The 121,896-nt window shown below is 48.5% G+C and overlaps 4 protein-coding genes across 6 annotated transcripts in view; 2 read left to right on the top strand and 2 right to left on the bottom strand.

Moving 5' to 3' along the window:
- CABP7 (calcium binding protein 7) overlaps positions 1 to 32,938 on the top strand; it is a 64,600-nt gene extending 31,662 nt beyond the window's left edge. The window contains exons 2-5 of the mRNA XM_048513840.1: positions 19,041 to 19,184; positions 26,975 to 27,087; positions 32,031 to 32,184; positions 32,928 to 32,938. Coding sequence (XP_048369797.1) covers positions 19,041 to 19,184; positions 26,975 to 27,087; positions 32,031 to 32,184; positions 32,928 to 32,938 — 422 coding nt within the window. The remainder of the gene's footprint in view (positions 1 to 19,040; positions 19,185 to 26,974; positions 27,088 to 32,030; positions 32,185 to 32,927) is intronic.
- A 24,924-nt stretch (positions 32,939 to 57,862) lies between these two features.
- ZMAT5 (zinc finger matrin-type 5) lies at positions 57,863 to 69,008 on the bottom strand. Of its 3 annotated transcripts, XM_048513980.1 has the most exons (7): positions 68,872 to 69,008; positions 68,034 to 68,185; positions 67,589 to 67,651; positions 65,264 to 65,344; positions 60,298 to 60,409; positions 59,421 to 59,558; positions 57,863 to 58,423 (listed from the first exon to the last, which is right to left on the bottom strand). In XM_048513980.1, exons 2-7 carry the CDS (start codon positions 68,158 to 68,160, stop codon positions 58,294 to 58,296), a joined length of 651 nt encoding a protein of 216 aa, XP_048369937.1. In that variant the 5' UTR covers positions 68,161 to 68,185; positions 68,872 to 69,008; the 3' UTR covers positions 57,863 to 58,293. The 3 variants fall into 3 exon arrangements, with proteins under 3 accessions (XP_048369937.1, XP_048369938.1, XP_048369939.1); XM_048513981.1 differs by lacking the exon at positions 59,421 to 59,558; XM_048513982.1 differs by lacking the exon at positions 68,872 to 69,008 and having other exon boundaries at positions 68,051 to 68,165.
- A 233-nt stretch (positions 69,009 to 69,241) lies between these two features.
- On the top strand, positions 69,242 to 72,331 carry LOC125442552 (cytochrome b-c1 complex subunit 9). Its single transcript, XM_048513983.1, has 2 exons — positions 69,242 to 69,422; positions 72,063 to 72,331. Exons 1-2 carry the CDS (start codon positions 69,282 to 69,284, stop codon positions 72,108 to 72,110), a joined length of 189 nt encoding a protein of 62 aa, XP_048369940.1. The 5' UTR covers positions 69,242 to 69,281; the 3' UTR covers positions 72,111 to 72,331.
- Positions 72,332 to 74,733: 2,402 nt separating this feature from the next.
- On the bottom strand, positions 74,734 to 111,689 carry ASCC2 (activating signal cointegrator 1 complex subunit 2). Its single transcript, XM_048513984.1, is given in 20 exon segments — positions 74,734 to 75,621; positions 76,560 to 76,636; positions 78,787 to 78,889; positions 79,994 to 80,218; positions 87,005 to 87,051; positions 87,053 to 87,131; positions 87,617 to 87,831; positions 88,477 to 88,651; positions 89,648 to 89,722; positions 90,588 to 90,656; positions 92,078 to 92,185; positions 95,055 to 95,129; positions 95,881 to 95,993; positions 97,418 to 97,522; positions 98,742 to 98,809; positions 100,907 to 101,036; positions 102,710 to 102,880; positions 103,902 to 104,060; positions 105,578 to 105,677; positions 111,569 to 111,689. Coding segments are annotated over 19 exon segments (2,247 nt in total). The 5' UTR covers positions 105,659 to 105,677; positions 111,569 to 111,689; the 3' UTR covers positions 74,734 to 75,449.
- Between the last annotated feature and the right edge of the window lie 10,207 nt (positions 111,690 to 121,896).

Consider the following 121,896-nt stretch of genomic DNA (forward strand, 5'->3'; position numbering starts at 1 on the left):
TTCTTCAGATTAGAATCCACCTGCACTACACCACGCTGAAGTTGGAGTTTTCCAAATACTTGCCAGGATCAACCCTGCTTAGCGTTTGAGATCTGATGAGATCAGTCTAACCTGGGTTATCCAGGTCAGGCCACCTCCCACAGAATCTGCAAAAAACCTACCAAGGGTCTTTGCCTATTATTACATTTTATTTTAGAAGCTGTTTTGAATGCAGAACAAGGTGGAGCTTACATTTATCCAAACCCTGGAAATGGCTACTTTGGAGAATAGAAGTCATGGCATTATCCTCACTGAAGTCCCTCCTCCCCAAACCCCCACCTTTCCACATGTGCCTCCCCCCAAATCACCAGGAATTGCCAAGAATTTCTCAGCTCCCTGTTGGCAACTCTATCAGATGGGCTGTCTGATCTCCAGTTGTACATGTTTATCTAGAGTCATCCAAATTATTACACACAGAGACATCATAACAGCTCTCTTTAGCCAGCTGACTCTTTGCCTGCCCTTCTCCAGGGAATTGGGGGTCCCTGCAATAAGACATATGATTCCCAAGCCGTGCATATGCCCTCATTAATCTGTCTCACAACAACACCAGAATTATGTGTATAGCATCATGTAGAGGTTATGGCTTAAAAGGACTGGTAGAAAGAGCTGAACATTGCAAAGGATCAGAAAGGGATGCTTGTCAGTTTCATTACCCCCCCCCCCCCCCGTGTTTTTCCTGTTAATTTAAGCACTGAAAAAATATTTCTAAGGTGTAATATGATGCTGTCCATGTCATGGCTCACAGGGTCCTGCTGATGACCTAATGATTTTCTTTCTCAGGAAATGGTAGGGGTTTCTTTCATAGGCAGTTATGTACCTGGCACTCAGTTTAGCAGCATCAGAACTGAGCAAGAGAACAGACGGGGCCTTCTCTTCCCCCTGTTCTGTCCTGAGACCTCCTTGCTTCTAAGTTCTGCTCCTACAGTTCTGCCACTCATAGCTACCTGAGGTCTTCCATGAATGGCCCCACCCTTTTTTTCCTCTGGTTGCCCCTTATGCAGGGGTGTACCACCCAGGGGGACATATGGGGTCAAATATCCCTGGGCTGCGGCCATTTAGTCACACCCCTTCTCCTTCCCCCTAGGTCCATACACTGACTCCATACATAATTGTAGGGGGGGGGGGGCAGCCACCCATATGACCGTGTGTGTGTCAGATTTTGCATTTCCCCTAGACATGCCTCTGCCCTTATGCCTGGAACTGCCTCCCAGCACACCTGTATAATACTGCTTTCCTTCCAATCTTTCCTTAAAACCCTCCTTTTTCATTAAAAAAAAATACAGTGCCTCCCTCCTCCTTCCCGCACTGAAACAGCACCTAAGGATTTGTAATTGGAAAACATATTCTTCCTTTGCTTCCCCTCATTGCCTCCCCCCGCCCAGGCCTCCTTTGTGTCAAATGTTACATTGCAAACTTCACAGAACAGGAAACTGTCATGATGTTACTCTAAAGTGCCGTCGACGTTGATGGCAATGTATAAATGAAAGCCTTCAAAAATTACAGGTCTGAGAATGCTGCTATTCTTTGTCTCTGTGAGTGAAGCTGCAGGAGCTGCTGGAGCAATTTCCCATTTCCTGATGGGAGGAACGCTTGGCAGCCGCCGAACAAAAATTCACTGTGTACTCCTGGGCTCTTTTTTGTGTGCTGTTGGCAGTGATGGGGCAACCCTCCTCGAGGGAAATGGAGGTCGCCTCTGAGACGGGAGATTGTCCCTGCAATTTGAAGAGCCCACGGAGGGAGCAGAAAAATGGTCGCTTTGTCCTTCTTTTAGCCTGAAGAGTCAACCCTTTACAGCCTGCAGCGCTTTTCCTACCAGCAAGTGGGGGATCATCCCAGAAGCCCCTGCAAAGTTGTGGCAGCGGTTGCCAACTTCCAGGTTGTGGCTGGAGATCTGCCACTATTGCAACCACTCTCCAGGTGACAGAGGAAGGCGGAATCGATTGGCATTAGACCCCATTAAGTCCGTCCCCTCACCAAACTCCACTCTCCTTAGCCCCCACCCGTAAAATCTCCAGGCCGGAGTTGGCAACCCTGGTTGCAGAAATGTTCACGGTGATTGTCCGTTTCTAATGCGACACAGGAGCACATGGAAGAGACACAACTGCATGGTATCCACTGTCACCAGGTACTTCTTCCACAGGAAAATAAGGAAAATGTTGCCAACAGATGCTCTGTGTGCCTGTGGGTCTTGGCTGGTCCCCAACTATGCCAGCCCTCAGCCCTGACCACAACTAAATGCTGTTTTCTTCCCTTCAGTTCTGCTCCCTGCCCATATCCAGCAGGGCTTTGGGTACATCACAGCTCTTCCGGAGCACAGGGAAAAGCACAGAATGTAGAATTGGTGCGGCATTCAGCTTGCTGAAAACCGATTTTTTAAAAAAAGTTTCTAGTTCTTGTGACTACTAGTGCTTCCAAGTATATATACATTGCCTGCTTTAATGACAGAAGCCAGGGGTGCAAGTGTAATATTTCCAGTGCCCTGCAGAGATTCGTCTTCTTTTCTATCATCAGCAAAATCAGAATAAATTGCTCAGCACAAAAGAAATCATGCCAACTAATTTAATTCACATAATTTACACAAGTCACAGATTTCTTGGCACAGGATTTGGTTGGGGGGGGGGGTTGTTTTTAGTAAGTGGGAAGAAGATACCCTCAGTCAGATGCGGGATCCAACCAGTTCTCACCACTTCTCTAGAAGTGGTTACTAATTTTTTCTGAGTGCCAAGAAGGGGTTACTAAAGCAACCTCCCTGCCCAATAGGGACTGCAGGTGCGTGTGTGCGGCGGCGCCACTGTTTGAATCCCACCACCATCGGAACCTGTTATTAAAATTTTTGGATCCCACCACTGCCCTCTGTCCTGTTAACCAGACCCTGTTCTTTTGCCAAGTGCTCTTCTGACCCCTCCCCCCACACACACACCAGATGCGTTTCTAGGGAAAATGTAGCCCGCTGCAAAATCTGAGTTTTCCGCACACGCACCCCCCCCCCCCACACACACACACATATGGGCGGCCACCCTCCCGCACCATGACCAAACAACTTTTTTTGCACCAGGTCTTGAAGTCAGTGTATGGACCCTGGGAGAAGGAAGACGGGCGTGGGGGTGATTTTCCGCCCCCCACGTGACTAAATGGCCACAGCCCAGGGATATTTGACCCCATATGTTCCCTGGGCAGTACGCCCCTGCCACAGACACAAACTCCTTGCTAGACCTTACCACATTTTGTCCTTCTGATGTGCTACTTAGTGCTTCAGGATCTTCTAGGTCCCATAACACAGCCAGTTCCTGCACTGAGTATGCTCTCTCACCAGCCCCATCAGCACAGACAGCCCAGCTATCTGCCTGCAGAGATAGGATAGCTCTTCCCCCTCCCCACAGCCTTCCACGATACTCTGCCTGCAGCTAGGGCCATGTGTGTTCACCTATCAAAGCCAAGTGAAATTAATTTTACAGAAAGGATTTCATAAAACACTTGCTGTGTAAAACACTTTCCTAAATATGGAGCTGTATTATGTGCCACTGGATTTGCCTTGTCTATTAATTTCACAACTCTAATTTAACAAAACACCAATCATGCTTCCTTGGCAATGGATGTACTTTATCAACCATGATGCTTAATTACTCGTAACTCCCCTCTTTCCAAGACTTTGGCGGCAGGCCTCTCTCTTAATATTCAAACCAGGGACTGAAATCAGATGCAGAAATCATACAAGTCTCTTTTCTTGCCTTGGCTAGCAACATCTCTTGCAAAAATTTAGGACTGCTCTACAACCTTGTTGACTTCAAAAATAATGGCTTGGAAATTGGATCATTCTTTTCAGCTAATTTCTCTGCCTCATTGACAACAGAGGTACCAGAGCACGGAGAACAGCAGATGTTAGTCCTTTGTCATAGTTAGCATTGGCTTCTCAAAGTTAGGAGCCATACAAAATGACCTTTCCCAATAGTAAGCATAACCAAAGCTTATATTCTCTCAAACCAGTATAGATGCTATTCTGTCCCCCAAGTAAAACAATCTAAAGGTGCCCTGTTCTTGGGTGGAACAGAGTGAGAGACACACAAGCAAGGTGTAACAGTTCAAAACAAGGTTTATTGCTTAGAAGAATTGAGATCCTAACTCCTCCCAGGATCTGACAAAGATAAGGTACTTGCTTGACTGGAGCAAACTTGAAGCCTGGAAAACCCACCAGAACCACCTGTAGATTTTGGTTCTTTCTTTGACTGCTTCCAAGAAAGTCCACTTTGTTCTTGCTTCTTCTGAGTTCCTTGAGTCTTTTATCTGGATACTACTTTCTGTACACCTTTATGCTATCTCTATACACCTTAGACGTAACAGATATTGGAGCCTTCCAACTAGCCTTGGCACCTTAGACTGATTGACTGACTGACTTAAACAGGGGGATCACTGGGTAATAACAGGAAGACTGCTTCTAGTGAGATTTCTTAAAGAGACAGGGTCTGACTAAAATTCCCTCACTTAGAAGAGTATACAAGGAACTAAACCCGTTGTAACTATAGGGAAACTCATGCTTAATAGGAAAATAACAAAAGCGTCTGTGGGGACATGACAGATGCTATCTGATAAAGGAAATTCCAGCTAATGATGTAGACGTTTCTGTGATATCAGTTGATTAAATCTGCATGAACTTGGATGACTGAACCAATAGTTCTGAGTGCGGAAATGCACTCTTTTGAAAGCAGTGTTTTGAGAAGATTTGCGCACATATCTCAGCAAGACCGTTGCAGAAGAGGCATTCTCCTTTTGTATGTGAGAGAAAGAGGGATGCCTCTCCTTAGAAGGCATCTACCACTTTCAGATTTCAAAATATTTGCTTTTCACAATAATTTGAACTTTGTTTAAATCATGCTGTCCGATGAATCAGGGGCACCTTTTTAATTGATCAAAAGAATATTAATTGATTCATAATAGATTGATACACTATAGTATTGAAGCTCTAAAACCAATCAGTATTCCCAGTGAAGGGGCAGTTTGAGTGTTCAAACAAGATACTTCGTGAACAGGAAAAGGCAAGTGTAGCAAAGCAGCATTGTAAAAACCTTCCCTCTTCCCTTGTCAACAGTGATAAGCTGATATTTTTCCTTTCTTTTTTGTCCTCCCCAAATGGAAGTTCTCTGTTAATAAATATCCGCGAGATGTCAGAAAGTTCCAACAATTATATAAGAAAGGAGCCCTCAACTAAAGGAGTCAGCAACATTAAACCCGGCTCCTTCTGTCTCCAGTGTTAGTTCTTCCTTCCTGCTCTCAATCATAGTTAAGCATTCGTGAGTGTGTTAGATGCCGTCAAGTCACAGTGACCCTATGAATCAGTGTTCTCCCAAATGTCCTATCGTTAACAACCTTTCTGAGGTCTTGCAAATTGAGGACCATGGCTATGGCTTCATTACAGACTCAATCTATTTCATGTTGAGTCATCCTCTTTTCCTTCAGCCTTCAACCTTTCCTAGCATTATTGTCTTTTCCAGTGACTCTTGTCTTCTCATGCCTCAATTTAGGCATTTTAGCTTCCGGGGATGGTTTGGATCAGGGCCAGAGTGAGGGGAAACTGCTCCTGGGACCCCTGCCATGCCCCCACCACACCCCTGCACCGGCACACGCCCAGTGCATCATTCATCCCCCAGTCCCCTTGGCGCTACGCCACTGTTTTGGACCTGATTTGATACAGTACCCACTTTTTTTGTTTTGTTTTGGAGTGTTTTTGTTTTTCTGGCCATCCACAGTATCCTTAACACTCTCTTCCAACACCACATTTCAAAGGAATCTACTTTCTTCTTGTCAGCTTTCTTCATTGTCCAGCTTTGACACCCATCCCTAGAAATAGAGAATATTATTTATTCTTATAAATATTTATACCATGGCTCATACCAACATCTCTATAGCATGAATTAGCTTGATCTTGGTTGCCAGTGACACATCCTTACACATTCTTAAGCATTCAAACCCAGGTTTCAGGTCTTGGTCAAGTGAGAACCCTGGTCAGCCTTGCTAAACTGCTGTAAGCCCTCTGTTATATCTGTTCCAGGTCAAAACGACCTTTCTGGGTGATTTGATAATAAATTATACTCAAAAGTGTTCAATTTGAAAAGTTGCAACCGGGAGCATTTTAGTTCAGTTTTCTGTGCTCTCTCCAGTAGTTGAGGGAGGGGGGAGGGGGGGAGATAACCATTATTATACAATTTATTTTCATGAAGATCTGACCTAGACTCAGTCTCCTGTCTGCTTTGGAAAGAGGTGAATACCTGTATTTTTCACATGGTAATTGCATTTCTCATGCATATTGTAAACTAACACAGCAGAAAGAAAGACCGAAGGGTCAACCAGGGCAATCCTAAGTAGCGTTACACCCTTCTAAGTCAAGTGACTTCAGTGAATTTAGACGGATGTAACTCTGCTTAGGACTGCACGGAGCATCTCTCTGATGTGCTAGCAGCCTACTGCAAGCAGAGAGCTTCTTACCAGGGCGGGGGGAACGGGTGATTTCAAAATGTATTGCCTTATCAGCAATCAGAACTACACATCTTCCAGCCTATTACAGATAGACATGCTTGCAGCATCCCTATTCTCATTCCAGACAGTGCTTTGCGAACCCCAACACCTCCACTATACGTTACATTCTGGTTATTCTGCAGCAGCCCTTTTTTTACATTCAATTAAAAACCAGGAAAGCAAGGGTTTTGCTGGATAAAGATGTGCTAGAAAAACGTAATTGTTATTAGCATTTTAGAACATAACCTCTGCTGCTGAAGTGTGCGAAATGGAAGTGTGAAAAATTGCATGGTGCCTGGGTGTTCATGCCCAGGCATGTGTCTATGAACTCGGGCCAAGAGATGATGCATCCATGTCCCCACTTAGAAATTTAACTTCTTGAAGCCTTGGGAGGAAGCTGAACCTTGAAGAATGACAGCATTTTAATAAAATATCCATACCAGAGAGAGAGAGAGAGAGAGAGAGAGAGAGAGAGAGAGAGAGAGAGGCAAAACAAGGAACAGTCATTTGCCAGGTATCAGAGGGTGGAAAAGAGTGTTCATTTTTAGAACAGTTGGCTCTGTGCCCTAAGATAAAATATACGCTTACAACCTTCACTTTTGATGCAGAACTGTGTGTTTTGTATTCAGGAATGAGGAGTTGCATGCAAAAATTAAGGGGACAACCAACGCTGACTGTAAACACCGTATAGATGAGCTATTGGCAACTCAGCTCACCAGTTTATTCTGCTGTAAGCTTCAGAGAGCCAGAGCAAAACAATAAAGGTGAAGGTGGTGGGCTCTGGCTCCCACACGCTTATATCACACTCAATCTTATCTGTCCTTAAGGTACTACAAGACTCCAGAGGCGTAGCTCCAAGGGGGCCAGGGGGTGCATGATGCACTGGGCGCGCACCCCTGTGGAGGTGTGGCGAGGGCGTTCCGGGGGCATGGCAGGGGTGTTCCGGGGCGGAGTGGGGGTGGAGGACGCACCAATGCACCAGGCTCTTTTCCCCTTGCAAGACTCTGCTATTCTAGCTACAATTACCTAATATGCCAACCCCACTGGAACTGCTGGTGGGCTTTAGGCACAGTTACATCAGGGTGAGAAGAGACTATGGTAACCTGTAAACCTGTTCCCCCACACCTGTAGCATCACCAACGACTTCAAACCCAGCAATTAAATGTTATCCAATCTGCTGTTAGGGAGCCGAATGACATACGCACACAAGAAGCTTTCTTAGCCGGAATCAAACTATTCATCAAAGTCAGTATTGTTTGCCTGGACTGGAAGTGGGTCTCTGGTATTTTAGGCAGAGGTCTTTCATGTCACTTGCTCCCTGATTTTTTCACTGGAGATCCCAGGGATCGAACCTGAAACCTTCTGAATTCCAAATAGATGCTTTACCACTCTGAAACAACACTGGTGTTCCAGGATCAGAACTCCAAGTGTGTTTAAAAATAGTGTGTGGGCAAGTGGGTTTTAATATAGATCATGTGGCATTTGGCAAAGGGCAGGGGGGTAGCAAGGGAGAAAAGCACCCGGTGCACCGGTGCATCCTCCGCCCCCGCCATGCCCCGGAACACCCCCACCATGCCCCCCACCATCCTCGCCACACCCCCACAGGGGTGCGTGCCTGGTGTATCATGCACCCCCTGTCCCCTTGGAGCTACGCTTCTGGCAAAGGGGAGTTAAATCTCTCCCCCATCTTTCCTCCAATCAAAAGTATCTTCCTCCTGTGCTGTTTCAAACTCTGTGGTAGGGAATTACCTGTCCATTTTCCCTCCTGAGGGTCAAAGTAGCTGGATCAGGAGATGGGATGGCAGAAGATTTAAGGAGGGGGAGGGGGGCTGTGGCTGTTTCTTGGTGTCAAATTCATGTTGGAGTTTATCACACAGAGAAGCAGCTAACACGCTGATTAAAAGGGTAAAAGGTAAATGTTTATTAGGAACTACATTTAAGGTAGAAAAGAAGATAGCATGCTCCTTGCTACCTAGGAAGAGTCTCTGCAACAAACTTCCGAAAGGAAGAAGGGTATTAGATCCGAGAGTATCAGTCGAAGGACAGACAAGAGGTGTCACAAAAGGATGGACTAACATGATGGCCTTCTTTAGCTGATCACTTGCTCACCCCCTGCTGGGTCTTCTCAGTTCCTTTTCACGTTAGACATTGCTACATCTAACCATTACACAGGCTTGACTCCTGTACCATTCCACTGATATTCCTCTTCATCCATTTCTCACATGATACTCTACTGCAGAGTACACAATTCTTTGGGTACTCCCATAAGATCAGAAAAGTATTCACATAAGACCAGTTCCATTCAAGGACCAGAAAAATGCTCAAAGCAAGAGGAACACACTTCACAGTGGAGGATCTCCTCCACAACAAAGAGAATTGAGAGTGGAAAGAAGGTTATAGGATCCCAGCCCTGGAGTTTCAGTTAAAGAAATCCATGTGTCATTTGACTCTAAGAAATTGCTGGTTCCAGATGGTCAGGCAAGGTCATGCATGTGCTATGGTCACAGGACTGGCAATGAGTCCACCAGTCTTGTTTTCCACAGAGCCCCAGGGAAGTCTAGAGGCAGCGTGGCTGCATCCATACATCGATAGTGAGCTGTTATTGTGGTGTAGCAATTACTTGCAAATGGATTGTCTGGAATACACAGGACAATTTAATTGTAAACAATTGCAATAGTGTAATTATAGCACTATGACCAACAATGTGCATTCCATAAAAGAATCCATATTCTTTTTAAAAAATATATATTTTTAAATTTATTTTATACATATAAAAACACATACAGAAAAGGGAAAAGAAACCATACCTAATCTCCCCTCCCCTAGTATAATAATCATAATAGTTCAAAAAAAAACACCACATTTCAAGACATCACTACAAACATATATATGGTGACTTCCAGCTACCTCATTATAGCTCCGAATTCAAATCTCGTTTTGTGTTTATAGTTGTTATCAGCATTTCCTGCGCTTTTAGTCCTTCTTATAAAACTATTTTAGTCCAATCTGCTGTTTTCATTTAGATCTCAAATCCTGCTATTATTTCTCTGTTTGTATATGTGGTCAGTAGGTAGTCTGCAAAAGGTTCCCAATCTTTAAGGACATTGCCCATATTCTTGTCTCTTATAAACACTGTATTGCTGAAGCATTGTCTCTCCATACAGGAATTCAGGTACCGACTTGGTTCCACCCCACTGACGCTTCACGGATGCCCTCTCTGCAGTTGGCACGTTCTGCCGCTGCCCACTTGAGAGCATTTTTCCCCATTGTTGCTCCTGTCCTTTGGAATTGGCTTCCAAAAGTAGTCCAGACGGTCCGCAAAGCTGTTCTGTTTGAAAGGGCTTTTCTCTGAGGACCTGGACTGATAATTGTTTGTTGGCAGCTGTGTTCCATATGCAAACATTTCTGGTTTGCTAGTGTTTTTAAGGTGGTTACAGTTGGCTTTGGAAATGATATTTTGTTGTATGGCAAGCTGTGCTGGGCTTTGTGAGTAGGTAGGGTAGAAAGCTTGCAATAACAAATGAATGAGCAAATAAATATTGGCTTGCAAGTACGTCTTACTTCCTCCAGGTCTCACCATGGGTGGTTGCCGAAGGGTGCCAGATTCCTGGAACTAGTGCTGGATAGTCAACACGCCCACTCAAGTATTTTCCAAATGGTTCTGATTTGCCAACAATGAATTTGCTTTTGAGCACTACAGCAAAATTCCTCCTATTGCAGTGATTCTGTTTCAGGTTTAATGTTCCTATTTCTTTCAAATGGCCAATTTCTCCACTGCTTTATGCATTCTTTCCCCCCCCCCCCCCCCTTTGTTTATCCTTGCTTTTCTCTTCAGCAAAAGGAACGATGAAATGGAATGTGAGGTAGTTTAAGCCCCAGGCTGCAACACAGAAGATCCTTGTTCTAGCCTTGCCTCTCTGCACAGGTCACTTAATTGCTTTGAGACCTTTCGGTTGAACACATATCCTGCGCATGCACCCACTGTCATGAACTGCAACCGTTACCCTCCCTTTTTGCTTTGAGGGCTGCTCTTGAAAAATATTTGAAAACTTTCATTGGTGCATGTAGGGGTGAGCCCGCGAACCCAGCAAAACCGCAGATAGAGCGCATGGAATGCCTGTGCCAGCTGCAGCCTTCACGACACACGCGTATACCCCAACCCCCAGTCCCTCCCCGTGTGAGTCAGCTGCGGTCATGAGACGCCATCACGACTCACGGTCACCAGGTGTCCCAGACAAAGGGACAAAAGGGCTCTTGCCCCCAGGTAAGGATTCGACCCAGACGCGGACGCTTCCTCCTGCACATAGCAGCCCCATGAGATCATCCATCACATGATGATCTCCCGCTCTCCCGCTCTCCTGCTTTCCTGCCCATTCACCTCCTTTACACGCCCCCAGAGAAACCCTAATAAAAGGTGCCAGGGACTAGCACACGGCAGAGTTGCCAGGCCCACGGATCAGAGCTATCGGATCCAAGGACTGCGCTTCCTGCTGCTGGCTCTCTCCACCGGACAGATGTCGCCGCGTCACCAGCCCTCTCTTCCTACAGCGCCCATTGCGGGCCTAATTTCAGGCGCTGGGAATGCCACTTGTTTCAATGGGAGGTTGACTGGAGTAGAAGAAGAAGAGTTTGGATTTATACCCCCCACCCCCTTTCTCTACTGTAAGGAGACTCAAAGGGGCTGAAAAACTCCTTTCCCTTCCTTTCCCCACAATAACCACTTTGTGAGGTCGGTGGGGCTGAGAGAGTTCTGAACGATGACTAACCCAAGCAGAATTGGATTTGATTCCCCACTCCTCCACCTGAGTGGCAGAAGCTTATCTGGTGAACCAGATGTGTTTCCGCACTCCCACATTCCTGCTGGGTGACCTTGGGCTAGTCACAGTTCTCTCTGAACTCTCTCAACCTCACCTGGCTCACAAGGTGTCTGTTGTGGGGAAGGGAAGGAAAAGGAGCTTGTAAGCCACCTTGAGTCTCCTTACAGGAGAGAAAAGTGGGATATAAATCCAAACTCTTCTTCATCATTATCTTCTTCTTCTCCCCTGAACCCTTTCAGACATAATCTTCTGCCAATTCCTAAAGACTTTTTGGTTTCATCTGGCATTCCCTCATTCCATCTTTCCAGATTTTTAATTGTTGTTTTTATGTTTTTGTACATATATATTATATTGGTTTTAATTGTGTTCATGATGGGGTTTTTTGGGACTTAGTGGTTTTTAAGAACTGTTTTTATTATGTATATTTTAACTGTATGGCCCTCAATCTGAAACAGGTTGGTCCCATCTCTGGAGCTGGTGCAGCCCTGCATTGGCATGGATGCCCACCCTGCTGGCATAAGGGGCAAATGTAGCTGTGGGGGGGGGTATGACTTATCCTGGTAGGTGGGCAACATGCAGCTCTGCAGCAGCCAACCCGGAAGCCACCATTTGTGCCTACGTCCGCCGGCACAGAAAGCTGCATCGGCATGGTCAGGGGTGTTTTGGGGGCAGGACAGGGGGTGAAGCCAACCTTAGTTGTCTTCCACTGCCTGCTCAGCCCCTGGCCTTGGAGATATGCCACATTTTGTGGCATATCTAAGTTACTGGCTAGCCACAACTGGCTGGCCACGTCCTTCACATGGAGAAGGGTCCCAAAGACGGCAATGCGGTGGATACCTCCTGATGCCAAACGACAGTGAAGACAGCCCGAAACACCTGGAGGAGAACATTCGAGCAAGACCTGAAGGCACTGAATGTTGCATGGGAAGAGGCTGAAACACTCGCTCCAGGCCGGAACTGCTGGAGAGCACTTGTTGCCTGATATGCTACTTGGCATGGGAGGATCTATCTATCGATCTGAGTTTCCCCCATAGGGTATTCTGGGCGACAGGTTTTGTTTTGTTGAGGGTTTTTTGGAGAGGACGGTGCGGTGCTGGAGCAGTGCCATCCCTGCCCGCCCACTCTGGATTGGACTGGACTGGATTGTCAGCCTCCTTAATGAGGGCAGAAAGGCAGGGCATAAGTTCTGTAAATAAAGAAATAATAAAAGAAATAACAAATTTTGCTACTTACATTTTTAAGGGCAAAATTTCAAATTCAAGCTTGACATTTGAAAGTTCTAGTAGGGGAGTGTAGCTATTGTATACCCTTGACCGAAGAATGGTATACTCCTCCTATCTGGGATGGTTGTCCTCTTCCACTGAGCACACAGCTTCAGGAGGGACGTACATGGAGCACTGAGGGAGGGAGGGGACAGTGGACACCCACCTAACCAGCCAGATCAGCCAAATCAATCCTGGCAATCACTGAGGTGACAGATGTCGCAGCCAGATCGCCCTCACATTTGGAATTTGAAATAGGAGACCTTTAGATTTGGTGGCATCCCTAGATTGTTTTGAGAGGCAGCAAAATCTCCTAAACTGTCAGTTCTTAAATTCTGCAAAATACTTTTGTGTGCCAACTATCAATTACTATGAAATACCACAGGCTACCAGTATCAGATATTCAGTCTGCATTTGGCAAATATTTGAGTAGTCTGTGCTTGCAGTGGATAATTTGGGGGAACAAATTCAATCAAGCTTTTGCCTACAGCAAAACAGCACGGCAAGAGTTAAGGCAAAGACCTTGTGGTGTAGGTTGGCATGTTCCTCAGGAGCCAGGCACAATTTTTCTTATCGACATTTATGGTTATGGAAACAGTAATTGAGGGGAGTTATAGCGACGTGTTCAGTGGCCATGCCTGCATATTCTGCTACCCACGTGTCCAGGGTTCCAACGGCTAATGCAAACCAGGGTGGAGGGGGGATCCTTAGGGTACATCTCTTCTGATCCTTAGGGAGGAACCCCCTTCTTTCCTTAGTGACACTTTGACACATGAGGTCTGCAGGGAAAAGCTCCCCAGGCTGCTGAAAGAGGTATGGTGAGCAAAACATCAATCGCTTTTAAAGGTCTCAGAGAACAGTTACAGGTATGGCCAGAAAAAAATCTGAAAGGAGATTAAAGAGGCAGTTTTTGTGTGTTAGTGCAAATGGTAGCTTGCATCCAGTGCAAGAAGAAGAAGAAGAAGAAGAGTTTGGATTTATCTACCCCCTTTCTCTCCTGTAAGGAGACTCAAAGGGGCTTACAATCTTGTTTCCCTTACCCACCCCCAAACAACAAACGCCCTGTGAGGTGGGTGGGGCTGAAAGAGTTCCGAAAAGCTATGACAAGCCCAAGGTCACCTAGCTGTTGGAGTGCACGGGTTAATCTAGTTCCCCAGATAATCCTCCACAGCTCAAGTGGCAGAGCAGGGAATCAAACCTGGTTTTTCAGATTAGAGTGCACCTGCTGTTAACCTCTACATCACTGCTCTAGACCTTTCAATGTTCAGGATGGCCTTCCAATCCCTCACCCGGCACCTCCCTATGGCTTTGGAACCAGAAAAGAAGCTGATTAAGAATAGCTGTGAACTCTTAAGGGTACCAGTGCTGAAATTCCAAGTTCTCCCTGCTTCAGATAGACTGCCTGTTCAGAAGCAGCTGTACCAGGGGCGGGCGGGGGTTGGAAAGTGGTTTTGGCTAATTCTGCTCTCTATAGTCTCCTGTCCCTAATCTCTCCCCAGCAGTATTCATTAAATGACTGTGTTGTATTGCAGATGGTAGGCACAGAATTGACAAGACAACACAGCCCCTTTGCCTGACCTGCTGTCCTCAATAAGCCTCAAACATTTTGAAATTTTGAAAACAGGTTTAAAGATCCCACACTGCAAAAATGGCATTATGCAATCCCACACCATGTTCACAGCTGTGCTAAAATGGCTTTCTTTCTTGCATAATCTTTGGCTATTCAAGCACTTGTGGTTTGTCCTGCAGTGAGCCTAGATTTTTGGGGGGTCAGATTTTTGGTCGCATGCACGTTTCCCCCCCTTTCAAACTCACTGGGCTGCAGAACACGTAATCCAAGCAGTCTGTGACGGCAGCTAAAGTGTGACTTTTTCCCTGTCTGTGCAGGGAGAGTGAAGCTGATCAGGATCCTTTTGCCTTCCTTTGCTTTTCCGCTCTTCCCTGCCTTCCTGGCTGTCATTCTGTGAATTTTCCCTTTTTTAAAAAAAATTCTGTGTCGAATTGATGTTTCAATGCTTCACAGCCTCATGCTGCACTCTATACTTGATGCTCTGAAGATTGCCCCCCCCCCCCACACACACACACACCACAAAAGAACAAAAAGCTAAATGTTGTAAGTGTTGCAAGGGGGAACTGAGAGGTCAGAAGATGGTGCCCAGGAGGACGTTCAGGGAAACAGAAACGTACTCAATAGATTGTACAGCAACTGAAGATGTTTTCAAAACATTTCAGCCAGACAATCATTTTTAAAGGAGATTAATTTAAAACATTTTGAGGCTGAAAATAAAACATTTGGGGATTTAAACAGTGCAGAACTCCATGGAGGAAACATTTTATTTTCCACCCCAAAACGTTTAAAATCTATTGTATGGAAAAGAGATCTGAATACATGAGTATCAGTTGGTCACTTTTCCTGGATGACTTTGTATAATTAAGCTGTTTTCTGACAGGGAGGTGAAAAATTTGTTTGCAACATCTGACTTGATCTCATTGCCAATTTCCTGGAAAGAAACTGAGACCAACAAGTTTTACTGCCTATAAATTCAAACTGATGTTTAGCGGGTGCCAGGAATGAAAGCAGGGCATAACCTTAACAACCTCCTTGCCAAACTCCGGAGCATCTGCTGCAGAAATGGGATGCTGGATCCGATCCGATCCTAGGAGAGGAACAAAATGAGGTGGAAGTGCATTTGTTTTAAATTGGGCTAACTCATCACACTGAAACGTTGCAAGCTTTCAAAACCTGCTTCCCAATAGCATTGCACCTGGGCCAAATAATGCGGGTAGAAATGGTCTGCATTGCAGAAAAGGGCATTCAGAGCAAAAGCAAAATTAATTTATATTGGACAAGAGTGGGGGCAAGAAATCACAGGAGGGGGGAAACAATTTGGAAATCCTACCCGCCCCCTCTCTCCAAATTTCTTCTTCCCAGATTCTCCCATCTCCCCTTTCCAATCATGAACTGCCCTTCAGCTGCTCACAACATTTTGTGGCATAGCCAGCCCTTGTTGGGCCAATCATTTAAGGAAGGGGGGGGGGTGTGCTCTTAAACATTTGCCAAGTCTTTTCTTGCTTGTATGCATAGGGATCTCCTGATATGTAGACAGCCTCCCCTTATCTGTGTGTGGGCTGGTTTCAATGTTTTTGTAGTTGGCCCTTGGGTTAGCTGCTTTACTTTTAGATACAGCCTTGCCAGAAAGGGATATATAGTGCTAGGGACATAATGCAGTACACAGTATGTGTCAGACACAGATGCTCAACTGTACCTGGGGAATTAAGAAGACTTGCAGGCAGAGGTTTCTCCCTTTTCCCCAGTCTCCAGAATTTTTGCAGTCCTTCTCCCTAGTTGTTTGGATCCTCAACTCCTCCTTGCTTTATTCTTATTTTGTTTTGTTTGCCTACATCAACAAGATATGAGGCGTCCTGTTTGCAAAGCAAAAAACCACTTTATGAACTGTGCAAGTCCCAGCAGATCTGTTGCTGAGGGAACAGTCCGGTCCATGTCTGAGAGGCTTCAGAGACAATTACATCCTGTTTTGTAGCCAATTATATTAAAATATAGATCATGAAGAATTGGCCAGTATGTATACATTACTGAGTCCACTTATCATATATGCCAACTGTTTCGGTGTTCTATACCATTTTAATATTAGTTTCTTCTCCAATTCTGCATATTTCTCTATTTTTATCTTATTTATATTTTCTAGTTGTTTTATAAAATCTATGTCTTTTACTCCATCTTGCCATTTTTCCATTATAGCTCTTACCATAAATTCTTGATCTTCTATCATATATTTATATAAAACTCCTAGCATTTTTCCTTTCCTTTCATCGTATATTTTTATACAATTTTTCATTATACAATCTCCTTCTATCCTGGAAACTTTTACCTTTTCCCAAATTCCTCTTAGTATAGGCTGACCAGACGTCCCGCTTTTGGCGGGACAGTCCCACCTTTAAACAATTTGTCCCGTGTCCCGCGGGTTCTTCAAATTGTCCCGATTTTTGGGAGGCTGCCACACTGCCTTTTGGGGCACAAGGCAGTGCGGCAGCCTCCCGCGCGCACGGCCGCAGGAGCATGGCCTTCTGGGGCTTGCCATTTGCCGCCCTGTTACAGGGTGGCAAATGGCAAGCCCCAGAAGGCAAGGCCCTCTTGAGGCTGCGCCAAGATACAAAAAAGACTTACGCGCTATCTTGGCTTCGCCCCCCATCTCGGATCACAAAAGTGTCCATCTGGTCACCTTATCTTAGTACCAACCAGTTCTCGGTGCCTCCTTTTTTCAAAAAATGTGGAAACGTTATCAAATCTCTTTCATTATACAAATGTGCTACTTTTTGTAGTCCTTGTCTTTGTAGAGATCTTATTACTTGGCCTCCCTCCTTACCGACCGTGCTCCCTATCAGTGCCGTGTCCAGAATCCCTGGCATCCAAATCCCTTTCCGTTTCTCCCAAATCTCCGATATCACTTTTTGGGGGCCTATTAGTTTTTGTCTTTCTGTTTTTGAACAACTTGAATATATTCCAATATTCAGATTTATCTCATTTTCAAATTTAATCCATCTATCTTTTTTATCTATTTGAATTCCCATCAAACTTTTTATTTGAAATGCCTCATAATATTCTTGTAATTTTGGGATTCCCCAACCCATTAGATTTTTAGACACATAAACTATTCTATTCATCACCCTTGGTTTCTTTTGATTAAAAACCCATAATTTAATTTTCTTATCCCATTCTTCAAACTGTTTCTTCTTAATCTCTAATGGTAGAGTACAAAATAGATAGAAGAGTTTTGGCGTTATACACATTTTTAATGCCATAATTCTCCTAGAAATAGATAGTTTCTTCCCTTGCCAACACACTAGTATTTTCATACCCTGACCACCACCTAGGATGGTAAACATTAGTGGAAGTTTTTTTTCCCTTCTGCTGGCTACTGTACTCATCTTTTATGTGAATGTTTATCCTACATTACCTTAAGTAAGTACATTAACTATTATAGTTTTCTTGATTATCCGTTCCCCCTATAAATGTTTAATAGAATGTTTAATCTCACACTAGATCTGGAAGTTCATATTGCAGAACAGCTGACTCAAACACAAATTTACTGTGCTTACTGGGAGGCAGAAGGGAAGCTAAGGTACATTCTGAAATCTCGCCAAACAACAAAGGAGGGACAAGCATTTTTGCAGAGATAGATACCAGAAAATAGGGATTGTGCCTGGTAAATATTTTATTTAAAACCCTTTTTGCCACCTTTCCACCCAATTTAGGATCTTTAAAATGGTGAGCAGTCAAACACATTAAATCCAGTTCAATGACAATGTAAACACCAGTTTAAAAAACACATAAACAAAAAGGAGGGTAAGTAAGAAAATGTCAGACCCACTGGACAATGCTTCAATTGCTGGTGGAAGATAGTAATAGAGAGGGATAGATTAGGAATTACAGCCTCCCCTAGAATTACAGCTCATTTCCAGGATATAGAGATCAGTTTCCCTGGAGAAATCAGAGATTTCTACCGAGATCGGTTTCCCTGAGGTTTTGAAGGGCGGCGTCTATGGCAAGGTACCCCACTGAGGTCACTGTACTTCCCAGGCTTCACCCCCAAATCTCCAGCAGTTTCACAACAGGGATCTGGCAACTGTATCCCCTCATTCCCTGCCGGTGGCCGGGGGGACCTGGCAACCCTAGGACAGATGCCAGGTCACCTCCGCCGCTTCAAAACAAATGGATCACCTGGGGAGAAAATAGAGATAGCTGGCATCTAGCAAGCCATCTTTGAGAGCCAGCATGGTGTAGTGATTAAGAGCAGGTGCACTCTAATCTGAAGAACCGGGTTTGATTCCCCGCTCTGCCACTTGAGCTGTGGAGGCTTATCTGGTGAACCAGATTAGCTTGTGCAACACATGGCAGCTGGGTGACCTTAGGCCAGTCACAGTTCTTCAGATTCTCAGCCCCACCCACCTCACAGGGTGTATGTTGTGGGGGGGGGGAGGAAGAGAAAGGAGATTGTAAGCCCCTTTGAGTCTCTTTACAGGAGAGAAAGGGGGATATAAATCCAAATTATTCTTATTCTACTTCTTCTTTATCACAAAGTCCTTCAACCTGCTGAGACCAGATGAACCCTGTTGTTCCCCCAATTCAGCTGAAAGAAGCACATGTCTAGTTTCCCTTCTGTTAGGATTCACCCCAGTCCCAGCCATAAGCAAACTTTTCTTGGGCCTCTCTGAGAGGCTGGCAAACCTAATGCTTTCAGCATACCACCATCTGCAAGTTTGGTCTACCTCTTGTAGAGCCCAAGTTGATGCCAAAACTAATCCAAGATTAGTGGAGAGTCACGGACTTGTCATGGATTGAGAATCTCAAGCCCCTGTTGCCTAAATGACTCGCTCTTCTTTCTCCCCACAGAAATACGTGAGGCGTTCAAAGTCTTTGACCGGGATGGCAACGGCTTCATCTCCAAGCAGGAGCTAGGCACGGCAATGAGGTCCCTTGGCTACATGCCCAATGAGGTAGAGCTGGAAGTCATCATTCAGAGATTGGACATGGATGGTAAGGCTCTGGACTCTCCTTTTTTCTACTGTCTTCAAATCAATTCCCAATTCCCTCTTGTTGCGTTTTTTGCTGACTATGAAGCAGATTGGAGTGATTTGAGACAATGACTGGGTGTGTTTTGCCTCCTTTTGCAGCCTGGCTTACTTGCTTGAGCCGTCTGGACTGCTGCATATTCTACAAGGCACCTTAGTGTGGTTCCAGTCCCTACTGAGCCATGAAGGTCACTGGGTAATCTTGGGCCAATTGCTCTGTGTTTAGCCTGAAGTACCTGATGCAAGGATAAAAGGCTTTTGAAATCCATCTGAACTGAAATCCACATATTGCAATTAAGATGAAAAGAGTTAACAGTAATAATAAATACAGAATAAACATGTAGATATCCACACTTAACTGACAGAGAGTTGAATGGATCCATTTTGCTTTGCCAAAACTCCAAATGGGAATCTGCAAACCACTCCAGGCAAGCATAGAGAGGCCTACTTTTTTGCCATGCTTTTCTGTACCAAAGAAATGCACATATTCCTTATGTGCCAGTCAGGGGCATATCTACTGAAAATAACACATATGGTAACTCTGCACCTGCACATGGCATCGTCGCACCCCTCAAGTACCCAGGGCCTGGGAGTTGGTCCTACTGCTGGCTGGCTTGCACCTTGTTGCTGGCTCAGGACAGCGAGAGTCTCTCCCCAAAGTTCAGCTCGGGGGGGGGGGGGGCAGTGGCACAGGGCCACCTGTGGCTGAGCAACGCTGAGGGGCTGGACGGTGGGTGGAGCTGGAGCATGGTGAGTCCATGGATGGCATGGCTGCAGTGGGCAAGCAGGCAGACAGGGATGGCGCCCCACTTCAAGTGGCACCCAGAGCACGTGCCATACTTGCCATGCTTTTGATACGCCACTGGTGCCATCGGCATCTTGGCAGATTATAAAAGGCTTAATGCTTGGATGTCCCCCAAGTCACTCTTAAGTCTTCCATTGTATGCTTCAAGGCATGCAGTGAGAAGATTACCAGCTCTGGGTTAGATATTCCTGGAGATTGGGGGGTTAAAGCCTGGGAGGGCAGGATTTGGGGAAAGATCTCAGCAGGATATATTGCCATAAAGCCCACTCTCCAGGGCAGCTGATCTCTGAAGAGCAACAGGTATATTTCTATATGATCCTGTTGGCAGAGTAATGAGCAGAATTTGTGCACCACTATGATAGGAACAGTTATTTTTTTGCTAAAGACCAGCCTTTTTTACCTCAGAAATCATTAAACATAACAGAGCTTTACTTAAATTGAGAGAGAAATAGACTGTATACATAAGTAAAGTATCACTTATATACAGATATATTCACAGTTCATTGTTTGGTTACAATATCAAGCATTGTCTACAATATTAAGCATTTCAGTCAGAGACTTTTGGTTAACAGAACACATCTTTCCTCAGCAAGAGTCAGGGAGCAACTGTTTTCAACTGTCACCTTTAGAATGTCCTTAGAGATCTCCCAGAATTCTCTGCTGCTACATGCAAGCAAGGCTGTAAAATCCAACAATCTCTCTTGTCACCTAAAGATCAATTTTAATAGTAGGAGGTCTCCAGGTGCCACCTGGTGGTTGGCAACTCTAAACAGGATGTACATGTGGCAGTATTACCCTGTTCCCCAACATTCATGCACCAAAGCCATGCACAGGAGACGCTTCCCAGGTTAAACAACACCTGTGCGTTTCCAGAATGGACCCAGAACGTGAGCAAACATTCAACTGCCGAACTATAAAATACTGTGTTAACAATAATGTTGATTAAATGCAAAAGGACATTACCATCAAACACAAACCACAATTATCATCAAATTCAAATCCAATCACACTCTCAGCCATGAATATAATGATAACTTGATTGACAATATAATGATGATATCCTGGGTAGACACTTTTTTCATCAAACTATTGTGAAATAGACCTGGTGGATCATCAGGACACAATACATCAAATATATCAAAAGCTAGGAAGCAACTGCGCATCCTTAAACATGTGACACATTCCAAAGCAGAGAATGAAATGGATTCATTGGCAAATCCATCCATATCTATCTTCTGTCATAACAACCCTAGTTGTAATGGCATGTGCCCCAATCAGTTCATGAATAATCAATATTATTATTAATAAACCATTTTAAAGTCCTTTGGTTGGTTGTTCCAGCAATTTATACCCTACTTGTCTCCCCAAGTGGATCCCAAAGTACTAAACTCCTCTCCTCCATTTTACCTCACATAACCCTATGAGGTAGGTTAGGCTGAAAATGACTGGTCCAAGGGCATCTAGTGAGATTCCATGGCAGAGGGAGGATTCAGGCCTGCGCCTCCTAGGTCCTAGTCCAGTGATGGCGAACCTTTTCGAGACCGAGTGCCCAAGTTGCAACCCAAAACTCACTTATTTATTGCAAAGTGCCAACATGGCAATTTAACCTGAATACTGAGGTTTTAGTTTAGAAAAAACGGTTGGCTCCGAGGTGTGCGTTACTCGGGAGTAAGCTTGGTGGTAGTCAGTGGCTTTGCTTTGAAGCAACCATGCAACTCTTCCAATGGGTGAATCACGACCCTAGGAGGGTTTACTCAGAAGCAAGCCCCTTTGCCAGCAACTGAGCTTACCCCCAAGTAAAGGATCACGCTTTAGTTCTTCGCATGAAAATCAGTGGGGTTTAACAGCGCTTTACAGGGTCCCCCAAAACTAGGTCTTAGGTTTAATGCTTTAATGCTTTAGGTTTAATGCTTTAATGCTGAGCCTTTGGGGAGGGTGGTATATAAATATAATTAATTAATTGTTTGATTAATTGATTGATTGATTGATTAATTAATACTAATAATCGAGCCCAGCGGCCCAGGCCAGCCTAGATGTGTGTGGTCCTTGGGCGGGAAACGAATGCACGCATGCGCAGGCTGCCACGCACGCCGGTGCACCTCCTGCTAGACTGCTTCAAGTTCTGCGCGCTACTGCTGAGAGGAGGGGCGTAACTAAGGCAAAAATCACGTGGCAAAATCACCAATTAGTAACCCCCTCTCAGCACACACAAATAATTAGTAACCTATTCTTGGGAACCTGTGAGAACCTGCTGGATCCCACCTCTGCCTTAGTCTACTCTTGATCTGTTGGTACTTAATTCTTTTTTTAGGGTTAAGCTGGTCAATTTCCCCTCTTCTTGTTGGTGATTCTTAGCCTAGCCCAGAAATGCTTCTGGAAGCTGTCTGCAGCCAGCATTCTTACTGGGGCAGCGATTTGCTTGATCCTTCTAAAATCCTAATGAGGATATACCAAATGCTGTCAGATATTGGTGCATTTCGCACAGTTCATTGATAATGAGTGTAACTTATTATGAATGAACCCGTTTCCCCCTCTCCTCCTTCGCACATAAGAAGCTTACCTGTTCAGGAAGAAGCAGCAAACGCTGCATTCCCCCCCCCCCCCTTCCCAGGATACATATGTAGCTGCGGAGGCCTCTAGTGGACCTCTCGAGCCACACAGTACCCAGGCAAAAAAAGAAAACAAGAAAACAAAACTATCCCCCCCCCCCCCCCCCCCCCCCCGTCGCCTTCGTGCTTGGCAGTCTGGACCTTTGAATGGTGGGCAGCACGAGATTTCCCACCCACCCACCCGAGAATCTCCCCCACCCCCGAACTTGGCAGCCACCATTTGAGTGGGTTCTCAAGAATCCACTCACATGGCAGCTGCCATTGGCATCGACTCTTCAGAGAATCCACTCAAATAGTGGATGAAAAGGGGGGAATGGGACACTTCCTACTGCTGTCGTTTGCGTGGGCAAGCAGGAAACATTTGAAACCTGGGATTTTGCCAAAAAATATTGCTAGTTTAGTGATTTTTGTAACACCCAGGTTGAAATAAATATCACAGTCGGAGTCCGTTTTGCGGGAGAGACCTGTGCAAAGATCTTCCCCTAAATAGGATATTTTTCTTCCTCAGCCCATTATATTTGTGCTGTGCAGAATCCACCATTAAGTGCCAACATGCCATTGTTGTGAGTTGTCAAATACTGAAATCAAATACCATCAATGTCCGACATTCAAGCATATGGAGAATAATTAAGATTACAAATTCACATTTTGAACAGAACTTTTACAAGCAAGCTTGCTTTTGCTCTAATATGTGGCAACTTCTATATGGATTCTTTCTTTTTTTTAAAAAAAAAGGGCATCTACAGTGAATTGAGGGGTGTGTTGTCAAAGGCTTTCACGGCTGGAATCACTGGAGTGTTGTGGGGTTTCCGGGTTGTATGGCCATGTTCCAATAGCATTTTCTCTTGACATTTCGCCTGCATCTGTGGCTGGCATCTTCTGAAGATGCCAGCCACAGATGCAGGCGAAATGTCAGGAGAAAACACTACTGGAACATGATCATACCGCCCAGAAAACCCACAACACGCCAATTGAGAGGTGCACCAGACATACATCTTCTTAATCATCCTGATTCATGTCAATAGTACAGGTGGGCTTCTGAATCTTGAACTGCCTTCCTATTAATGTATTTAATTTATAGTCCGCCTTTCTCACTGAGATAACTTGGATAACAACTAAAAACAATATTGCAAGAACAGTATTATATGTACAACCAACAATTGTTCCATAATGATTGTAAACAAAATTAGAGAACTCACTAAAACACAGTGAAGTACAAACAATAAAGCAGAAATTACAAGACTGGAGAACAGTGCAGTGGCACATTATATTACATATAATAAACAACATAATGCTGGGTTACAGGATTAGAAAACAAAGCAATAAACATAATGTATACAGTGATGACTGCTTTAAATTCCACTGATGTTAACTACAACCTTATTCACTTTATAAATATGCCCTTCTAAATAATTCCACTTTAAGCATTCTGTGGAATAAGAGGACGGCGGGAGCCTTCCTGACCTTGTCTGGCTTGCTGTTCCACTGTGTGGGAGTCACAACCGAGAGCACTTAGATGTGGGCAGTTGACTGCCTTGCCCATTTGCAAGGTGGCACCTTTTGTACTCTTTGCCTGGATGAGTAGAGCTGCTGCAGTGAATCATATCGAGAAAAGGCATCTGCCCCAAGTAGAATAACTACCCAAACTGCATCCCTCTGTCATGGTAATATGAATATGCAAGAAGGAAGCATTTTTGCTTCTACTTTCCCCGCCTCTTCTGCTCCACCATCCCTTTGGCCCTTTCCTCACATGCAGAATAATGCACTTTCAATCCACTTTGCAGCTGGATTTTACTGTTCAGAACAGCAAAATCCACTTTCAAACAATTGTGAAAGTGGATCGGAAGTGCATTATTCTGCATGTGCGGAAGGGTGCTCAGCCTCAGAGGTACCACTGTGGTAATGTTGCTATCCTGCCCTCATGCATCCAGCCTTATGAGCACCCTCTGTTAATGTGCCTTCAATATGATCACTGCCGGAGCTATAACAGTTTTCATATCTCCGGCTAAAGCAAATATTTGCCTTTGAGAAAGAATCTCATCCTGGCACTATAAAAATGAGGTGATCAATAAAATACAGGTCGTGAATTGACCTTACTGGGGCTGTTCAGACTGAGGGGTTTTTTTTCTCTGCAGAGGCACTATAGGAGTTGGCGGGGGGAATGAACATCCTGATTTGATGGAGCCAAAGTGGTGGCCTGTTGGGCTTGGGTTCTGAGCTCACAGAAGAGGCGGGGAAAGGCCCCTGCACAGTTTTGGGTAGCACATGTCTCAGCTCAGAAGCTTGCAAGACAAGGAAGGGATTGGAAGGGATTGTTGAATTTGAGACTTTTCCAAAATTATCTTTTCCCCAATACTTTTCTTTTGGGGCGTTTTGAATTACCTGATTTGCAAAACTATTAAGGTTGAGGGTTTTTTTTATTTCCAAATGTGCAGAGCACTGCATATGTACAATTTGCTACACCTCTTGATTCCTTCTGTTCCAGTATATATTTACTCCACTCCTCCCTTGCTTTTATCCTAGAAGATTGGCTCCATAGCAGTTGACAGCAATTAAAAGCTAATACAAATACTCATTAGAATAAATCATTAGTGAAGTCTTGGTTCAGACCCCATGGAATGGTGCCTGGCTGCTGCCTGCTCTTCTTCTGGATTAAATTATTGCAGTTGGGAGCTGGGAAGAGAGGCGCTGTCGGCTGCAGCCAGATCCAGACAGTGGCGTGCTGCTAATGGGGTCATGGGATATCCCATATTCCTGAGCACATGCTTTTTCATCACATGGGGGGGGGGGCACATGATGAAACAGCACATGCCCACTGCCAAGCCCACCCCCGGCCTACCTGCAGGCCAGCTCCTGCCATCCCCAGAGCCTGTGGAGGAGTGGGGAATCAAACCCAGTTCTCCAGATTAACCACTATACCATGCTGGCTCTTCTCAGTGGGGTTACTCCACTTCCTGGATATTCTTTGTATTGAAAGGAGGTGATAGCCATCTTAGGGAACAAGAAACTTGATAGCAAAAAGTTTTTCCTTGACCCCTTAAAAAAAGAAGCCCAAATGTAGGTAGAACTGCCACCAGATAAACTGTGGAGGCGTATCTGGTGAACTAGATTAGTCTGTGCACTCCAACACATGCCAGCTGGGTGACCTTGGGGTAGTCACAGTTCTTTGGAGCTCTCTCAGCCCTACCTACCTCACTGGAGAGAAAGGGGGATATAAATCCAAGTCTTCTTCTTCTTCTTCTTCTTCTTCTTCTTCTTCTTCTTCTTCTTCTTCTTCTTCTTCTTCTTCTTCTTCTTCTTCTTCTTCTTCTTCTTCTTCTTCTTCTTCTTCTTCTTCTTCTTCTTCTTCTTCTTCTTCTTCTTCTTCTTCTTCTTCTTCTTCATTAGCAGCAGTTGAAGTGATTGGATTTCCAAGGAGGGCATCCGCTTTGCAACTGAATGTCTCCCACTCAAACTGGGAGAGTTAATAGGTCTACAAGTGGCGGTCAAGCCCCACCGAACTCCATCCTGAACCAGGAGAGTGACAGCATTTTGCATAATCAGTTGCTGCCGCTGCCGCCGCTGCCGTTTCTGGGGAAGCCTCGCTCTCAGTGACAGATGAACAAAGCGATCCGTGGAACAGAGATAATTAACTCCGGCATCCCCAAATAATTATCTGATATGCTTGCTGGATCACCAGGGTAGATGTAAGAGTCCCAGAGGGAGGCTGCAGACCCATCTCATTTCCCAGGTTATTGACTTCCTTCCCCAATGGTAGACTGTGAGCTGGCTCCCCTAATGGGCTTCTTAATCTTTGAAGCCTGTTCCCTTGAGGAGTGATGGGGGGGGGGGGGAGGCATTTGTTTTGAGCACTAGAATGTGAACATCTCTGACTGTCTGTGTGTCCTAATACGTCCTTATTTCTTTCAAATGGTGCACCCTCCCACTGCCTTTACATCCTGAGACCAGTTCATCAGCTAGAACACACAGGTGTCAAACTTGTGGCCCTCCAGATGTTATGGACTGCAGTTCCCTGGCAGGGGATGATGGGAACTGTAGTCCATAACATCTGGAGCACTGCGAGTTTGACACCTATGAGCTAGGAGATCCTTGGTCCAAACAACACTGAATTTCTAAAATGGGAATATGTTGAGACTGATCAGAACACTGGAAGGGGCTGGGGCGCAGTGGAAGAGCCTCCCCTTGCCATGCAAAAGGTCCCAGGTTCAGTCCCGGGCATCTCAAGTTAAAAAGATTTACTAACACACAGCCCGAAAAACCCACGATGACTAGCTGATGCTATGTTTATCCGTATTGCATCTCTGACTTCTTTTCACTGTTGGTGGTGTCAATTATTTCCAGGGGATGGACAGGTGGACTTTGAGGAGTTTGTGACGTTACTGGGCCCCAAGCTTTCCGCTTCTGGCATCCCTGAGAAGTTTCATGGCACTGATTTTGATACTGTGTTCTGGAAGGTAAGGAGGCATCAGCCCATTCGTCCTCTCTTCTAGGTTTTGCAGTGGATGTGTAGGGAACAAGCATGGACACTGTTTTGGAAAGGAAGGGAGGTAACAGTTCGTCCACTTTGTGTTTTCCAGTATGCCCCCTTCCACACATGAAGAATAATTTACTTTCAATCCACTTTCAATACACTTTGCAGTTGGATTTTATTGTGCGGAATAGCAAAATCCACTTGCAAATTGTGAAAGTGGATTGAAAGTGCATTATTTTGCATGTGCAGAAGGGGCCTATGTGTGATTATTCCTTCAGCATGCATCTATATTTGTGTCCAGCCAGGTCATTGGTTCTAGTTTGTGACTATTGTTGCAGACAACTGACTGAACATGTTACACAGGCTGGAACCACTGGCGTAATGCCCATTGGGCAAGGTGGGCAGCTGCCCAGGGCATCACCTTGTGGGGGGCATCAAAATGCTGGGTTCGTTTTTGGGTATTTTAGTGGTTTTCCATTTTCGGCCTGCAGGGGGCGCAGTTTTTAGGCTAGTGGCACCAAAATTTCAGGGTATCATCAGGAGACAGTCCTTATGCTACCCCCCAGGTTTGGTGAGGTTTGGTTCAGGCAGCCCAAAGTTATGGACCCCCAAAAGGTGTGCCCCTATCCCCCATTGTTTCCAATGGGAGCTAATAGGACATGGGGGTTCAGTTTTGAGGGTCCATAACTTTGGCCCCCCTGAACCAAACTGCACCAAACTTGGGGGGTTTCATTAGGGCAGTCTCCTGATGAGACCCCGAAAGTTTTGAGACTGTGCCTTCAGAAATGTGCCCCCCACAGCCTGCAACCCCCATTGACAGCAATGCAGAAAACTCAATGCAGAACAAAGATTCTTGGGCAAATTTCTAGGATGTTCCTGCAGGGGGTTCATTTTTTAATGTATCGCCACCAAAATTTCAGGGTATCATCTGGAGATGATGGCACCCCCCAAGTTTGGTGCAGTTTGGTTCAGGGGGTCCAAAGTTATGGACCCTCAAAGGGTAGCCCCCATCTCCTTAGCAAAGAATGGGGGATGGGACACCCCCTTTGAGGGTCCATAACTTTGGACCCCCTAAACCAAACTGCACCAAACTTTGGGGGTACCATAAGGACAGTTTCCAGATGATACCCTGGTGCGATACATCCAAAAAATGCACCCCCTGCAGGAACATCCCAGAATTTTGCCCAATAATCTTTGTTCTGCATTGAGTTTTCTGTATTGCTGTCCATGGGGGTTGCAGGCTGGGGGGGGGGACATTTCTGAAGGCACAGTCTCAAAACATTTAGGGTCTCATCAGGAGACTGCCCTGATAATACCCCCCAGGTTTGGTGCAGTTTGGTTCAGGGGGGCCAAAGTTATGGACCCTCAAAACTGTAGCCCCCATCTCCTATTAGCTCCCATTGGAAACAATGGGGGATGGGGCACCCCCTTTGGGAGTCCATAACTTTGGACTCCTTGAACCAAACCTCATCAGACTTGGGGAGTAGCATAAGAACAGTATCCTGATGATATGCTGAAATTTTGGTGCTGATATGTCTTAAAATTCACCGCCTGCAGGCACCAATGTCCTGGTGCAAAAAAAATTTGGTCGTGGTGGAGTGGCCGCCCAGGGGGGTGGGCATCCAACTCAGGTTTTGCCCAGGGCTACAGTTTGCCCAGGGCTGCCTCATTACGCCCCTGGCTGCAACAAAAGGATGCTGCTGCCTTCCTTCATGCTTTGGTGACGACTGGATCGGACTGCTGTAACGTGATTACATGAACCTGCACTTGAGGATGCTCTCAAAACGTTGGTAGTTCAAAATGCTGTTCTAAGAATCAGCACTTTGCCGTGAGAATTATACTATGTTTCTAGGCACCATTTCAGCGGTGGGTTTTTAACCTTTAAAGCCCTACATCCGAGGTCTTCAACTTATGACTCTACAGCCAAATGTGGCTCAGTACAGAACTCAATATGACTGTTCAAAAAAGAAAATCCATGAGGTCAGGTGTATTGGAGGGGTAGGTAGTTTGCTAAAATAACCAAAAAGTGAAGTTACGGCCAGCAAAGGTTTTGATGGGACCAAAGGGTTAGAGATCATATCCCAAAAGAGAAGTGATAGAGATGAACAGTTGCCAGTAATTCAAGGTGAACTGTGCATAGATTCACACCAGTCCATTAAAACGATTGTATTGATACTCCAGTGCTATATTTGTTACTTACCGTGAGACATCGTATGTGCTGCCTTCCTAATAAAGGACTAACAACAACCAGTGTTTGAGCTGCAGATTCTTCACAGTGTATTAACGGACAGATCAATTATCAATAATATTTCATTTACTGCCCTGGCCCCTGCCTGGTGGAACACACTTCCATCAGCTGCGTGGGCCCTGCGGGATCTTAGTGATTTCCGCAGGGCCGGTAAGACTGAATTGTTCCACCGGGCTTTTAAGGAGGCCAGCCGTGGATTGGATGCCCCCATGTTGTGTGCCATACTATCATCGCCATTACCAATGTGACATCTTTTCGGTATTGTCTGTCCCCTCCCGGCCTTGGGATCGGGCGCCATCATCAGTATCATCTTTATTGGGTTTAGAATGCTGCTATCTTATATTGAGTTGAGTTATGAATTTTAATTATTTGTTCATTATTTATTGTGCACTATTGTTTTTAGTTGTTGTTCTGTTGTACACCGCCCAGAGCCCTTTGGGGGTGAGCGGTTTATCAAATTTAATATATTATTATTATTATTATTATTATTATTATTATTATTATTATTATTATTATAGTTTCAGTAATGCAAATGGGTTTTCTTATGGGCTCTGTGTTGAGTGCTTGCTCTAATCTTTAATTATAAAAGCTTGCTGACCCCTGTCCTAAATCGGGTGTGAGCCTAAATGTGGCCTATAATGAATTTCCCTATAGAAATATTTTTACGGTGTCAGATCCCATCTCGGAGGAATGCAAGACTGGCATCTGCTCGTCACAAGACCTTTTCAGTGGCTGCTCTAACGTCATGGAATTCGCTCCTTGGGACGCTCAGTTGCCCTCTTCTTTTCCTCCTTTCCATGGGCAGATAAAGGCTGTTCTCTGCGCTAGACGTTAAACAGATAATAAGATGTAAAAATTTCAAGATTAAAAAGTTTAATTAATTCAATTTCAAATTAAAAGCACATCTAAAGATTCCAATTAGCAGCTGACTCAGAGCGGCATCTGGCTGGTTCTCATAGCATTAAAATTCTTCAGTCCTGGGAGGAAAAGCCAAGGGGACGCCACCTAGAAGCCGCCATTCAGCACCTGTTAGCCGGGGCTAATATCTTGAGAATGGGCTGACATGAAAGAGTGAATACTTAATACTGCATTTTAGAAATGCTCCTTTAGGGACCAACTATCAAAAAAGCCAGATAGAAATGGAAAACATACATGACTGGTAAGAACTGAGATTTTTCTGTTCTTTGGACTTTACTGTGTTTTGATTATATTATCGCTGTTGTTGCTGTTTTCTATGTTGTCAACTGTTTCCATAAAGAAATGGTGTACAGGAAAATAAAAGAGAGATGCATGCTGAAGGAGCAAACGGAGGAAAAGGAAATAAGGGAGGTAGCTGCAGCAGTAATTGGATAACTGGTTGCCCGCTGTGTGAGGCAGGATGCTGGATTAGGTGGAGCACTGGTCTGATCCAGCAAGGGTTTTCTTATGTTCTTAAATAATTGCATGACCTTCACAAATGAAAACTGAGACATCCTTGCTTAAAATATTATTGTTTTCATCCTGAGAATGTTGCCCAAACGCTCCTTTACCCATTAAATATCACTGTCTGAAGGCCTCTATCAGCTGGATTTTTTAACTCAGTCCACTGACTAAAAAACCAAAATAGGTTTATTCTTCATGTTAAAGGTATATTGTAAAAACAGTACTGTTATGGCCGAAAGTGAACCTCAGTCACTGCGGCATATGAAATACCAGACTATGTAGCAATCAGAGCCTCGGGTTGCCAGCTCTGGGTTGGCAAATACCTGGAGATTTTGGGGGCGGAGTTTGGGGAGGGGGGAGTTTGGGGAGGGGAGGGTATAATGCTCCCCTCCCCACAGTCCATTATCCAAAGCAGTGACTTTCTCCAGGGAACTGAATTTGATCATCTGGACATGAATTATATTAGCCGAAGATCTCCAGGTACTATCTGGAGATTGGCAAACCTATCAATGTTTTAGTTCTCATGAACAACCAGAGATGTTTCTGGGAAAAATGTTGCCTGGTGCAAAATCTGAGTTTTCCGCCCCCCTCCCCACCCATATGGGCGGCCACCCTCCCCCACCATGACCAAACACCAGGTCTTGAAGTCAGTGTATAGACCTGGGAGAGGGAAGAGGAGGAGGAGGAGGGCTGTGGGGGGCAATTTTCCACCCCCCATGTGACTAAATGGCCGCAGCCTGGGGATATTTGATCTCCAAATGTCCCCTGGGCCCTTGTGCACAACATTGGTTCTTCCTATCACTTCTGGTCAAGCAGGTTTGCAGGGTTTTAACCAGTACAAAAGTTAGAACTTTGGGGGGGGGGGGGTGAGAAGGAACATACCACAAACGTATCAGTCTTTCGATACATGTGTGTGTGTGTGTGTGTCCTCTGTTTCTAGCCTCTTGAAGGAGAAAAAGCCACAAATATGCCACAGTATGTTTTCCCATGTTCTATCTCTGTCTGTTTCTCTTCCTGTTTGGCAGAAGAGAGGAAAAGGGAACTTGTAAGCAGCAGCCATAGCGCTACACTTTATGTTAAGAAATCACAGTGCAGTGCTGTGAGTTCAGGACTTTGGTCCCAGTGCTGAACTGCCAGTATGTTCAGAGCTAAGTTATTATAAGCATGTGTGCCCTGGCTCAGTTGACTTCCTGTATAATGGCATCTAATCACCTGACATACACCCCACACACACTTGATTTCTTCCTCCTGTGCAGTGTGACATGCAAAAGCTGACAGTGGATGAGTTGAAGCGACTGCTTTACGACACCTTCTGCGAACACCTCTCCATGAAAGACATCGAGAACATCATAATGACTGAGGAAGAGAGCCACATGGGGACCGCCGAGGAGTGTCCGGTGGATGTGGAAAGTGAGTCAACCTTTGTTCTATCTCACTGGATTCAAAATCATGACACCAGAGTGCTGGGCACATTCTCACTATGACTCCAGGACAGTTATTCAGAAAAAAGTGACTGCAGGGTAAGGACATCTTAGGCAGGATTCAACCCTATATATGCAAAAGCCTGGGTTTGACCTCAAAGCTATAGAGAAGGTATGCTCTTGGTAAACTAGATGCCCAAGAGGGCAAATTACATACTTGTGCCAAACAGGGATCCTCCAGTGGGCAGTGGGCACACAGTGTTTAAGAAGAGATTCCCTCCCTTATTTATTTCAGGTTTTTTTTAATGCCACCTCTTCAGGAAACCTGCTCAAGGTGAATCATAAAATAAAAATAAATCATTTACCCTATTAAAACAAACAACTATGCAGGGTAGATATGCTTAGTGGGTGGGTTCAAACCTTTATGGCAGCAAAAGGAATCCACTGAGAAGTGGACTTCTTCAGGCATGAAAGGAAGCATTCAGAGACCATAGAAACTAGTGGGAAATACTGCACCATGAGGAGAAAAATTAAATTAGGCCACTGTCAAGGAAGTCTAAATATCCTGTATCAGTCTTGACCCAATGAATATTTTTAGTGCATCATTGCTGGGTCAGGACGTTGGCCCTCTTGTAGACATTCGTTTGTGGACCTATTGACTTCAGGGAAGAAAGTTAAGACCAGACTGTGCCTGGATTCTACTCTACTCTCTGTTTCTTTTTTTCCCTGAAGCTTTTAACTAGGGCTTAATCTCTTCCATTGTTTGTAAAGTCTGATTCTCGTCCGAGGCCTGAGGATTAATTAATCTGCCAAAAGTTTTTTTGTTTGGAGGTTTATTGGCTGGTTTTTACTGTTGGTTGATTTTCATGTTTTTATTATTTTGGTCATTCATTTTCTGTGCCTCCACAAGCAGGTCTCTGGAGAGGCCAAGTATAAATAAATAAATGAATAAATCCAACAAATTCTTCTGTTGGAACATACCCAATATGACCAATCCATCTCCTCTTGCCTTCTCCTTCTCTTACATATTCATTTGTGTAACACATTTGTATCCCACCTTTTGATCTAAGTCTTTGAAATGGTTTGCAATACTAAACCATCACAATCTAATTATATCAGCAAAAGTTAGCTGTGAAATGACAAACTCTAAAATATGTTGATAAAAACAAACAACGGAAGCAACATGTCCAGTTTATTAGTCTCTATCAAATGCCCCTAAATGCCTAGGCAGATTTTTTTTAAGTGTTTCCTTGTGCCTATTAAAAAGTGAGTATAGAGCAGGGGTAGGGAACCTGCGGCTCTCCAGATGTTCAGGAACTACAATTCCCATCAGCCTCTGTCAGCATGGCCAATTGGCCATGCTGGTAGGGGCTGCCCCCCCCCCCCCCCCCCCCCCCCCCCCCCCACCCCCCCCCCCCCCCCCCCCCCCCCCCCCCCCCCCCCCCCCCCCCCCCCCCCCCCCCCCCGCCCACCCCCCCCGCCCCCCCCCCCCCCCCCCCCCCCCCCCCCCCCCCCCCCACCCCCCCTCCCCCCCCCCCCCCCCCCCCCCCCCCCCCCACCCCCCACACCCGCCGCGACCCCCACCCCCCCCCCCCCGCCCGCCCCCCCCCCCCCCCCCCACCACCCCCCCCCCCCACCCCCCCCCCCCCCCACCGCCCCCCCCCTCCAACCCCCCCCCCCCCCCCCCCCCCCCCCCCCCACCCCCCCCCCCCCCCACCCCCCCCCCCCCCCACCCCCCCCCCCCCCCACCCCCCCCCCCCCCCACCCCCCCCCCCCCCCACCCCCCCCCCCCCCCACCCCCCCCCCCCCCCACCCCCCCCCCCCCCCACCCCCCCCCCCCCCCACCCCCCCCCCCCCCCACCCCCCCCCCCCCCCACCCCCCCCCCCCCCCACCCCCCCCCCCCCCCACCCCCCCCCCCCCCCACCCCCCCCCCCCCCCACCCCCCCCCCCCCCCACCCCCCCCCCCCCCCACCCCCCCCCCCCCCCACCCCCCCCCCCCCCCACCCCCCCCCCCCCCCACCCCCCCCCCCCCCCACCCCCCCCCCCCCCCACCCCCCCCCCCCCCCACCCCCCCCCCCCCCCACCCCCCCCCCCCCCCACCCCCCCCCCCCCCCACCCCCCCCCCCCCCCACCCCCCCCCCCCCCCACCCCCCCCCCCCCCCACCCCCCCCCCCCCCCACCCCCCCCCCCCCCCACCCCCCCCCCCCCCCACCCCCCCCCCCCCCCACCCCCCCCCCCCCCCACCCCCCCCCCCCCCCACCCCCCCCCCCCCCCACCCCCCCCCCCCCCCACCCCCCCCCCCCCCCACCCCCCCCCCCCCCCACCCCCCCCCCCCCCCACCCCCCCCCCCCCCCACCCCCCCCCCCCCCCACCCCCCCCCCCCCCCACCCCCCCCCCCCCCCACCCCCCCCCCCCCCCACCCCCCCCCCCCCCCACCCCCCCCCCCCCCCACCCCCCCCCCCCCCCACCCCCCCCCCCCCCCACCCCCCCCCCCCCCCACCCCCCCCCCCCCCCACCCCCCCCCCCCCCCACCCCCCCCCCCCCCCACCCCCCCCCCCCCCCACCCCCCCCCCCCCCCACCCCCCCCCCCCCCCACCCCCCCCCCCCCCCACCCCCCCCCCCCCCCACCCCCCCCCCCCCCCACCCCCCCCCCCCCCCACCCCCCCCCCCCCCCACCCCCCCCCCCCCCCACCCCCCCCCCCCCCCACCCCCCCCCCCCCCCACCCCCCCCCCCCCCCACCCCCCCCCCCCCCCACCCCCCCCCCCCCCCACCCCCCCCCCCCCCCACCCCCCCCCCCCCCCACCCCCCCCCCCCCCCACCCCCCCCCCCCCCCACCCCCCCCCCCCCCCACCCCCCCCCCCCCCCACCCCCCCCCCCCCCCACCCCCCCCCCCCCCCACCCCCCCCCCCCCCCACCCCCCCCCCCCCCCACCCCCCCCCCCCCCCACCCCCCCCCCCCCCCACCCCCCCCCCCCCCCACCCCCCCCCCCCCCCACCCCCCCCCCCCCCCACCCCCCCCCCCCCCCACCCCCCCCCCCCCCCACCCCCCCCCCCCCCCACCCCCCCCCCCCCCCACCCCCCCCCCCCCCCACCCCCCCCCCCCCCCACCCCCCCCCCCCCCCACCCCCCCCCCCCCCCACCCCCCCCCCCCCCCACCCCCCCCCCCCCCCACCCCCCCCCCCCCCCACCCCCCCCCCCCCCCACCCCCCCCCCCCCCCACCCCCCCCCCCCCCCACCCCCCCCCCCCCCCACCCCCCCCCCCCCCCACCCCCCCCCCCCCCCACCCCCCCCCCCCCCCACCCCCCCCCCCCCCCACCCCCCCCCCCCCCCACCCCCCCCCCCCCCCACCCCCCCCCCCCCCCACCCCCCCCCCCCCCCACCCCCCCCCCCCCCCACCCCCCCCCCCCCCCACCCCCCCCCCCCCCCACCCCCCCCCCCCCCCACCCCCCCCCCCCCCCACCCCCCCCCCCCCCCACCCCCCCCCCCCCCCACCCCCCCCCCCCCCCACCCCCCCCCCCCCCCACCCCCCCCCCCCCCCACCCCCCCCCCCCCCCACCCCCCCCCCCCCCCACCCCCCCCCCCCCCCACCCCCCCCCCCCCCCACCCCCCCCCCCCCCCACCCCCCCCCCCCCCCACCCCCCCCCCCCCCCACCCCCCCCCCCCCCCACCCCCCCCCCCCCCCACCCCCCCCCCCCCCCACCCCCCCCCCCCCCCACCCCCCCCCCCCCCCACCCCCCCCCCCCCCCACCCCCCCCCCCCCCCACCCCCCCCCCCCCCCACCCCCCCCCCCCCCCACCCCCCCCCCCCCCCACCCCCCCCCCCCCCCACCCCCCCCCCCCCCCACCCCCCCCCCCCCCCACCCCCCCCCCCCCCCACCCCCCCCCCCCCCCACCCCCCCCCCCCCCCACCCCCCCCCCCCCCCACCCCCCCCCCCCCCCACCCCCCCCCCCCCCCACCCCCCCCCCCCCCCACCCCCCCCCCCCCCCACCCCCCCCCCCCCCCACCCCCCCCCCCCCCCACCCCCCCCCCCCCCCACCCCCCCCCCCCCCCACCCCCCCCCCCCCCCACCCCCCCCCCCCCCCACCCCCCCCCCCCCCCACCCCCCCCCCCCCCCACCCCCCCCCCCCCCCACCCCCCCCCCCCCCCACCCCCCCCCCCCCCCACCCCCCCCCCCCCCCACCCCCCCCCCCCCCCACCCCCCCCCCCCCCCACCCCCCCCCCCCCCCACCCCCCCCCCCCCCCACCCCCCCCCCCCCCCACCCCCCCCCCCCCCCACCCCCCCCCCCCCCCACCCCCCCCCCCCCCCACCCCCCCCCCCCCCCACCCCCCCCCCCCCCCACCCCCCCCCCCCCCCACCCCCCCCCCCCCCCACCCCCCCCCCCCCCCACCCCCCCCCCCCCCCACCCCCCCCCCCCCCCACCCCCCCCCCCCCCCACCCCCCCCCCCCCCCACCCCCCCCCCCCCCCACCCCCCCCCCCCCCCACCCCCCCCCCCCCCCACCCCCCCCCCCCCCCACCCCCCCCCCCCCCCACCCCCCCCCCCCCCCACCCCCCCCCCCCCCCACCCCCCCCCCCCCCCACCCCCCCCCCCCCCCACCCCCCCCCCCCCCCACCCCCCCCCCCCCCCACCCCCCCCCCCCCCCACCCCCCCCCCCCCCCACCCCCCCCCCCCCCCACCCCCCCCCCCCCCCACCCCCCCCCCCCCCCACCCCCCCCCCCCCCCACCCCCCCCCCCCCCCACCCCCCCCCCCCCCCACCCCCCCCCCCCCCCACCCCCCCCCCCCCCCACCCCCCCCCCCCCCCACCCCCCCCCCCCCCCACCCCCCCCCCCCCCCACCCCCCCCCCCCCCCACCCCCCCCCCCCCCCACCCCCCCCCCCCCCCACCCCCCCCCCCCCCCACCCCCCCCCCCCCCCACCCCCCCCCCCCCCCACCCCCCCCCCCCCCCACCCCCCCCCCCCCCCACCCCCCCCCCCCCCCACCCCCCCCCCCCCCCACCCCCCCCCCCCCCCACCCCCCCCCCCCCCCACCCCCCCCCCCCCCCACCCCCCCCCCCCCCCACCCCCCCCCCCCCCCACCCCCCCCCCCCCCCACCCCCCCCCCCCCCCACCCCCCCCCCCCCCCACCCCCCCCCCCCCCCACCCCCCCCCCCCCCCACCCCCCCCCCCCCCCACCCCCCCCCCCCCCCACCCCCCCCCCCCCCCACCCCCCCCCCCCCCCACCCCCCCCCCCCCCCACCCCCCCCCCCCCCCACCCCCCCCCCCCCCCACCCCCCCCCCCCCCCACCCCCCCCCCCCCCCACCCCCCCCCCCCCCCACCCCCCCCCCCCCCCACCCCCCCCCCCCCCCACCCCCCCCCCCCCCCACCCCCCCCCCCCCCCACCCCCCCCCCCCCCCACCCCCCCCCCCCCCCACCCCCCCCCCCCCCCACCCCCCCCCCCCCCCACCCCCCCCCCCCCCCACCCCCCCCCCCCCCCACCCCCCCCCCCCCCCACCCCCCCCCCCCCCCACCCCCCCCCCCCCCCACCCCCCCCCCCCCCCACCCCCCCCCCCCCCCACCCCCCCCCCCCCCCACCCCCCCCCCCCCCCACCCCCCCCCCCCCCCACCCCCCCCCCCCCCCACCCCCCCCCCCCCCCACCCCCCCCCCCCCCCACCCCCCCCCCCCCCCACCCCCCCCCCCCCCCACCCCCCCCCCCCCCCACCCCCCCCCCCCCCCACCCCCCCCCCCCCCCACCCCCCCCCCCCCCCACCCCCCCCCCCCCCCACCCCCCCCCCCCCCCACCCCCCCCCCCCCCCACCCCCCCCCCCCCCCACCCCCCCCCCCCCCCACCCCCCCCCCCCCCCACCCCCCCCCCCCCCCACCCCCCCCCCCCCCCACCCCCCCCCCCCCCCACCCCCCCCCCCCCCCACCCCCCCCCCCCCCCACCCCCCCCCCCCCCCACCCCCCCCCCCCCCCACCCCCCCCCCCCCCCACCCCCCCCCCCCCCCACCCCCCCCCCCCCCCACCCCCCCCCCCCCCCACCCCCCCCCCCCCCCACCCCCCCCCCCCCCCACCCCCCCCCCCCCCCACCCCCCCCCCCCCCCACCCCCCCCCCCCCCCACCCCCCCCCCCCCCCACCCCCCCCCCCCCCCACCCCCCCCCCCCCCCACCCCCCCCCCCCCCCACCCCCCCCCCCCCCCACCCCCCCCCCCCCCCACCCCCCCCCCCCCCCACCCCCCCCCCCCCCCACCCCCCCCCCCCCCCACCCCCCCCCCCCCCCACCCCCCCCCCCCCCCACCCCCCCCCCCCCCCACCCCCCCCCCCCCCCACCCCCCCCCCCCCCCACCCCCCCCCCCCCCCACCCCCCCCCCCCCCCACCCCCCCCCCCCCCCACCCCCCCCCCCCCCCACCCCCCCCCCCCCCCACCCCCCCCCCCCCCCACCCCCCCCCCCCCCCACCCCCCCCCCCCCCCACCCCCCCCCCCCCCCACCCCCCCCCCCCCCCACCCCCCCCCCCCCCCACCCCCCCCCCCCCCCACCCCCCCCCCCCCCCACCCCCCCCCCCCCCCACCCCCCCCCCCCCCCACCCCCCCCCCCCCCCACCCCCCCCCCCCCCCACCCCCCCCCCCCCCCACCCCCCCCCCCCCCCACCCCCCCCCCCCCCCACCCCCCCCCCCCCCCACCCCCCCCCCCCCCCACCCCCCCCCCCCCCCACCCCCCCCCCCCCCCACCCCCCCCCCCCCCCACCCCCCCCCCCCCCCACCCCCCCCCCCCCCCACCCCCCCCCCCCCCCACCCCCCCCCCCCCCCACCCCCCCCCCCCCCCACCCCCCCCCCCCCCCACCCCCCCCCCCCCCCACCCCCCCCCCCCCCCACCCCCCCCCCCCCCCACCCCCCCCCCCCCCCACCCCCCCCCCCCCCCACCCCCCCCCCCCCCCACCCCCCCCCCCCCCCACCCCCCCCCCCCCCCACCCCCCCCCCCCCCCACCCCCCCCCCCCCCCACCCCCCCCCCCCCCCACCCCCCCCCCCCCCCACCCCCCCCCCCCCCCACCCCCCCCCCCCCCCACCCCCCCCCCCCCCCACCCCCCCCCCCCCCCACCCCCCCCCCCCCCCACCCCCCCCCCCCCCCACCCCCCCCCCCCCCCACCCCCCCCCCCCCCCACCCCCCCCCCCCCCCACCCCCCCCCCCCCCCACCCCCCCCCCCCCCCACCCCCCCCCCCCCCCACCCCCCCCCCCCCCCACCCCCCCCCCCCCCCACCCCCCCCCCCCCCCACCCCCCCCCCCCCCCACCCCCCCCCCCCCCCACCCCCCCCCCCCCCCACCCCCCCCCCCCCCCACCCCCCCCCCCCCCCACCCCCCCCCCCCCCCACCCCCCCCCCCCCCCACCCCCCCCCCCCCCCACCCCCCCCCCCCCCCACCCCCCCCCCCCCCCACCCCCCCCCCCCCCCACCCCCCCCCCCCCCCACCCCCCCCCCCCCCCACCCCCCCCCCCCCCCACCCCCCCCCCCCCCCACCCCCCCCCCCCCCCACCCCCCCCCCCCCCCACCCCCCCCCCCCCCCACCCCCCCCCCCCCCCACCCCCCCCCCCCCCCACCCCCCCCCCCCCCCACCCCCCCCCCCCCCCACCCCCCCCCCCCCCCACCCCCCCCCCCCCCCACCCCCCCCCCCCCCCACCCCCCCCCCCCCCCACCCCCCCCCCCCCCCACCCCCCCCCCCCCCCACCCCCCCCCCCCCCCACCCCCCCCCCCCCCCACCCCCCCCCCCCCCCACCCCCCCCCCCCCCCACCCCCCCCCCCCCCCACCCCCCCCCCCCCCCACCCCCCCCCCCCCCCACCCCCCCCCCCCCCCACCCCCCCCCCCCCCCACCCCCCCCCCCCCCCACCCCCCCCCCCCCCCACCCCCCCCCCCCCCCACCCCCCCCCCCCCCCACCCCCCCCCCCCCCCACCCCCCCCCCCCCCCACCCCCCCCCCCCCCCACCCCCCCCCCCCCCCACCCCCCCCCCCCCCCACCCCCCCCCCCCCCCACCCCCCCCCCCCCCCACCCCCCCCCCCCCCCACCCCCCCCCCCCCCCACCCCCCCCCCCCCCCACCCCCCCCCCCCCCCACCCCCCCCCCCCCCCACCCCCCCCCCCCCCCACCCCCCCCCCCCCCCACCCCCCCCCCCCCCCACCCCCCCCCCCCCCCACCCCCCCCCCCCCCCACCCCCCCCCCCCCCCACCCCCCCCCCCCCCCACCCCCCCCCCCCCCCACCCCCCCCCCCCCCCACCCCCCCCCCCCCCCACCCCCCCCCCCCCCCACCCCCCCCCCCCCCCACCCCCCCCCCCCCCCACCCCCCCCCCCCCCCACCCCCCCCCCCCCCCACCCCCCCCCCCCCCCACCCCCCCCCCCCCCCACCCCCCCCCCCCCCCACCCCCCCCCCCCCCCACCCCCCCCCCCCCCCACCCCCCCCCCCCCCCACCCCCCCCCCCCCCCACCCCCCCCCCCCCCCACCCCCCCCCCCCCCCACCCCCCCCCCCCCCCACCCCCCCCCCCCCCCACCCCCCCCCCCCCCCACCCCCCCCCCCCCCCACCCCCCCCCCCCCCCACCCCCCCCCCCCCCCACCCCCCCCCCCCCCCACCCCCCCCCCCCCCCACCCCCCCCCCCCCCCACCCCCCCCCCCCCCCACCCCCCCCCCCCCCCACCCCCCCCCCCCCCCACCCCCCCCCCCCCCCACCCCCCCCCCCCCCCACCCCCCCCCCCCCCCACCCCCCCCCCCCCCCACCCCCCCCCCCCCCCACCCCCCCCCCCCCCCACCCCCCCCCCCCCCCACCCCCCCCCCCCCCCACCCCCCCCCCCCCCCACCCCCCCCCCCCCCCACCCCCCCCCCCCCCCACCCCCCCCCCCCCCCACCCCCCCCCCCCCCCACCCCCCCCCCCCCCCACCCCCCCCCCCCCCCACCCCCCCCCCCCCCCACCCCCCCCCCCCCCCACCCCCCCCCCCCCCCACCCCCCCCCCCCCCCACCCCCCCCCCCCCCCACCCCCCCCCCCCCCCACCCCCCCCCCCCCCCACCCCCCCCCCCCCCCACCCCCCCCCCCCCCCACCCCCCCCCCCCCCCACCCCCCCCCCCCCCCACCCCCCCCCCCCCCCACCCCCCCCCCCCCCCACCCCCCCCCCCCCCCACCCCCCCCCCCCCCCACCCCCCCCCCCCCCCACCCCCCCCCCCCCCCACCCCCCCCCCCCCCCACCCCCCCCCCCCCCCACCCCCCCCCCCCCCCACCCCCCCCCCCCCCCACCCCCCCCCCCCCCCACCCCCCCCCCCCCCCACCCCCCCCCCCCCCCACCCCCCCCCCCCCCCACCCCCCCCCCCCCCCACCCCCCCCCCCCCCCACCCCCCCCCCCCCCCACCCCCCCCCCCCCCCACCCCCCCCCCCCCCCACCCCCCCCCCCCCCCACCCCCCCCCCCCCCCACCCCCCCCCCCCCCCACCCCCCCCCCCCCCCACCCCCCCCCCCCCCCACCCCCCCCCCCCCCCACCCCCCCCCCCCCCCACCCCCCCCCCCCCCCACCCCCCCCCCCCCCCACCCCCCCCCCCCCCCACCCCCCCCCCCCCCCACCCCCCCCCCCCCCCACCCCCCCCCCCCCCCACCCCCCCCCCCCCCCACCCCCCCCCCCCCCCACCCCCCCCCCCCCCCACCCCCCCCCCCCCCCACCCCCCCCCCCCCCCACCCCCCCCCCCCCCCACCCCCCCCCCCCCCCACCCCCCCCCCCCCCCACCCCCCCCCCCCCCCACCCCCCCCCCCCCCCACCCCCCCCCCCCCCCACCCCCCCCCCCCCCCACCCCCCCCCCCCCCCACCCCCCCCCCCCCCCACCCCCCCCCCCCCCCACCCCCCCCCCCCCCCACCCCCCCCCCCCCCCACCCCCCCCCCCCCCCACCCCCCCCCCCCCCCACCCCCCCCCCCCCCCACCCCCCCCCCCCCCCACCCCCCCCCCCCCCCACCCCCCCCCCCCCCCACCCCCCCCCCCCCCCACCCCCCCCCCCCCCCACCCCCCCCCCCCCCCACCCCCCCCCCCCCCCACCCCCCCCCCCCCCCACCCCCCCCCCCCCCCACCCCCCCCCCCCCCCACCCCCCCCCCCCCCCACCCCCCCCCCCCCCCACCCCCCCCCCCCCCCACCCCCCCCCCCCCCCACCCCCCCCCCCCCCCACCCCCCCCCCCCCCCACCCCCCCCCCCCCCCACCCCCCCCCCCCCCCACCCCCCCCCCCCCCCACCCCCCCCCCCCCCCACCCCCCCCCCCCCCCACCCCCCCCCCCCCCCACCCCCCCCCCCCCCCACCCCCCCCCCCCCCCACCCCCCCCCCCCCCCACCCCCCCCCCCCCCCACCCCCCCCCCCCCCCACCCCCCCCCCCCCCCACCCCCCCCCCCCCCCACCCCCCCCCCCCCCCACCCCCCCCCCCCCCCACCCCCCCCCCCCCCCACCCCCCCCCCCCCCCACCCCCCCCCCCCCCCACCCCCCCCCCCCCCCACCCCCCCCCCCCCCCACCCCCCCCCCCCCCCACCCCCCCCCCCCCCCACCCCCCCCCCCCCCCACCCCCCCCCCCCCCCACCCCCCCCCCCCCCCACCCCCCCCCCCCCCCACCCCCCCCCCCCCCCACCCCCCCCCCCCCCCACCCCCCCCCCCCCCCACCCCCCCCCCCCCCCACCCCCCCCCCCCCCCACCCCCCCCCCCCCCCACCCCCCCCCCCCCCCACCCCCCCCCCCCCCCACCCCCCCCCCCCCCCACCCCCCCCCCCCCCCACCCCCCCCCCCCCCCACCCCCCCCCCCCCCCACCCCCCCCCCCCCCCACCCCCCCCCCCCCCCACCCCCCCCCCCCCCCACCCCCCCCCCCCCCCACCCCCCCCCCCCCCCACCCCCCCCCCCCCCCACCCCCCCCCCCCCCCACCCCCCCCCCCCCCCACCCCCCCCCCCCCCCACCCCCCCCCCCCCCCACCCCCCCCCCCCCCCACCCCCCCCCCCCCCCACCCCCCCCCCCCCCCACCCCCCCCCCCCCCCACCCCCCCCCCCCCCCACCCCCCCCCCCCCCCACCCCCCCCCCCCCCCACCCCCCCCCCCCCCCACCCCCCCCCCCCCCCACCCCCCCCCCCCCCCACCCCCCCCCCCCCCCACCCCCCCCCCCCCCCACCCCCCCCCCCCCCCACCCCCCCCCCCCCCCACCCCCCCCCCCCCCCACCCCCCCCCCCCCCCACCCCCCCCCCCCCCCACCCCCCCCCCCCCCCCCCCCCCCCCCCCCCCACCCCCCCCCCCCCCCACCCCCCCCCCCCCCCACCCCCCCCCCCCCCCACCCCCCCCCCCCCACCACCCCCCCCCCCCCACACCCCCCCCCCCCCCCCCCCCCCCCCCCCCCAGCCCCCCCCCCCCCCACAGCCTCTGCCAGCATGGCCAATTGGCCATGCTGGTAGGGGCTGATGGGAATTGTAGTTCCTGAACATCTGGAGAGCCGCAGGTTCCCTACTCCTGGGCTAGAACATGTCATAAATTTGACACACAACAGTTCACAACCATTGCACCCTTTGTACAGAGGTGGGATCCAGCAGGTTCTCACAGGTTCCCGAGAGTAGGTTACTAATTATTTGTATGTGCTGAGAGGGGGTTACAAATTGGTGATTTTGCCATGTGATTTTTGCTTTAGTTACGCCCCTCCTCTCAGCAGTAGCACACAGAACTTGAAGCAGTCTAGCAGGAGGTGCACCGGCGTGCGTGGCAGCCTGCGCCTGCGTGCATTCGTTTCCCGCCCAAGGACCGGCACAGCAGCTCCGTCTTTGCCACAGCCCCGCCCAGGAATGCCCCACCCCAGGAATGCCCGGCCACGCCCCTGTCGTGCCCCACCCAGCCCCATTGGTGCTACGCCACAGTTTAAATCCCACCACCATGGGAACCTGTTACTAAATTTTTTGGATCCCACCACTGCCTTTGTATATGCAGGCCACCCACTAGGAAGGGCAATTTGAACAGCGGATCCCAGATAGTACTTAAGAGCTCCCAGCCTGGAGATCTTTACCTGGAGAGTATTTAAGAGCTCCACCTGGAGATCTTCCAGAATGACAAGTCTTCTCCAGAGGACAGAGATCAGTTCCCCTGCAGAAAATGGCCGCTTTGGAGGGCGTGCTCCATGGCATTGTATATTCCAAAGAGGTCCTTCTCCAAACCCCACTCTCCCAGGAATCTCCAGGAATTTATCAATCAATAGTAGGCAACCCTAGAAAAGTCCAAAGTATTACCTTGAGGACAGGCAGGCCCTCTTCTTCCCATGCTCAGCAACTCCTCTTACTGCTCAGTGTTGGGTGCAGGGGCGTACCTCCCAGGGGAACGTATGGGGTCAAATGTCCCTAGGCTGCACCCATTCAATCACGTGGTGGGGGCAGAAAATCGTGCCCACGCCCCTCCTCCTTCAAGACTTCAAGATCTGGTGCAAAAAAACATTGTTTGGTCATGGTGGGGGAGGGCAGTGGCCCATGCGGCGGGGGTGGGTGGGCAGAAAACTCAGATTTTGCACTGGGCTACATTTTCCCTAGATATGTCCCTGGTTGGGTGCTTTCTTTTTGGCTTGGGCTTGAAAAGAAATTTGCATTTCCCTCCCAGTCTCCAGTGCTCATCTCTAGTTTTTGGTCAGACTGACTGAGAGGGATGCCTTTACAGCTGATAAGACAGCATTTATTAACTGCTCATGCTCCAAAGCCTTTTGTTCCCTGGGTGTAGCCTGATTGGAGCTGTTTCCTCAGCTAAAGAAAAAGTCACAAAATGTCTTCAAAGAAAAAAAGCATGGCTTGCAAAGTGTCTGTTTTGACAGTGCCTGCACATGCCATCCTGAAGACTTTTCACATCTTCGTTCATCCAATATTGGGACAATTTTGCAGGCTGCAATAAAAAAAACAATTTGTACCTATGTTGGCACAATCACACAACCGTTTCGAGGTGCTAACAAATTATGAAACTGGTTCCTATTAATGATCAAAGAACCCCTGAGCCATGCTGTGATTTGGAAGAGGGGGATGCCTCCTGCAAGAGCCAAACATGGGGTCAGAAGTCAAAGGTTTGACCAGCAGAGGTATTTTGGTACACTTTGGTCATTTCTGCATGGCAGAATTATTCCTGTGTACCACTGATTTTTTTTAACCTGGATCTATTTTATCCCGGTTTCTCCCTCCACACGGCTGCCTGTTTCTTTCCAGGAGCCAAGTTTGGACCGGGAGGCAATACTCCATTTTGTTCTGCACCGCAAGTGCATTTCCGCATGTGCAAACCAGGCATTCTGATTGGCTATTGTTTCTCAGAGCAACGAGATGGGAAAAATAAACTGTTTCTGCTCCTGTGGTGTTTGCATGGCACCAGGGTGACCCCAGGATATTTGAAAAGAGTCGCCAATTTGGCGATTTTTGAAAATCCCGGGATAAGGGAAATATCGCAGGGCAACACCGGGGCTGGCCCGCTTTAGCACTGAGAACCGTGTGGAAAACTTGCATGAACCAGGATATTCACTTGCCCATCCCGGGACATTTGGACCGTGCAGAAACATGTTTGAATGCAATTAATTCGGCCTCTGCAGTCTAAGGACTCCTTCTTGGATCAGGTGCATATCTTTATAATTACATTTTAAAGTGGGCCCAAATCATTGTTTCTCTAGCCTCCCGTACAAAGACCCTTTCTCAAATAGTGATTTTAGCTACATATTCATTTTTTAAAAAGCATTGCTCTGTAAATTGCCAGCTCCCCTTTTTTGTTGCTGTCATGGAGTCTCCAAACCCAACCTCCTTTTCACTAACCAGTATGTAGGGGTGACCTGGGCCCAATCTTCCAGAGTAGGCTGCAATTTAATTAACTCAGCTAAGTATCACTTCTTTTCTAACAGAGAAGCCTGTCTCTGCCTCCCTGCGGTGCGCTAATTACTCCAGCCAGACAGGGATGGCAGTAATTTTCTCTCTACTTGACAAGGAAGCTCACACTATTTCTACTATTCCTGGAACTCCTAGATACATCGGCTGTTCTAACAGTGCTTGCCAAGAGGCTCACATGTGCATCATAAGCAAACCTTCTTTTTGCACAAGGTTGATTTTGTTTCATCCAACTTTGTGTGTGAAGTGACATGAAGTCTCAGCCAACTTATGGCGACCCAGTAGGGTTTTCAAGGCAAGAGACATACAGAGATGATTTGCCATTGCCTTCTTCTGCCTAGTGACCCTCATGTTCCTTGGTGGTCTCCCATCCAAGTAGTAGTAGTTGCCTTCTTCTTCCTAGTGACCCTCATGTTCCTTGGTGGTCTCCCATCCAAGTAGTATTTTTATATATATTATATATATATAGTATTTTTTATATAGTATTATATCCAGAGCCCCTAGGGGATGGGGCGGTATAAAAATGTAAACAATAAATAAATAAATAAATAGTAGTAGTAGTAGTAGTAGTAGTAGTAGTAGTAGTAGTAGTAGTAGAAGAAGAAGAAGAAGAAGAAGAAGAAGAAGAAGAAGAAGAAGAAGAAGAAGAAGAAGAAGAAGAAGAAGAAGAAGAAGAAGAAGAAGAAGAAGAAGAAAGGAGAAGAAAGGAGAAGGAGGGAGAGTAGTTTGTATTTATATCCTACTTTTCACTCCTAGAAGAAGACTCAAGGTGGCTTACAGGTTCATTTCCCTTCCTCTCCCCACAACAGACACCTTGTGAATTAGGTGGGGCTGAGTGGGTTCCGGGAGAATTGTGACAAGCCCAAGGTCACCCAGCAGGAACGTAGGAGTGCGGAAACACATCTGGTTCACCAGATAAACCTCCGCCACTCAGGTGGAGGAGTGGGGAATCAAACCCGGTTCTCCAGATTAGAATCCACCTGCTCTTAACCAATACACCACGCTGTCTCTCCTGCTTAGTTTCTGCGATCTAAGAGATCAAGCTAGCCTAGGCCATCCAAGTCAGGGCTCATCCCACTTCACCACTGGAAGAAAGAATTTTACAGTAGACCACCACAGTCCATAAAATAAACTTTCTCTCAGTCTCCCTGGGGAATGACTGGATGTGAGTCCTGACCAGCCCATTTTGTTGGGCCCCTGCATTTTCTGATTAGTAGCATATTCCCCCTCAAAGATGTCACCTGACTCAAATAAAAATAACAAAAATAGGTGTAATGCCTTTTAATTATGAACAAATCAGCGACATATACCCAATGATAAAGTGTCTGTCTGTTCCTAGAAAAATTATGACACAACTTTTAAAGTCTGCCTTAAGAATTAGAACTTCATAAACAAGCTAGAAATAATGCTTTGATTCTATTTCATTTTCTCTTCCTCTTTACTCTGTAATTTTAAATCAGTCTCAGAAGAAGAGGAGGAGGAGGAGGAGGAGGAGTCTGGATTTATACCCCACCGTTCTCTCCTGTAAGGAGACTCAAGGTAGCCTACAAGCTCCTTTCCCTTCCTCTCCCCACAACAGACACCTTGTGAGGCAGGTAGGGCTGAGAGAGTTCCGAGAGAATTGTGACTAGCCCAAGGTCACCCAGCAAGAATGTGGGAATGCGGAAACACAACTGGTTCACCAGATAAGCCTCTGCCACTCAGGGTGGAGGCGTGGGGAATCAAACCCGGTTCTCCAGATTAGAATCCACCTGCTCTTAACCAATACACCACGCTGGCTCTCAGTGTGTCTGGTGATGGGGAGGGGTGAGTTTGCATGCTCAAGATCTTTCCTCACAATGTCTGAACATTGTCCACATTTCTATGGGTCCAACGAAAGCTGCTCAGGGACGTCACCCAAAGACTAGATCAGCCAAGGAGACCTCACTCAAGATAATCTCCTCCCCCCCCCCCCCAAAAGCATCCCTAAGTCTCCTGAGGCTTCTTCCTGTCCAGAAAAAAAAGGAGACAGTGTCAGCAACTCTATGTCCAAAGGCATATCATATAGTGGTAAACCCAGTCACAACAATGGGCGTTTCCCCACTCACCCCGATCCCCCCTATGCCGCGCGCTGCTCTGCGCGGGGTCATCAAAAGGCGCCGTTTGCAAGAGTGCCAGGGATGCCGCGTGTTGAGGGGGCGCGACAGCAGCAGTGGCAGGGCGGCTGCGCTGTCGCCGCCCCTGTCGTGGGGACTACCCCGGGACCCCACACTACTTGAAGAGAGTAGCGCGGGGCTTAAGGTAAGTGGGGAAAGGCCCAATGACAGCAAACCCATCTCTCTTCAGAGAATCACACGAAACTAGCATGGATAAAAACAAGGGAGATATTGCAGCTGACCGACTTGGATTTTTTTTAATTGTTGCCTGTGAATTAAGCCAGCAGCTTCACTCCAGTTTCTACAGCACCTTGGTTCAACAAAATTCTTAATAGTATCCTTAGGTTTAAGTACATCTCTTTGTTAACATCTCAGTTCCACAGGCAATAGAAATTGTGGAGTCAGGTCTATTTTCTTGTGAGGAAAGTACTGAAGACATAGTATTTTTTTTAAAAAAAACTCTAAATGATAACTAAACAGATCTTACAAACTGAGCGTGGGGAAGCAGAACCAAACAGACTGTACTAGACTTTAAGACACCATCAGTTTCCCCAAAGCAACAGCGTGTCCTTAGAATTCCCTCCCACACACATGCCACGTATCTTTTGCAAGCCAGGCACAAAAACCGAGACTTTGGACTCCTTCATGGCTCCGGACCAACTGCCAAAGCGTTTTCCTTCAACTGTCGCCCAAGCAGGTATGGGGAGTCTAGTCGCTAATACCTGCCTTCTTCAGCAAGCATCATCTCATGATCAAAGTAAAATCATCCCCCCGCTTTGCGTGGCAACAACACTATGAATAATCCTGCCTCATCTCAACAAAGTGTATTAAAGCCATAAAGTTGTGCTTTTAAGTTTCACAAGATTTCAGGATTGTCCTAAATAGATTTGCTGAACTGCTTCATTGATTACTATTTGAGTTTCTTTACAACACTCCTCCATCTTCTGACTGGGATATAAAGAGTTAGAGATTTCCATTCCTGCTCATATCTGATGAAGGGAACTTTGAGTCTTGAAAGTTTGTACCCCCCCCAAAAAAATCTTGGTCTCTAAGGTGCTATTGAAGAAGAAGAGTTTGGATTTATATTCCATCTTTCTGCCTTTGTAAGGAGACTCAAGGCGGCTTGCAAACTCTTTTCCCTTCCTCTTCCCACAACAGACACCTTGTGAGGTAGGTGGGGCTGAGAGAGTTCCGAAGAACTGTGACTAGCCCAAGATCACCCAGAAGGAACGTAGAGTAGGGGAACACATCTGGTTCACCAAATAAGCCTCTACCACTCATGTGGAGGAGTGGGGAATCAAATCCGGTTCTCCAGATTAGAATCCACCTGCTCTTAACCACTACACCATATTGGACTCGAACCTAACAGCTATTAGAGTATAATTTCTGGAATTGTCTTGTAGTAACCAGTGCCATTACTCCAGCACAGCCAAAATCAGAAAATTGCCCCTCCCCATATCCTTCACCCCTGGCTCAGTTGTACTTTGAGCCCCACAAAGATGAACATGGAAAGAAGCTCCTCCAGAGAATAACGCCTTGTTTATGTAAAAGACTTCCTTTTTAAAAAATCATCTTTACATGTTCTCTAGGCAGGGGCCTCCCACTCTTGCCTAATGAATGATCCCCCCTTAATTTTCTCAATGATGCATTTTTAATGGGAAACAGATTAAAAGAATAAATAAAAACAGGGTAAACTCCAAGAATTCCTAGCACGTCTTCGAGGACTGACATTGCTTTCGCTGCATAGATTCTACCCCATGTGTATTTCATTCCAAGGACGGCTCTTCTGGGGCGAGCTGCTCTTTCACTGGGGGGCTGTCTGGCCCTTCTCTTCCCACTGATTTCCCAGCAATTCAAATCTGGAGACATCCCTACCCAAGGGGGTTGGGGAGAAGAATGTGCATCTTTGGCTTGATTACGGCTCACTCATCTTCATGGAAAAGTCTTTATATATGTGAAAGATTTTGATCCAACCTTTCCACTTTGAGGTCTTCAGAGCAGTTTACAAACATATTGGAACAAAAGTAAATTCACTCATAGCTGGACAAAACTTCTGCATATTGATTCCCCTGCCTTCCCCCATCCCAGAACAAACTATTTAAACTAGTCCTTCTAACTCAGTGGTGGCGAACCTATGGCACAGGTGCCAGAGGGGGCACTCAGAGCCCTCTCTGTGGGCACACGCAAATAGAGTCCGCCTCCCCCCCCCCAACACATCTAGGCTGGCCTTGGCTGCTGGGCTCGATTATTAGCTTTAAACCTAAGACCTAGTTTTGGGGAAGCAATGTAGGTAACCCTGTTAAGTGCTGTTAAACCCCACTGATTTTCATGCAAAGAACTAAAAGCGCGATCCTTTACCTGGAAGTAAGCTCGGTTGCTGGCAATGGGGCTTGCTTCTGAATAATCCCTCCTAGGGTCATGATTCACCTGTTGGAAGAGTGACACGGTTGCTTCAAAGCAAAGCCACCGACTACCACCAAGCTGACTCCCGAGTAATGCACACCTCGGAGCCAACCATTTTTTCTAAACTAAAACCTCAGTATTCAGGTTAAATTGCCGTGTTGGCACTTTGCGATAAATAAGTGGGGTTTGGGTTGTGTTTGGTCACTCGCTCTTGAAAAGGTTCGCTATCACTGCTCTGTTTAACTGATCTGCAGCAGATACCAGGGGAGATTATTAACCCCACATCACAAAAAAAAACCTCAGTTTCCTATTTCCTATTTTGCCTCAATTAAAGGAACAGGACATTTTTCTCCAGGCATGTTGCATGTGTGCGTGTTATATGCCACCAAGTCACAGCCAATTTATGGTGACTCCAGCAAGAGGCTTTCGAGGCAAGTGGGAGGCAGAGGTGGCTTGCCATTTGCCGTTCTCGGCAGAGTCTTCCTTGATGATTTCCCTTCCAAGTACCAACTCTGGAAATCTTGTTGGTCTTTTTTCTGATATCTGAACCCCATTCACCATGATTCCTGTTTAGCTTTTATGGGATATTTTAAGGATGCCTTTAAAGATAGCTAGCATACATTGTAAAAGAGCCAGCGTGGTGTAGTGGTTAAGAGCAGGTGGATTCTAATCTGGAGAACAGGGTTTGGTTCCCCATTCCTCCACCCTGAGTGGCAGAGGCTTATCTGGTGAACCAGGTTTGGTTCCCCATTCCGACATTCCCACTGGGTGATTTTGGGCTAGTCACAGTTCTTCGGAACACTCTCAGCCCCACATAACTCACCAGGTGTATGATTTTTATGCCTTGGTTGTTGTTGTTTTTCATGCATACTGGTATTTTGCTAGCCAGTCTGAATCTTTGAAGCAAGTCAGGATGGAAATATTGTAATAAATAAATCACTACACCTCATGGAAAATCAGAGATGTGGTTTTTAAAATATTATTATTATTATTATTTAGGCTTATATACCGTCCTATCCCAAAAAGGGTTCCTTAACAAAGTAGCTTTTCCATGCATAAATGGTTTGCTATTGCCCTCTCCTCCCATTTACAGTCTCTGGAACTTCTCTGTGCCAACCATAGTAACTACCGATACAGAGAACCTGAACTCGGAGGGTAGAGAATATGCATAATGCATTTTTAACAGGCTCTTAATGCAAGCAAACAGCTGGAAGCCGTCCCGGGGTGACGACCCAGCAAGCTTCCTCCGGGCTACTACCAAATGTTCCCTGATCCGTGGCCCACTGTCCGAGCACCTCTATTGCGGAGGCTGACACATTGATTAATACCCCTGTCTGGGTCTCAAGCTGTCCAACCTGTCCCCAGCCGACCTGCAAGCTCCTTTTCTCCCGGTGCTTTTTAAAGAAGTTTGTCCCAAGCAGCTGGTGCATCGATGATACATCGATTCATTACTGTTTCCACTCAGCAGCGCCATAAAAACACACACCCACGGCTATAAAAAGCTTGTAATTTATAGTTCACTACAGGTAATGGAGCTCATGGGCTCTGCTTCCCACTCGGTGACTTGGGGACTCCAGTGTGTGAAAGAGTGAGTCTTTGGCTGTATCCCAGTCCTTTCCTGGGCTCACGTTCCATGGATACAGAACAGGCAGGGAAACATATTTGAGAGCCAGTTGTTGGTAATATGCCATCCATCTTTTAGCATTTCTGCCTCTCTCTGCTCAAGGTGTGTTTCCCTACTGAATTAAACCAAAGAGTTGCTGTCCCAGAGGATGCAAGCTGTGCTGTGATTGGCAGCAGAACTTGTTAGTTTCCTATTTGGCTGTGCAAGCTGAGCAGATGGGAGAAGAAGAAGAAGAAGAAGAAGAAGAAGAAGAAGAAGAAGAAGAAGAAGAAGAAGAAGAAGAAGAAGAAGAAGAAGAAGAAGAAGAGGAGGAGGAGGAGGAGGAGGAGGAGGAGGAGGAGGAGGAGGAGGAGGAGGAGGAGGAGTTTGGATTTATATCCCATCTTTCTCTCCGGTAAGGAGATTCAAGGAGGCTTACAAACTCTTTTCCCTCTCTCTCCCCACAACAGGTACCTTGTGATGTAGGTGGGACTGAGTTCTGAAGAACTGTGACTAGCCCAAGGTCACCCAGTGGGAACGTAGGAGTTCAGAAACAAATCTGCTTTACCAGATAAGAGTCCACCACTTATGTGGAGGAGTGAGGAATCAAACCCAGTTCTCCAGATTGGAGTCCACCTGATCTTAGCCACTACACCATGGTAGCTCTAGTGTTCAAGGAGACACCAGAGGAAAAGTCAAAGTTGGAATCAGAGGCAGTGAATGTTCACAAGTTTGCATATAACAGCCTGGAATGTAGGCTGAGAAGTCAGTTTCATGGAAGAAGTCAATTTAGGAGAACTATGGGAGAGTTTGTCCATTAGATATAACAAGATTTATCTTGGCCCTCCTGTGCAACTCCATCACCATCTTCTTTGGCCTCCCAACAAACCCAAAAGGAGAGACAGTTATTTACTTGCAGTTCTATCCAGATCCATGGCATTCCCAGGTGTGGAAGGCAGAGTTCACGTCTGCAAAGCAAGACCTTGATCCAAGGTTGCGTGCTTGCATTCTTCCCCTCCTCCTGGTTCTGAAATTCTCAGCCTTGTGCTCTTTGTTTCTCAGTTTCCCTGTCCCGGAGCTGCCTGTGAGGAAGACTGCACAGGTCCTTTTTTCCTCTTGGGAAAGGCACTGCAGGGTTCTGTTGGTGGCTTCTTCACCTACTGCTTGCCTTTCGAGCCCAGCTTGCTTGGTAGCACTATAATAGAACCTGCCCCTCCCTGACGCTTCTCCTGCCTTAGATTCTTGCTCTACCAATGCCAGGGAACTTAGCAGTGCTGTCCTTCATAGAGTTATACTCTTCTTAAGCCCATTGAAATCAATGGACTTACAAGGGTGTAACTCTGCTTAGGATAACTAATTGAGTCTATACTCTGTTCCACATAAAGATGTTAGTTTGGTCAGTTGATGTGCAGCATAGAAAATTGTGTGCTTCCATGTTAGAATATAGTCCCGAACCAATATGAGAATTATTATTCATTTTTATGCACTGCCTTTGTCAAAACCATTATTTTGTGCATTATTGAACGTGGTACTTTAATATAAGAGTACTTATGTCAAAATATATTTTTACTTTCAAACTTTCAAACAGTTGTGAGGGAGCAGGGCTAGGTAGGCACTAGGACCCAGATGAAACATTCTACAACAAAGAAGGTCTGACATGCTTTTTTCTGAGGCGGAGGAATATACAGTCTACTAACACTTTTACTTGAAACAGAGTACTGACAAGATTTTTTGAGGTAAAAGCTTTCCAGAGTCAAAGTTAGATCTGGTAAAGGAAGCTTTGACTCTCAAAAGATTATACTCAACAATTTTTTAAGAACATAAGAAAGAGCCTTGCTGGATCAGACCAGAGTCCATCTAGTCCAGCACTCTGCTACTCGCAGTGGCCCACCAGGTGCCTTTGGGAGCTCACATGCAGGATGTGAAAGCAATGGCCTTCTGTTGCTGCTGCTGTTGCTCCCAAGCACCTGGTCTGCTCAGGCATTTGCAATCTCAGATCAAGGAGGATCAAGATTGGCAGCCATAGATCGACTTCTCTTCCTTAAATCTGTCCAAGCTTTTCTTGTTGGTCTCTTAGTGCCAACAGAGCCATCGCTCTGAAACTGAGCACCCCATGCAGCTATTAGTATTTTAAAGCAATGGACATGGATACACACATTAAAATATGTGCCTGACTTTCTTTAAAATGCTAATGAAGGTGTGGAAGCCCAGTTTCAGTTAGCCACATTGAATAGAGGCGTTAAACTTCCCCCATTGGATGCCGCAGTCCAGGGTCCCTTGAACTTTTTGCTATTCATGTCCGCTGCCTCTCAAGCCTCAGAAAGCTGAATTTTGGGATCCAGTTCTTTTGATGGTGCAGTTGCAGCAATCAGGCAAGAAGCAGAAGGAGTGGGGGTGGGGGAGGTGAGCAGGGACCCTCGCGTTCCAAATGTACCTTGGCCAACCTGCTGTTTTATTAGTCCTCTGCAGTATTTTTCAAGATTGCCAAACATCCGTTATTTACTGGCATTAAATTCCTCTCTCATCTGTCAGAAAATGTACAGGTGGCAACCCAATCATTTCTGACAAGCCTAACAAAGCTTTTATCCCTGCTGGCATTTCCTCATTCATTCTGGAACATGAATAGTTGCATTGATTTTTAAACATTTTAACTGTCCCACAAATAACACATTTTCCGAGCCTATCATGAATCATTTTGTGCACCCGTTTGCAAGTAAACATTCATTTCTTTCTCCACCCTCCTTGCTTTCTCCAGCCCTGGCCACACAGAGAGAATTGCTGTGGAATTCTGGCTGGGAATAGAAGCTGTGATTTTGGCAAGTCCCCGGTTCCAGTCCTGCCTCTGCCACAAACTCACTTGGTAACCTTGGACAAGTCATTATGTTTCAGCTCCCTCCATCTGCAGTACGGGAATAATACTGGCTTACCTTACAGAACTGTCGTAACCGTTTCTGGGATGCTATATATGAAGCTCTTGACAATACTATAGAAATGTGAACTATTAGATGGAAAGAGCAGCAGTGGCGTAGTGGTTAAGAGCAGGTGTACTCTAATCTGGAGGAACCAGGTTTGATTCCCTGCTCTGCTGCCTGAGCTGTGGAGGCTTATCTGGCGAATTCAGATTAGCCTGTACACTCCAACACATGCCAGCTGGGTGACCTTGGGCTAGTCACAGTTCTTCTGAGCTCTCTCAGCCCACCTACCTCACAGGGTGTTTGTTGTGAGGGGTGAAGGGAAAGGAGTTTGTAAGCCCCTTTGAATCTCCTTGTAGGAGAGAAAGAGGGGATATAAATCCAACTCTTCTTCATAGAATCATAGAGTTGGAAGAGCAGGAACATACAGTCAAAGCACTCCTGACATATGGCCATCCAACCTCTCTTTAAAAACCTCCAAAGAAGGAGACTCCACCACATTCTGTGGTAGTGCATTCCACTGTTGGTCAGGAGGTTTTTTCCTTATGTTAAGGTGGAATCTCTTTTCCTTCACCTTGAACCCATGACTCCTGGTCCTAGTCTCTGGAGCAGCAGAAAACAAGCTTACTCCCTCACCAACATGACATTCCTTCAAATATCTAAACATGACTGTCATGTCACCTCTTAACCTTCTCTTCACCAAACTAAACATACCCAGCTCCTTAAGTCTCTCCTCATAGGGTCGTGGTGGCGAACCTTTGGCACTCCAGATGTTATGGACTACAATTCCCATCAGCCCCTGCCAGCATGGGAATTGTAGTCCATAACATCTGGAGTGCCAAAGGTTTGCCACCACTGTCATAGGGCATGGATTCCAGACCTTTTTACCATTTTGGTTGCCGTCCTCTGGACCCATTCCAGCTTGTCAATATCCTTCTTGAACTGTGGTGCCCAGAACTGTACACAATATTCCAGGTGAGGTCTGACCAATGCAGAATGTTGGACAACCAATGTAGTACAAGAAAGAGAAGCAGATCCTCCCTAATTCTGCATCAAGTTGGCAACAGCTGAAATAAAACCAAATACAGTTGCTATTGGTACCAGTCAGTCACCCCTAGTATTTGTTTAGCATAGCCAGAGATGTGCTGGAGATGGCCTTGGAGTCCATCAATGAGGCAGCAAAATGGATTTACCTGCCAATGGCTTAGGGGTCAGAGGCCTCACACAGTTACCCTGGGAAGAAACCAGGGTTGATGGATTCACAGCATAAAGTACACATTCCGTACCCCAACTTTCCAAGGCAGGCCAGGACGAAGAGGTTAAAATATTCACCTCTTGCCCTGTGCTGATCTGTTTTAGGGCCTGAAGATCAGCTTCCTGCTCACCCAACCTCGAATGCTGGCAAGCTGGATCCTGGCGCTATATGCTGAGCCTTCTGAGACTTAAGGGAAGGTGCTCACAAAGCGATTTACCTAGCCCCAGAACTGAGAAACGCCATACTATTGCACTGAAGGGGCAGGGTTTGCCTCTCATCGTTTATCGCCCCACCGCCCTCCATTCTTCATGGATTCCAGCATTGTCCTTTGTGCCAGAGTGTCTCCTAGCACAGCAGACACGTGGAGCCAGCGGGGTGCAGTGACTAAGAATGGTGGACTCCACTCTGGAAAGTCGGGTTTGTTTCCCTACTCTTACACATGAAGCCTACTGGGTGACTTTGGGCTAGTCACAGTCCTCTGAGAACTTTCTCAGCCCCACCTACCTCACATGGTGTCTACTGTGAGGAGAGGAAGGAAAGGAGTTTGTAAGCTGCTTTGCGACTCCTGACAGCTGAGAAACGTGGGGTATAAATCCAAACCCCTCCTCCTTTTCTTGTCACGTACAGGTAAGACTACACATTTTTGGATTTGAACCCAGGTCTTTCCCTCCTAATACAAGGCTTGCATCACTCCTTTGGCAAGTACATACTAAAACAAAATATTGGCTTTTAGCTTGCAGAGCCTGAGCCACGGTGAGAAGAAAAACAGCATGTTATCGCTGTCAGCCAAAGAAAGATTTAGGTGCATTTCTCTGCATTATCTGCTTGGAAAGGAGTCCAGCCAATTTCAATAGCGTTTACTCCCACTAAGCACACCTTAGGACTGCAGCCTTAAAGTGCAATCCCTAACTCATCTGTCTGTAAGTCCCAATGAATCCTCCCTGTCTATCAGTTTCCTTGTCTTCCAAGCAAGGAAAAATCTAACTCCCAACACTGTGGAGCCAAGGTTCTCTCTGCAGCACAAAGAAACTGAACACAATGCAGATGGAATCCCGATTTCTAGCATAAAACTCCAAAAAACCTCCACTAGTAGCTGCGTTTTTAAAAAAGTGCTATTGGAGCTGCTGAATCTTTCTGCAGTACATGCCTGCCCCCTCCCACTGCGGTTTGCAGTAACTGAATATCCTATTTATTGGTGATGAGACCCTGTCAAAACACATGCTGCAGATTAGTAAATGAGAGATCATCAAGAGATACAAAAATAGATGTTTCTGCACTCAATGCAAAGTTCAAATGCTATTTCCCCCCCTTCCTCCCCCCCCCCCCAGCAGAGCTATATCGAACAAGTCAAAGCCTCAACTGCCAAATGGGGAATAACATGCAATGAAAAGTCCAGAAATGGTTTCAGTTCTTGAAGAGCCATTTGCCTAGATTGGGCTAACAAGACTCTGGAGAAGTCAGCTAAAATTCAGAGGAGAATGGGCTTAATTCTTGCACAAATACACACAAGCTCACACCGGAACCCACAAATCTTTATTCATTAGAAAAATATATATTTACAAAGGCAGGGGTGTAATACAGTTAAACACAAGCTGGCGCTATACAAATATTTTTTTTTTTTAAAAGCCAACAGATTGAGATGCACCATAGCTTGCCTTGCGAACATTTCTCTACACATTTTATTTTTCTCACCACATGTTACGGTCCTGCCTCCTCCATCTTTTCAAAAACTCTGATTTGACCTTTATCAGTACATACTCTCAAAGATAACACACCAGTATTAGTTCAAGAAATGTATCGAAAGACAGGCTTTATTTCCTCTAGGCCCCTGGGAGGGGGGGCGGGCGGGCAAGACAAGGCTGGGAGGGTGGGGGGGGGGGAAGACAAGGGTTTACAGTACAATACTTTCTATTTGCAGTGACCATCCGATTTTGACCATCTTTCATCCCCACTGGAGATTGGGTGGGATCAGCCATCCACTAGGAGGCGGAGCCTGAAGGGAAGGCGGAAGCTCATGAACTGGTGGCCAACCAGGCGGGTATTGAAAAACAGACTCTTCCTCAGGGTCAGCACTGGAAGAAGACAACAACATTGGATAAATAACCAGCATGTATATCGTGCTCGTGCAGTGTTCAAAGTGCTTCAGGTGCATTATTTTGGCAATTCCTGCAGCAACCCTGGGAAGTGAATGATTACTATTATGACCAGGTTGCAGCTGGGAGAGTGAGACTGAAAAACAAGCGGTTTGGCTACATAAGTATGGCTGGACTAAAATCGGATCCTGGGATTTACTAATCTGTGACTTACATTTTTAGCCATCACACCCTGCCCTTCAGCCCTTCCAGAACTGTTTTATGTACCACAACCATTATAAAGCCTGCTGCTTATACACCTGTGCCCACGGTTGATACATATGTGAAATCTGGCTCCGTGGAGCTTTTCTGTGGCTCAAATACTTGTGCCAGTGAGGGGAAGAGATGCACCAGCAGGATGCTTTTCTGGATGCCACCCTCAGTGTCCCCCACGTCCCGGGAAAATAGGCCTGGAATCACAATTCCAAAACGCACCACCACATGAAGAGATACAGCTAAAGCTTTTTAAGGGATCTGAAAGTCAGATCAACATAAATAGCTCAGAGGCGAGAGCAGCAACCCACATAGTTAGCAGCCCCTGCAGCAGCACCAGATTCTGCCAAGAAGAAGACAGCCCTCTTGCCTTGCTGCAGCCAAAAGGAGCCATCCAAAGAGAGCAAAAGGAAGCCCTGGCACTTGGCTTGGTGCTGTTCAGTTCAGCTTGTGGCAGAATCAGGTGAGTGCAGAGGCAACAGGCAGGAGAAGCCGCAGGGAACGGCAAGTGCTACTACAGCACTACCAAGCAAGCCGGGCTCGAAAGGCAAGCAGTAGGTGAAGAAGCCACCAACAGAACCCTGCAGTGCCTTTCCCAAGAGGAGAAAAGGATCCTGTGCAGTCTTCCTCACTGGCAGCTCCGGGACAGGAAAACTGAGAAACAAAGAGCACAAGGCTGAGAATTTCAGAGAAGGGAAGGAAGGGAAGAATGCAGGCACACAACCTTGGATCAAGGTCTTGCTTTACAGATGTGAGCTTTGCCTTCCACACCTGGGAATGCCAGGGATCCAGTAAGAGCCGCAAGTAAATAACTGTCTCCCCTTTTGGGTTTGTTGGGAGTCCAAAGAAGATGGCGATGGAGCTGCACAGAAGGGCCAAGAGAAATCCTGTTATACCTAATGGACAAACTCTCCCATAGTTCTCCTGACTTTTCCCATGAAATAACCTCTCAGCCTACATCCCGGACACCTATATGTAAACCTGTGAACATTCACTCCCTCTGATTCCAGCTTTGACTTTTCCTCTGGTGTCTCCTTGAGCACTAGAGCACGCATGGTCTAGTGGTTAAGAGCAGGTGGACTCTAATCTGGAGAACTGGGTTTGGTTCCTCACTCCCCCACATAAGTGGTGGACTCTTATCTGGTAAAGCAGATTTGTTTCCACACTCTTACATTCCTGCTGGGTGACTTTGGGCCAGGCACAGTTCTCTCAGAACTCTGTCAGCCCCACCTACCTCACAAGGTGTCTGTTGTAGAAAGAGAAAGGAGTTTGTAAGCGGTTTTGAGTCTCCTTACAGGAGAGAAAGGCGAGGTATGAATCCAAACTCCTCTTCTTTTTCTTCTAGAATTTGAATTATAAGTTCTTCCAGACAGGGGCCACCTCCTTGCCATTCTACCCTGCCAAGTGTCATGTGCTACGCAGCCATGGTGCTACACAGACGATAACAACAGATGTGGAATACAAGCATGGTGAGCAAAATTCTGGGAGCGCTTTGGAAGTCAACAATGCCTCTTCCTTTCCCTGTGAAATGAGGCAGACCTTCCGAGACCATATGGAGTCCTGTAGGAACACCTTCAAGAGCAAGCCCAAAAGGCACATACCTGTTTGTCTGAGCAGAGCAGAGCCGCTTGGCCTTCTTCTCCAGCCACTCCTCAATGGTCCCCGGGGGTTTTGCTATTCCATCTCGCTGCTGCTCTTTCGCTCTCCGCTCCTCTGTTTTTTGGGGAAGGGGACAAGAGTAGAGATGTTTTAGCCTGCTGTCCTTTGACTCCATTAAGTTTGCTCTTCGTTAGTTATTCTCACAGCGCTGACAGCTTTTGCCTAAGTAATTTGGCCTGGAGTGGAACCTCCTTCCCAGCTGTCCTCCTGCATTTGGAGACTGGGCTGTTACCAGGCCTGTCCTCTCTCCATCTCCCTGTCCTACAAACCTGAGTCTACACTGGACGCCAGCCTTGAACGGCTTTCAAATAATCCGCCCTTCTGGCCTGATTAGACCTGATGCATTTGTACAGCCTGGGAGGCGAGCCAGCCTGGAAATCATGGCAGTTAAATAGGAGCTGGGCCCTCGTGCGCTCACAGATGATCTGCAGGTTTCAACGCCAAGGACCATGAGCTACTCAAAACGCTGCTGCTCCTCCTCCTGCTGCTGCTGCTGCTCTGAAAACAGAGCACTGCCATTCACTAAGCAGAGCAACCACAACTCAGAGAAGACACAGGTCAGGCAGATAGAGCCAAGATACAAAGCCCTTTAGGAAACGAGGGATTCTGCAAATGCAGGAAGGATGATTCCAAAGCATTACAAGCCAACAGCACTGGCCCTGAAAACAGGAAGATCAGCAAACTCAAAACCGAGTATCACAAGGAAGGGAAGACAACACAATCCATTCATCTAAAACAGGATAACCAAGTGCCCAGCAAGTATATGGGGAAGCAATCCAAAGCTGGGGAAGCAATCCAAAGCTGGGAAGCCACAACCAAGTTGTGACTCACCTCCCCTCTGATAGGAGAAGTAGAAGCAAGGAGACTGTGCAGGCCTTCAGAGGATGGTCTCAACAGAGGTGCAGGAAGTACAGGGAATCTTTCCTTACTGGACTATTCACAGGGATTGAATGACACAGGATGGGCAGAGAGATGTTTGCCTGGCTCTACCCACCACAAGCAGGGATTCATTTCCCACACTGAGGGCCCCCACAATTTCCTACCATTCCCTCAACCCTTTTCCCTCCGCCACCTGCTCTAAAACAAGACACTGCATGCCTTGCTTCCAAGTGAAACATTAAACATTTCCCAACAGGGTGTAAAATTAGCAGAGTGAAAGATAACGCCACTCTCATGATGGCAGCCAATTATTCTTCTCTCCTGTTGAATATTAATGATGGTGGCAGAAGCAAAAGACATAATGAGCAGCCAGAGATGGATAATGTGTCATATGCCATTCAGCTGCTATTCAAGAATCACACAATAAGGCAGTGGGAAACATAAAGAAAAAAAGAGTCGATTCTTATACTCCACTTTTCTCTACTGTAAGGAGTCTCAAAGTGGCTCCCCCCCCCCAACAAGCACATTGTGAGGTAGGTGGGACTGAGAAAGTTCTGAGAGAGCTGTGACTAGCCCAAGGTCACCCAGCAGGCATCATGTGGAGGAACAGGGAATCGAACCTGGTACTCCAGATCAGAGTTCACTGCTCTGAGCCACTATACCCAGAAGGGGTCATCAGACCTTCTGGGGTCTTGAGGTGACTAGATTAAGAAGAAGAAGAGTTTGAATTTATAAACCTCCCCCCCCCTTTCTCTCCTGTAAGAAGACTCACAGGGGCTTACAAACTCCTTTCCCTTCCCCCCATCCCCCTGTGAGGTGGGTGGGGCTGAGAGAGCACTGAAGAACTGTGACTAGCCCAAACTCTGAAGAACTGTGACTAGCCCAAACCAGATAGGCCTCCACAGCTCAAGTGATAGAGCGGGGAATCAAATCCGGTTCCTGCTCTTAACCACTACACTACACTGTAATGTAAAAATAAATAAATAAAAGGAACAGCAAACAACAAGAAACACAAAAATAAAGGGCTCACTGCTGGTTCACTTGCTACATGATGGGACTTTATCACCTTTTTTAGACAACATTCAAATATACTACCCTTAACGATCTATTACTTAACACTGTACAAATGTAGGGTCTGGTCTTCACAGGCAGCATAATGAGGGAGTAGAATGGACCGCAACACTTCAGATTGCAGGCTGGGGAAATTCATATTTTGGAATGTTCCCCCATATTGTTTTCTTTTAATCCTGTAAACAGAAAACCAGTGCAGCACTTCAAGAACAGGACTAGAATTTTCCTCGCTGATTAGCTAATTTTTCATTTGCAGGGATGCTCCCCAGCCCAATGGAGTAGCATCTGTCATACATGTCATACATAAGAGTCACCACCTGATAAATATGCACATGTAAGCTACTCATACCTTCTCAATGATACCTGGTCTGCAAGCAGACAAAGAACTATGATATGCACCTGCTGTCAAGGAGTCTGCCTGAGCCCTGGAATGTAGCTTGTCTCAATTAAGTTTGCTAGAAGCAGCAAACAGGATTAACCCCAATGTTTGCTGCGCTCAGCATTGCGGCGAGCAAGTCAAAACAGAAGCCAGCTCAGGACTTTCTTCAGTGGAGTTTCTTTAATTAAAAAGGTTTCGATTTGCACAATGAAAGGGGGAAGGTTTGCTGCCGTCCCCCAGAGGAATGGCTTCTCTCGCCTGCCCATTCAACTGTTTTGCTTTCATTGAGCCCATTTAACCGCTGCCAATAATCAATACCAGCATAATTGGTGAACTAACCCGAGACAAGCAGCTAGTCAAATCAACCTCCCCCTCCAGCTTTTTGGCAGAACGCTTCCACTTCCTAGTAGACACAGCTCATTAAAGAGTTTTAGGGTGTTTCTAACATTTTATTTAGCAACCGGGTAGCCTAGCCTTTGGTGAGAAGGTGGCGTGGCGTAGCTCAATCTTGTCAGATCTCAGAAGCTAAGCAGGGCCAGTACTTGGAAGGGAGACCACCAAGAAATACTCTACTGAGGAAGGCAATGACAAACCACTTGTTCGAAAGACCCTTGCTGGGGTTGCTGCAAGTCGACAGTGACTTTACACACACACACCCTAGCCCAGAGGTGTAGCAAGGGGGGAAAGCACCCAATGCACTGGTGCATCCCCTCCCCTGTCCCGCCCCGGAACACCCCTACCATGTCCTGGAATGCCCCCGCCACACACCCCACGGGGGTGTGCCCGGTGCGTCACACACACCCCGGCCCCCTTGGAGCTATGCATCTGCCCTAGCCTTGCCAAATGGGCTGAAGTATTACAGGAAAGATGGGGGCAATGACGACATCTGGAAGGAATCATGTGTGCTCTCGCTCCCTTTCTCTGGACGGTGGCATGAAGGTATGACTGGGGAGCCTGGGGGAATTGGGCCCTACTGCTTCCCTTGATTCATGTCACTCCTCCTGTTCTCAGGGAAGGGCTGGGGCTCAGTGGAGGAGCCTCTGCTTTGCACAGAGAAGGTCCAGGTTCAATCCCTGGGTTCTCCAGTTAAAAATACAAACGTACTCAAGAAGTCAGAAGTCTGTGAAGAGTAATATACAAATGAAACCAGAAACTTATTTTTTGGGTCTTACGGACAGCCAATTTTGAAAAAAAGATATGGAACTGTGTTTTTATATATGACATTGGCATGGTCGACCAAATAGAAGGCCTCTCCATGTGACAATCACATGCACAAGGTCCCGGCTCCAATTCCCAGGCTCTCTTGTACAAACAATGAGTGGCTGGGGAATGGCAGAGACCTCAAAGAGTCACTGTTGGTCCAATTCAATTTTGATCTAGACTGGCCTGGGTCAAAACAAGACTGAACTCACCATCACTACCAATCACTAGATGCTTACTTAGACGGACCCAGGATTTAACTCTACCTGTGGGACTGCTTCAGCATCTCATTTTATCATCTCAGCGGAGCTTAGATTTGAAAGCAGGACATCTTGGCCCAAGTCTAGCACTCGAAGAGCCCCATCCAAAGGGAGGGGGGCAAGTACACTGTGAGAGTGCCATGCTGGCCTTGCCGGCAGATTCACCCACCCCTGGGTGCTTACCCTGGCAGAAGGGCGATTTCAGCGATGCACAGCCACTGCTGCCCTCCTCTGGCACTGGGAGGTGGCACTGACTACAGTGTCCGTGTTCCCACGCCCGTGCTGCCTCTGTTGGCATAGTGGTGAAAGTCCAGGGAGCGGCTGTTTGGCGCATTATGCCCAAGCTACACACTAATACACTCCTGTTTGGTGGCACAAGTTGTGTTAAGCCCAATGGAGGCTCCTTGGTGGAGGGGAGGCTTTCATGCTTGCAAGGCCTCCCTGTGCAACCAGGAAGCCCCTTCGGGAGTGGCAGGACAGCACAGCCATGGTGCCGTGCTCAGGCGCCTGTCTCGTGGATGGGGCTGCCCACCTGTGATTTTTTTCCTACTATATTGGAGGCACACAAACACCACCACCACCACCCCCAAAAGTTTACTTCTGGTGCATGAAATGGTAAAAAAAAATTCCTCACACAGAACTCGCTCTCTCAGTCTCTGCAAGTCACTGCTCTGAGGAGGCCACCCAATTAGAGAGGCAAATCCCATGTATCTCTACATGAATCACATCAGCAGTCAGAATCCTCTGTGGGTGGATATTTGGAGCTCATAGGAGCTTTTTAATTTTGCAATTAATTCCTCCCTCGCAAGATGCGACTGGGGACCTGCTGCTCTGTCGGTGAACACAGCCAACCGAGTGCATTTGTTCTAGCTTGCTGCATCGCTGGGCTTGACAGAAACTACTAGGCTCAGTAGAGCAGCAGTCAAATGGGTATAGGGCAGCTTCAGCTGTTCAGATAAATTAGACTTAATACTGTGGACTGAACAAAGTCCCTGGACTTCCTACTACTGCTTCTGGATTCCACATGATGCAACATCTTGATTTTTGAGGAAACAGATATTGGGAAATTGCATCAGGGCTTCTGTTTCCTCTGCAGCCTACCCTTTGGCAACCACCTACCTTGCACCTGTGCATTCAGTTTCTCCAAATCCACCTCGGTCATGTGAGAGAATCTACAGTTGGAGCCAAAATCACACTGGCCTGCAAGGAAACCCAAAGAAGGGCAAATGAAGTAAAGAGAGCACAAAACAGGGCAGGGATGGAGTAAGGTCTCCACTGTCAATGTGCAGCCTGCTATCATGTGTACTAGGGAGCAACAGAACAGAGCACTGTATTGAGCACAGAACTGGGTATCGCCACAAAAGATATTGGCTGTTTTATTTATTTATTTATTTATTTTATTGGATTTTTATACCGCCCCATCCCCAAAGGATGTTTTAAGCAGAGATCGTTTCTAGCCCTTGTGGATTGAAAAACAAGAATGTAAAAACGACATGGACAGTTTCTGTAAAATAGTAAGAAACTAGAAGGGAGCAAGTGGAACTTCTTAACTTAGGGATAAATCCCTCAGCCACTCTGTGATTTTTCCCCCCAATGTCCCAGGATCCTACTTCTCTCCACATTTACAAGAAAGAAGAAACAGAAAGGTCCATATTTTGCTTGCTACGCACACATAATTTGTCTAGCCCCAGCGAGGCAAGGTGAATGCATTTATGCAAGTGATGCATTTGCAAACATATTCCAGTCACAGCTTTTCCAGCAGATACTAGTCTAGTCTCAGAATTTCTCACCTGAGCAGACACTCATCATTGTAGAAGCAGGATATATGTAATAATTCCTATTCATACAGCGTAACCTATGCAGCCTTTAAAAAAATCCAAACATTTATATCCTTGACCTGCAGTTCCATTAAGAAAAGTGGACTATATGTGAATGCAATAATTCTAACCCTTTTAAGTCGAGTGACTTCCACAGACTTTGAAAATGCAACAATACTTAGGAATGTACTGAAAAATTAGTTCCTGTCAGTTCATTAACTAAAGCTACGTTGAACAGAGGAACAGGCTGCTCTGCCCTTAAGAATGCAGCCTGGCTAGTGGGGAGGGCCTAAAAGTATGCTTTGCCGCACCACCCAACCTTTTCTGCAGATGATCCATCTCTTTATTAGAGTGTGCCATAACAGTGAAAGTGTCACTGTTATGAGGCATGTAAGCTCAGGGACAACCCCAAATACAAACCACAAATGAAATCTGAGATAATGGATTTTAAAATTACAGCATGGGATACTTCTGATTTCACGCTACTACGTTTCCCTTATGAGTGAAACTGCAAACATGCCTCTCACTACACCTTGACAAACCTGTGGGCAGGGGACCGGTAAAACCGGGTTTCCTTGCAGGCACTGGCGTAATGCCCATTGGGCAAGGTGGGCAGCTGCCCAGGGCATCATCTTGTAGGGGGCATCAAAATGCTGGGTTCGTTTTGGGGTATTTTAGTGGTTTTCCATTTATGGCCTGCAGGGGGCACAGTTTTTATTATGGCATCCAAAAATTTCAGAGTATCATCAGAGACTGTCCTCATGCTACCCATCAAGTTTTGGTGATAAAGTTTGGTTCAGGAGTCCAAAGTTATGGACTCAAAGGGTGGCTCCCATCTCTATTGTTTCCAATGGGAGCTAATAGAGATGGGGCTAAGCAGCTTGAGGGTCCATAACTTTGGGTCTCCTGAACCAAACTGCACTCAAACTTGGGGGTTTCTATTTAGGGCAGTCTCCTGATGAGACCCTGAAAGTTTTGATCAGGCTCTTCCTGTGAAATGTGCCCCCACAGCCTGCAACCCCTACTGATAGCAATGCAGAAAAACTCAATGCAGAATAAAAGATTCTTGGGCAAATTGATAGTTTCTGCAGGGGTGCATTTCTTTGATGTATTGGCACTAAATTTCAGGGTATCATCTTGATGATGGCATCTTCTGTTTGGTAGTACTTGGTTCAGGGGGGGCCAAAGTTATGGACCTCAAAACTGTGGTAGCCCCATCTCCTGTTAGCTCCCATTGGAAACAATGGGGATGGGCATTCCCTTTGGGAGTCCAACTTTGGACTCCTGAACCAAACCACCAACTTGGGGAGAGCATAAGGACAGTCTCCTTGATGATATGCTGAAATTCAGGAAGCTGATATGTCTAAAATGCACCCTGCAGGCACCAATGTCCTGGTGCAAAAGAAATTTGGTCGCGGGTGGAGCGGCCCAAGGGAGGCATCCAACTCAGGTTTTGCCCAGGGCTACAGTTTGCCCAGGGCTGCCTCGTTACGCCCCTGCTTGCAGGCAAGACTTTCTCTGCAGATACCAACTGGCCTTTCCCAGAGTTAATTTACTCCTCTGACTAAGCCAATTATTGTGAGCAGCCCTAACGAAAACATGCACTCAAACAGAAAAAAGTGTGTACCTGTCTGCAGGAACTTTCGACAGGGCTTCTTACTTTGCTCCTCCTGCAAGATAGCTGCAGCATCTGTAGAACACAGAAGGGCCACATGAGTGGGTAAACCAGGCCCAGCGTTTCTTCCTGTTATGGCCTGGCACATGTCCAGCTGATGCCCAAGTCAGCCTTCTCCCGCAGGAATCAAAGCTAGCAATAAGTCATCATTCCAAATGGAACTTGAAGAAGAATACAATGTGTTGTCCCTTCTTCATTTCTTATTCCTGGATCCCACCTATTTGCTAGAAGGCTACCTGTTCCTTGCATGAAAATAGCTAAAACCCACCATCCTACAGCCAGCAGACAGAATCTAAAAGCTATCTAAAGGGCTTCTGCTTGTGCAAGAGGGTTTCCCTCACTCTCTGCCAGATCCACAGCCCCTTCCTTGTTCCCAGGAAGAGAACTTGCCTCCTACCTCGAAATAAGTCGTACCAGAGCTTTTTGGCCCTCAGATGCTGCACCCCATTCAGGTGCTTCTTCCTGTTGTGGAGGTTGTCCTGGAAAGAGCGGTCACAGTAGTCGCAGAAGTAGCGCTTCCCCATGTGTGTAGTCCACTGAACAAACGTTCTGAGGGAAGGTTAAGTACAATGTATCCATGCAGGTCTCAAACACACATCTCATTTCTTTTTCCCAGTGTGAGGGCCTTCATCAGGTTGGCCATAGCTTCCACAGGCTTTCCTCCAGACTTTGTGGCAGAAATCACGCAGTCTCAGTTATGTACTTGCAAAGGCGGACATGGTTACTACAGCGCTACATATATTCACTTCAGAGCAAGCCCTTCAAAGTGCAGTGGAATTAATTTCCAAGTACACTTAAAAGAGTACTGTAGTACATGCTTCTACATCACTGTGCAGTTTAAAGGATTAAAGGTTGGGTTGTGGGGTGGATAAAATGTTGGGAAGATTACTGGATCCCCTTATTATGCTATGTCAAAAATAAAATGTGTAACTAAGGGCTATTAGTAGCAGTGATTATGATATATATGTATGTATTTATATGCTGTTGTGCCATTAAAAACAAAACTCTTGAGAGTTAAAGTTAGGCTGAGAGACTGCCCTAAAGCTCCCATGTGAATCTTATGGAAGTACTGGCATTTGAACCTAAGCCTTCCCAGTCCTCTAACCACTATAGCAGCACTCTGACTCTTCCAAAGAACCTATTTCTGAGAAAACATGCGGAGGACTGTGAATACATGAATGGCATACTTGACACCCTCCCCATTTTGCCCATGTTGCTAAGTTCAAAATACTCACCGCTCTACAGATGCTACATATGTACAGCGCCTGACACTTGGTAGAGAAACGTGTTAGTTTGGAGCAAGAAGTAGACCCACAACCACTTCACAAAGAAGTAAGAGTCATAGTCCGGGGCGCGTTTCCCCTCTTAACCCCCAAGAAAAGACGGATGAACACGGATGACATAAAAATAAACTACGACTCCCAATCGCTTCAGCACTCACGAGAATGCGTCGCAGAGCCTTATGGGAATTAAAGTCCATTTCTAAGGAACAACTGGCAAGTCGGCTACCGCATCGAGAGAGGCAAGACTCCAAAACCCATAATTCCGCGCGGGAAGGCCTCCCCAATACCAGCCAACCGGCGAGGCCTCCCTTGATATAGAAAAGAGCAGTTGCGCCTGCGCATTAGTGGGAGAGAAGGTAAAGATGGCGCTAGGCAGGCAAGTGTACAACTTGCTTTTCCGCCGCACCTCCACCTTTGCTCTCACGATCGTGGTGGGCGCCCTCTTCTTCGAGCGGGTTTTCGACCAGGGCGCAGATGCTCTCTATGAGCACATGAACAGAGGAGTAAGTAAGACATGTGTGGGCCACGAGCTAGTAGGGAGTGGATCCGCGGGTGCTGAAGGTCAAGCGCTTTGCAGAAATCTGTGAGGTCTTGTCTTTTGGCCTTCCGGGTATTGGGATTTAAGCTTGCCAGCCTCCAAGTGATTAAGTGGGGTAGGTTGCTCAAAGGTTAGCAATCCAAGCAATATACCATATTCATACACATAGCATACATACATATACAGTATAAATAAAAATATAAGTAAATAAGCTTATAAATAAATAAGCTTATAAATAAGCTTTTATACTGAGTCTACACAGTGTCTACACAGGATAAAAGCTTATTTATAATTCTTGAAGTGTATGTATATTGAATATTAGAGACACTATTAATACCATTAGCCATACAGATGCTTGTTTGGACTGTTAGCCTCCAAAGTGATTCCTGGAGGACACCAGGAATATCTCCAGACTACTGAGGCAGTTCCCCTCGAGAAAAGGGCTGCTTTGCTGGGCGGGCTATATGGCATTATAGGTTCCCAACCCACTGTGCCTTCCTCAGGCTCCACCCCAAATTTCCAGGAATTTCCCAGTTTGGAGTTGGCAACCTTAGTGGAGCTAATGAAGCCTTTTCCTTTCGTGGTGTGCCTTCAGCTTCCTCAAAGGAAGGAGGAGGCTCTCTTCAAAGTAGAAGTGTGCTGCTTTCTAGCATGGTCTAGGCTTAAACCCTTTGGCAGAGGGGTTAATAAGCTTCTAGTCTTGTATTGGGATCTGTGTTTCTCTGAAATGAATGGATGGAGGAGAGTACATTTGACATGCTTGTAATGACCGACTTTTTGTAACAGTAATTACTGCCTAGCTCCCCCCACCCGGATTATATATTGCTGAAGTCTGTATTCCATCTGTTCTATTTGTGTTCTTTGTAATAGTCTGCCCTTTGTTGTTTTGAAAGCCAGGGTGGCACTTCTGATTTCTGTTAACCAAAACATAAATTATCTTGAGTATATCACCAGTTCAACTTATGCCACTGCATCCTGCATGGGGCCTTAACACCAGAGTTGGGGTGGGGGAACTGAAGGCAGTTGTGGAAGTGGCACAGCCCTACACCAGTGGAAATACCCTCCTCGGGGCAGTTACCCTAGAGCAGTGGTTCTCAACCTGTGGGTTGGGACCCCTTTGAGGGTCGAATGACCCTTTCACAGCGGTCGCCTAAGACTCTCTGCATCAGTGTTCTCCACCTGTAAAATGGATAAATGTTAGGGTTGGGGGTCACCACAACATGAGGAACTGTATTAAAGGGTCGCGGCATTAGGAAGGTTGAGAACCACTGCCCTAGAGGAAGGGGGACATCTGCCTGTGCATGGCCACCATGGCCTCCCAGGACGTGCCGGGGTGGAGCCAATATTAGTTAGCTGCTACTTTCGCATCGCCTCTGGATAGTATGTGGTGGCCAGTCATATTCAGTAGCTATACGTAATCCTGTGCTTCATGGCCATTCTTGAAGGAACAGCAGAATACTATGGTTGTCCGTCCTACATTACGACGTTCCACATTGTGGTTTTGACTGATCACAAGTCGGCGCTGGACCCCACCTTCCAACACAAAAACCCCCCAGAATGGGCCCTGGTACCACAAGGGGAGCTGATGAAAAGCCCCCCACATCCGCCACCTCCAAAGCAGATGAATACAAGATGCCCAGAGAAACCAAATGGCCCCACTGCACACAGGCTGCCCAAAATACCTGCAGCCCTGCTGCTCACAATTTTACATGCTTTTCCACATGGGGAGGGGGGGCTTGCTTCTAACCCCGGTGATGTGGGAGGGACAAATGTATCCTCTTCCATTCTAGAGATTTTATGTTTTGGGATGTGGTAAATTGTGAAGTCAGTAGTGCAGAAAAAGACTTGGCAGTGAAGTCAATGTTATGGTCACTTGCGAGGAAGAGTAGCAAGCGGCCTATTGCCCTTTTTAGGTGCATGTGGTAACGCAGTCTTCAGACTGCTCTTGTTATTTGAGGCTCAGAGAAGAGCAGATGAATATAAGATGTCCAGAGAAGCTAAATAGTCCCACTGCACACAGGCTGCCCAAAATATCTGCATCCCTTGAAGGAGTAGCAGAATACGACAGTTGTCCATCCTATATTACGACTTTCCGCATTGTGGTTTTGACTGATCACGAGTCAGCGCTGGACCCCACCTCCCAACACAAGAACACACACGCACACACACCCAGAATGGGCCCTGGTACCACAAGGGGAGCCCTGGTTCTTTGTGTTTTACGATCTAGGCAACTTTTGTGTAAATATCAGCAGGCGGTTTTCCTTCCCACAGGCTGAACTATCCAGAGTAGTGACGGACAACAGCGCTGATTGGGGGGGGGGGGGGGAGCTAGAGCTCAGGAAGAGCCAGGTGATCAGCAGTTCACTACCACAAAAATTATTTGATATTTCTGTTAGTTGAAAAGGGACTATTGCTTACAAAATCCCCTGCTCATCTTTGCTGGAAACTATCTTTATATCATTTTTTAGCTGTATTATTGTTCCTTGCAAAAATATCCCAGCAATCCCAGGAGTACAAATTGATGGTCACAGCCAGACTGTAATATGTTCAGTACCAGATATCCCTGCAACTCTTTAGAGAATATTGTTGTCTCTTTGCTCTGCAGAAGCTGTGGAAGCATATCAAGCATAAATATGAGACTGGTGAAGAATAAAGCATGGAGATGCCAGACTCCCGCTGGAACCTTCCACGCTCCCTTCAGCACAAACCTTTCTTCTTGATCGCTAGCTGTTTAGAAGGCGCGTGTCCATCCATCCATGTGTGTCTATCTGAGACAGAGTGCATTTCTCAAGAGTGATAAAGTTACCTGGACTTGGGCTTGTTGTGTTGAAATGTAGCCTAATAAAATACCTTCTCAGATATGTTTATCTTGTACTTCAGACCTTCGCATGACTCTTTTCTGAGCAGCATCTGTTCTTGGGTGAAATTAGGGCCAGACTTGCCATGGCAAGGGAATTAGAATGTACTTTTATTTATTTGTTTGTTTGTTTATTTATATATCCCTCTGTTAATGTCTAACGTGGAGTATGTATCTTATTCTAGTATCTTAATGTCTAAGGTGGAGTATGTATCTACAGGGGAGCTAAACTGTGCCTTTGCGCTCAGTATTTTTCTTCCAACCTGGCTGTAATACTAAAAAGGAGTTAGGGCAAAATTTAGCATATTGTGCCTATTTTCTTGATCATGGTTTTACTAAAGATATTGTGACTCCTGCTTTCAGTGGGAATGGGTGCGCTGACCAAAAAAAAGGCTGACTTCAATTGAAGAACAAACTCCATGTAATCCATTTTAAAATTAACAACTATTACCATTGTTTTTCCACCCATAAAGGCTAGACAGTTGCTTTGTTATCAAATGAAACCCTGAAATCGTTTCAGGATACACGAGCAGATAGGATGAAAACCAACCCCCTAATGTATGTTTGAATTGTAATATGTGGCTAGTACAGAAAGTAAAGTAGATAAAATCTAAATACAGATAACATGCACCCCCACATGCCTTTTTATTTTCTGCCATCTGCTCCCTGCAGAAGCAGTTGGTTTTAGCACATTTCTGCTTAATGAATACTGACAACCTAAAGCCATTTTGTAGGGGTTTGCCTGCACAGAAAGATTTGCCATATACCTTCCCCTTGGCTGACTTCCATCTTCTTGCTGAGAACGCCACTGAGTCAGCTTTCAGGTGTCAGTTATGTCTCCCTGCAAAGCTGGTATACATCACTGAACTCACTCAACGTCTGACATTATGCTCTAGCTTGGAGATTATATTAGACAGAGTTCACTGATGAAAAAATCCAGTTGTCACAGTATTTAAAAATAAGATTCAGTAAAGGACTTCGGTGTATAACCAGAGTCTTAATGCTTTTAGTACAGGCAGTTAAACTGGTGATGGTGCTTGTCTAGGGAGTGCTCTACCACAGGACATCCTGTTCCAGTGGGTGTCATGCACCAGGGTTTTTAAAAAAACTGGTTGTTTTCTTGTAGCATCCTACCTGTGCAAGTAAACCTATTTTGTGTCAAAAAGAGAAGGTGACTGATGCCCTAGTCGCCACTGCAGACAGAGACATTCTTCAAAAACAGCAGGCAGCAACTTGCTGCAGAGCCTCCCACTGAAGAAATTAAAACTGCTGCTGTTCAAAAGTTTGTCTCTTAAGAACTGGTCTAGCAGTGGCCAAGAGAGCCAGCAGGGTGTCGTGGTTAAGGTGCCAGATTAGGATCTGGGAAGGCCAGGTTCAAATTCTCACTCTGCCATGGACACTTGCTGGATGACCTTTGGCTAGTCACACCCACTGGAAAGTATTTGGATGGGAGACCTCCAAGGAATACCCAGAATCATGACATAAAGTCAGGCAATGGCAAACTAAACATCTCTTGCCTTGAAAACCATAGGAGGGTGCTGTAAGGGATGGGGGTTCAATAAACCTGAACCACAAAAAATGGTGAATATTGAGGGGTGGGATTACCAATAAAAAAAACCAGGCTGTTTCAGCCTGGTGTTGAAAAAGCCCAACGGAATTCAGCTTTTTCAGGGTAGGGAGAGACAACTGAAGGCTGCTTTCTGCATGGCCAAGGGCAGCATTCAGTTGCAGTAATCTCCACCGCTGCCACTTCGCTAGCCCACTTGGGGGGGGGGGGGGAGGGGGAGAACTGAATGCTGCTCCCAGTGTGACTAAGGGCAGGATTCAGTTGCAGGTATCCCCAACGCAATTTCTTAAAACCACGTTGTGACTGATAAAGCATGGACTTGAGAAGCAGTGTTGGTCAGAACTGAAATTTCCAATACCCATGGACTTTTACCAAAAACTTTGGGGTTTTTATCATCCAAACCTGAAATTTACTGATAGTTGTTTGCAGTGTTCACCCCTCAGCTGTGCCTTGATAGCCAACCCCCTTCCCCCCTTCACTTTAAGCCAGATGCAATTGACAGCCAAAAACCGAATATATGTGTGAATATCACAGTGTGTATATGCAATACATGTAACAATCCTATACTACCTGTTTTGCATATGAGGAAGAAGGGCTGAATCACTTGATGGGTCACTGCTCATTCTCTTCGTTATGAAGCTGTAGCAGTGTATCTTCCATTAGGGAAGAGAAAAATTGGATCTCTATAAATACGGAGATGGGCAAAAAGGCCTACAGGAAGCATGTCTTCCGGTTCCCGCCCCCATCATCCCACAGGACCATAAAGGACAGTTCCTTTTCGGGATGGAAAGCCATATGCACCCCCATGAGAAAAGTAGAATGGTAGAGAACACTTTTCAATTCTGTTTTCGCTCAATTTTTGCTGTCCTTGGATTTTTCATTTTATTAGCAAGGGACAATTTTTTAAAAATAGGCTGTGAACATATCATCTAGTCCAATCCCGATGGAAGTTTTCATCCCTTGTAATGCTGGATCCCAGAAGTCACCTCAATGAAAGTGATAAAAGTGATGAATAGTCACTTCAGAACTGAGACCAAGGCATTACTCTGGGACAATGCACACACCTGATATAACAGCTATTAGCTTAGACTTCTTTAAAAGAGAGCTAAGGCTATCCTATCTGTCTGCCAACACAGCTATGATGGCCAAATGGAACCCCCTGTCTGGAAATACCACACCTCTGAATAACAGACGTTAAAGGCAAAACAACAGGGGCTGCCCGTTGTCTTCGTGCCCTGTTTAGGTGGCATCCTGCTTTTGGCTGCTTGAAACACTGCTGGGCTGAATGGAATTTGGCCGAATGGACAAAGGCATTTACGTTCACCGTACCAAAACAGAACCTGGAGGACAGCTGAAAGAACAGCAAGGTTCCTTGAGTGCGAATACAAGTATTTTGAGCCATCACTATAAAGATCATGACACACAGTGGTTGCAGTTCTCCTGTGTAATGAGCTCAAATGTGTTATGTACACTGGGCAGTAACCAGAGTCAGGTTTGAAGGCAGGAACCCTAAATTTGGGAGCATGATGCCTTCCATGATGTAACTACAGGCTCCCTTCTCCCGGCCTTCAGGATGGGATCATGCCTTTGTTACGCTTTCTGTCAGCCATGGCTCGCCGGTTATGGTTTGCCCTCGCCCCTTTGCTGGCTTCTTTCTTCCTCCGCTCCTGTACTGTCTCTCGACTCTGGCCATGTCCTTTGGCGCCACCGACAACAGCTGCTGAGTTGTCTGGCTTATACCTGCAGTACATAGAAAGAAAACCCTTTGCCACAAGCTCTGCACCAGGCAGCAGGAAGAGTCAACAAATGTTCCTAGTCCCTTTATACTGCAATTGGCCAATTTAGGCCAATTCAGATGTCTTTTAATAGTAGGCAAAACACAGTCGTGACAAAAGCAAAGAAATGCAACAAGCAGATTGTTCAAGACACTGGAACAGAAAACGGAAATACTGTATCTCTCTTATTTATGGCCCTCCTTTTTCATTGAGACAGGCAGACTCCAAGAGAGAGAAAAACCGCATCAGACCAACAATGCAACAACAGAAGGGGGTGGTCAGCGCGTGAAATGAAAAAGATGTCAAAAAGATTACTGAGGGTGGAAAGACATTTCAGAAAAGTGGAATGAATGCTTTGCAATGGGGCGTTCACTGCAGAAATGCCCATGCCTCTACTACTGTAAATGAATTACTAGGGCTCCTCCCGCACATGCAGAATAATGCACTTTCAAACTGCTTTCAGTGCTCTTTGAAGCTGTGCGGAATAGCAAAATCCACTTGCAAACAGTTGTGAAAGTGGTTTGAAAACGCATTATTCTGCATGTGCGGAAGGGGCCTTGGTCACTCTAAGACAGGAACTTCTTGTGTATTAAGTGGAAAATGGTTGATTCCCAACAAAAATATGCAGCTGGTTACTAAACCTGGCCTTCTTGCCAGAGAAATGGAAGTGGCCAACATAGGTCCAGTTTTAAGAAGAGACAATACATGTCAGGTCTTCACAAGGCAAGAGTGGCAGCACTGTGCGAAATGCCACCATGTACGTGATCAGAGAGAGGTGGCAAAAAAATGACTAGGCAGCTACAGACGTCAAGGCCCATGGCTTCTATTTCTTAAAGAAGCAGGTTCTTTGGAGCTATCATCAATACCAAGCAATGCTGTTCCCTTCATAGATCAGGGTCTTACCCTTTCTTTGCGAGGAAAGTCATCCGCCTGGCTTCAGCTCTCTCCCTCAGCACCGCTGGGTCCTGCACAAAATGGTCCTGCCACGGAATAGAAAGAACATTGCTTGCTGAGATTTTGACAGGGTGCAGCTTTCAAAAGAGTGGTCCTGCTCATGGGACTTGGAAGTAAGTCCAAGTCCCCTTCAGGGATCGGGCGGTATACAAATTAAATAAATAAATAAATAATAATAATAATAATAATAATAATAATAATAATAATAATAATAATAATAATAATAATTTTCAACAGAAGTTTGTAATACAGTTTTTCTTCGTATTTAAAAAAAATGGGAGAAAAAAACCATGCACAGCAAACCATTCCCTCAGCTAGAAGAAGAAGAAGAGTTTGGATTTACATCCCCCCTTTCTCTCCTGTAGGAGACTCAAAGGGGCTTACAATCTCCTTGCCCTTCCCCCCTCACAACAAACACCCTGTGAGGTAGGTGGGGCTGAGAGCTCTGAGAAGCTGTGACTAGCCCAAGGTCACCCAGCTGGCGTGTGTGGGAGTGTACAGGCTAATCTGAATTCCCCAGATAAACCTCCACAGCTCAGGCGGCCAAGCTGGGAATCAAACCCGGTTCCTCCAGATTAGATATACAAGCTCTTAACCTCCTACGTCACTGCTGCTAGGAAAATTAACCCAACATAACATTTTCAGTGCTTCACCCTACTCCAACCAAACTATTTCTGTTCTTCAACTAATCTGCTAGGAAGGAAGCTGGCAGATAATTTCCTAACTGTGCAAAGATATTGAGCAAAACATTTGGAAACTTGACAGCGAGGCAAGAATAGATAAATGGCTTTCGAAAAGCTCGGGAGGTTATTATTACGAGCATATTAACTACCGTAATCAAATTCAGACAGGGAGAAAAATAAAAGTTGTGCTGGAGTTTATGGAGCTTTGGAAAAAAAAGTTTATACATTATTGGAATATAAATAAACATAAAGAGGACTCACATTCACAGCCATTTCCGGTGATAAATGGAATATACTTTGTGTGCATACAGCTGTGTAAGCCACTTAATAGCATGTTGCTTGGGCTTGTATACATGCATTTATTAAAAATAGAGAGAGAACTGCTATTTCGGCACTGCTGCGACGACCTTGGAAATAAGGCAGCTGTACTGAAGAGGCCTCACTGTCCGCAGGCTCCTGCCCATACTCCATTCAGACATGCATTCAGACATGAATCCCAATGAAGGAGAATTGGCTTGGTGTTCATACGATGATTATCAAGAAATTCCTTTACTTTCAGCCTTATAAGGAACCTGAACATCTCACGTAGTGTTAAGAGAGATCAAAAGAACTCTCCTGACTTTTATCATTCCAATGGAAAACACCATTTGTCTTTTTCTCTCTCTTGCTCAGAGGAACTTGAACGGAGCCTTGGGATCAAGGGCATCTATGTATATCTATGCACTCTGATATTCCACGAGAGAACGTCTTTAAAATCATGGCCTGGAACATCTTTTTCTCCCCCATATCCTTTGTATTTTGTCACATCCAGCCTGAGCAAATGTTCTCGCGAACTTGAAAGCTCACACAGTTTTGTGTCCCTGTAGCTGGTCCTGATAAAAGGTAGTACACAGACTTGGTTCTTATTTTTTGAATTCTGAGCATAGTGACATGTCTGTGTTGGGCAACAGGATGGGGACGGAGGGGAAAGAGCCAAGCTGCAGACTTCCATACCTAATGCCTCACACCACAATAGCAGAACATTTCCAGCAATCATGGTAGCAGAGGCTTTCTTGTATTGTCGAAGGCTTTCACAGCCGGAATCACTGGGGTGTTGTGGGGTTTCCAGGTTGTATGGCCTGTTCCAGTAGCATTTTCATCTGTGGCTGGCATGATCCTCTGAAGATGCCAGCCACAGATGCAGGCGAAATGTCAGGAGAAAATGCTACTGGAACACGGCCATACAACCGGGAAACCCCAGAGGCTTTGTACTTCAAGAGAAAACCTGCTCTTGATAACTTGTCAAACTAGCGATCAGAAAGCTGATCTCAGGAATCCATCAAAAGGTAGCATGTCTCAGAAACATAGTTATGTTGAAACTGGTCATTGTGAGAAGATGCTCTGAGCCCATGAGCTAAACCTGATCTTGTCACACTAAATCTTGTCACACCAAAGACATAAATGCAAGTGCTTAATCCATGATCTTTTCCCCACACCCTTGCAAATCAAACCACCTTTGCAGCTTCCTTTGCATTTGTTTCCACTTTTTCTTCCTCCTCCTCTTCTTCGTCCTCTTCCTGGTCTTTTGATCTCAGGACCTGAGGAATGGTAAACGGCCTACAGGGGAGGGGTGGAGCGGGTTAGGAGAAAGAAAACAGTGAGAATTTTAAAGTCTTAAAAGTGAAAATTCCGCGGTGACAACTCAAAGTCTAGCCCTGCCCAAGGACATGCAAGGAACTCCTCCAGTTCTTACCATTGGGCGGGAATGGAATATGCTCAACCCTTCTATAAAAGCCCTGAAGTTGATAGTAAACTTAGTTTTATTCTGCCTTGTTGAGGCTAGCAAGAAGAGGGAAGCAGCCTTGTGGGGCTTTTGATATGCCTCCACATTTTCTCAGAGTCTCATTTTACCCTTAATATTCTTGTGCATATCATAAGCTGTACTGGGGGGGAAGGGGGCTTGTAAATGGCTGAACTGCAGGTTTCAAGTACCAAAATAAGCCCCTATTTTAATAAACCTTTCCTCCCTATGGATCTGAAATGATATAATATGTAATTCTGATATTCAATCAGTAAAATACAAACAATAAATTACATAATTAACAGCTTCTGTGGTCCCAAAGTTTCCACCAACCAAGAAGACTCCCTATAGCATCTCTGTATGAGTCACTTCTCGGGCTTTGTTTCTTTTCACTCCGCTTTTAATGGAAGCAGGTCATTCTGGGGCATTTCTGTGCTGGGCATTACTGGTGCATTCCATCTGCAGACACACAACAGAAAGACCCACCCTCAGAAGGGTCCTTCCTTGCATCTCTGCCTGGGTCTCCCAATTCTAGTTCAGTATCCTGTCCCAATGGTACTCGGTCTCTGGCTTGCAGAGAGATTCATTGGAAAATTTCAGAAACTAAAACAGAAACATGACCACTGTGTGCCCTGTGTACCACTCAACCAAATGCACACATATAGTAGTAAGATACAACTATTAAATATATAACTAGAACTATGGCTGCATCCACAAGATTTTCCAGGTCCATAGCATGGGGCTTGCAGTTCACCCATCTTCCAGTCCCTGTGGGGGTGGATATTTCCAGAAAAATGGCCTTGTTTCTGACTGGTGGTTCCCACCTTGAATTTGAGGCTTAAAAACAACTTCTGATTCTGCTGCCCCAATGCATACATGGATCATGACAGAGGCCAATCCACGGAGAACTCCAAACTCACCTTCTACTGATTAGCTCATCGTCCGAATCAGCATCATTTGCTCCCACCTGGTTGCCATCATAGGTATCATCGTATTCATCCTCGTAAGTGTCCTGGTAGAGAAGGCCTTCTCCACTCTGCACTGCAACCTCCTCCACTATCACAGAGTACTGGCGGTAGCGCTCCCTCTGCTCAGCCACAATGCTCTTGTCATTCAGTAAACCTTTTGTCGTGACTCTGTCACGCCTGTAATTCAAGTGTTGACAGCAAAAAAAAAAAGTAGTTCCACTAGGTATCATTTATTGCGCCTGATCTTTGCAAGTAAACATGAGACCACTGCAAGGATTCCACGGTATTTTGTGGGTGGGGAGAGTGGAGAATTCTGTGCTATAAAACTGATTCAGCAGGCAGAATCGATTACCTTTATCCCATGAAAGCAGAAAAGTAATCTGTGCCAGCGATACTATTTATTAACTTTATTCACTCCTCTTCCTGTTTTCTATGCTCCATTAATAACTAGGTACATGGACCATATCTACGGACAAGTTGCTCTTTTGAAAGATTTTCTTCTGCCTTTGCCATCTATATTACCTTGCCCTGGATGCCATGTGGGCGTGCAGATATATTGCTTTTGCAATAGCCCATCAAAAGAGACTCTCTCCAGAGCAGCAGCTTAGTCAGGACCGGTTAATATCCACAAATTCCTTCATGCAATTACATATTACCATGTGGAAAAAAGCTAATGTGGCCTCCCTGTAGGGAGGTCGGATCTTAAGGCAGATCGGAGGGAAATGCAATAGGAAGAGACAAGAGGTGTGCATTGTATACAACAGCAAACAAATAACCCCAACCCACAAATAAAAACTATAGCAACAAACAAGCCCCATAACCAAGCAAAGTTAGGTAACCAGCTGAGGGCATGGTCCCAAAAATTAGTCTGATCGATTTCGCCTAAGGGATGGATCACATTTTGTAAATCAGTGAGGCTAGTGGTCACAATGTAAACAGGATGACGATGCTTGGGGTTATGAACCATCTTCCAGAATGTATATAAAATCCACCCAAAGGGTCGGAGTGCCTGCTTGTCTCTCTTTGACCCATTTTGATCATCTTAATTTGATGCTTGGAGCCTCTTACCACTTTCACTCCATTGATCAGATAAACTTTCCTCTTCCACTTTTCTTCAAGTCTTAGTACTGAAAATGACTTGTCTGACTACTGCAAATCCAGCAAACTATCTTGGAACAAAGATCAAGTTGAACCTAACATATGACCTGCGAAGCTTAGGACTTGTCTAAATGTTCAAGCACATTGACAAGATTGTTTGAAAGTTTAAGTTTTTTTAACCTGCCTGTTTCCTCCTAGCTCTGTGCACCCTAATAAACCGCTTGTCCAATTCCTGTTCAGACGGGTGAAATTTGCCAGCCCAGGAACCTTCCCCACAGGCCAAATTGCCTTCTCAGGTTACTAAAGAGATTTGCTGGCTCCTCCTGCCAATGGAAGAAAGGGCTAATTGAGAAAGGAAATGGTGGCAGCTTACTGAGTGAAAAGAAAGGGAAGAGATAAATCCTAGCTCAAGGGAAACCCCTAATCCTCTACAGGCCTGTGCTCCATGAGTCTAAGTTTTTTTTTAAAGCCATTTAAGTCTTTAGATCATCAGCACTTCTTGTGAAAATGAATCCTGTGTGTTAAGGATGTGTTTTGTGATAACTTCTGACTGTCCTGAATCTTTGACCGTGCTGCCAATCCGTTTCACTGAACGGCTCCTAATTCTTGCTTTTGGGGAATGCCATGATTGCATTAAACACTCCTCTGGTTCAAGTTTGTATGAGAACTTCCTTAACATTCTGCATTTAATAAGATAAATAACACCCTGCATGTCCTGCGGAACCAAAAAGTCCCCCAACATTTTAGCTTCTCCTTGCCTTTCAGAACCACATTTCCCCATAAAGCCCACAGAAGACACTTCAGCCGTCTGATAGTAACCTTCTAGTGGCCCCTGGCCCCAAGGAGGTTAGGTTGGCCTCGACAGGGCTGTTTCAGCCATGGTAGACATCAGATCCCCGTGGAACTTTAAGCAGTGCCACAGGGCCTACAAGACAGAGATGTTCCACTGGGCGTTTGGTTGAGGTCACCCGCTGTCCATTGTTTCATCTTGCCAGCCTCCCAATTGTTAACTGTAATCTTTATTTGTGAAAGACAAACTGTGCACCCTCCTCCCCTTTGTTAGGTTTTCCCCGGTTCTTGGATAATATTCCATAGAAGAACTGTTGAGAAGACCTGCCAAGAAGGGGAGATATATATAAATTTTAATAATAGGATGCTGCTGCTACTACTATTCGCCATCGATACGATTTTAGCCTAGGCTTTAACAATGTTATTCGCTTATTGTAGCGTTTTATTGTACTATTATGTTTTAGATCTCCGTAAACTGTCCTGAGCTTAACTTCAGTTGGGAATGGGCAGGGTATAAACTCAATAAAATAAAAAATAAAATAAAAATTGCTGCTCTTTCCTGTCCCTTTCCTAGCTTCGCAACATTCTTGCAGAGAACAGTCCATAACGTGGCCTCCTCCTCCTTGAAGCACACACATTCTGACAGGGAATAAGTCATTCCACATGTCGCTGTGCTGAGACACAAGAAGCCTTGAGATGCAGAGGCACGGTCAGCTGGAATCCCTAAAGTCAGGGCCTCTAAGAAATCCAGCAGGCAAAGAATCAAGCCTGTGCATAACCAAGAAGTGGGGTTTAAAAAAGCATTTTAGGCTGCTTTTCTGTGTACAGTTCTGAGCACCACAATTCAAGAAGGATATTGACAAGCTGGAATGGGTCCAAAGGAGGGCAACCAAATGGTAAAAGGTCTGGAATCCATGACCTACAAGGAGAGACTTAGGGAGCTGGGTATGCCTAGTTTGGTGAAAAGAAGGTTAAGAGGAGCCATGATCGCCATGTTTAGATATCTGAAGGGATGACATGTTGGTGAGGGAGCAACTGTGTCTTCTGCTGCCTTGGAGATTAGGACACAGAGTCATGGGTTCAAGGTGAAGGAAAAGAGATTCCACCTAAACATCAGAAAAAAACTTCCTGACAGTAAAGGTTGTTCGACAGTGGACTGCACTACCTTGAAGTGTGGTGGAGTCTTCTTCTGTGGAGGTTTTTATAGAGAGGCTGGATGGTCCTGCTTTGACTGTGTGTTCCTGCATTGCAGGGGGTTGGACTTGACGGCTCTTGGGGTCTCTTCCAACTCTATGATTCTATGTTTTTCATATAAGATCAATGCTGACTGTTTCTTTGCAGGCCAAAGGCCTGATCTGGTCATGTTTAAAGTCCTGCTAAAACTGCCTGAGAAGGAAGAGTCACCCAGATGCTTTGAGAGACTCTGAAGACTGCATCTTCAGAAATGTTTCCATCTGCAACCCCGAGTGGCTACTCAAGGGGTAGCAGACACAGCTCCAGAAAGGTTCCCCGTTTTAGCCCCAGCAAAGCCATGGGATCACAGATGCTTGCACAGATACGCCTTGATGAATTAAGCCTCTCTCAGGGCTGGTTAAGAAATTTTGGCTGCAGCAATTCAGCAGCATCCACCGAGATGAAAGCAGCCACAGGAGGCTGAAATTGGAGCAGGGAGTTTCAAGGGATGCCAGATGCAATTAGTCACATTGGAAATGAGCCGGGACTTGCAAGGACGGGGTGTCCTGCCCTCCATAAATGAAGTGGATGAATCCGGCAGTGAGGATACATTTCCAGGTATACAGCGCCCTCTAATGTCATCTGCAAACACTTTGTTCGTCACTCTTCAACACCTGATTACTATCTTGTGTATTTATTATGCAATAGAAAAAGGCAAAGTTCCAGCAACCTGTGGGTGTGGAACAGGGCAGCAGCAAGTGGATGCTTAGAAACAGATGGGCCAGCCAAAACAGCACCACCAAACAAGTGAAACAGACTGCATGTGAGGCTGGCAATCTGTGGTAGGATTCCCAGATTCGTAATTTAAAAGCAAAAAAAACCACTGGAAGGGGAAGGCTATGGTGCTGGGGAGGGGGTTAACTCTTTCTCCACCTCACACCTCCAATCAGAAACTGCTTTACCAGTCTGCTTTTAGCCCTCATGTTAAATCTGTCCAATCTCATCAGTTCTCAGCAGCCTGGAGCAAGACTGGACTTTGAATGGCATCACTCTGCTTAGGATTTCACTGTAGGATGGACACCCCAGTTACTGAAAAACAACTAAAACCAGGTCATTTTGTACATCTCTCTTTTTCTCTCTCAGAATGAAATATCCAGGTTGCCCCCCTCCCCCCCCCCCCCCCCCGCTGGTAATCGTTTAAAAGTTTTCAGTTCGTTTAATGAGCTGAAATTGGCCCAAATGTAGCCCAAAAGACACCAACCACTACAGAAGTCTCAAAACATCACGTATTTGCAACCTACAGGCAACGCCTGGGGGTGCAGTAGTTTTTCCTGGCCACGGAGAATGCCATGCAGCACGTAAGTGAGATGTTGAGCTGTGCTGTTTCTTCAGGTTTTCATGTGTGGGAGGTGCAATTTACAGCAGCAGCCAAAAACATCACCTATCTTTGCTAAATGCAATCTTCTTACGTTTGTCAGTGAAACGCACACCCTGCCGCAATCACAAAATGCAACAACCTTTTTTCCAGTGGAAGCAGAGGACATTCACAAATGCGTATTCTGTACCAGATATTAGCATCCCTTCTAATATACACAAATGTGAAATCACATAGAAGGCAGAATCTCCCCCATGTTGCAAATATTGGCATTAAAGCCATGTTATAATCGGGAAGCAGCACTGAAACCAACACAGACAGAAACAGTCTTATTCCAAAGTCATTAAGTTCTTACAACCCATTCTACATACGCCAACATGCATCTACGCGGTGTAGCTGGTGAAGCAGACTGTTCAGTTGCCAAGTGGCATGATGACGAATGTTACACAGCAATAACCAGGTATGAAAAGGTTTGGCAAACCTTACCCATGTCTAGGGTTCTGCAAACGGACTTTATTAATGAGTTGAGTACATCCGCATGCTAATGGGCCTTGTGGAATGGCACAGTTCTACGGAACCTAGGGCAGGGGTCTGCAACCTGCAGCTCTCCAGATGTTCATGAACTACAATTCCCATCAGCCCCTGGGCTGATGGGAATTGTAGTTCATGAACATCTGGAGAGCCGCAGGTTGCAGACCCCTGACAGAGGGCAAAGCAGGCAGGGCTATAATACTGCTGGCATTAAAGTCCTCACTGTCTTTTCTGACCTCATCTAGCTAACGGTGCTCCCAAATCAGGCTGAGGGCCTGGCCTGGCCATCTTCTTATCCCTGCCTCCGGACTTCTCTGCACAACTGCCACTTTTCTATGCACCTGACCCCTCTTGGACTAATAGTTTTTATTCCAGCCATCAAAATGATGTTTTGGCTGCCTTTCCTGCACAATGCCTTAAACTTTAAAAACAACTGTGCTTGGAATATGGCTCCGAATCCTGCAGATACTGATTCAAGAGCAGCTTTGGGTGCTGACTCTCCCTACCAATGCCTTCATGCTCCCATCGAGGCCTTACATAAGCACTTCCTCTTCAAAAGTATGTGGAAATCCCTCTTCTAAATTACACAGATAGTAACGTTTTGCTCTGGGGAATATATGCATTGTTTGGGTCTATGAATTCCACATCCCTGCATTCTCTTCATACCGGTGGGGGAAGATCATGTCTCAAGAGCAGGTGCATCTGGAATGACCAGTTTCCTGGGGCAGGAGAGCCTAATGAAAGCCTTCCACGGAAGCACAGGGAACCCACATGGTGCAGCTCCACCCTTGGCATCCTTTCCATGCAGCAACCACAGTTATTTTCAATATGAAAAATAAGCTTCCAAGCACCCCTGTCTTGCTACCGATCGCTGCCCTGTTGCCAAAGTAATTGCCTAAAAAATCCGCCGGGCCACCCTCAAGGAGTGCTTTGGTAATATCTTTGGTTTCGGCCACGTGCATACTGACAAGGTTTTAAAAAACCTCTCAAGTTGGTACTCGGCAGAAAAGGCTGATGACGCTTTGGTTAATTGTTTCCTGTGAAGCCAGCCTGGTAGCGTTGCAACAGAGTTGTTCAGAAAGACACTAAGCGTTCACTACTTCCAGAAAAGCCGCAGCATCTTGCAGAAGAGTATTTAGTGCTGAACTTAGGCTTTGTATCTGGATCCACAGATCAAAGTTAGTTGTGTGGGGAAATGGAGATCAAGGCTGCAAGCTGGAGGATGGGAAAGTTAATCCCAACCCCAACCGCATGTGCGTACACACACACACAGTTTCGCAAAGCTACTTGAAGCACTGAGGAAGAAAAAAGACTAGCAAACTACACACAGCTGTCTTATTTCCCTTCTGGTGTTGAAAATGGGGAAGCCCAATCAGGGAACGGGCCAGAAGGATTAAACTGTCTTTTCCCAGCAGTTCAGCGCTGATCTGTATCAGGCCCTCCGTGAAGCCTTTTTGCAAGTAAACATTATACACCTGGAGATCGGAACATGGATCTGCAGTGTCACACATCAGCCTGGAAGAGCAAGATGACAAAAAAGTTGACATGGCCCTTTAAAGACTGAGACAAACTGCATGTTATGTCAAGAGATCTGAGATTGGTCTCCTGACACTCACTCTTAAAAAAAACCCCCACTGAATTGCAGTTCTTGATGGAAGGGCTGCCAGCTTGCTCAGACCACTGGTGGCCAGGAGAAAATGTTATATTGGTAACCTGCATTTTCCCACTCCGAAGGCAACTAGCAACTGGAGAGAGATGAATTTTCATTGAGAAAACAGGGGGAAAGATTAAAACACTGCTACTGCTGCATTCCATGATACTGGAAATCAGAACACACTCTGAATACCGACTAACACTTCCAGTGGCTGCAAAACCGATACAAAACAATGTTTTTCTGACATATCCCCAACATGCTAACAAAGCCTTTGGAATTATATAGGAGATTTGGAACGCTTTGCTATGAAATTGCCCGTGGGGCACAGAATTAATGAACTTACTCTTTTGCTACTTTCTGTATCCTCAGAATATTGTCCACAGAATCTTTAAGGGAAAACATCAAATTCATCATCCTGGAAAATATTGCATCGTGCAGAGACTAGGGGGGTTGGATCTTGCTTCACTGGCCTGGAGGAAACCGGTCAACATTTCATTATCTTGCCAAATTCCTGACATGAAGAACAGAATCCTGGTGTTCTAATTTGACGGCAAGGGTTTTAGGACTGGGATTCTCTCTCTCTCTGTGTCTTTTTAAGACTAACAGAACAGACATTTCAGGGGGAAAAGACAAATGAGACCAGATACTGACTCTTCCCAAACTCGTTTCCCAGTTTAAAATCTCATCCACCTATCCTAGGAATAGGAAACTGACCTGTAAGTTGGGAGACAGGAATTTCAGGGATCAGGAGTAAGACTGAAGGTAGGCAAAAATACCTTGATTTTACAATATCCAAAATTAAACTGCACACACCTTTTCTTTCCCCCAATCAAATGCCTGCATAAAAAGGATGGTGTTCCATGGCCATCATCCCAGCAGTACACAAGCCATTCAAGATTTTGCTGTTAGAAACCCACAAGGACATTAAAAGACAAAGAACCTGTTTCAGCCCCACCTGGGCATCACCCGGTCCAGCATCTTCAGGGATGGCACCAGCTTGTCTTCAAGAATGTTGTTAATCACTTGTTCAACATCATAGCTGTATTCTTCCAGGCAGGCCAGGACAAAGCCCTCTCCAAGATCAGGGAGCAAATCTTTCACTTGGGAGATGAGAGAATCCAGCTCTACCCCCGAGACCCTGGCTGCTGGCATGGCAGCTGCTCCAGCACACTAGATATGTCAAACAAAACAGGCAATGTGTTACTCCAAGAGGGTCACCATATTTAAAAAGGAGGGTTCAAGGAACTAGGGAAGAGAATGCCACAGAAATATTGGCATTTATACCAAACATGCAGAAAACCACTAAATTCACTACGGGTTCATCATCTTTCCCAAAATACTTGAGTGCTTCTGGTTCAGCACAACAGAAAAAGACTACTAATGGAGAAAGCTTTACAGCAATGGTTCTCAACCTGGGGGTCGGGACCCCTTTGGGGGTCGAACGACCCTTTCACAGAGGTCACCTAAGACTCTCTGGATCAGCGTTCTCCATCAGTAAAATGGATAAATGTTAGGGTTGGGGGTTACCACAACATGAGGAACTGTATTAAAGGCATTAGGAAGGTTGAGAACCACTGCTTTACAGGGAAAGGGCAGAAGCCCTTTATCCATGAAATAAGTTTTCATACTCTGGGAGGAGGGAGGGAAGTACCATGCCCTCTGTGGGATCGGCACCTCCCAGGGAAAGAAAAAGAAAAGCTGGATCTTTTTCAGACCAGACTATATCCAAAGAAGCAGTCAGGCAAAAGCATCTTACTAAGGGACAAGCTGGAATTGTAAGCTGGAAAAGCAAGTTCTGGGCTTCTGTGGACCCACCTCCACAGGATCTTCTCCGAGCCTCTCCAATCTCTCGCTGGCACTGGTCGGAATTGCTGAAGCTCCAGCTATTTCTGCTGGCATGGATGGGCCTTGCGTCACTTTTTCCCTCCTGTCCACTCCCTCCCAGGCACTTTCCACAGCTTGCAGAATGTAAGTTGTCCGGGTCTCATCCCTACACACTTGCGTTTAGGAAACATTGCTGATCAAAATACGCTGTGAACTCAACCAGCACCCACAGCACCACTGGCACCCCAGTGAACAAAGGCTGTAAGTTGCTTTTTGCCCCTCCTGTAGTTAAATCGAAGCAGAAACAACACACCAGCCAAGTGCAGACGACAGCCATCTCTACCTGGTTGTGGAAGCCTGCTTAAACCATAGAACTAGGGGAAGAACATAAGCAGTAACAGACAGCTCTCACTTCCTGTTTAAGTCAGGAGGCTACCATTGGAGTTTCAGAGTCTGACACAGACAGGGAAGTCTATAGGCTATAAAGCAGAGCACCGTGAAGGCTGGGCTTATTTATCCTAGCCTTGCCCATGTTGCTCCTCATGAGATGGTGAGAGGAGAAGAGGTTTACACAGTTGTTTTCCCCACCATGAGGAGGCTCCCTATAGAATAGTCTAAGCTAAGCCTCTAGGTTCACAGGCAGTCTCCCACTGAATAGTAGTCAAAGGGAAGCAACAGTGACGAAGAGCTTTTGCCTTCATTTTGTGTCAGTGGGCTTCTCAGAAACTGTCCAGTTGCTTAGATTTTCACTAAAGTGACCAGAGACAGGCTCGTCCCTGCAATTGATGCTACATCTCTTGAATTCCTTCCCCCAAGAGGTCTGCTAATCACATTCCTAGCAGTCCATCGCTAGTCGGTGACCTTTTTATTCCAGTTTTTTTTTGTTTATTTTGTCTGTTTACTAATTCATTTTTCCCATTTTGCTCTACCTTGTATTTTTGCTGCTGTTTTAGTTGGTTTGTAACTTCAGCCAGATTGATTATATTGTTTTATAATTGCATGTACTGCTTTGAACAGGATTGGAGGGGTGGGGGTGGACAAGATACAAATATTATCAATAATGTAAGTAATCTGGGAGCCACTAATGTAATTGAGATGCTGGACTAGATAAACCTTTGGTCCAATCCAGCAAGGTGGTTCTTTTTTGAATGGAAAAGGATACAAACTGGAGGAAGCTTGCTGGAGGAGACTCACGTCGTCTGCAACGGGAAACATCTCATCATAGTCACGGAGAAACCTGCAGGCACGAATCAAGGAAATGTACATGCAAAAGGACTTAGAACCCATGAGAGTCGAAGCGGATACAAGCGAGCCATTACAGACAGTGGTGTGCACACACATTTCTTTGATGCTGTCTTCTGCGATCAAATCTTACAGCAGCATTTTAAAATTATGCTGTGCTTTACTTCCCCTTTACTGTTTTGGAGGGGATACAGGAAGCCCCTCCATGATAACAAGCATGTGGTTTTCAATTGCTAAATAGGATCACCACAAGAACTCTTCTGGGTACTGGTGGAAAGCATCCTGTTGTATCTTCTCCAAGTCTCCCCAATCTCTCGCTGGTGCTGGTCGGCATTGCTGAAGCTCCGCAAGGCTGGGCCCTCTGGTGGTAGAGACACCCACACACTGCAATGCACTGAATGACTAGGTCACACCAGGTCACTGCTACACCCTTCCAGCCTCTCATATGCCATGAAAGCAGAACAGAGGGTAGATTTTGGATTACAGAAAGAAAGGGTTGTCCCCCTTACACAGAGCAGTGGGGACCTTGGGGACAGCACACTGCTTCAAAACTCACTACCGCCTTGTCCCTATCCCATCCCAAACTACACCCCCCCTCAAAAAGTAACATAGGACAACCCAGAGCTAAACAGTTCTCAATGCCCCCTGGCAGCTTTTAAAGGCATACTTTGAAAGCAGTGAGAACAAAGCCGTTCCCTCCAGAACAGTCAGTTCTCCATCACTGCCACAGAGGGTGATTTTTTTTGTAAACTTCTGCTGAAAGTGTTCCAAAATGCACAGCAACCCTCCAGTTAATTACACAGTGCTTTCAACAACAAACAGCTGGACCGCTACTTTTGTTCTACTCAAGCAGTTCTTACCTCCTCTCTTGAAGTACTGAGGTAAAGATCTGTAGGAACTCTTCAACAAAGGGCTGAACATTATCATAGCTGTAATCAGAGGGTAATGAAAATAATATTCAAAGATTTATAAATGTTCTGACCAAGCTTGTTAATCTGGGGGAAAGAGATCCTGAGTTCAGATATCCACGCTGTTTGGTTGACAGAGTCATAAATGTTCCTGAAAAATCTTTTTCAAAGTTGCAAGTGTCAAAACGAAGGCCTGCACATGCAGAATAATGCACTTTCAATCCACTTTCACAATTGTTTGCAAGTAGATTTTGCTATTCCATACAGTAAAATCCAGCTGCAAAGTGCATTGAAAGTTGATTGAAAGTGCATTATTCTGCATGTGCGGAAGGGGCCTAACCCAAACATCTGCTAAAGCTCCAGTGAGACATCTAACAAGCCCCACTCAGGAATTAATCCTTAGGACAGACAAAGCAGCAGAGTGTTTGGAGGAGTTTGAAAAATGAAACACGCACGTACATATTTGGCATGGGCAACACCATGGGCAGAGAAAGTGCAAAGTGGCAGTGGTGTTTGTTTTTAAGGTGCACCTTGGTCTTTAAGATCATGGCTTGGTGAATTACACCATGAGCCTTTCAAGTGTAAATCACAATGTTAAGGGGGGAAAGGAGGAATTGAAGTAGATATTGGTACAAGGTTATAGTCTGATGAAACTTGTTAAATAGGCAATTAAAATTTCTAAAAAGAAGATGCGGTAGAGATCTTAGAGTTTAGAGTAACCGAGGATGACATTTTTGATTAGTTCTGATTCAGAACTTCCACATTGTTTATTCCCTTTGAAGGGTCTTTTTTTGTAAGAACAGCAATGTACTACATCCAGGAAGACAACACCAAGTAAAACAATACAATGCCACCTATTTGCTAGTAACCATTGACAGACCTCTCCCTATATATTTCTCTGATGCTTTCAGAAAGTCACCAAGGCCATCACCACATCATGCCAGTGGAGAGCTAGTGCAGTGGTTAAGAGTACTGAACTAGCTACCTGGAAGACTCAGGTTTAAATCTCCACACGCTCTATGGAAGCTGACCTTTGATCAGTCACACTGTCTCAGCCCAACCTACTTCACAGGGTTATCGTAAGGATAAAACAGGGGAGAGGAAAATTATCTAAACCACTTTGGGTCTCCATTAGGGAGAAAGGAGGAGTATAAATGAGTTAAATATGTGACACAAATTCCATAAGTTAATTATGCTATGCACGGAGAAGTCTTTTCTTTTGTTTTGTTTAGACTTCCTGTCGATGTGCATCTCCAACCTCTAATACTGTGATGGGGCAGAAGAATTTTCTACACACGCCACATTCATAAGACACACACCTTTATAATAATACTTATAACACTATAATAACATTTGTCCAAGATCTTTTTGTCTGCCACAGTAAATGTGATCCCCCTTTAACAAACTAGCCTCTGCCACTAGGCCTTGTGAGGAAAAATTACCTGCTTTCCAAAATAGGCTGAAGGCACACCTGGTTAACAATGATATGGAAAACTTCCACCACTTTCTTTCTAGAATGAGACAGCCTCTTCCACAAGTCCAGAAGTAAACTAGAAAGGAACGACAACAACAACAAGAGATGGAAAATTCACTCTGATATGATTTATCTCCTACATACAACTTCAGAGCTTAGGGGACAGGTGCAGTAAAAAAACATCGATTTTACACTGAGTTATAGCAGAGAAAAGCCATTTTATCTGTGTGTGGGTTTGTGCATTTCACATTTTACCCACATGTACAACAGAATTAAAGCAAATGAGGAAGAACCAGGACTCTCTGATATACTACAGACTGCAGGTAGAGCATATCTTTTTTTAATGCTCATCTGTATTTTTGTACAACCTCCTTCAAGCAGAAAGCTAGCTCTGCAAGCAGCAGGCTAAGCTCCATCAAAGTTCATTTTTACTTGGGGCTATTTTTTTAACATATGACTTAGCATTTATGGAATATCCTAAACAGCTGTAAGCATTTCACTTGTCTTTATCTTTTATAACAGGCCTATAAGTTAGCTTAGTCCATCATCTCCAATAATGCAGATGGTGCTATTAAGGATGAACAAGGGGCAAGCCTAAGGCTGCTTTCACACAGAGGTTTTTCCTCCATCTTGGTTACCAAACTGGAGTGCTTTTTTTAAAAAAGCTTCCACATAGCATCATGCTATAACGTCATATTTCCATGTTTTCACTGTCCTCAATAGGCTTTCTCCCAGACTGGCTTATTTTGATCTTTTAAGGAAGAATGCATCATGTTAAGTCACAGGTGTCCTTTGGAGAATAAATTGGTGTGTGTGTGTGTGTGTATACAATTCTGCTACAATCATCTATTGCCACTTACCTTTCAGTTTGCAATAGAACAGCTATACTGCTATAATACATGAAGGAAGAAAACAAAAGCAGGCCACAAATCACCATGGCAACCATACCTGAGAGACCATGCAGGAATAAATGTGGAAGCGAAAAGTCAGGGGGGAAAAGACAGAGGACAGTGGCAGAAAATTCCCACATTTCCAAACCCTTCACCAAAATGTGTACGAATGCATTCGCAGTGGCAAGAACAACAACTTGGATAATCCTCACATGTGGACCCAGCCTTAATGAGTTAACAAAGAAGAGGAGATACCAAACTTGGGGCTTTCTATGTTCATGGCTCACTCTCTTAGCCACTACATTACACCAACTCTCAATTAGGAAACTTTTTAAAAGGCACCCCCTCCATCTGTAGACTGAAGTGGTACGATCCACCACCACCACATTCTGCTATGTATATGTAGATCACATCTGCCTAGTGTAGCACCTGTGGGCCCAGTGACATACAGCAAGGTGTTCCTGAAGCCTACTTGTTTGTTCTCCCTCCCCAAAGTAAAAAGCCAGTCCTGGCTTTTCTCCATCATACTGGAGCAGAAAGTGCTTCAGAAAAGTCCAGAAGGCATCACTTTTAACAGCTACTTGCATCACTGGAGGATGCTGAGCCTGAACTCTCCTAAGACTTTTTGGAACCTCCCAAGATTTTCTGACTGGCCCCACCCACACAGCACCCATTTTATAATGGAACCCCACTACCTGTTTGCAAAACTCCATATAATTTGGGAACCCTAGTGTAGATTAAGTTAAGGATTTATTTAAAATTTTGTTCACCTGCACTCATTGTTGTGCTTTAGTATAGGAAACCACAACTTGGCATATCTGCTTATATGCTGTCCTGCTCCCATGCGCGCGTGCACACACAAGTTCATCATTATTTCTACAATAAGGACAACCTAAGGAACTAGAGCTTTCTCAACCCTGGCTCTAGTCAGCTGACAGCAGGGCCCTGCGGGATCTTGTTCAATTCTGCCAGGTATGCAAGACAAAGAGGCTCCACTGGAATTTCGGTTGAGGCCATCCACTGTTACACTACCATCTTACTGGCCTCCAGACTACTTACCATCAATGATTAATTAGTCTATTGGACAGAATAGCAGCATGCACACACCTTTGCATATATTTATTGTGCGCCTCCCCTCCTTGATTACATTCCACCTCCGGGTTATTTTTAATGATTTGTATTGGAGATTTTATAGGCTGAAGGGACACTTATCATCATCCTTGAAATAAGTTTGATTTGGTTTTTATTCTTATTTATTGCTCATTCTATATATTGTTTTATTAAATGTAAGCCATTGGCCATGGGAGAGATTTAGGTATAATAAAATAAGTGAATAATAATAAGTGCAATGTTGTGTGCAAAGCAGCTATGTGACCATCATGAAATCCTACTGACCAGGAGCAGCAATGGCATACTGGCTAAGAGCAGGTGCATTCTAATCTGGAGAGCTGGGTTGGATTCCCCACTCTGCTACTTGAGCTGTGGAGGCTTATCTGGGAAACCAGATTAACCTGTGCATTCTAGCACATGCCAACTGGGTGACCTTGGGTTAGTCACAGCTCTTTGGAGCTCTCACAGCCCCACCCACCTCTCAGCCCCACCCACCTCTCAGCCCCACCCACCTTGTGGGGGGGAAGGGAAAAGAGATTGTAAGCCCCTTTGAGTCTCCTTACAGGAGAGAAAGAGGAGGTATAAATCCAAACTCTTCTTCTTCTTGTGACATTATTTACAAACAATGCAATTCGTCCTCCTATCAGCTTCCATATTAAGCATCTCCCAAGTGCTCTACAAGAGTACTCATATTGCCCATCAAAAGCAAAACAGTAGCTGGTTGTGGTGCAGTACTGGACTCAAGTAAGGACAGCCTAGGAGTCAAATGTCTACTCACCCAGAAAACTCACCATATGAGCTTGGGCCAGCCAGTCTCTCAAGTCTAGCCTACCTTTCTTGGTTGCCATAAAAATAAAAAGGAGATAACTCCCATGTATGTCACCCCAAGTGCCCGGAAATGTCTCTGTATGGACTGAAAGTGGTAAAGATATCTCAGATATGTACCTGCTGTTCTCTTGTCTTCTCTTCTTAATTACTGACTCCAGCTCAGGCATCACCAGCTCATAAAAAGAAGCAAGCCTACAAAACACACACAACTAAGTTATGCCATTAAAGGTTTCATTCATTCATTCATTCATCCATTCATTCATACACAACTAAACTTAAGTATAAAAGAGCTTTTTGAGATACAAATAACAGTGATGGGAGAAATGAAGGAGAAAAGATCTAAAGCTGGTAACGCAGAGGAATCTACAGGGGTTACAACTGTTGGGGTTACAGCTGCAGGCCACCTCATTTGAGAGGATAACCCAGGTCAGTCCCAGATTGCTCCTGTAGGACTAAAAAAACCCCAAACTTTGGAATTCTGCTACAATGGACTAGATGACCAAAGGCCTTGCCTGGTGTAATACAACTTCACAAGTATCTTCACGTGCTGATACTTCTTTTCTACTATTACACCCTTAGAAGTGTGGAACAGATTCTTTTAAAATTGGACCCCACATAGCTGCTTGAAACAAGCTTGCATGTGCCAAAGTTATTTTGATGCCGGAGAAAGAAAATCCCAGTAGCAACCCACCCTCAGAGCAGCATTCTTGGGTCTCTACTTTCATTTCAATGGCGCCTGCACAGAAGAACAGTGTGTACCGTGTCAACTAGGGTCATATGTGTCAATCTCCTGCTCCACCCCACACACCCCTTGACTGTGGTGTTGAGATGGACTCAGGTCTACCCAGATCCAGCACACAGTCACTGGGAAGTGACAGCTTGGCTTCCTCAGACAAATCTCTTCCAGGTAAATATGGAGCAAATGCAGTTCCTAAGAATATACCGGTTACAGAAGTCATGCTGTTGGAATGTTTGGCAAGCCAATGGAAACACATCCAGAAAGGCCCAAAGGGTGATACAAGTATCACACAAGTACAGCACAATGTCCTTCAGCTCCTAGGAAGAAAAAAAGTAACAGCAATCAATTACAAACAAATTAGGCAGGGCCTTGTGCCTGTTCTGCATGCAGAGGGTCCCAGGTTCAATTCCAGGCATCTCCATTTAAACAGATCAGACAGTAATTGAGTGGAAGGCCTCTTCCTGAGACCCTGGAGAATGGCTGCCAGTCAGAGTAGATGACACTAACCTTGATAGCCCAGTGCCTTAGGCTTGGTATGAATGAGTTGCTGCAAGCTGGTCCTACCACTAGGCAGGATGAAACATACCCCCTCAGGAAGTAGACTTTGGAATACAATTAAAAGGCAACAAACTACTCACTATATAGTAATATATGTTTAGCACGAGAGCAGGAAGGGACACTCCTTGGATTTCTGGCACAGACAATGAAGTACCTTGGACTGTCACTGGCTCCTAAGTTAATCACTTCATGTTGAAGGTAAGATCTGGCACTGCAACATTTGCATCGTGGACTTGCCCAATACCAACCATGCTACTAAACTCCACTAAAAAAGATGCGTACTAAACTACCGTGCAAAAAAGAACTTCACGGGCCTAAAATTAGATGAGCATTCCAACATGCTAGAGCAGTATAAGTGCCCCCTTCAGCACTACTGCGGTTCTGTTGGCTCTAGGGGTGCCACCTTCCAGGTAAAGCCTGGCGATCTCCTAGTATTAAAACTGTGGCGATCAGTTCCACTGGAGAAAATGGCTGCTTTGGAAGGTGAAATCTATGGTATTATACCCCGCTGGAGCTCTCCCCTTTCGAGGCTCTGCACCCAAATCTCCAGGAATTTCCCAAACCAGAGATGGCAACTTACTTGCCTCACACCCTAGAAAGTTCTCCCACCCACCCCACTCCATTTTTCCTATTTCCCCACGGCACAGCACCCCATGGCCAGTCCCTGATGTTTCAAACCTAACACATTAGAACAATAAAACCTCTCCCCATCTTCTTCTTCACAGTTCTTCTGAGCTCTCTCAGCCCCACCCACCTCACAGGGTGTTTGTTGTGAGGGGGAAGGGAAAGGGGTTTGTAAGCCCCTTTGAGTCTCCTATAGGAGAGAAAGGGGGGATATAAACCCAACTCTTCTTCTTCTTCCCCTCCCTTGGGCACACATAGCATGGGAGAGGGAAAGAAAAAGAAAGCATGCATTCAGTGATATTTTAAGAGAACACACACACAATTAACTGGCCTCTTCAAAAATGTGTAAGCGAAGCATACCCAGCTCCATGTGATTGGGAAAGCTGCCTCACCCAGTCACAGGACAGGCAAGAACTATGATTACTAGCGGCCATGTGCAGGGTGAGGCATAAGTCCTGGGGGGAGGGCAATAAGGGGAAGCATAGCTATGGACAGGTTTAATGCAGCCTGGAGGAAGGATGTTACTCACAGCAACCCCCCCCCCCATACACACACACACCTGCAGAGGCATGTCCCCTAGAGTCATCCTTTCCACCAGTTTCTGTGGCTCAGCAGAGGTTCCTTCACATTGCAAGCCACACGTGTGCAGAATGTTGTTGAATACCTAGAAGGCAAAGGGCAGGCTTGTGAACATGTCAGAAGGAAATGCAGCCAGGCACACTTTACCTGTGCCAGCGTCTGCCTGAGGTTACTGGCTCCCTAAAGAGGGAGCTGCCTGAGCCAAAAACCAGGCCACACACATCCAGTGTTTCTCCCCACCCCCTTTCTCTCTTTTCTTCAATCTTGACTCGTTTTTGCAAAGGTATGGCGTATTTACAATTTCACGAGGATCAATTAGCAAGTCACCCACCCAAAAGGAAAACCTTTGGCACCACCTTCTGCTATGGAAGGCGAGAGCTGTTCAGGTAGGCTAGAAGGATAAAGTCAAGCAGCTGGTTCCTCATTAGGGAAAAAAGGATGCCGAACAACACAGGGACTTGAACTCTACGATAGTTTTGGGCAGCAACGTACACAGTCATATTTGGGGTGCCTCCTCTTGCATTTTTAATGGAATTCACAGCAGTTCTGGGAAATGTTATCAGGCCATCTTTCTGTGATCAGAGAAAGGGACTGTGTATTTCTAGAGCTCTTTGCAATGCTTCCCAGAATGAGTGTTTTCTGGGGAAGCCTCATTGGGTATTTTTGTACCCCAATAAGGTACATAGTTTGGGGCAAACAAAAACCCCTGTCGCTAAACCAATTGATTTTTCTAGGGCTGTTTTTATGATAAACTGGAAGAAAGCCTGAACTTCCTGAGAGATGGGAGGGTAAAAATGAAATAGCATGCACATGTTACACACATAAGCCCATAAGGTGAAATCAAATGGTGCAAGATCATTCAGTAAGCTTCATGGCTCTGTCTCGCACATACACACCTATTTTTGCAGACTGTTAATGCAACTCCTGCTTTGTATAGTCTGCACTGGATCAAGAACTGAGCAGTCAGCCAAGGACTAGATACACACTGGCTTCCCATCCATCCTACATTCCAACCTCCATGCAGACACCCCTTGGATCACACATTCATTTACCACTGCATACAAAGTGGCTCATATACAAATGACCTGGTACAGCCGAAAATAATTGTCTGTGCTTTTCTGCATATTTTGTCAAGACACAGTGATTGTGTGAATTGCCACCAAGAAGCAACAACTGTTGCCAGCTCAGACTTCACTATCTCCACACAGTCCCGCAAAAAACTTTACTGAAGCCTACACTGAAAATTGAACGACATACAAAAGTATATCCAGGTACCCAAAAAGACACACAAGAAAAATCAGCACCTGAAGGACTGTAGGCACAGTTTCATCCAAGTCACTGAAGTAGCTTGGCTGCTGAGTAAAGATGTTTTCTGGGGGGAAGCAGAAAGGGGGAAAAAAAGATTTTAGGATGGTGAAAAGAGTCAGTTTCAAAGATTCTCGTATCAGCCAGGCTACCTTGCACATTTTCCTATCGAACAATACTTAACTCATATTGTGTTGGTGCTACAAATGGAGACCCAGAGAAAAACTTGGACTTATGAGAGGAAACTGGGCTTCCAGCCCCAAGTCTTCTTCGAAAGGCAAATGAAGGGGAAGATAACATTGATGAACCTCCTGATTCTCGCCTACAAATACCACTCTCCACAGAGCCCTGAGAACAGAGGTAAGCTTAGCTAAGAGACAAATAACGGGGCTAGAGGCATTTGTAGATAAGATTTGAAATGGGGAGGTTAAGCACCCCTCCCACACACCAATTCCCCGCACAAGCACATCCTGTCCTTTAATGACTGTAGCAAATGAGAGTTTGGGAGCACGCGTTTGCCAAGCGGTCAAGTTCTGCAGCCTCCTTACAGAATACCAGTCTGCGTATGCTACATGGGTTTATGTATTTTCAAGCAATATGATGCCTCCGTGTTTATAAAGCTGACGATTCAGGCAAAGAGCCTGCAATGGACCTCAGTAGCCCTTTTTCAGGCCAGGATGTTCAAAGGGAAAATAAAGAGCCTAATTGCTCAGAGTGATCGAAGAAACAAGTGGAGCACATGAGACAGCTGCACTGATTCGGTGCCAGCTGGCTTACCCCAACCCCAAGTCTTCTGCCTCCAGCCTTTCTTTAAAAAAAGAATAGATGGCAACAGAATTCCAGCAACATGAGACACGTCTTCATCTGACATTCCATTCAGCATTCACTGAATCTTTGCATGGCAACACTGAAACATTTATACGTCTTAATTATCCTCATGTTATTCAAAAAAATACCTGTTCCTTACAATGAGTCTCATGCTTTCTTACACCTCAGAAAATGGACTGGGGATGCTGCACAGTGGGAAGGAACTTCTCATGAGCAATTTTTCTTCCAGGGACAAGTAATTCTTACAGCCCTGCCATTTATCCCTCCGCTAGTTCCACCACCGAGGCTTTAGAGCAGAAAACTAGAAGGGGGTAGCTTCCACTAGGTCAGGGGTCTGCAACCTGTGGCTCTCCAGATGTTCGTGGACTACAATTCCCATCAGCCCCTGCCACTATGATCAATTGGCCATAGTGGCAGGGGCTGATGGGAATTGTAGTCCATGAACATCTGGCGAGCCGCAGGTTGCAGACTCCTGCACTAGGTGCTGCTTCTTCCCTAATCCAATTCCTCTCCCCAAACCCCTCATGTACACACACTTTGAAATGGAAAAAGAACGCCGCTGGGAGAGCTGATTGCATGTCTCCAAGGGTCTCCTCCTTCTCCACACTTTACCAGTTCTCATTTGCCTGCCTGGAGGGAAGAATGCCCATCCAGATTCTACAGATTAGAATGCATTGCTCAAGCCTGCATCTGTATGCAGTTTTATGTTTGAGCGGTCTTAGGCCTGTTGCTACATGGCTTGCAGGAACAGGTGCCAGCAAATAAGCACATTTATGACAGGTAAAAAATGTTGGTGCCAATGTCTTTTAAGATTAAGGGTAAAGCTAGTCCAGCATATTGTTCCTACCAGTCAGATGCCAATGGAAACTCACAAACAGAAGACAAGGTTGAAAAAAAATCCCACATGGTTTATCGCTAGAATCTAATACCACTACACTAAGGCCCTTTCCACATATGCCGAATAATGCACTTTCAATCCACTTTGCAGCTGGATTTTACTGTGCAGAATAGCAAAATCCACTTTCAAACAATTGTGAAAGTGGATTGAATGTGCATTATTCTGCATGTGCGGAGGGGGCTACATCTGGACACTGAAATCCCATTTAGATAATTTTATACATACCACCATGAATCATTTTGCATAAAGCCACCTAAACTGATATTCATCGCATCCTGAGGCAATGAATTTCTTAAATAGATAATGTTCTTGACATCATCAATGTTCTTTAGTTAATCACAGAAGAATACCCTCACTTTAGAGTCTGTTCTAAACCCTGATTTCAGAGCCCATCCCCTACCCACAAATCCTTCACACCATCTTATATTTACAACTAACCAATCATTTTGTGGAGTAGAGCACTGTTGCCTTTTCCAAAGAGCACACACAGATCCAGAATTTTGGGAATATCAAACAAGAAGTTATTGTAAAGAATTTCTCCAAAAACAGATGGTGTGATGAAATGATCCTGAAAGGAAGAAATAAAACATGGTTAGCCATAAGTCGTAAAATCGCCATCATGAACATAGAGGGGTACAATGCACACCTCTGCTGTAATATAAGGAGGGCAGTATTAGCAAAGACCAGTCACTATGTACAGAAGGAAGAGCCTTTTAGCTGATCAGAGCTGCAGAGTTTCAGAAACACTTCCTCAGTTTGTAGCTTTTTCAGGGCATCCCCTACATTCCTGCACATGATATGTGTTTTGGGCTGAAGAAACAAAGTAGTGATTTTATATTTTTACTGCTTTATTTTCAGAGTTTATGTTCTTTCCATGCATCATCCAAGAGCCCCCAGTGCAAACTGTAGCATAACAAAAACATAAGACACATTAAAAAACTATTGGTCATCAGTGGTAGAATGTATGAAAAATGGATTATGTTTGGAATGTCCTTATTCAGCAGGAATATTCTTGCTAAATTGCTTGCCTGTGCTTCCAAAAATGTTTCAAAATACAATTTTCCACTGAATAATAGCAGCTGAACAGTTTTTGCAAGGCACTGGAAAAAGGATACTGCTCTCAAAATAGAAGAAGGGGTTGTAAAGTGTCAAAAAACTTTTTTGGCAATTCAACTGACTGCGTTACAGAAAGGAAAACATCTGTCCTAACTAGACCCAATTTGGTAATTTTTTTTCAAGGAAAATGTCTGACAAGTTTAAGAATGCTTTTCTTTTTGACTGTCTATCCTTCTCCTCTCCTGTTCAAATAAATTACGATAAATATAAGCATTTAATTAAGAAAAAAAGCTAGTTCATGTATAAGCTTTTGAGAGTCTGATGAAGGGAACTTTAATCAGGAAGTGACAGAGAGAAGGGATCACTGAGATCATAAGAGCTGCAGTAGGATTATTTGTACCCAGGTAAGGAAGGGGCTTTTAAAGGTAAGTAGCAGAATCATGAATTGAAGGTGAAAACAGCAAAGAAGGAGGAGTACTTTGCTGGGATTCCTTTACAGCAACATTTTTGTGCTTGCTCCATGTCAAGGGTCAATTTGTTACTGCAAGTTCTCTTTTATTGTTCTAAACATACTGTTGCTAGGAAGAATTTTTTTTTTTTGCAAAATGGTTGTTAAAATATTCAGTCACTTCTGATACATAAATTGAGATTGTTTCTGAGGCTCATTCCGCACATGCAGAATAATGCACTTTCAAACTGCTTTCAGTGCTCTTTGAAGCTGTGCGGAATAGCAAAATCCACTTGCAAACAGTTGTGAAAGTGGTTTGAAAACACATTATTTTGTGTGTGCGGAAGGGACCAGTGACTTTTATAAAGCTTGCATAGTTGATGTGGCTACATTTTTCTTGCCATTTTAAATTCTTTTCTCCTTATGGCTGGTGGAACGTTAAACCTGAATAAAGTACTACAGGTAACTAATGAAAAGATTTCAGAATAGGAGTCTCATGAACAAAGTAGATCCATATCATACGAGAGCTGTCTCTGGGAGACAGCTTTATGTTTAGGGGAAAAAATGATGTCGGTCACTAAAGCCACAGGATAGAGTGAGATACAATTTAGACGAAGGAAAAGAAGGAAAATGAAGGAAAAGACAGCAATAAAGAGAAACATAAACCAGCTATTTCCCCCTGAAAAAGAGTGTATGCATAACTCAAACGCATGCAGAGCAGAGAAGTGGGTGTTTACTTTGGATTCTTTGTGGGTTGACATTCGTAGGAAAGTTAGGAAAACATTCCGGTGGAGGCGCTTCGTTATGTCATTCACTTCTGGAGGCAAATCTACTACCATATCGAACTTGCGAGGGGCGTGACGCAAGTACGAATCCAAACATTTCTGGAGCATCTCATCAAATACTACCTGCAGCAAAGAAAAAAGCCTCATGAGAAATTGGTCAGAGATACCAAATTGTATGTCAAGTGACAGTACCAGGTTGCGTGTTGAATCATTGGTGTTTGGATTAAGGCTGCTCAAATAAAACAAGTATTCCTCAGAGCTCAGGAAAACCATTTTCAAGAGCTTGTTACCAAATATTTGTGGCAGATATAACACTAAGGTCATGTCCTGGCACTCATCCATTTTAAAGTAGTATGTTACTTCTTTCTTAGCATTTTTCCCAGAGTAGAAAATATCTTATAATTAGAACCATCAAACAGTTTGAACAATGCATTGTTGGAGGCTTTCACGGCTGGATTCAACTGGTTGTTGTGGGTTATCTGGGCTGTGTAGCCGTGGTCTGGTAGATCTTGTTCCTAACATTTCACCTGCAACTGTGGCTGGCATCTTCAGAAGTGTATCACAGAGGGAAGTATAACAGACTTCTCTCTGTGATTCACCTCTGAAGATGCCAGCCACAGATGCAAGCAAAACGTCAGGAACAAGATCTACCAGACCACAGCCACACAGCCCGGAAAACCCACAATAACCAGCTTGAACAATCTTTCAACGGAAGTGAAAGAGAATTAATTTGACTGTTAATTAGAAAATTCCATTAGGAATATTTTCTTTTTTCTTTTCTACTTCACTCCAGAAGAATTTTTTTAAAAAAAAAATAAGCATACATTTAATTTTCAGCCTCATTGACTGTAATTTAAAAGGGAGTGGTGAACTAAATTAGCTTCCTGAGACTGTTCTTACTGGGAAACTCTGCTACTGAATAGCAAGCTTGACCATATTTGCATAGCCCCACCCCTGATGACGGAAACTTTAGGAATTGCCCTGTGTATGTATGTATATATAAACATATAGAGAGAGATCCCTGCCCCAAGATCTCAAGATGGGTTGAACTACCAACTCAGAACATACTTACAGTTATACTGCAAAAGTCAGAAGCACATTTGTTTGTTTTAGAATTCCTTTGGTATTCACAAAATTACGTTACCTGGCACCAGAATTTATCATGCGGCAGAGCCAAAAGCCAATCCAGATCATCTGCAATGAACTTGGCCCGTTCTAAGAATTCCTCCAGCAATGCAGGATCTCTGGCTTTAGGTGGTGGCTTATAGAGCACAAAAGAGCGCTCTGTTTTCTTTTCTGGATGCTGCGGAAAAACAAAATGCTGCAAGTGTCAACAAGCTGACCAAGACTAAACAGTAGCTCTTGGTGTTGCTGTTTTGAGCTGCTCACAGAAGTCCTCACAACCACAGACATGTCTCAAGGTGGTAGGAAACCTGGCTTGTGGTTACCAAGAATCCACCCCTCATATTTGCTCCCTTCAGTGTACTCTGGCAGCTCTCCATTCTTTCTAATCGCAAAGGCTCTGCACAGAAGCAATTTAAGGGGCATCCTGATTTTTCTAATAATACTTTTGGAATCCAACATGATGCACTATGTTCTTCTGCCCCGTTCCCACAAAGATAGGTAGCTGACAGGTTCAGCCTCTTCACTACCCTCCCATGTTTCCAAAACAGAGACACGGTGTACGCTTACATTGCACAATCTTATATTAACAGACTGTGGTCACAGTGTAAACCTAGAAAATCTATATTCCGAATGATCATTTTCCAGGGAGGTATAAGCAATAGCCCCTCTAACCATGGCATGGAACTGCGCAGAAGTTCCCTACCACTGAGCAGAACTAAGTCACCTGCAAGAGCTCCCCTTGCCAGCTGGATGCCCAATCTGCATAGCACCATTATGGTGTCTGTATGGCCACACAGCTTACAGGGAATATTGGGTGGAAGTAATGCTGTGAAATAGACACCTGTTATTTACATGGTTATCCCATCTCTCACCCGTTTCATGCTCACTTCATCCTTATTTTATCCTTAGATTAGGCTTCAAGTGTACAATCAGTCAACAGGCACCCATTTCAGTTTCTTGATCAAGGACTGAATGCAGATCTCCCCCAGTGTTTCCAGTTCAATACTCTTAAGGATTATACAACACACAGGCTCTCTTCTGTCTGTAATAGTACACTTTTTTTCTGACCATACAGGATTTCTCATCCAATTTCTTTTGAAATTTGCTTGAACTGTTTTGTTCCCATGTAAATCAATGGGATTTCAATGCACTGTTAACATACTGAAGCGACCCTGCTTCCCGCATTCTGGGTGAAAAATATAGAAAAGCTACCAACAGTGGTATTGAATGTGGAGTTCAGCTTCCTGGGAATTACAACTTTCATTTTTGAAATGCATGCTTCTAGTCCTTGTGCTTAAAAGGATGTTGGCAACACCTGGGAGAACATCAGAAGACAGAGAAGTTGCTGAACAAGATTTCCAGTAGTCAAAGGGTGGGGCCTGAATGCCCTGTACAGCCTCTCCCCATGACAAGCAAAAGCAATATAAATCAAGTAGAATGAATTATGACTGCCAGAGCAGTATAATGACTGGAGTGTCAGATTAGAACTGTGTCGGTCTGAATTCAAAACCACCACCACCCACATCCACTAAGTACATTGGCTGATCTCAGGCCTGTTCACTGCCTACCAACTTAAGCTACCTTATGTTATATACAAGATCCCGCACTTCAGACTCTTGGCCAGTTTTATTCATACCACTAATTGAAACAAGATGAAAATGCATCAAACTTTACTGAGAGGAGAACTAAACTTACCAGTGCAGGCAATGTTTTCAACCTCCCAGTCAGCGAATCCTTCTCAGTAAACTGGAGCTCATCCAGCGGTAAAGCTGGCATGTTGCCGTGTTATCTTTGCCTTCAAAAACACACACACATACAGGTCACATCAGAAACCGTTCAAGAACCAACAACAAATAAGGCAGGTTGCTCCTGGTTCAACAGCTGCACCAAGAGGCATGGGCTGTGTTACACACAAACCAAGCCTAATTCTAGTGGGAAAACAGAATAATTGTTGCATGGGGTCCACAAATCTCCATGCTTTAGCATGACCTTCCACCTGTTTATGAAAAAGAATCAGAACTATGGGGGATGCCAGCCACAGATGCAGGTGAAACATCAGGAGAAAATGCTACTGGAACACAGCCATACAACCCGGAAAACCCACAACACCCTAGTGATTCCAGCCATGAAAGCATTCGACAAATCAGAACTATCTTAAGTGGCTATGAGCAGCAAAAAACAAAAGGACCAACCCAAAGAATTCCTGTTTGACCAATATCAAATCACTTGTGTTGCACGAAGTATTTCCATTTGGAAAAGGAAGTCGGAAGATGCTCTGCTGCAACAAGCTGTTTGGTCGAACACAATGCCCCCAGTAGCAATCAAAAACCTTTCAGAAGGTTATCTATCTGAGCTGGAGAAGGAGAGCTACCACCTATTATTTGTCCTAGCACCTGCTTCCCAAGAGTTACAATATGGAGGTTCCATTTCACTATTCAGTAGCCTTACGATGGATGTGAGGGCGATCTGGCTGCGACATCTGTCACCCCATTGATCGCCAGGGTTGATTCAGTAGCCTTACGCTGTGTATAGGCAGTTCCGTTTTAAGAACAGAAGACAAGAGTATGCTCAGCTCTTTGGGTGCAAGAGATAAAGATGGGATTTAAAAAGCCAGCCATGAGCAATACAGTATCGTTCAAATCTGATGCTCCTTCTAGCCAACACCACCAGACCTAGCAGGAATATTCTGTGTACATGATTAGGCAGTTATCAGAGGTAGCTGGTTAATGTTCCAAGAATTATCTAGTGATCCCCTGCCCCGACTGAGATACTAAAAAAGGACACACCTTGAAACCCCCCTTGTTTTTATTACCATAAAAATTCCTTTCCACCTCAACCAGCATATTTTAGGAAATGGCAGCAAGAGACAGTTAGTTTGGCAGTCCCAAAAGTATCAGCTGGAAGATAGATGGAAGGATGCAGTAAAAAAACCCACAAGCAATGCAGGGGAGAAAGAATCACTCCATTTCTTAAATTACAAGGTGGAGACACAACCACTTTTAAGTGGTGACAGACTTGGTCAGTTAAAGGGATCCCCACAGAATCCCCATTGAGTCTTGATGCTCTTCATGCGACATTGGGCAATTCACTCTCAGCCTAAAAGGACAGCCAGCATGGTGTAGTGGTTAAGAGCAGCTGGATTCTAATCTGGGGAACCGGATTTGATTCCCCACTCCTCCGCCTAAGTGAACCAGATGTGTTACCGCACTCCTACATTCCTGCTGGGTGACCTTGGGCTAGTCACAGTTCTTCGGAACTCTCTCAGCCCTACCTACCTCACAAGGTGTCTGTTGTGGGGAGAGGAAGGGAAAGGAGCTTGTAAGTCTCCTTGAGTCTCCTTACAGGAGAGAAAGGTGGGATATAACTTTAAACTCTTCTTCTGCTAAAACCTATTGTACTTCACAGAATTATTGTGATGATAAAAGTCAGGAGAACCATTTGCCACTCTGAGCTCCTTGGATCTGGGCAGGGTTTTTTTAAAAAGAAATTAATAACCAAATGTCTGCAAACCATTTTTGTAGATTGAAGAAAATAATACAGGGAATCAGACTGTAGTACACAAGGACCCCAAGGCTTCATCTCATGCTTGTTACCCTCCCATTCTGACAAGCAGAGAGAAAACTGGGAGTGGCACAGCTGGCAGAATTCCTAGTGCTGGCCATGGAGATATTGAGCAAGTGATATTAAGTGATATGGATCTATTAAGTGATATGTATATATGGATATATATGGATATATATGAGGTGATATGGAGATATTAAGCAAGATATTAAGCACCTTTTCTGGTGATACCATCTAGCTGTATGCAACAGCATAAGGCAAGATGGGACAGCCTGGATGTTAGAAACAGAATTGTGTCTGGGGTGCTGCGTGGTTTCCGGGCTGTATGGCTGTGTTCTAGCAGCATTCTCTCCTGACGTTTCGCCTGCCTCTGTGGCTGGCATCTTCAGAGGATCTGATAGCAGGAAAGCAAGTGGAATATATATATATCTGTGGAATGTCCAGGGTGGGAGAAAGAACCATTTGCCTGTTAACAAGTGTAAAGGGTGCAATTAGCAAGCTAGATTTACATGTGTTGAGTGGGATCCACCCATTAGCATGTGAGTAACAATGAAGATAGCAATAGAATTGTGTCTGTTCATTTCTAGCAAGCAACACTTGGACACAGAATGCACACAGAAGAGGCCCTTCCAAGGGCAACTACTACAAGCAGCTAAATTGCAGCATCATCAAGGACTGAACATTGGGAGATATCAGAAGAAAACAGTCTTGTTAGACCATTTAGCAGCACATTCAGTTTTCAACAATGGTTGACTAAAAATCTCTAGGAGCTAAAAACCTAGGCATGAAATCTGAAGCCTCCTCCCATTGCTTGCCCTCAACACCCAGTATTCAGAGTAGACTGTTTCTATGAATGAAGCGTCCATTTATCTATCTTAATTGCCATTAAAAATTATTCCACAAATTAATTATGAATTGTGATAGATCAATCACAGGATACCCCATAGTGCTGTTACAATCACCTACTTCTTTCCATTATTACACCTAAGTCAAACTTGCTTATTATAAGTAGATATTTACTCTTATTTACACCCCACCTTTCTTGCTGAGACTCAATGTGGAGATTGGAGCTTTCTTACTTAGCAACAGGAACATCCAATATAGACTTCAAATCATAAATGGTGAAGTCTAGAATATTCACTTCTCTCTCATTTTTTAAAATCTCTTTAAATTTTTAAACTTCAAGTTAACACAGAGCAAAGAAATAATCATTAAAATACTTGAATGTATAATTTACTGAATGGATAATTTTATTTTTATTTATTTATTATTGTATTTATAAACCGCCCTCCCCCGGAGGGCTCAGGGCGGTGTACAGACAAATAGGTAGAGCACATTAAAATCAATAAAACCGAATTTAGATAGACATTAGATAATGGCTCTACGTCATTAAAACCAACCCCATTAAAAAAGCTTAGCTGTTCTAACAACAAAACTAATCAGGTGGCTGCCCATCTACTAAATCCCCTCAGAGGAAAAGGAAGGGGGGGGAAGGGACGGCATGGTCCATAGATGACATAAGAGGAGGGGGAAAGGGGGGAGGGGGGGAGCCATCAGCTGACCAGCTCTCCCCGGAAGCTCCCGTGGAACAGCGCTCTGTCTCTGCAGGCCCTACGAGAAACTCATTAAAGATCCCACAGGGCCCAAGCGTAGCTGGAGGTAGAGCTGTTCCGCCGGGCAGGGACCAGAGTTGTAAAGACTCTGGCCCGGGTGGAGGCCAGCCGCATCATTGAGGGGCCAGGGATCACCAGTATTAAGTGCTGGCCTCTGCCGAACGCGATGAGGCCGCATTTGGGACGATATGGGGCAAGCAAGGCGGTCCCGCAGGTAATGGAGGTCCCCAGACTCAAGGCCTTTAAAGGTCAATACCAGCACCTTGAAAAATGATTCGGAATTACCCAACCCATTGCAACCAGTGCGAAGGCGCCGCAACACAGGTGAAATATATGGTCTCATGGCGGCACCCTGTGAGAAGACGGGTCCGCCAAAGCATTCTTGGACCAGTTTTTTAGTTTTTTCCGAATCAGACGCTAAGGCGCGAAGGCCTTCCGCGTAGAAGCTTTAGGTTGGGCAATGAGGCTCTAACACTGGGAGGTGACCGTTGCATGGATCACAGTGGCCAGATCCGTAATAATACACTTATCTATACCACACCCAATTAACAATTTAAGCTTCGACTTGTTGCACTGTCAGAAATAAATCTATAACATTGCAGACAGCATAAAAGTAACCCATCTTCAGCATTTATAGCAACTGTCCAAGTATTCTCTGGGGAACCTGGCCTTCCTTGGAAACTAGTCAGGTACTCCTCAATAAAAAGTTCAGTAATGACAAACTCCCACTGTATATGCTTTCTCCCCTATTGCCTTTCCCTGCCACATGCAGCTACAATTTGGAGCATTTCAGACATAAAACCATGGTTTAATTTAACTACAATTAGTGAGATTATTAACTATACTGTGTCACCAAATGAAAAAACCAAAATTGTAACTTCATTCACCACATGCTGGATTCAAATAGAGCATTCTAACAACAAAGATGGTCCAGCATGGAAGTTACAATTTTGTTTTGTTTTTTCCTTTTGGTGAGACAGAGTATAGTTACAGTACATCAAGCCCAGAATGTGAAACCTTGATTTTAAGGTGGTTTAATAACCACAATTAATCTAACCCTGGCTAGTATGTGGATGAGACACCTACAAAGAATACCAAGGAAATGACACGGAGTCAAGCAATGGCAAATCACCTCTGAATGTCTCTTGCCTTGAAAACCCTACAGGGTTGCCTTAAGTCAGCTATGACTTGATGGGAAAAATGGTTTTGCATAATGTGCAAATATAGATAGCCTCAAATTCTCCCTCACTGCAATGAAAGCCAAGAGATCAAGAGGCGAAAGGGTCAAGGCACTGAAATTGGCATTTGCCAAGGCAAACCAAAACAGAATGGTAATTTTGTGAACCAAATCCAGATTCTATATCGAACCTTCATTAAAATAAACCATCATTTGGCATTAAGTCTGAACGAAGTCACAGTTTGTACCAAGTAACCATGCAGAACCATGTGAACTAGGTGTGCTCCTTAGAATGTACCTCAAAATCTTAGTCAGTCCAGAAGAATTCTGTGGTAGAAACAAAGGGTTTGCTCAGCAGACAATGAAGAAATAGTTCTTAAGACTAGGAAATTTGAAAACAGTCCTATGACAAGGCACATGAAAAATAATCACATGCCTGTTCAACACTATCCTCATTTCAAATGTGGATCATGAGGCACTGGAAACCTAATGATTCCCGCAGAACAACACTGCCAAAAGGGATGCTGCAGTTTCCAATTATGTTACTCAGGCAAGTCAAAATGAAATTAGTCAACAAAGGTGTTACCAGCAGGCCTGTGCAAAATATCTAAAGCAGAACAGGTGTGTTTTTTCCCTTTCACTGGGGTGGGGAAACTTCTGGACAACGTGCTGTTTACAGAATATGCAAATTATGCTTGCCTTCCAAGAGAAAACATTTTAAAGAATAACAGGACAGACTTCATCAGCCCTTCAAAGACTTGGGGCTTTTCCCCATCTTAGCACAAAGACAAGTACAACAGCAATTCCCTCTGTGATGTGCCAACAACAGAAGCAGTGGCTCTGCAGAAATGTTTTAAAAACTCTTTTTTTAAATATTTGAGGTGTCTCTAGGCATGTGCACAACATCATCCCCGTGACCACTACTATTTGCTGAGGACACGTGATATAAACTGGAGGAGGATTAAAAGGGAAGGGAGAAAAATGCTGACAGCCCCCATAGTCATCGCCTACAAGTTGGGAAGAGTTTCGTTTTGGTCCTGCTTTTATCTCCTCCTAGAAAATGCTTATCTTTTTGTATTATTGTATTTTTATTATGTATTGATATGTAAGCCGCCCCTTGTCCCTCGGGAGACTGGCGGGGTAGCAATGTAATAAATATATATATGGGTGGAGGGATTATCACAATTCCTTCTCACCCTTCCTCTAAGAAAACCACGACAGCTCACCCCTCCTTAGCCCCCCCCCCTCAAAAAAACCCATGAGGGGTGCTGAGCTTGAAAGACGAGGCTACAATCGGTCTCAACTGACCTACGCCGCTCTTACTAATCCCCCTACCTGCACATCCCTTCAACAAGCACCCCGTCGGCCAAAGTCTCACTGCCCGAGCCAGCTGGTCTCTCCCTTCACCTTCCCCGGCTACTTTCGGTTCTTTCTGACAACTCTACCCATCCCCCACCGCTCTCTGTTAAGTAGTTCCGGTGCATCCAAAACCATATCCGGTTGTTCAGTGATGCGTTTGCTTGTGAATTTCTGTTTTGCACTTCTTCTGCACAGCATGTTTACAACGAGTCGCAATCGTTATTAATGGAAAACAAATTCATTTGTAACGATTGCAACTCGTTATAAATATGCTGTTCGGAATCCACTTTGGATCTGCTATGGCGGACGTTAGTCGGCCTCGTCTTCAGTGGGGTAGTCAGAGAAACTAGTCTTGTTTGACGGACACAAGCCCAATAAGTGTATCCCCAGAGCTGGAGCCGAGGGGCTTTAGTTGGTTTTAAATATTCATCTCTCTGCCAAAATAGGTTGTCGGGGAGACTTGGAAACGCGCTAAAATGTAACTCCTCGTAAATATATCGTGAAAAATCCATAAGCACCGCCCTTTGCATCTCCCCAATCTGGATGACCCCTAAACAAGTGTAACGTAATTACTTATTATTTAGTTGTTTATAGTCACAGTCCTTTAGTGGCAGGACAAGCAGGTGAACAGGACAGTAAAATAAACATCCGGGCCAGATAAAACGTTCGATTTAACAAGCTAGAGAAGGGTAAAATACAGTAGAATAAAAGCAAAAAGCTATAAGAAGCCAAACCGAGACATCATGTGAGCACAATATAAAAATTTGGTCACAGTTTCAGTGATTTCAGAAGTGCAATTTTGAAGACAAGATACTTTCAGAGAGTTCCTTCTTGTTTACTAACATAAAAATAAGCAGAGGAGGAGGGGGAGACGTTTCAGGGCATGCTGAAAAAAACCACCATATTTCCCCTCCATGCCACTGAAACATCTTTTATCACCCTGGCTCTCTTACTGAACTGAACATCCAGCCTGATTAAGCATTGTCATGGCTCTGTAACAATTTCATCCTTGTAACAAAGCATTATGCTGTTTCTATAAAAAGCCACCTATAATCTCTCTTCCCCACTCCAGTTTTTAAAAGTAAGTTCCCCACTCAAGTTTTTAAAAGTAAGTACAGACTGCCAATCATTTTACCTCATCCCAATCCACCCATTCTCATTCATTCCAGGTTTCTACCCTTGCTATTGTATTAAGCAGCCCTCCCCTTTATATCAGATCAAGGAAGGAGCGCCAGCCTTGCATTACAAAAATCTTAGGATCAAGGTTTCAGAGGGAAAAAGAATTTTTCCCTTCCAGAGACCCTGGAGAGGTGCTACCAGTTAGAACAGAGCTATATGAACCAATGGTCTGAGTTAGTATAAATCAGGCATATGATAAGAAAAATGCCATGATTCTACTGGACTTACTCCTGGATAAGCATGCACTCAGTCTATATTTATTTGTTTGTTTACTTATTTATTATTGAGTTTTATATACCGACCTACCCCCAAAGGGCTTTGGGCGGTGAACAACATAATTATACAACATACAATTAAAAATCCATTAAAATAAACACAGCGATCAGCATAATAAAACAGCGTCAGCAATAAAATCCTTATTAAAACCCTCCCAAAGGGGGGGGGGAGATCCCATAGATGGTAAAAGGACCCCAAACACAGGAGACTAAAGTGGGGGCACATCAGCGGCCGGACACTCCAAAAGCCTGGTGGAACAACTCCATCTTACAGGCCCTGCGGAACTCACCAAGATCCCGCAGGGCCCGGACAGCTGGAGGAAGAGTGTTCCACCAGGCAGGGACCAGGGCTGTAAAAGCCCTGGCCCGAGTGGAGGCCAGCCGCATCATTGAGGGGCGGGAACCTCCAGTAAATTGGCCTCTGCTAAACGCAAAGGCCTAGTAGGGATATATGGGGTAATGCGGTCCCAAAGGTACAAGGGTCCCAGGCCGCGTAAGGCCTTAAAGGTCAACACCCATACCTTAAAGATGATCCAGAACTCAACTGGGAGCCAATGCAGACAACGCAACACAGGTTGAATATGATCACGAAAGGCGCCCACCGTGAGCAGAGCCGCCGCATGTTGGACCAGCTGTAACTTCCAGATCAAACGCAAGGGTAGGCCCGTGTAGAGCGAGTAGAACATATATACAGGATTAGATTTAGATGAAGGTCAAGTAAAAATTGGTGGAAAAAACATTAACAATTCAAGATATGCAAATAACACCCCATTACTGGCAAAAAAATAATGAATACTTGAAACAGCAATTGATTAAGGTTAAAACTTCAAATGCCAAAGCAGGATTATAGCTGAACATCAAGAAGGAAAAAATAATGACTACAGAGAATGTGTACAACTTTAGGGTTGAGGGAGAAATTTAAAGGATTAAAGATTTTCTGTTTGTTGGCTCCATCATCACTCAAAAGGGAAACGGCAACCAAGAATCAGAAGGAGACAGACTGGGAAGGGCAGCCATGAAGGAGCTTAAAAAGATCCTTAAGTATTATAACATATGACTAAGATCAAGATAATTCATATCATAGTATTCCCCATTAGTTGAACGGTGAAGAAAGTTGATTCATTTAAAATGTGATGGAGGAGAGTTTTACAGTTATTATGGACCACTGAAAAGATAAGTGGGTCTGAAGAAACCCAAATGACCAAACTGAGGTTATCATGCTTTGGTCATATTAGGAAAAGACAAGTCCCACCAAGAAAATTTGAAGGCAGCAGGAAAATAGGAAGACCCAACCAACCTAAAATGGATTAACGCAGACAAGGAAGCCATCATCCCCAAGTCTGGGAACCCCATTGCCCCCAGTTTGCAATACCTGAGTAAGGCTCTTAATGATAGGACAGTTTTGGAATAATTCATTCAAAGGGTTGCTATAAGTCAAAAGCAACTTGACGTCACTTAATACCCACACAAGTATGCACAGGATTGTAGATAAAGACTGCAACTCTAAAATAAGCACCATTAAATAAAGTGGGACTTAATTCCAAGTATAGCTGCTGAGGGTTGCTCCCAAATAATCTTGCTGCACTTTAATTACAATATGTAATGAGAAGGAAATCTATGGAGATCAACAAGGCTTGCTGTCTAGTAAGCATGTTCAGGAATACAGCTTTAAATGTGTTAGTCTTTAAAGTGCCACAAGGGCTCTTAAAGGGCTCTTACACACTAGTATGCCTACCACTCTGGATGCATTCTGACATGGAATCATTTTTCTACCTTGCAGAGACACCAACAAGTTGCTTACAAGTAAACTCCAACATTTTAGGGGCTAATTAGACAGTGTATTTTTAACTAGGCTGGGTTCGGTTCCAAAAGACAGCAGCAAAATGGGGCTACCAACCTCCCTGTCCCCCATTCCAGCTCAGGAAAATGGGGTCGGGGGGAGGGGGGAATCCTCTTCTCCTCCCATTCACACTGTGCCCTGAAGATTGTTAAAATTCTTTTCCTTGAAGCTGCTCTGTGGTTGTGGGGAACACAAGTCAAGTCTGGGAACCTTAACCCAATTTGTTTAAAAACATATCACGTAGTTGGGCTCCCAGTAGCTTTGTAGAGGTGGTGAGGCGAGTATAGTGTTGGACTGTGACTGGGATACCCATAATCAAATTCCTCCTAAACTATGAAGCTCACTGCCAGATTCCTCTGTCTTCCTCTCTCCCTGCCTAACCTACCTCAAGAAGATGTCCTAAGGGTAAAACAGAAGGACTTCTGTATGCTGCTCTGTATGCTGCTCTGAGCTCCTTGAAAGAAGGATGAGATAAAAATCTTATCTGATTAATGAATATTTATTTAATCCTCATTCTTAGTCTATATAAAAAGACAAATAATTTGAGGGCTGATTCTGAATATATATATTTGAGTCTGATTCTCTCCATGGAGCTTATTTATACATTGCTTAGGTAAAATGGCAGGATGTAACTAATCTGAATAACTAAAAAAGCTGTGTTGAAAGAATTACGATAAAGCTTATTTTAAAGTCTTTTAAAATGGTGTAATGTCCCTTTAAAATTGTAACTGTAAATTGTTTTATATATTTAAATTAATAAAGTAATTGTAATTTTTTTAAAAAAAGTGCCCTGCTAGATCAGATGGAAGGTCTAACATTCTGTTTCCCCACACAAACCAGACAGATTATTTAAGAATCCTGCATACAAAGCATGAAGGCAACAGCCCTCCCCAGACTGTCCACAGCACTCCAGATTCCGGCATCTATGCTGCTACACTGTGTGGAGGTTCCATTTAACTATGATGGATAAGCCATTGATGGAAACTGTCCTCTGTCTTTTTACAGCCATCTATGAGAGGGGTGTTGTCATGTGTTCCATTCTTTCATGTTTTCACTCTTTTTGTTAGGAATGCTTAGGACTCTTCTATCAGGTAACAAAACTTTCTTTACACTGGGACACCCAGGCACAGAAAATCTGATTTTTGCTTGCTTTCCTCTTCCCCAGCAGGACTGCAACACTGTGTTCTTTCCCTTCTTTCTCATGTCCTTTCTTCCCAGTCTCAGGACATTCTGGCCTAATTTTTAAGACAGGAATCTTCATGCCTTTTCCTTAACAGAGGTCATTTAGTTGGCTCATCTGAGGATTCCCTCCAGCTGACAAGCTCCCTGGATGGCTTCGAGAGTTAAATGCACCTATTTGTTTCTTCCTTTCCAGCTCTGTTTCTTCGAGTGTCTGCCACTCGATCTTCTGAATCCTCTCACTGCTCTTCTCCTCTCTCAGCTTCACCTGTGGGGTTCCCTTGTAATTGCAATACATGTTTTGGTCTCCCTCTGACTTCTGTCCTGTTCCTCTGAAGGCTACCCCTCTTTCAGCCATCCTTGCATATTCCTGTTTGCCCCTTATTTGGGAGAGCTATATTGGAAGATTTTTAGCAAGAAACAAGGTAGGCTAGCAAGGGTAAATCAGAGAGCAGTGTTTTGTATAGTAAAGTGCACCACAATATGCAAGAATCTCTGGTGGTTTTACAGATGATCTCACTCCAACCTTCTGCCGTCACCCCAGTTCTAAGAAGCTTTCCCCTCTTTTCCAAAGGCTGTTGGTCCCAGAAAACTCATACATACTCCTTGGACAATCTCCATGCCTCTCCTTTTTTTAGTCTTGCTGTTCTTATGACCCCTTCTTCCCCTTATCATTAAGACACACCAACATTTTAATTTTCAAGTTTCCCAGAACTGTTCACCAGGCTGGATGTCAAAATTAAGAAAAAAATAGGTGAAGTGAAGTAGCAGGGTTAGGGTTAAGAAACAGTAATTCCAGATATGTAGGCAGAGCCTCCAAATCTGCAGTTTGTAGCTTTCTTAAAATGGAGACCAGGAAATGTTACAGATTTCATTAATTTACCTCAGAATGGGTGCGACGTATGATCTGCATCCCAGTCATCCCTGATTGTTCCCTAATTACAAAGGCTTTCTTTCTCAACTATTTTTAGCATATAAGCAGGGGAAATTAACAATTTAATTAGAGCATTTTCATATATGAAGGTAAAATCACCACAGGTTTGAACTGGCTTAATATTAAGTCCTCACCTCAGTGAACCCTGAAAAAAAGACAATTTCACAAAGCATCTCCAACAGAGAACTGTGTGTAAGCACTTTCAATGACGTTTCCCAGACTTCTTTAGATTAAACCATGACAGTCGCACTGCTTTAGAACTGAAGCATAGCTGCGCCCCAAAATATCTCTCATGCCATTTGAGTTGACTCCTAATCATCATTAAACATGCAAGTAAAAATGGAAAAGAGGTCATCTGGCTGAGGTTATGTTTTATGTTCTCGTTACAAACCATTTGAAGCAAGAGCTGCCTTGTGCCTCTTGTGTGAAAAACACCTGATGTTTAATGGGTGTGTTGTTAGTCTGGTCTTTCTTTTGCAGATAGTGTCAGGCATAGGTGTCACTCACACAAAAAGGCACCCATATGCACAAAATGTTATGAAAATTACAATGGCAAAGTTTCTTTAGTAAAGGCCAGTGTCGGTGTTACCGCCCAAGAAAATAGCCAAAATATTTTCTTGAGTCAAGTTGCATGACTACACTGGCTCCATGTCAAGACACAGAGACCTGTGTGATTCAGAAGCCTCCATAAGACTTGCAAAGGACATAAACATGTAATTGTGCCAATGTTATATGGTTTCCCTCTTGCCTCTTCCCTTGCAAGATGTAATGAAAGCGCCTTTAGAGTCGAATTTATGATTTGCCCGCTGTTTAGGATTTTAGGTGGACTAGATTCCCCAGTTAGCCTAAGGTTTTGTTATTGTTAAGTTAGGAGGTTCTTATGTACTTGTATTGTATTGTTTTCCCTAATGTTTAAGTTTAAGAAAAGTTATTATGATATTTGTGCTATTAGTCAAAGCAGTAGCCTGTAGAAGCTGATATTAAGGGACAAGGAAGTCAGCTCTGGAATGCAGCTTAGACCAACACCCAGCCAACTCCTTAGCGAGGACAAAGACCCCCTTTGGATTTGCAAATTAAACTCTGCTGGCAGCACCCAGAGGTCCCAGCTGTTGGAAGACGTGCGGGGACCACCATTGGACAATTTGAACTCTCATTTGTTACAGAGATGAGGCGCGGGAGCCGCAGGACATAACCGAAGGAAACAGCCATCTGATAAAGGAGATAGCTGGGTGCAGTAGTGAGCCCACCTAGATTTTCTGAATGGACTTTATCTGCTCTCCCTTCAGCACCATTGCGAGATCTCGCAGGAAGATGTTTGACAGCGGGATTTCGTAATCCCATTCAAAAGTTGTAATTGTATCTTCTTTTGTATTGTTGTTTTCTTATTGGTGTTTGGTAAGGGACTTGCCCCCTTACCTCCGCTTTCTACCTGCCCCCTTGCCCCCTTTGATGTTTGTGAATAAAAGTTCTTGTGCTTGTTTGCAAGGCGCGATTCTCCTGCCCGAGCTGTGACTAGTACCTCCAAATAAAATCCTTTGCTTTGAAGAACGCCGGCTTTCTGCGCCTCATTATGTTGCTGAGCTGAAATCACTTGTTGTTACCCGAGCCACAGCAGTAACATCGGGATCTAAACAAAATGTTTGTAACACATAATAGAAGACAGGAGTGACTCATCTGTTGTCACAGATAAAGGAGCGATTCTCAAAGGATCTAATAACTCAAGTTGTAACAACCAGGAATCTGCACAGGGCAATTCTCCACACATTGTGGTTTTCTTTCCCATTGTTGGATGAGATTACCAGACAACGGACCCTTGATGTTGCAAGACAAGCATTCTGTGAGTCCGTTAGCTCCATATAATTGCTGAATAATCCCAGAGAAATCTCTCATTTCGTAACTAGGTGCTAGGCATGATCATTCAAAAGCAGATTACAAAAACAGGATTACAGAATGTACAATGTTTTCATTTCAGGGAACATGATATATCAATTTGTGAAGGAAAGGGGAGTGCTCCATTAGAGTTTCTCAGGTTTCTCTGATGTTGCCAAGAGGCCTCTGAAGCAGTCTTCCAATTTGGGGTGGGTGAGGTGGCTGGAGACTGCCTTTGCTTTGTAGTATGGGATTATCTTGCACATTAGTTAACTGGGAAATGAGAGACTGATCCAGCACGTCTAGCCAGGGTCATAACGGGCAGACCCACAGGCTTCAGAAGATACTTAATCATGCCAACTCTTGATGCTGTCTCTACCTGGCATTCCCTCTGTTCTTGCCTCAAGTGAATTTCTTGCACTGATGTTCTTCCATTCTCCACATCCCTGCTATCCTGTGCTCCCAGCATCTCTCCTGTGCTCCCATCTTTCTGGCAAGCATCTCTCCTGTGCTCCCATCTTTCTGGCAAGCATCTTTCTGGCAAGGGAAAAACTAGAGCCACTGGAATAATTTCTGCCAATTGGAGGTGGTGCTGCTTAGAAATGCAGTTGCTCTAAGGGCTATTTCCCCAGGCCGCATTGTGCCCCATAAGTAACTGGGACGCTTGAGAGTTGGGGAAAGTTTTGCCCCATCACTTCTCTTCAACACCAAGATACAAGCCAAAAAGCTATGCTCCATATTTCCTGTATTACTTAATCTACTATTGCTGCATGCCCATGTCAGGTCAAACCAACATTAAGCCAAGATGTGTTTGAATGCCTTCTTGCCATGTTGGCATGTGTACATTCGTTCCTCCTCCCCTTTTCCCTCCCTTTGTACTTGGTTTAAAACAAACTCCAATGAGGTATCTGTAATGTTTTGATGTGGGTGCCCAGACTAGCCAGGATTAGTTTCTTTTCCACAAACTAACCTTGGATTAAATCGAACTTTACTTTAAGGCAGAATTTCTGTCTTCTGCTTTATGTGAGGGGAAGAGAGAGGAGTGGGACATTCTCTCAAGTGCAGCAACAGACATGATCTGTACACATCCTGACAATGCCAAATGAATGTGACATCTGAATACCGCTGTGGATATCTAAATTCTTCATCATTTTAAGCTGTTTTGGAGACCAAAAGATGATTTAAAATACATTAAACTGTTTCTTACCACTACTGCCTATTCTTACAGTGATTCCTTAGTCCCTTAGTTTGTAAGCTCCTCAGGGCAGGAATCTTTTTTTCCTTTTAAATTGTTTTGCAAAGCATATATATAATAAAACAAAATAAGAAGGCATGATGTAGGGGGAAAATACTTGTGCAGTGTGTGCTGGCACATTGAGAGAGAGAGAGATTTTATGATGTTCATTTTTAACTTACTGCTGCGACCTGCTCTGAGCCCTGTTTTGGAGAGGGTGGGGCATAAGTTTAAATATGAATGAATGAATTTATTTTAAACGTTAGAATGTTTTAATGTTAAAGTATCAATTTGTTTAAATTGTTTATGACTGTGATTGAAATTATGTGTGTTTGCCGCCCTGAGTCCAACTTTGGCTGGGGAGGGCGGGATATCAAATCGAATACATACAATAAATATTCAGTAACATAATTAGCCTTTTCTCTCTAGAAAGATACTTCTGTGTGCAGAATAAACCAAGGAAAGGTTCTGCTGACTCGACTTCCATTTCAGGTGATGTGAGAAACTGTTTAAAATGCTATGCTGTTAATAGGTCCTTTTGTCACATCTTCTAAATTATTGATTTAAAAAAACCAAAAGCATGAATGATTCATGCTAATTTTATTTGGCAAACATCATGTACCCCTAGCATAAAAGGAGGTCCAGCATTTCAAGCTGGGCTGCTACTGCAGCTTGGGATGTTTATCATACTGGAGGTCTAGTAAATTATGCCAGAAAATAAGCGTAGTTAAGATTAAAAAGATGAGAGTTTTTGTTTGATAGTTGAAATATGATTCTGTATGCAGGGATTTTTGGATTTCATTCTGTTCTGAATAGGTTGTGTTCTATAACCCATTAGCATCCATATAAAGGTCAGAGAATAGGATCCCAAGAGCTTGCACATGCCCATCAAGGTTTTATGTATGTGCATGTTTTTGTGTGCTGTGTGATGAACTCACAAGGGCATAACTCTTCTGAGATTGCACTGACACTCTATTGGAACCTATAAAATTTACTTTAGTTTTTAACTTTACTTTAGTTTTTAACTTTAGTTTTCACCCTTCCTCCACGGAGCTCAAGGCAGCATCTATTTCCTGCCCCGTTTTATCTTCACAACAGTTCTGTGAGCCAGATGGTAGCAACGAACCTAAGGTTACCTCATAAGCATCACTGCTGATTAAGGATGAGAGCTGGTCTCCTTGAACCGACTTTCCGTTCTTCAGCTAATATTCTGTACTGAATTATGGTCAACCGCAAGAGCCCGATCATATGTATTCAGAGGTCAGTTCCCTTGAGTTCAATAGGATTTACTCCTTCACAAATGTGTTTAGGAATGCAGCATCAAATGTGGAATAAAAACACACAAGGTGGCACCCAGTGATTCTCTCCAGCATAAATGAGTTTAGGGGGAAATCCTAGCACTTTTCAAACAAACAAATGCCAGGAAACTGGGTTTGAATTGCTAAAACAAAAGGAGAAAAGCTTTTGTCCCAGGCTGATTTGTTGACGGTCGTTTCTGCATGGTCCAAATATCCCAGGTTGAGCTAGGGAAATATCCCAGTTTGGCCCAAGAAGTTTGCACGGTTCCTGGTCCTGAAGCGGTTTGCTCCGCGATACTACTCCCCGGGTTGAGCTCTCTTCCATGCAAACACCATAGGAGCAGAAACAGTTTATTTTTCCCAGCCAGCCGTCTGATTTCCCCACCCTGCCACCCACCCCCGATCTTCACACCTGACGTCATGTCAGTTTTCAACTGTTGCAGCTTGCCCTTCCCAAAACATTCTCCCCAGCAAGTTTTCTGCTCATGGTATCAAC

This window comes from Sphaerodactylus townsendi, linkage group LG13 (assembly GCF_021028975.2).
Source record: "Sphaerodactylus townsendi isolate TG3544 linkage group LG13, MPM_Stown_v2.3, whole genome shotgun sequence".
NCBI lineage: Eukaryota > Metazoa > Chordata > Lepidosauria > Squamata > Sphaerodactylidae > Sphaerodactylus > Sphaerodactylus townsendi.

Excerpts from the sequence above, each read along its gene's own strand:
- ZMAT5 (XM_048513980.1), bottom strand. The coding sequence starts at position 68,160 with ATGGGGAAGCGCTACTTCTGCGACTACTGTGACCGCTCTTTCCAGGAC. Across the intron at positions 67,652-68,033 it reads CTGGTACGACTTATTTCGAG|ATGCTGCAGCTATCTTGCAG; the intron begins GTAGGAGGCAAG and ends TGTGTTCTACAG. Across the intron at positions 65,345-67,588 it reads TCGAAAGTTCCTGCAGACAG|GCCAGTGTGATTTTGGCTCC; the intron begins GTACACACTTTT and ends GTTTCCTTGCAG.
- LOC125442552 (XM_048513983.1), top strand. The coding sequence starts at position 69,282 with ATGGCGCTAGGCAGGCAAGTGTACAACTTGCTTTTCCGCCGCACCTCC. Across the intron at positions 69,423-72,062 it reads ATGAGCACATGAACAGAGGA|AAGCTGTGGAAGCATATCAA; the intron begins GTAAGTAAGACA and ends TTTGCTCTGCAG.